General features: G+C 42.2%; 2 protein-coding genes across 15 annotated transcripts; both read left to right on the forward strand.

The window, feature by feature from the left end:
• Positions 1–16,571: 16,571 nt before the first annotated feature.
• Positions 16,572–19,632, forward strand: LOC143643740 (S-phase kinase-associated protein 2). Its single transcript, XM_077112289.1, has one exon. It carries the CDS (start codon positions 16,659–16,661, stop codon positions 17,967–17,969), a length of 1,311 nt encoding a protein of 436 aa, XP_076968404.1. The 5' UTR covers positions 16,572–16,658; the 3' UTR covers positions 17,970–19,632.
• A 13,770-nt stretch (positions 19,633–33,402) lies between these two features.
• CD44 (CD44 molecule (IN blood group)) lies at positions 33,403–120,545 on the forward strand. 14 transcript variants are annotated; one of them, XM_077114395.1, is made up of 19 exons: positions 33,403–33,657; positions 67,099–67,264; positions 70,826–70,959; positions 75,067–75,138; positions 77,321–77,551; positions 82,220–82,339; positions 84,464–84,592; positions 85,742–85,897; positions 88,353–88,466; positions 88,938–89,048; positions 91,718–91,846; positions 93,230–93,367; positions 95,999–96,100; positions 97,851–97,940; positions 98,802–99,008; positions 105,657–105,722; positions 110,898–110,969; positions 113,052–113,130; positions 120,195–120,545. In XM_077114395.1, exons 1-19 carry the CDS (start codon positions 33,591–33,593, stop codon positions 120,397–120,399), a joined length of 2,388 nt encoding a protein of 795 aa, XP_076970510.1. In that variant the 5' UTR covers positions 33,403–33,590; the 3' UTR covers positions 120,400–120,545. The 14 variants fall into 14 exon arrangements, with proteins under 14 accessions (XP_076970510.1, XP_076970509.1, XP_076970512.1 ...); XM_077114394.1 differs by having other exon boundaries at positions 85,772–85,897; positions 88,251–88,466; XM_077114397.1 differs by having other exon boundaries at positions 85,772–85,897.
• The last annotated feature ends 1,351 nt before the right edge of the window (positions 120,546–121,896 follow it).

The raw sequence follows: 121,896 nt of genomic DNA on the forward strand, positions 1-121,896 counted from the left end.
TGAGCTTGCCATTTGGTGGGAAGAGAGGCATTGTCCAAATAACTGGTTCTTACAGTGCAGGGAGTAATGGGGGACTTACAGGAGGCTCAAGGTGGCACTGATCTGGTCTTTGAAGGAAAGGTTGATTAGTTATCATTGTGTTTGTGCATGTCTACAAATAGCAGACCACTTCCCCACCACCACCCACCCCCGATAAAAAATGCCTTTATTAATTAAGAGTATTTATTTCCAGAAGTGGGAAGTCCAGAATTATATGACAGCTCAAAAATGCTGTCAGGACCTCTGCTTAATCATTCTGAGCACATAGCCCTTTTCCTTGACATTGTAACATGGATCTAAATATTCCAGACATTCCATGTGGGAGGAAGAGGAGGAGCGAATGGTCAAAGGGACTTGCCAGGTGAACCTGATGGAGCCATTCCAGAATCTCAACTCGACACGTTCTTGTGGTTTTTTTGGCCATAACTGTGTCCCATGCCGCTCTAAATGCAAGGGAGGTGAGGCCTGTAGCTCTAAATTTTGCCGACTCAGACTAAACTGACTTCTGTTAACCAGGAAGGAGGCAAAACGGGGTTGGGGAAGCACTAAAGCTCATTGCCTTGGTGGTCAGGATGGCTGGAGGAAGAGCGCTTCTCCTTGGCACTCGGGTGTTACCTCGAGGCTGTCTTTTGTCACTCTCACCCCGAGTTGCCCACAGAAACTGCAGATGGTCACAAGGTTGGAGCAGGTGAGAGGGACCCACTGAAGCCTGTACATTGTTTCCCCCCACCCTCCCCATTTCAGGCAGAGCCCCCTCCAGACACGCTGGGCCCAGCATGTCTACAGCAGCGAACCAGACTCAGGCAGCCCTGCTCCCAGAGGAGTCACATGTAGCGAAGATCAAATAACGCAACTATTTCCAGTTAATGTGTTTTTTTTTTTTCCACTTCATTCCTCTCAATAACTGTAAGGGAAAACAAGCCGCGATCCCATTATGCAGATAAGGAAACAAATCACAGAGGGTTGTGATGTGCTCAAAGTCACACGGCCAGTCAAGGGCAAAGAAGGAAATCGAATCTGGTGCTTCTGCTTCCAGGCCCTGAGCTCTTGCCTCTGGCTCCTGAATGAACTCCTAAGAGCTGCCTGCGTTGGGCAGATCTGAGCTGAAAGCCTTGTTCTACTCCGGTGAGAGGGAGGCATGGAGAAGGTTCTCGGACATTAGAATAATTGGATATGTTCTCAACCGGGAACGGTCATGAGCCAGTTCTTGCAGGAGGAAACTGTAGCGGTTTTCCCCACAATCTGGGGCTTGAGGATGGAATTCCCTCCCTCGACCCGCCAGGACGGGGCTTCCCTGCCTTTGGGCCTGGCTGGCCGGGTTCCCTGTCAGGCGGGCTGGGCGAGGCTGGCCGTATCTCCCTGTCTTCTTGCTCCGATTCCCGTGTGGCCTGCTTGGCTGACCACAGCCCATTGACTCAGGTCAGAGTGGAACCACACTCGGAACCACGGTTGGGAAGGAGACGTCCTGGCCTTGCCCCCAGAACTTTCACCTTTCCTTCCCTCCCTCCCAGCTTCGGCACTCCCAGGGTTTCTGTCCTCCTGCCGGGTCCTGGCAGCCCTGGCTTTAACCATAGATGCTAATAGGAGCTCCCACGCCTCTCCCGCAGTCCATCCCCAGTGCACTAAGCTCAGGCACCAAGCTGAGGGTCCTGTGCTGGAGGCGCGAGGGGGCAGCTGTTTAGCTGGGGTTTACAGGCTTGTGTTTTCCACCCACTCTTTCCACTGCTTGGAGAACCCTGCCTGCCAGAGGCGTCTGCACCACGGGACTCAGTCCTTTGCGGGATCTCCCCTTCACCCCTTCACCCCCCCACCACTCACCGAGGTTGGAGGACCCCTCCCCAGCTCTCAGGCATGGCCCCCCACCTCGAAGCTCGCATCCAGTACACTTCACTCCAGCGTGCCTATCTGGCTACAGGTCTTTCTCCCCACTTTGACTGTGAGATACTTGCACTCCTACGTTAGCATTTGGATGGCAATTGTGTGTTGAGGGGTGGAGCAGGCCCTGTCTTGCCTTTTTGTCTAACTGTGCCACCTGAGGTTGTTTTACCCGGGCTCCCATGTGGTTGGGACGGCAGGGAGCTGGTGCTGGAGATGCAGCGTGCATGGCAGAGCGTTAAAAGCTGGGGCGCTGAGGTTAAAATTCCCCCATCACTTTCTAGCTGTCCGAATTTGAACTACTTACTTAACCTTTCTGTGCTTCTGTTTACGAAGGCTCAAAATGGAGAGAGTACCTACCTTGTAAGGTTGTTGTGAAGATTCAGTGAAAAGATACACACAAAAGGCCTATAACTGTGCCCAGCATGTTAAGGGCTCAAAAATGAGCTGTTATTTCTCTCCCTGCAGGTTCCTATATGTTCCGCACTAGAGTCTGTCCTTGAGTCACCTCCACATCTATTGAGTGCCTTACGTGCCAGGTGCTATCTGAGACCTGGGGCCTGGACTGAAGGGAGGGCCGGGAAAGACTTCGTGGAAAAGGTGCATCCTCACCCTGGAAGGACGAAGGGAAGCAAGGCCGGTGGGAGGTGGGTGTGGTGGGCAGGAGGCAGCCGATCTCCAAAGAGGCTTGGACGGGCCTGGCTGGACTTACCCTCAGTTTCAGGACCAGTCAGTCAAAAATGCAGCCACCAAAAGCATTTGGCTCCTCTTAACTTAGGGCTAAATGGAGCTTCCTAAAAGGAGCATGGGCTGCTCGGTCATCTTGTCAAGACAGAGCAGGGAGCAGTGGCTAGGCCCAGACCCAAAGCCAAGGTGGGAAAATTGCCACCATCTCCCCCACCACCTGTGAGAAGACAGGTGACCCCCATTCGCCAATCAAGGATTGACTGAGAACAGAGCTTAATAAGATGCTGCTTCGACTTTACTCTCTTCCTTACTCCGAGAGAGTTAGGACATAGAAGACATCCAGGCAAGACTTGTCACCCCACAAATACCTCCTCTCCCTCTGGTGCTGCCACACTGTCTGAAATGCCACCATTATCCCTTCTTCTTCTTTCGAGGTGAAAAGAGTTTACATGACAAAGGTATCACCTTAATGCAAGGTATTAATAGAGGGGCCACGTGGGTGTAGGGGAACGCTGTAGTTTCTGTATGATTTTTCTGTAAACCTACAACTCCTCTAATAAAAACATAATTTAAAATTATTTACAATATTTAAAAAAGCAGAATTTATTTAGCTATAGAACATGGCAGGTCACAAATGTATTCAGATTCCTCAACTCATTTGCAACTCCCATAAGTCTATGTGACCTAAGCCAGACTGAGTTTGACTCTGACCTCTGACACGCTCTGAGACCCTGGGTGACTCAGCCTCCCAGTGCCACAACTTTCTTTGCCCACAGATGGAGTGATGATGGTGCCTGCCTTAAAAGAATACTATGATTAAGATGCTGCTGATGGCAGAAATTGGAACAAGGCATGGCATGCAGCAAGCGACGTGTAAGCATTAGTTATTGTCATGATCCCCATTTTTCAGGTGAGGAAACTGAGGCTTGGAGAGGTGATATGACTTTCCCCAGGTCATACAACAAGCCAGTGAAAGAATTGGAACAAATCTCCACAACCTCTGCTCTTGCAACTTTGAGCCTGGTGACCCACAGCGAGGAAGGAAGAGATGCCTTAAATTGCCTCCTCCTTCCCTAACTCCCCAAACAGTGATTCCTCTTATCAAAACCCTCTGTTTTTGGCAAAGGGGTGGACAGGACATTAAAAGGAGGAGGTAAGGAGGACCCCCTAGTAATGAAGAGAGAGTGATGCTTTCTGCAGTGAACCAGACCGTTTAGATGAGGGACCAGCAAACTTTCCCTGCGATGGCCAGACAGTAAATATTTTAGTCGTTGCAGGCCCCACAGTTTCTGTTGGAGCTGCTCAGCTCCACCATGGTAGGGTGCAAGCAGCCATAAGCCATGGAAACAGATAGGCATGGTTGTGTTCCAATAAAATTTTATTTATGGACACACACTAAAATTTGAATTTCATATAATTTTCATGATTTGTGAAAGAGTATTCTTTCGATTTCTTCCAGCCACTTAAAAACATAAAAATCATTTTTGGTTTGAGGGCTGCGCAAAAAGCAGTAGCCAGCCTCATCTGGTCAGACAGCTGAAGTTTGCTGACCCCTAAGGTAGATACTTAGATTCATTTAATCCTCCGAGCACCTCTCAGACTCATTTGCACAGGAGGAAACTGAGGCTCAGGGGATTCCCTAACGGGCCCAGGAGCACAGGGCTAACAGGTAGCAGAGCTGGAATTCAATGCCTCATCGCGCGTCCTGGCTGCTCAATCCCCTCTGCATTTGTCCCTCCATGTGAGGACGGGCTGAAGGCTGCCCACTGCCTTCTGGAGCAGAAGCTGTCCTAACAGAGGTGTCCCTAAACAGATGATGGCATTTCCCATACAGAGGCCCTTTTTGGAGGCAGTCATCTGAGCCTGGGGGAAGGGGTGCAGCCCAATCACTGAATGTTTGGAAGCTGCTGCTCTAGGAAGCAGTAGATCCCAGCTGAGGCACTGGGCAGGTGCCATATTTCTGAACTGGTACATGGCATGAGGGACCAGTTCTGCGTAAAGGAACCCTCTCTGAGCTCTGTGATGTTGGTGACATGACCCACCATTCCCTGCACTCCCAAGAAGGTTGGGGGGCATCTCCATGGCAGAAAGCCATCATGGAATAGCCTAGAAAGGTGGCCTGCCCTCAAGGACACTGGCAACATACTGGGCAAGTGGCAGCAAAATGTTTGCAAGATGTGCATGCCTCAAAGTTAAAACTGGGCCGCATGGTTTCATGCCAGGTGTGTTCCCCAGAGGACCACCCAGGCTTTCTCACCCTCTTCCCTCCATGGCGGACCCCAGGCTTGACCTCGGCTTCAACCTGCTGGACACACTCTTGGCTGAGCCAACTGCGCCCCTGGGGCTGGCATCCCGCTCTTTCTCCCCGGTGCCAAGAACCCTGGCCAGCCAGGAGTGCCCTGAACTGGATCTGCTGCTTCGAGATGGCAGCAAACCGCAGCTGTGGCCACCTGCCCTCAGGTCTGAGCTTGTTTAAGCTTCACCGGAAAGGAACATGCCCCCGCCTTGTGCAATGGGTGCAGCCTGTTCTGAGAGCCGCGGCCAGCCAAGCCCCTCTGGGGAGGGTGCCCGGGACCCTGGCCTTTGTTTAGTTATTTTGTGACCCTTCTTCACTGTTGTTACTGAAGTAAACAATCTCCAAGTAGAATATAGAGAAGCTATGGATGGGCCAAAAGGAAAAATAATGTAAACCACCCGTATCCCCTGTCCCCCAGAAGAAAGTTTTCCTTCTAGCCTCTCTGCTGTGCATGTGGGTGTGTGTGGGTGTGTTCCCCACCCAAAGGGGATCCAGAATAAATTCTCTTTGGGAATTGGTTCCTCCCTTTAATTTGTGGGGTGAACTTCATTCCATGTCAAAGTATCTTTCTTCGCCATCGTTTTTGCCCTCACCTGTTTCTGGCAGGTCTTCTTTCACAGGCATGGGACGCTTGGAAGGGGTGGCTGAGTTTTGGGGTCCCAGGCTCCAAGTGCTAGCATCCAGCCCTTCTAAGGTAAGAGTGCCGGGGAGGGTGCCAGGGTTTTGAGTAATGGAAAAGCCCCAGGCTTACTGTTTGCAGCAAGGATTCTGCCCTAGCCCTGCCCTGACTCATCTCAGACTAGTCACTTCACCCCTCTGGGCCTCAGTTTCTTTACCTATAAAACGGGACGATTGGATTAAGGGTTTTACCAGCTCTAATGTTCCATGACTAAGCACCTGCACACTCCCGGGCAGGATTCCAGAAGCTGTGGGAGTGTTGGCTGCAGAGGGGAAGTTGCTGTTCCCCGTGAGTAAGCCAACGTCAGACTCAAGGTTAGCCAAGCTGGGGGTCTTGGTCTGGAGGGCCTGAAAGTCCCTCTGAGGTGTCCAGGGCCCTGTGCCATGATGTCTCAGGGATTCCCCAGCTCGGGGTGCCTCTCCCACCTTCCTCCTTGCTCCCCATCACTGTGGGGTGGGAAGCAGCTGCTCGGGTGCCAGCAGCTGCCGGGTACACTCAGAAACCATGTGATTGGGCAGAAAGCACGGCCTTGGGCAATGCCCAGGCCAGTGCCGGGGGCCATGCTGCAAGCCGGACTTCTTGGGTGGGCAGGCCTTCCCTGTTTCCCTCCCCCTCCCCCTTGCCATCCCCCCTCCCTCCTTGCTCTGGAGTCAGCATCTGGCTTTTGTCAATCTGGTTTGAAGCGTTCCCATCATGAAACGAGGAGGCCCAGGCAGCTGCCGTGCAGAGGCTCCGAGGGCTGGGAACACAGTGAAATATAAACAGCAGAACTTCTCTACCGGATGCTTGGATGCTTCGCCTTCCACATTCTCTTGTGGAAATAATTCTGACCCCACCATCAATAATAGCAGCATAGCTTCCATGTAATAAGCATTTGTTCTAGGCTAGGCAATGAGCCAAGTGTTTGCCGTGCTTCATTCCGTGGAATCCTCATTAGACAGCTCCACGGAGGGAGGTCCAGCTATTATTAGCCCCATTTTCCAGATAGGAAATTGAAGCTCAAACAGGTTAAGCCATTTGCCCAAGTATCTCCAGCTAATGAGCTGCAGGGCTGCACCGGGACCCTGAGGCCTGCCTGCTCCCAAGCTTGGTCTCTTAACCAAGGCTCAGTCAGGTCCTCCAGAGAAAGAGAACATGTCCAGATGACTACATATAATATAGACACACACACACAAACATAATGCCATACCTAGCATTATGTTTATGCATATATTATATCTTCACTATAAGTAATTGCCTCATGTGATTGTGGAGGCCGGCAGCTGGCAGTCTGAATTGTGCAGGTCAGGCTGGAGGCTGGAAACCCAGGTGAGAGAGTTGCATTCTTAAGTCTGAATTCCTTTGGCTGGAAACTCAGGACAGAGCGGAAGGTGCAGTCATGAAGCTGAATTCCTTCTGAGCCCTGGAACCCTGAGTTCTTGCTACTGAGACTTTCAGCTGATTAACTAAGGCCCACCCACATTTTGGAGGGTTATCACCTTTAGGTCAACTGATCATAGATGCTAATCCCTCTGTGAAATACCTCCACAGTGACAACCAGGTCAGTGTTTGATAAAACAAATGGACACATAACTCTTCCAATTTGACACATATAATTAACCATCACAGTCACCATGTCCCTTCACCTCTAGAAACTTCCTGCTTCTGGTAACTAGGCTCCTCTCACTGTAACAAAAGCTTTTTCCCTCTGTCCAGAGATCCCCAGAGGCCTCGCCATTCTCTGGGTGCCAAGTGTTTATAAGCCAAGCTTCATACCCACCAAGAGTGCACCCAAAATATGTAAAACTTGGTCACCAAATGCTAGAAGTTGGGAATTACATTGATGAAATAAGGGATGTAGTGTCCAAAATTCAGGACATATTTTTCTTTCACATGGTTTCATGTTTTAGACCCAGACTCAGGATTTAAATCTCACCTCTGCCACTTACTCATCCTTTGGCTCAGGACAGGTCTCCCATCCTCTCTGTGTTTCTGTTTCCTCATCTACAAAACAGGGATAATGTTATCCATCTTACAGGGTTAACTAAAATTTTTTAAGTTTTATTCCCACACCACATAATCCATCCAAAGTGTATAATCGGTAGCTCATGATATAATCACAGAGTTGTGCATTCATCACCACAATCAATTCATGTCTCATTGACACAAAAACAAAAATCCTATACCTTTTATATGCCTCTATTATCAACACTTAGCAATTGTAGCAATAGTCGTTCCAACTGATGACAGGATAGTACAATACTATTATTAACTATAGTCCATAGTTTGCATTAGTTGTACTGGATTGACTCTTAAGGATGAAAGAGAATGCATGTAAAACACTGGCACATAGTATTTTCTAAATAAATATTAGCTATTATAATGACCACAAGAATAGAGAGCCTGGGTTTGATTTTACCTTGTCTACTCTCTGGCTGTGTGATTGCAGGTAGGTTACTTTTGCCTCTCAGTTTCCTCACCTGCAAAATAGGGATTATAGAGCAACAAACATTTACCATGAATGTACTTTGTACTTAACACAAATTAACTATTTGATGTGTGTGGTTCTTATTAATTATCCTTATTGCCTTATTATTAGTATCATATTATTGTTACCATTATATTGATCACGCATCTGACATATGCATGTAGATGTGATGGGTGCCAAATCACTTAACTGACCCTACAACATAACTGTACTTATACTTATGACATTCCACGTGTAAGTCATTCAAATTCATGACTTTGGATCCTTTTTTAATTCTCCTTTCTCCCTCCACAATCATCTTGTCAGTCTTGTTTGGAATGTTTCTTCCCTCAAAACCTTCCTTCCCATTTCCGCGGACATCGCATTCGTCACTGATATCTGGTGTGAACGAGGACAGCAGCTCCTTTTGGTGTTGGAGAAGACGTGGTGGCAGCGAGCACAGGTTCTTCCACATCTGCTCTCCTCTGTCTGGTCACTTCTGATCAAAATGCCCCAATAATTACTCCCTGAACTCAGTTCTATTTGCTCCTCCAGTGGAAAATAGTAATCAATGGCTCCCCACGCCTTTTATATTACATACAGACCCGTGAGTCTGGGATTCAGGATTTTCTAGTCTTGCCCAAGCCTACTTCAGAGGGCCTTGTAGTGGACTCTCTATCTTGCATTTCAGCTCAGATGATGAATTTATACCCTCCAAGATAGTTCCCATGGCAGTGATTGGTTCAGAAATGGGTAGTCCTAAGCCTCTCTGTGCCAGTGGGAACTGAGGAGAGCCTTGCTCTAGTTTTCCCTCTCCCTTTGGGCATGAATAACCTTGGCCCTGGATGCTGCTGGCAGTCATCTTGCAGCCATGAAGGCAGCCACCCTGAGGGCAACGTCAACATGGAGTGGAGAAAAACCAAGGGAAGAAGAGAGAAACAAGCCTGGAGCCCCATCAAACCACTCCTAGGGTGCCCCTGCCTCTGGACCTCCAGTGTGTGAGATGCAATTCCTTTCTACCCAAGCCTATATGAGACATATTTTTGTTACTTGCAGCCCAAAGAATCCTAACTGATACATCCATCTTTCTATTTTATCTCCCACTCTTCTGCCACATAGAATGACTTGCCTTTGTTGAAATTTCCCCACACATTCCCACCTCGCTGTCTTTGCTCATTCTTGCCTTCACATGGAATGATCTACCCTAGCACCATTTGTTAAAATAGTATATGCATCCTTGGGTGGGCCACCGTGGCTCAGTGGCAGAGTTCTCGCCTGCCATGCCGGAGACCTGGATTCGATTCCCGGTGCCTGCCCATGTGAAAAAAAAATACCTCTTTGTTCATAAGGTATCTCTTCCTTCCTAAATCTCCAGGGTGCTTTGTATGTGTCTGAAAGCACTGAAACATTCAGTTTTACTATGTACTCACTTGTCTCTCCCACTGAATTGCAGACCTCATGGAGGCTGTTTCCCTTTTATCATCTTTGAATTCTTTAATCTAGGACAGGGTAGAGGCTTAATAAATATTATTGCAATAAAATGTGGAATTCAGTACAAATGAAAGCCAAATCCCAAAGGATGCGTTAAAAAAAAAACGATGTTGTGCAAGGCAGAAGACAGTGAGACCACTGTGGGCTGAAGCAGTGAGAAAACAATTCTTATGTCTCAGGATAGGCTCCGATGGAGGGGTAGACTTTGGATAGGCCTGGGATGGGGGCAATCCTCCATGGAACAGGCCAAGATGCTAGAGAGAATGCTTCTCAGCTCCTCCAGCCACCGCAGTGCAGTTGAGAGGTTCTCTGTAACTGTTGGGAAATGTGGTCTCAGGCATGAAATTGCAGTGGGTAGAAGAGGAAGAAAGGAGGCTTTGTCCAGGTGGAAATTACTTCTTCATTTTTTCTGTGACTATAAACTCAAAACAGAAATAGCGATGGGGTGGCCTTGTCTTGAGATCATTCTGTACAAGCCTAACCAAGTATGGACTCTTTAGAAGGGAGGAGGGTTGCAGGGAGAGATGTTTCATTGTCACCACAGTTCCTGTTGGTACCCAGGCACCCCCTTTATTCTGAGGACTTAAGTGTTCTAGGCCACTATAAAGGGGGATGTCCACTGTAGTCTAAGACAGAGATATTGCTATGTGTTCATGAACTATCTCATGTTCTTTGTATGAACACAGAAAGACTTCACTTCCTGGCCCTCTTGCATCCAGGTAGATCCAGGTGACTGGCTCTTACCAATGGGATGTGGGTGGTGATGACATACACCACTTCCAAGCCTGGCCTTAAAATGGCCTAGGAGAGCCTCCATGCTCCCTCTTCTTGGCTGTTATCTGGCTAAATGCAGAGGCTCCAATGGAAGTCTCGCAGGGACCTTCGGGAATGACAAAGCCAGTAAATGGAAGGAACCTGGACTCCCAAGTCACTTGGAAGAGACCTGCTCAGGAGAACTGCTTGACCGGGGACATCTGCACTGAACCTTACATGAGAAAGAAATACAGCTTTACTGTGCTAAGCCACTAAAACATGGAGGTTGCTTGTTTGTTAGTCTATCTTGACTATTAGGGTAGTTAAGAGAGGGCTTAGCAGAACCTCATGACATAGGTAGGAGGCAGTTCTACAAAAATGAGCCACAAGGGACAGGTGGGCAGCTGTAAATGAGGACTCTTTCCCTATTGGCCAGAGGAAGGACAGACAATAGATACCCTCACACTGGAAAGATGCAGTGTTCATTCAAAGGCATGGAATAGGTTGCTGGGGTGAGCTGAGCTTCCTGATGCTGGCTAAAAAATGCCCCTTGCTTGGTAGAGGCCAGGCTGTCTGTCTGGACACTGACTCCACTTCTATTCTTGGGGACCCATCTGATCCTATTGTATCATGGCCCTTATTTTAGACCCCATGGCTCTCCTCCCTGACAATGCTCCTCTGATGCTCCTCCCTCTTCTACCTCGAGTTTTACTAGATATTGCCAAATCACCATCCAAAAAATAAAGCCATTTTATAGCTCCATAGTCTGTGTGTGTGTGTTGGGGGCGTGGGGGGGAGGGTGAGTGCCAGGTTCCCTATATACTATCCAGCACTGCTCATTGTCAACTTTAATTTTAATCTGTCCAGTGAGCAATTTTTATTCACATTTTTTCATTATATCTGGAAGTAAGAGAGTAAGTCTTAGCTCAATGATAAGATGCTTCCAATTTCCACATTTGCAAATTTGTAAACAGCTGCTTTTGCCTGGAAGGAGTGCCTGCACGGCAGGAGGAAAAGCTCAGGTTCTATTCATCATGTTCATCAGATGCAATATTTACACAGCACTTTGTAGTTTACACATGTTATCTCATTTGATCACCATATCAGCCTTGCAAGGTACAGAAGACAGATGAGGAAATTGAAGTTCAGAGATGAGAAAACAGCGATAGGAGACCAGTTCTTTAAAATCATAACCACTGAAACAAATGCTTAACAATGCACAACGTGTGTGATTGACTGTCTACCCAAGGTCTGCTCTCCCTTTTCTTTTTGCCAGAGCCCTGCTTTTGGGGGGTACCCACATCTCCCTATCCACACTTCCAGAAATAAGCCACGTTAGATCTAAGACAATAATGGTGGTTCCACCTCCTTGCTCAGAGCTTGGGTTAGCAGTGGCTATGAATGCTGTTTTGACCATTACAAAGTGAGGTAGATTTTGGCAAAGGTCTCTTCAACCAAAAAAGGTAAAACTTAGAAAACAAGGTCCCTTTTCTTTTTCTGGATGATGTAGTACCTGGACGGAATGCCTAGAATTGCAGCATCTATTTTAGGACCACAAGAAGGACCAGCCTTAGAATGAAGACAAGGGGCAGGTAAGAAAACAGAAAGATAGGACATGGGGTGGGCGATGTCACCGAGGCACTGTTAACTTCGAGTTTCTCATCTTTGGGACTTCTTGGGATATAAAATAGTACATTTTATTATTGATTGAGCCAATTGAAATTGGGATTTTCTATTTTTGCAACTGGGTGGAATTTAAATGGATAGGAAAGCAATATGGAAACATGATTAAAGAGCCACGTGTATCTGACACCTGCACCCCCATCTTTGACATGCCAGCTGAGCAGGTCAACTCTGGTCCCAGGGGCAGGAGCTTGACTGGTCTGGGGTTGTGGGGATGGCCAGGAGAGGCAGGAAGGACAGAGTGAATCTAATCAAGGTTGTGAGATGGAGCTAAAGGTCCAGGTGGTGAGACTAAACTGTCATCATGACCAACAGGTCAGCTTGCTGTCAGGTGAAGATCATTTTATCCATTGAGTCCTCAGACACCTTTCTTACAACCTACAGGCTGCAAGAACTTACAAAAGAGTCCAAAAGAGTCCAAGAACTGAAACAGCCACAACAAAATCATTGAATCCAAACTCCAAAAAAGAAACCTGCTTAATATAAAAAGAACCTATCTTTCCCTGACCTTGATATTTTCATCAAGGATCGTTAGCTACAAATCCTCTTGACCTCTCTTGCCCTAGACTGGCAAGTTTGGGAGAAAAACTGAACATTCCCCATCCAGCACTTCCTTTTTTCTCTCCCTGTCTTTCAAATCTGTCTGCCTTCAAAGCTATTGTCCTACTCTTCAGGGGAAAGCCTGAAGTTTTTATTTTGTGGATTGGTCTGAGTTCAATTTGGGGAGCAGTATTAAGATGTTCTCTATGGCTACACATTTAAACCATATTCTTTTTCTTTAGGTTAGAAAAGAAAAACCTATAGTAAGGGTGACATTTTGATCTTTAGCTATCTGACTCCTAAATATATTTATTTGATTTTGAACACAGAAAGGGAGGAGAAAGGCATTATTCATAGGACCCTTAAACCCTAACCCAAACCACAAAATCAAAATCAATAGATATTAATTTAATGCACAACCTCACATTACATCTACTTGTCCACTGCTCTTATATAATCATAGTCCCTGCAGGGTATAGGAGGAGCGTTTTAATATGCTTGATGTCACATGGAATGTGGCCCCAACATTAAGAGGGCCTGGTTCTATGAAGGTCTTAAAAGAGACCAAGCACAGGACTGATGTTTGACAAAAACATCAGAGCCAGGATGGTAAATATGTGAGGGCAGCAGGTAGCATGGGTGAGAGGTATGAGTGGAGTCAGAGGATCTCAAAATGACTACAGTCAACCAGGCTGTGTTTGCTTCTGGAAACATTTTGGGTCTCAGCTGCTGGACCTGAGTCAGCTTAATCTAAAGGTATAAAAACATCATATTGGTGTTAGTAGTATTCTTAGCAGCAGTATTTGTGTTGGAGATAGCTAAAATGTATTGAATATATGTTATTTTAATTTATTCAACCCTCACTGCATCCCTATGAACTAAGTATTGTACTAGCCTTGTTTTCCATTTGAGGGTTAGAGACATTAAGACATTTGTCCAAGATGGCACAGCTAGAAAGTTCTAATTATGGTTTTTTAACCTAGTCATTGTGACGCCACCCTTAACTCTAACTCCCATTGGCCCATGATCCCACTCCCGATATGTTTACTGAGGAAATAACTCAATGGAAGCATATAGAAAAAATTCATATGCACAAAAGTTCCCATTACAGTGTTTTGTATCATTGTGGACAAAGGAAGCAACTTAACTGTACATTGGCAGTGAAATAGCTTAGTAAAGTACGGGATGTCCAATCAACGGATGCTATACGTACTTTAAAAGTAATTGTGAAACTTACATTGAAAAACATATAATACAGCACTAAAAGCACAAAGCAAAAAAGAAAATGCTAACAGTGCTAAAGAATTCTGCCCTCTGTGATCAAAAAACAGAAAGGAAATGTACAAAAACAAAAATAGGGTTTTTAAGAAAATAACAAATGCAATCTAGATTATTTTTTTTTCTTTATAACAGAACTGTTTTCAATGCTGCAGAGGTAATACCTCGCCAATAAAAGCAGAACAGATCAGCACAGGGAGCTGTGTACAAACTCACATGCTCCTGTGCCAGCTAGTTCATTTGGGGGGCGGGGGGTGGCCGCTAGGCATAGTTGTGGGGAGCTGTTGTCCCTGCAGAAACACGACTCAGCCTCCATTCAACCTGTAAATATTAGCCTGACCTTGAAGACTTCTTCAGCAGTGTCAGATTCTCCTCTCCTTATCCAGGTCTTGTTTTAACTAAAAGCAGGCCCTGAAGATATGAGCGAATTTTCCTATGACCATCCCAGAGGGAAGAGAAACTTTGGCCCTGCCTCCAGTCAGCTTGATCCCTGAAGCTCCATGTTGCAGTGAGATTTTCCAGAGGTTTCCCTACATGCTGGTGATATCACTGAGCCGCAGGTTGAAGGGTGTGGGGCATGACAGGAGTAAAGATTTAAACACCATAAACTTTTTCTAGAGGAAATGAGATGTAAATGAGTAAAAGGAAATAGTGAGGTGTAGGATGACAAGAGACAAAGGAAATACTGAGGTATAGGATGACAAGAGACTTTCTCAGATGGTGGAGATAGAAAAACTCAGTCCTAACAGGCCCTCAGTGTAGTGGAAGTACAAGGTCTTCTGTAGGGAACCTGGTTCCATCTCTGGCTCTACCACATCCTGGCTGTGGGACTATAGGCAAATCATTTAAACTTTCTGGTCTTCAGATTCTTCATCTTTAATAGCAATAGCCACCCCTCAGCACAGAATTAAATGAGATGTCCTGAGAAAGCCTTTCTCCCAATGCCTACTCCATAACATAAATGATGCTTCATGGTCTGCCATTTCTCTCCCCGTGGAGATGGGGCTCTCTGTAACCTGCTCAATACGTAGATTTCACCCCAGACTGTGCTTGAGATGCAAAGCATTTCCTGTGTTCTTCAAGCCCAGCCCATGCAATAACTCATGGTGGCTCTAACTCTCCAAGGCAGAACAAGGGATCACTGAGGCCTGCCATGGCTTTCATTAGGAAAGGAAGGGGGTTGGAGCGTGGCTGTCCTGAGGGGTGCACCCTGGAGCCATCCATTCTGTTCTGAGGATGAGTTTCCCCCTTTGCACAGGATAAGAATGAAACACATATAACGACTGAATCAGGTCGCTAGAAACCTCCACTCTGTGGGTGGGGAGAGAGAAGGGGACAGACCCAAGCTGAAGGGGTGGCAGGCAGGCAGCACGAGGCAAGGTGGAAGAGGAAGCAAATTTTTAAGAAAGGCATATATGTGGCTGGAAGGAGGAGAAATAGGTCAACGGGGAGGAATGAAGGGAAAATAGAAACAGTTTGAGCAATGAGGAAGTGAGGCAGACAAGGCAAAAGAGAAAAGGAGAAAAACAGATGTTAAAAAGAGATAAAGGGGATGCATTGAGAGCCGGAAGGCGGTCATGGAAGGAAGGAAGCCACTAGAAGTGGGTTTCTGATCATGACGACGGCAGTGCGAGCCATGCCAGGGCTCCATCACCCTGCTGAAGCGCTAACAAATGAACCAGCAGAATCCTTTTCCTCAAAGCTCTAGAACACAGTTCAAGAGTTACAGTAATAGAGCAAGTGCTTTAAAAATGGCAACAACCAGGAAAAAGTAAAAAGGTTCTAAATGGGCTCTAAGAGCTAAAGGAAAATGTGGACACAGAACTAATGGACATCAGGAAAATGATAGACGAACCCAAAGATAATACCAAGAAGGAGACAGAAATCATGAAAAGAAACCAAACAGAGCCGAAGATCAGAATAACAGAAATAAAAAAATTCCCTGGAGGATTTCAACAGCGGATTGGAGCTGGCAGAAGAAAGAATCAGTGAACACGAAGTTAAGATGATTGAAATTAAGCAGTCTGAGAAGCAGAAAGAAGAATGAAGAAAAGGAAATAGAGTCTGAGAGAGCACACCAATATGCATTGTTCTAAGTCCTAGAAGGTGAAGGAAAGAATATTTGCAGAAATAATGACTGAACATGTCCCAAGCTTAATGGAAGACATGATTATGCACATCCAAGAATTTCAACTCTAAATTCTCTTCTCCAAAGATAGGGAATTCTGAAAGCTGATGAAGAGAAGGCACATATCAAGGGAGCCTCAATAAGCCTAGGTGTCAATTTCTCCTGGGACACTATGGAAGCAAGAATGCAGTGGGATGACACGTTTCCAGTGCTGAAAGCAAAAAAATTGCCCATCAAGAATTTTTTATTGCTCTTTGAGTCTCCAGTATCTTAGAGCAGTTAGAAATAAAAACCTAAAATTGTGGAATTGTAACCCATGTCAAACCCTGAAATATGTTCTGCAACTAATTGTGATGCTGTGCTTTGAAATTTATTGCTTTTTTTTATATATGTTATTTTTCACAAAAAAAAAGAAGGAAAAAAGTTAATTGTGATGATAAAAATACGTATTAGCCTTCTAGCCTCCTATATTCTGGAGCTAGAAGGAAAAAAAATCTGAGAGGATCGTATGGTAGCCCATGACAAACTCTGGGATCTGTCCTATAAATACTTGTTGAAGAGTGCTTTGAAAACTATTGCTTTATTATTTCTTTACTTTGTATATATTTTATACTAAACAATTAAAAAGTTAAAAAAATTAATCAGAAGATCCCTGCGCGCGCTGCGGGGATGGGACGTTGCTAGAGTTCGCGGGTCTAGCTGCTGGGGGTGCAGGCAGCAGCGCGCCAAAGCTGGAATTCTGGAGTCCGCAGGTCCGCGATTAATGCACGCGTTTAAAACTTCCGAGTCTTTGGACGCCATGCACAGAAAACACCTCCAGGAGATTCCCGATCAGAGTAGCAACGTGTCCACCAGCTTCACGTGGGGATGGGATTCAAGCAAGACTTCTGAACTGCTCTCAGGCATGGGGGTCTCTGCCCTGGAGAAGGAGGAGGTAGACAGCGAGAATATCCCCCAGGAACTGCTCTCGAGCCTGGGTCATCCGCAGAGCCCCCCGCGTAAACGACAGAAGAGTAAAGGGAATGACAAAGATTTCGTGATCATCCGCAGGCCCAAGCTAAACCGAGAGAGCTTTCCAGGCGTTTCATGGGACGCCCTGCCAGATGAGCTGCTCTTGGGAATCTTTTCCTGTTTATGTCTTCCTGAACTCCTAAAAGTCTCTGGAGTCTGTAAGAGATGGTATAGCCTAGCGTTTGATGAGTCTTTGTGGCAGACCTTAGACCTCACAGGTAAAAACCTTCACCCTGATGTGATTGGGCGGTTGCTGTCTCGAGGGGTGATTGCCTTCCGCTGCCCACGATCATTTATGGACCAGCCATTAATTGAGCATTTCAGCACTTTTCGTGTACAACACATGGACTTGTCGAACTCTGTAATAGATGTGACTACTCTCCATGCCATTCTGTCTCAGTGCTCCAAGTTGCAGAATCTAAGCCTGGAAGGCCTTCAGCTTTCGGACGCCATTGTCAATAATCTCGCGCAGAACTCAAATTTAGTACGACTAAACCTTTGTGGGTGTTCTGGATTCTCTGAATCTGCCCTGATGACTCTGCTAAGCAGCTGTTCGAGATTGGATGAGCTGAACCTCTCTTGGTGTTATGACTTCACTGAAAAGCATGTGCAAGTAGCTGTGGCACACGTGTCAGAGACCATCACCCAGCTGAATCTTAGTGGCTACCGAAAGAATCTACAGAGATCAGATGTTTCTACCTTAGTTAGAAGATGCCCCAATCTTGTCCACCTAGACTTAAGTGATAGTGTCATGCTAAAGAATGACTGCTTTCAGGAATTTCACCAGCTCAACTACCTCCAGCACCTATCACTCAGTCGATGCTATGACATAATACCTGAAACTTTACTTGAACTTGGAGAAATTCCCACCCTGAAAACACTACAAGTTTTTGGAATTGTGCCAGACGGTACCCTTCAGCTGTTAAAGGAAGCCCTTCCTCATCTACAGATTAATTGTTCTCATTTCACTACCATTGCCAGGCCAACTATTGACAACAAAAAGAATCAGGAGATATGGGGCATCCAATGTCGACTGACACTGCACAAGCCCAGTTGTCTATGAAGTATTTTTTTGCAGGATGGTGTCTTTTCTTTTATGTGGGTCAGAGAAAATAGGCACGAAGCCCAATTGCTGGAGCCTTTGACCCCTTTCCTTCTAGATTTCCTTCTGCTTTCACTCTGCAAGTGCATGGGCATTAGAGAACTATTGAAGAGAGAAAACTATGAAGTGTTGCTTGTTTGGGGAATTACTATAAAAGCTTTGACACTGCCATTTCCTTAAGAACTTAAGTTAGAAGGCTTTTTGAAATTTTAGGAAAATGAGCCTGTATTTCAAGGTTCCTTTAAAGAGTAAAATTTGGACCACCTCTTCCAAGTGTCCTTATTAAGTCTATTTAGAACCAAGCTATAAATCTTGACTGATAAAGTTTTCATAGCCTATATGCTAACTTAACTTTTTTCTATTTAATTTTTCAGTATTGTTTTATAAGACTTAGATTGGAAGAACAATAAGCTATTTGTATTATGAGCTGAATAGAGAGACTTGTAGCATAGTAACACTTGAGGCAATTCTTCTGGGGAAAAAAAAGGAAACTATGCATTTTAAGTTTGACTTATAGGTTTGAAATTAGGTCCCTGGCAACAGATATTCCTGCCTGTGTAATTCATCTTAAAAACCATAAAGCAAACAAACAAAAACCCCAGAGTCAGTGCAGAATTTAAAAGCACAAGAGACAGTTTTCTCAAATGACATTAATTTCAAGTATCCTTTAATTAGCATAAGGTATTATGTTCCCAGAATTCTAAATTAGTTGTGGAAATATAATTGTGGTTTTTAATTTCTGATCAGATGATGTTAACATGGATTCTTTAGCTTTTAAAATGGCTTGCTTTGTTTTAGAAAGGTGATATTAACCAATCAGTCCCTATTTTTGAAATGTACAAAGCAAATTGTTGAATAGAACACTGAATTGAAGTATTCCTTTATCACTGAGGTTCTTGAGGTTATTTTTATCTTACTCTGGAATCAGGAATTTTAAATTGCCTTTTTTTATTGATGTCTTACCACGATTGTTTGAAACTACCCACTTTATAAAATTACTGGACTCCCTAAGAGCATCTGCAGGTTCCTTTCATTCAGAAATACACATTAGAAGCAGGTATATCATCTGTGTAGTTTTAGAGAAGTAATCCCTATTTGCACCTGTATAAAAGTTAAGATTCAGGTGTTAAACCTTTTGATAATATCGGCGCTTTAAAAAAAAAAAGCAGTACAAAGCAAATAGATGACATTATTAACGTTTATTTACATCGGTGACCTCCCAATGTGTTCAAAATGAAGCAGTAAAACCAAAACCCATCATTTCTATTACATTAATTTTTCTTTTTATTTTAATCATATTTTTCAAATATGAAAAACAGTAGCATGAAGCACCCTTATCTGCTGAGCTCTAAGGAAAAACATTTTGGAATAGTATTGTACAGGAAATGATTATGTTTCAATTTATTAGTAGTTTAAAAGTGCTAAATACTACTTGAAATTATTGTTTACAGATAAGTGAAAAGAGAACTGGTGATAGGATGTGGTTGGATGGTAGCTTCCAAATGGCATATGCCCTCAGATATATACTTCCAAACTCAAGTCCAGCCATAAGCTATTTTGCTAAGGTGTCAGAGTAATCTGTATTTTTGTATGTGATTTCTACTTTTATAGATTTGTTTTGAAATAAAACACACTTTTATAAAAAAAAAAAAAAAAAAAATTAATCAAAAGATCCCACCCAATTTGGGCTATGAATAAAGTATTTGAAAAGTCCCCCTGGGGGACTAGGGAGAAAGGAGGAAATATTCAACCTCCCCATTTGGAGAATTTCTGATATTCTCTCAATCAGTGGGGACAACCACATAAATAGGCTGAGTCCTCAATCTAGGGGTTTGCCCCTACGAAGCTTATTCCTGCAAAGGATAGGCTTAGCCTACTTAAAATTAGGCTTAAGAATTGCCCCCACAGAACCTCATTTGTTGCTCAGATGTGGCCTCTCTCTCTAAGCCAACAGTGAACTCACTGCCCTTCCCCCTACATGGGACATGACACCCTGAGGTGTAAATCTCCCTGGCAGCATGGGACAGGACTCCCAGGATTCGCTGGTACCCCTCAGCATCATGGGATTGATAAAGTCTTTTTCTTTTTTTTTTTTGCATGGGCAGGACTGGGAAATGAACCCGGGTCTCTGGCATGGAAGGTGAGAACTCTGCCTGCTAAGCCACTGTGGCCTGACTGATAAAGTCTTCTTGACCGCAAAGAGGAGGAGAGAAATGAGACAAAGTAAAGTGTCAGTGACTGAGAGATTTCAAACAGAGTTGAGAGGTTATCCTGGAGGTTATTCTTATGCATTATACAGATGTCTATTTTTGGTTTATGGTGCATTGGAGTGGCTGGAGGGAACTACCTGAAGCTGTTGAGCTGTGTTCTAGTAGTCTAGATTCCTGAAGACGATTGTATAAAGATACAGCTTTTATAATGTGACCGTGTAATTGTGAAAACCTTGTGTCTGATGCTCCTTTTACCCAGGTTATGGACAGATGAGTAAAAAAATATATAGATTGGGCAGTGCGACCGTAGCACAGTGGCAGAATTCTTGCTTGCTGTGCCAGAGACCCGGTTTCGATTTCTGGTGCCCGCCCATGCAAAAAAAATTAAAAAATAAAAAAATATATATATATAGATTAGATAGATAGATAGATAGATAGATAGATAGATAGATAAAGAGAGAGAGAGAAATAAAAAATAAATAAATAATAGGGGGTGTGCCGGTTTGAAATGATGCATGTACCCTAGAAAAGCCATGTTTTACTCCTAATCCCATTTTGTAAAGGCAGCCACTTCTTCTAATTGCTAATTCAGCATTGTATGTTTGAAACTGTGATCAGGTCATCTCCCTGGAGATGTGATTTAATCAAGAGTGGTTGTTAAACTGGATTAGGTGATGACATGTCGCCACCCATTTGGGTGGGTCTTAATTAGTTTCTGAAATCCTATAAAAGAGGAAACATTTTGGAGAATGGGCGATTCAGAGAGAGCAAAACAGAATGACATAGCCATGAGAAGCAGAGTCCACCAGCCAGCGACCTTTGGAGATGAAGAAGCGAAATGCCTCCCGGGGAGCTTCATGAAACAGGAAGCCAGGAGGATAAGCTAGCAGATGACACTGTGTTCTCCATGTGCCCTTCCACTTGAGAGAGAAACTGTGAACTTCACCAGCCTTCTTGAACCAAGGTATCTTTCCCTGGATGCCTTTGATTAGGCATTTCTATAGACTTGTTTTAACTGGGACATTTTCTTGTTCTTAGCACTGTAAACTAGCAACTTATTAAATTCCCCTTTGTAAAAGCCATTCCATTTCTGGTATATTGCATTCTAGCAGCTAGCAGACTAGAATGGGGGGATAAGGGGTAAAATAAATTGGGTAGTTGGAAATTCTAGTGGGCAATGAGAGGGAGGGGCCAGGGGTATGGGATGTATGATATTTTTCTTTTTACTTTTTATTTCTTTCTCTGGAGTGATGCAAATGTTCTAGAAAAGTTGTGATGAACACACAACTGTGTGATGATATTGTGAGCCATTGGCTGTACACCATGTATGGACTATATGTGTGTGAAGATGTATCAATAAAAATATTTTTTTAAAAAAGAATTCTATATCTGGCAAAGCTATTATCCAGAAAAGAGGAAGCTATTAAGACATTACCAGGTAAACAGAAGCTGAGGAAGTTCATTTCCACCAGACTAGCCCTATAAGAGATGCTAAAGAAAAGTCTGCAGGTTGAAACGAAAGAACACTAGGCAATAATTCAAAGCCACATGAGGAAATAAGGTTCTCTGGTAAGGGTAACAACATGGGTAAATACAAATGTCAGAACCGTTGTATTTTTGGTTTGTAAACCCACCTTTTACTTCTTACAGGATTGAAAATGAAAATAAATTGTAACAAGTAATGATCAAAAAAAGAGATGGAAAGGATAGGGGTGAGATGAAAAAGAGATGAAAAACATCTGAGAAATTGATAGAAAAGCCTAATTCCTATAATTCCTCTGCATCCTGGAGATATCATCCATCCATGCCCAGGGGCAGGAGCTGTTCCCCACGTGGAACGGCTCTCCATGGTATCAGGGAAAGGAAATGCTACTGTTGGTGGATTTGTCTGTGAAGGTAGGTGATCCTTGTTTTGGGGGTCCTCTGCCCCACAATGCTAGGCCAGAATAAAGAAAGTTTCGCATCCATGAACAAAGGACTGACTGGACAGTGCATACAATCATTGGCAAAACCCTATCCGGACTGCGAAAGGGGGCAGCGATGGCTTCTAAGAAGGCTGAACTTAGGTAAAATTGGGACTTAAGCCAGATTTGTCTTAGGTACCTCCTCTCTTTTTTGGCGTTTCCCTCCAGTTTTTACTGTGTGCTCAGAATTCTTCTGCTCTTGCCCCTGTCCACCAACTTTGGGGCACATCAGCTTGTGAGGACAGATCTTCTAAACTCATTGACCCAAAAAGCAGAAGTGGCTAAGAAAACCCTCAAAGTTCAGATGGTAGAATTTGGTGAAAGAGCTCAGACCTCCTCTGGTTGACACCACATGATGGTTCTGCCTTCTGCACTCCAGATTTGGTGTCTCCCCAGCACCTCCCCCTGACTGGGCCACCCACTGTCCTTGTTGTGGGCTGGGTGTAAGCCTGTGCCAGACCGCCCTCTGCCCCATCTCTCATGAGACTGTCGTGAGGATGAGAGGGACTTCCTTTCCAGTTCTACCACCAGCAGAATGGGTGGGTCCAGCATGTGGTGGAGATTGCCCTCAGGCCCAGGGTGTTTCCCCAGAAGTGATGTCAGAGCCACCTCAGCAGGCGTGTGTGGGTAAGCCTGAACGCACCAGTTGTGTTTACTACATCTTAATATCTTTTATACAGATGATTTTATTTTAGTCATCTTTATTTTATATATCTATTAAATATATACAAAAAAATTCTAACAGGAAAATTAAACCACCAAAATATATATTTCAAGAGCTCTTATCTTTTGATGATACATACAGAAATAAGTCTAAATAAAAAAGATGAGGTCTGATATTTGTCTCAAAGTAGTCTGGTGGTGGGGAGGGAAGGAGGAAGTGTAGACAGACAAAACAGACCATAAGCCCAACTCTGAAAGTGAAATCATTGCCCTCTCCCCTACGTGGGGCATGACATCCAGGGCTGAAAGTGGCGGCGTGGAAGATGACTTCCAGGGATGAGTCCGGCTCTGGCACCGTGGGATCAACAATGCCATCCTGACCAAAAGGGGGAAAAAAGTGTAACTAAAAAAGCATCAGTGGCAGTGAGAGTTCAAATAGCGTTGAGAGGCTACTCTGGAGGTTGCTGCCATGCAAGCTTCAGTTAGACATTGTTACCTACCATAACCTGCCAAACCCCAACCAGGACCATTCTAGTCAATCCTAAAGAACACCTAGGGCAATATATAAGATTCCACAAGGGTTCCATGTACTAGAGTAACTTTCCAGAAACCTACAACCTCCATATGTGTCCCTGGACCAGATAAGCCCTGAAACCTAGAGGGCCCAGCCTCTCCAGAACATCAGATAGTTCCATCTCCCTACCCCATATTAACGACAGACCCTTCTAACATAAAAAAGTTAGAATGGCCATAGCCTAAATAACCCTAAAGAGAGGGAAAGATCAAAGGTGATGGTGGAGTTATACAGAGAAGATAGGATCTAACAAATGAATATGGATGCTGAATCATTAAATAGATATCTTTTAGTCTCCAGTATCTTAGAGCAACTAGAACTAAAAATCTAAAATTGTGGAATTGTAACATATGCCAAACTCTGAAATATGTTCTATAATTAATTGTTGTGCTGTGCTTTGAAATTTATTGCTTTTTTGCATATGTGTTATAAAAAGAAAAAAAACAGTCAATTGTGATGATTCAAAAAAAAAAAAGCCCATGAGTTGAAAATTGTTGAAGCTGGGTGATAAGTAAAATGTTGAGGCTGAGAATTCATTATAGTATTTTCTCTACCTTTATATATGTATATATTATGATTGAAATTTTACAAAATTAAAAATTACCATTTTTTAACTTGAAACATTAATATACATTTTTAATAAGGATTGATGGCACATATAGATATTATATTTGTTTTCTAAAAAATTGTATTTCTTGTAAGTTTTATGATCACTATATAATTTTTTTCTTTTGAGCCATACATATCCTTCCATGAAACTTTTCCTTATTTGAAAAAAAAGGCTACCAATTACCCCACCCCATATTTTTTCAGTCTTTTTTCTATACATAGATATACATATAGAGAGAGCATACATATATATATATATATTATACATATATGCTATTCTAAATGGGATTTATAAAAATGTGTTGAAACTAAGACCTTATTTTTAATTCAGTATTAATATTTTCAAACTCTAGTTCAGGGATTTCAAAATATGTTTTGCATCAATCTTTTGAGATACTTCTCAAAAAAGTGGGTATCTTATGGTCAAATAATTCTGTGAAAAGCTGCATACCATGGAATGTGTGATGCATATTAGCACTGGATTATAAACTACTGGAGAACAAAAAGTACATGAGCTTGTTCACCATCCACAGACCCTAGCAGAGAGTCTGGCCTGAGCAAACACTCAACAAATGGTTGGTGGATTAAAAAAAAGAGAGAGAGAGAGAGAAGGAAAAGTTCTGCAGCAAAGAAACGGTTAACCTTTATTTAACCTAGTGTTGCCCAAGCGTATTTATCTATGAAACCCTCTTATGGAGGAACACCTCTGCATTAACATTCCTTGAAATATATTTTCCCTGGATCCATTTGGGAAATGGTCTCGAGGCATTTTACAAATATTAAGCCTAGTCTCAGAGAGTTGGCAGAAGGAGGCATGGGTTTACAGACCAGGGCTGCATGGGCTGTTTCCTTGCCTGTAAACTGTGTCCAGGGTCCAGATGGCTGATCTTGAAATCAAACCCAGGCTGGCACCCAGTTCACTTTCTTCTTGCCCAAAACTTTCTCCTGATGTCTGAGGTTGGACTCGCCCAGTGTGTGGGTGGAGGGTGAAGAGGAAGAGTGAACAAGGTGCAGGGATGCTCAGTGAAGAAAGATCAACCACGTGTCTCCTGTTTCATCATTGTTGAGGCATAGCAGGCAGCGTGAGCCTAGGGGGATAGTGAAGAAACATGCAAATCAGGACTCCTGCTTGTGAAGAGGGCTCAATGCAGGAGCCAGAGATGAAGAGAGGAGCGTGGCAGAGACAACAGTTCACCAACCTCCAGGTCCACTTTTTTTTTTTTATTAATTAAAGAAAAAAAAGAAATTAACACAACATTTAGAAATCATTCCATTCTACATATGCAATCAGTAATTCTTAACATCATCACATAGATGCATGATCATCATTTCTTAGTACATTTGCATCGATTTAGGAAAAGAACTAGCAAAACAACAGAAAAAGATATAGAATGTTAATATAGAGAAAAAATAAAAATAATAATAATAATAAAAAAAGACAAACAAACAAACAAACAAAAAAACTATAGCTCAGATGCAGCTTCATTCAGTGTTTTAACATAATTACATTACAATTAGGTATTACTGTGCTGTCCATTTTTGAGTTTTGTATCTAGTCCTGTTGCACAGTCTGTATCCCTTCAGCTCCAATCAGGTCCACTTTTTACCCTGAATACACAGTTTGACTACATTTCCCAGGTTTCCTCGCAGTTAGGTATAGCCTGACTGAGTTCTAGGCAATGGAAAGTGGTAAGAAGTGATGGTGCCTACTACCATGCCTGGCCCCTAAACGTTCACACCGAGTGCTCCCCCATCCTTTTTTCCCCTGCCACCAACTGAATGGAAGTGACCTCCATCAGCTTAAATTCTCTCTTCTGCCTCAATATCCTATCTACCCAGAAACTAGGGCTGTTAAGTGACCCCAAAATTAATTTCTATATTGGAGCCATTATTCATTGTTGAGTTAATTTTTTAGTAGCTAAAATTAGACCAAAAATTATAGAAAGATTCATCTGAAATGTAGGATGAGAAATGGGTCAAGGTGGTATCTATAAAGGCAAGAGAGGTCAGAATTTAAAGGAAGCTTTGTTCAACAGTCAGAGTAACTGATTTTTTTTTTTGGGGGGGGTGCTGCTATATCCCAAACCCTACGTTAAGTTAAACTGTTATCTTATTACATCATACATGTTAATTTTCACTAATAACTATATAAAGCATTAAATGAGGAACTTAAGCTCAGAGAAGTTAACTTTCCAAGGTTATACAACAAATAAGTAATACTCTTCAGCCTCATAGGATGTTGCCTTCAGAATGGTAAGTCTAAAGGGACTTGTAGAATGGTGGATGGGTTTGGCCAGAGAAAGGGGAGGGCTTAATAGGTTTAGGTTGAGGAAGGTTTAGCTTGAGGTTAACCATATAACCAAATTCCATCCATTCCCTCAAGACCTAGCTCAGGTATTCCCTTCTCTCTGGAATCTTCCTGCACTACATTAGTCAACATCACTATCCTTTGAGCTCCTTTATGATACACTACTCTTACCCAATGCATTGCAAACTGTTTTGAAGACTCGTGATGGTTGATTTATGTGCAGGAGACTTTTACTGCTTACTCAAGCACATAGGAGAACTACCCTTCCCTAGCATCCTTGCAACTCTATGACTGGTTCTAGCCAATGGGTTGTGAGCAGAAATAACATGCATTATTTCTGAGCCAAAGCATTAGTCATTAGTATGATATATTCTCTTTTCCTGATCTAGCAATTATGTTAAGATGGCGGGGCCATTGGATCAAAACTCCCAGGATCACTGCATGGAAGACAGCTGCCTCAAAGAAATGCTTGGATCCACAACAGATTAAGAAGCATAGCAAGAAGTCTCTTGGGTGATTGTATAAGACATTGAGATTTTGATGTTGTTTTGCTGCAGCAGACTATCCTGAAGAAAACATTAATCCATTACTGAACTCTTGTCCACTGAGCAATAAGGTTTCAGAATATTTCTCATAACAGTGATCTAAGCAATCACTTCTAATTGATCAGAGCTAGAAATGAGGAAAAGCATTCCATTGCCACCGGTGTAAAAATCCAAACTTCTTACCATGCCCTGCAAAGTTGCAAGAGCTGGCCCTTATCCACCTCTACAATCCCATTTCCAACTATTCACTTTCTCATCCACTCTGCTCCAGTCATATTAGCCTTTTCTGTTCCCCAAACACACGGAGCATGCTCCCATCTCAGATCTTTTACAGTTGCTGTTCCCTCTTCATTAGAACCTTTTCTCATATTTATGCAAATTTGGCTCAACTGTCACCTCCTCAGACAGACCTTCTGTGACACCTTAAAGTCATCCTCATCGTCTGCCCAGCTCAAGTCTGATAAAATAATAGTCTGTCTGTTTTCATTGTTACAGGTCTAGTATTTAGGGTAATGTCTGGAACCCAGAGGTGTTAAATGAATACTTCTTAAACTAATGAAGGCAATCGATCTGACAATCCTGATGTAGACTATAATCTCTTTGAGGAGAGAGAGCAGACGGTGCTCAACTTTGGCTTTTCCTCAGTACTTAATCCATGTGGTGTATACAGTAAGTATCTATTAAATTCCTGTTCCATGGCTAGAAGACTTATTTTACCCATATCATGGTGGATTCATGTCTGTCCTTTTGCTTTTCTTTTACCTCTCATATGTTTCTTAAAGTGCCTCTCCTGTCTCTCTTTCCTCACCACATCCTCTCCCCAATTAAGTTCGGTTCAGCAAGTCTCTTTCTCACCCACACAACGCCTTCTAAAGTAGCAGTCTACCGTGACTGAGGAACAGGAACCAGCAGTGAAATGAATCTTTGGACAGGCCGCACGTCCATGTTCTGTACCTATTCTCTTTTCTACAGGAGTTGGCTGGAGTCTCATGCCTGTACACTGGCGCTCCTAAGTTTTACCCTTGGGTGTTTTGAAGAGAAGTTGCTGTTACCTTCTGCCAGTTGAAAGGATTTGCCTTTGAAATAGACTGTGGGGCATGTTCAGGCAAAAATGGGCTCACTGTGGAAGGACTGGGAAGACAAGACTCAGAAGATCTGACACTGATCTGGGTTGCTACACAAATATGGACAAATCATATGGGATGTCTAGGGCATAGTTTCTGTACCAGTTAAGGAGATGTAGTAGCATTCCTAACATAGAACCTGGAATCTAAAGACCTGAGATTAAGAGTCAAAAACTCTGAATTCAAGACTCAATAGTAGGCACACCCCATCTACTTGTACTCCTGTTTACTCTTTCATAAAATGGAGTGATACCTTCTTGTATTCATCAAGCCTTTTTTATTTCAAGCAACAGGAATAAGCTTAAGCTCATGTAAGCAGAATAAAAGGGATTTATTATAAAGGAACAAGGATGCCTCATGGGAGCCAAGGGCAAAACTGCAGTCAGTTTTCAAGAATGGTCTAGAACAAGGAGCTTGAAAAACATCAGAAACTTAAGAAGTATTTTCTGTTTCTTTCTGAGTTTCTTCTTCATTCTTCTTGTCTCTATGCTACAACTTCCATGTCTGTATTTTACAGGCTCAGCCACACCCAATCCCAGATTTCTGGAAGAAGATTCTGAGTAGCTCAGCTCATCTCTGGGTCCAATCAGCCATGGCTGTGGGAATTAGGGGTCATATAGTACAAATATGGCTACTGCAAGCACCACCCTGAGTATCTGGATGCATTCTTCAGAGGAGGATCTATAACGTGCAGGCTGGGCCTACCATCTAAAACTGTCTTGTGAGTAGTAAATGAGAATAGTCAGCATATAAACTGGCAGGTGCTATAATGGTGTTCATGAAATGGCGGTCATTTCTTGAGTCCCACCATAGGACAGCTATGTCATAATGACATTATAAGGAGTTAGTGCATAAGCTTATGCAAATCTAAAACTTTCTAGTAAATAATCAAGGTTGGAGTTTATGCAGTTAAATGACTTATTCTAAGAATCTAATTGGAATCATATTTCTACATTAGTTATCATCCAATTGTGGGGTTTTTAACTTCTGTAGATCGTGCATAAGGCTCATTTTGAAACTAACATGGGTATATCTAGAACCTAGAGGCACTTTGGCTCCTTGACATTTCCAGGGTGCAGCAACCCACCAGATACTTTTTTTTTTTTGCCATAATTTGAAATCCTTAGTAATCCTAAAGGCTCAGCCTCATAAGCATACTCATTCAAAGTCATTTATCATTCATAGTCATTTATCTTGAAGATTGCTTCCCAAATTACTGGTTTATTCAGACTTCACCAATAACTGTTTCATGAGAGCCTTTTCACAACTGTCATTTGTAAGTGTGCAATTCACACTATGAGTGTGAACTAAGAATGTATTTCTTTAAGAGTTAAAGGTTAACTGGATTAGCACTTTTTCCTTCATTCTGCTAGACAGCTCCTTTTCTGGGAAATAGCACTGGGAAGGAATTGAATATTGTCCCTTTAAAAGAGCCCATTGCCTGCTGTATTTATAATCCTTGCATCCCATGATCCAGTCTCGTGTCTTCCAGCTTCGCTCCATACACTCCTGCTCACATTTGGTTTAGATTTGACTTTTGGCTTGCTTAAGTGGAACAAGATTTATTACAAGTCAGAAATCATCATGCCCCAATATTTTAGGGGGAAAAAACCCTAATCTGCTAAAATAAGCCGTGCTCTTGCTCCGTGTGGTCCTTCCTAAACCAGCCACCCCAGAGATGATAGTACTGGTTGCATTTGTTTAGAAATTGTCGAGATATTTAAGTGCTTCCACCTATTAGCTCATGGGATTCCTGAAATAACCTTCTAAAGTATGGCAGGAGGGAAAAGAACAATGGCTGTTCACGCATTTACATAACGCTTATTGTTTGAGCTCTTACCGTAGTCAAGACACTGGGAACTGAGGATGTAGTGATGCCTAAGACAGACATGTCCCTGTCTGGGGTTGAAAGCCTGTGGGGTCATTGAGTTCCCCCATGAGGCAGGCCCTTAGTAAAGGGTATTGATGCAGACATCACAAACTGTGAGAAAGGTTTTATTAACCTCATTTTGTAGGTGAGATAACCGAAACCACTAGAGGTTGGGTCTGAGTAGGGTCATTTGGCTGATAAGGGTGAGAGCTCACGCTCTCGGCTTTCTCGGTCCAAGGCTGCTGATCATGCTGGACTTTCTCTAAACCAGATGATTCATGTCAACCCACATCAATTCAAACTTTTTTCCCCAGTTTCCCACATCCCATGGCTTGGTTTAGAAAGGTATCTGATACAACACAAAACAGATACTGAGCAACTAAAATGAATAACTTTCATGAGTTTACTCTTACAGGGCTCAAAGGAGAGCAAGGGAGGGTCTTTGTGTAACCAGTGGGAGGTGCTGAGGGGTGAGCAGGAGGGGATGTTTGGGGCGGAAAGTGGATGAGAGGGGACCTCAGAGAAGTGATCCAGGAAGTCCCAAAGGCTGGCCCTGACTCAGTAAGTAACCAGATTGATTATTTGAAATGAGTCATTTGTGGCATGGGGGCAAACAACCTCAGTCCCTCACTAAATTATCGGGAAGCAGGAAGGCAAAATATCCTCCCCTGGGAGAACGATCCTAATTACAATCCTTAGAATTTGCATGCCCCTTTATAGTCTGTAAAGCATTTTCATACCTGTTTTTACATTTGCTGATTGTTTTCTGCAGAAAGGACCAGGTTTCAAGATGACCTAAAATAGTGATTTTGCATTTTTTTTTTCCATTTTGTCAAAATGAACTCTCACACCGTGCTGTAGTATATAAAACAAAAACAGTGGAACTGCTATCGTTGGAATGGAAGCAGAGAGAAATACAGTTTCTAACTAACGCCCACCCCATCAGATAAGGAAAGATGAAACACGTGGTGTCCAAGCTCTTGCCCATGGAGGCCACTGGGGCTGGTTTCTCAGGTGGTCGGCTGATTGTTTCAGAAAAGTGTCCCGTTGGTCACAACAGCAGGACCAAGCTTTCCTGCTACTGGTAGCACTTTTTGAAGTGGCCTCTCTTTGGGTGGGGGCCCAAGGACACTGCCTTCGTTTCACGTAAGTGACCCTTTGACTTGGAGAATGCAGCCACCAAGTGGTTGGGAAGCAGGACCAGACAGCAAGTTTCAGCCCAAATCACCCTCCCTGGAAAGGTCCTTCTTGAAACCTGCATTCAAACAGACTCTCCCCAGCATGGGAACTGACACTGACTCCCTACTTCCCTACAGGATCAAGTTCAAATTCCCTGGCAGAGCTTACATCCCAGCCCCGCCCACCTCTCTCACCTACTGTCTTCTTGTTCCCTTCCCAACCTCTTCATCTGATCTAACATGGTAGTCATCAAACTGCACTCCACTCCCTGAACAAGCCATGCTCTTTTACTTTTCCATAAACACACACAATTTTGTTATTAATAATAATAGCAAACGCCCATAGAGTGCTTTCTATATAGAGCACTTTTCATTTATTTGATCTTCACAACACTTCTGTGTAGCAGACACAATTTTGAACCCCATTTTAAAACATGAGGAAATTGAGGCGCAGAAAGGACCAGTTCAAGGTCGCAGAATTAGGATGCAGTCAGGCCGCAGTTTGAACCCAGGCATTCTGATTCCTAAATTCTTGTTATTAATTACTACAGAGGACTGCCTCTTGATGCTTTGCCCCTGCTATTTCATCTGAAGAATTCTTACTCCTCCTTTGAGACCCAGGCTTAAATATCACCTCCACCGTGAAGCCTCCCTGGTGTGTTCCCCTGCAGAGATTGTGACTCCCTTCTCTAGGGTTGATGGCATTCTACACACACATTTTGCAGCACATATCACATTGAGTGGGAACAGCTTTCATGAGTTGGATTGCTGGCCAGAGTTGGGACCCCTGAACACAGGGCCAGGTCTTATATATCTCGAGAACCTTGGGCACTCAGTATATGGTTGGTGAATGAATGGGTAGGTGGATGCCTGGGTACATTTTCTCCAAACCTTCCCATTCCCTTCAACAAATAACAAATTCTTAGTTTTCCTCAGAAATTCCTGCATGTTCTCTTCAGGACCATGCCCCAGCCACTGAAAACCACAATAGCTTTCTGTGTGAACCAGGTGACAAATCATTCAGCTTTACTTTTAACAGTTCACATTAAAAATAAGCACTGCTTTTGATTTCCAAATATTAAATCATAGTATATGATAGATATATACATAATTCTGAAGTGAGATATGAGTTTTCAAACTCAAAATGCCTCCACTAAAGAATGTGACAATCACCTCCTCTCGTTGATATTTGCTGAATAGGATAGTTGAGGGTCAGCAGATTAATGCCTGTATGGATAGATAGGAGTGTGAAGGGGAGCAAGGAAGAATGGACAGGATGTGTGGATGGACGAGAGGGTCCCTATTGAAATATGGATAAGTGGATGATGGACAAAGTATATACAGATGAATGGATTTGTGGGTGCACGGATGGAGAAGAGGATGGTAGATGGATGGCTGTAGGTTTATGCAGAGATGTGAAAATGATGTATGGAATGATGGACGAGAAGGCATACGGGAGGATGGCGGGAGAATTTGGGCAAACGGATGGAGAAAAGAAAGGGTGTGTGGTCGGATAAATGGATGGGAGAAAAATGGTGAATAAATATGTGAGGAGTTGAGCAAATGTGGAAAAGATGGGTGGATGGAAGTATGAGGGGAGGATGGCTGGATGGGGGCACGAACAGATGTGGGGGCATGGAGAGGACGGGAGAAAAGATGGGTGGATGGATGGATGGTGGTGGGGACGGATACTCGGGAGGATGAATGAGTGTGTGTGGGTGGACGGGTAGACTGGAGGGTAAACTCGTGGGTTTAGCCGAGCCGATTCATCAGCCCCATGGTTGGCCATCACTAGCTTGCCTTGAGCAAAAAATCCACCCAAGTGAGGTGGGCTTTGCTTCTATTTGAGGGGAAGAAGCCTGTGCTCTCCCTCCCTCCTCCCACCCCAGGAGTGTCACAACCTCTCCTTCCCTCCCCCTGGGAGGGGGGCACCACCGTCCAGTGCAAGGGCCTCATCTCTGATCTGGCTCCTCTTCCAGGGTATCCCGTTGCCTGAGAAATCCAGCAAGAACCATTCCCAGACAGATGCGGAGAGAAGCTCTGAGGACAGGAGAGGCCAGAGCGCGAACCTAACGGGGCGAAGTTTCAGGACTCGGTCATCTTCGTTCCTTAAGCCGCCACTCAGCTGGCCTGGAGAAGAGAGCCGGCCGGCCCTGGGGGGCGTGGGTTGGGGGACTGCGAGCCCCCCGAGGCCCCCGGCGCCCCCCAGGAGCCCTGAGCTACGGTCTCCCCAGGAAACCGGGCGGGGATGAAGAGGCCCGCGCCAAAGAGGGCTGGTACGTCTTTAAACCTCTGCTTAGTCACAACCCCTCGCTTGGGTGTGTCCTGCGCTCGCGCCCTCCCTCCCTCTTAGGTCACTCTTTCAGCTCCTGAATAAAAACTGCAGCCAACTTCCGAGGCGGCCTCATTGCCCAGCAGGACCCCCAGCCTCTGACAGGTTCGGTCCTCCCTCTTCGCCCCGTCCTCCGCCGCCCCCCGCCCCGCGCACCGGGACCCTCCAGCTCCAGTCGCTTGCTCTCTCGGTTCGCTGGGACCCCATGGCCACGTTCTGGTGGCGCGCAGCCTGGGGGCTCTGCCTCATGCAGCTGAGCCTGGCGCAGATCGGTGAGTGCCCGCCCGAGCGGGGCAGCGGGAGGGGGCGCCAGGAGAGCGCGGGAGCCGCACGCAGCCCCGCAGCCCCGCAGCCCCGCAGCCCCGAGCCCCGCAGCCCCGCAGCCCCGAGCCCCGCAGCCCCGCAGCCCCGCAGCCCCGCAGCCCCGCAGCCCCGCAGCCTCGCAGCCCAAGTGGGTCCTCGGGGATCCGGAGGCGAGCGACCTGGATTTGGCTAAGGAAAGCCGGGCTGCGATGTGCGCTAAGCAGTAGGCGCGTGTGTTGGTGGGAAGTACCGTTTTGTTGAAAGCAAAGAGAAAGCGAGAAGAAAAGTTTGTTGGGCAGGTTGCCGGCGCGCAGAGATCTGGGTGAGGTCGCTAGAGCCGAAGCACATGGCAGAAAGTAACTGCGCTGGATGTGTGCAGCCGCGTGTCCCAACTGACAGGCTCCTTTGCCCAAGGGCGCTGGAAGCCCGGGCTGAGCTGTGTGTGCCCTAGCAAAGCAAGGCCAGAGGCTGGGGCAGGGACAGGGGACAGGAGCTGGCTTAGAGGTAAGGCAGCGGCAGAGACTGACACAGAGGCAGGTCAGGGGCTGTGGCTGGGAGCAGGAGCTGTTGGCAAGGTGGTCACGTTTGCGTATGAGAGAGCCCGTGACAGTGAGCTTTTTAGAAAGGAGACCTAGATCCCTGGAGCTCCCCACTGCGGCAGGGCTCTAAGGCTCTTAGGGTCAGCTGCAGTCACTGCTGGGCTAGAGAGCTTTTTGGGAACTTGAACTGGCTTAGCAGGAGGTCTCTCGGAGCTCCCGGAGGTGCCACTCCGGACTGGGGATGTGAGTAACAGATGGAACCACTGGGCGACCTGTTCAACCCTTGCAGCCTCCTATTTCTAGTTAGTCTGGGGAATTCTAAACGGAGAAGATGAGCCTCAGCAGCGCGGAGAGGAGCTTGGGCACTAGAGTGGAATCAGAGACTCTGGAGCTGGGGCTGCCATGCCCGGTGCAAATAGGGGTTGAGCCGTTGAGAACAGTGGAAGGGAGGGGCTGTGCGTGTGAAGTGTTCTAGCCCAACTGAACTCCAAGCATCCCCTTTTTTATCTTTATATGTGCAGATAATTACATGGCCGATTTACTTATCGCTAGCAAAATTAATTTTTCTTTTAAGCAGTGCCAGCTGGGTCATTAAGATAGCCCAGCCAACGGTTAATTCTACTCAGCAAGAACTTATTAAACCTAATTCTGGAGATACCAACAAAGTAAAAGACACAGTCCCTCCCTGGTATTTCAAACTGAGGATATGGCAATCCAAATTTCCTAAATTTAGGAAATCTAAATTTAGGATTTAGATTTCCTAAAACAAAAGATCATAATAATAGCAACAATAGCAATAGCCACCGTTTATTGGACGCTTCGGCTGTCCCAGGCACTCTGTAAAGCCTTTACATTTCTTATCTCATTTTACCCTCACAATGACCCAGTGAGAAGGTCCTGTTATTATCCTGCTTTATAGGAGGGAAACGGAGGCTCAGAGAGGTTAAGTGGTATGCCCGTATCATAGCAAGGAGTATGACTGGATTTGAGCCCATGTCTGCTGAGTTTCAAAGCCTGTACTTCATTGGAATATGTTGGATTGTGTGAAATGGACAAACTCAGAAAGGATTTCAGGGCAGAAAGGGTTTGGGTGGACCAGAAGCCTTCAGGAGGCTTCCAAAGGGAACTGGAGCTCCAGGGGCCCTTGAAAAACAGGAATGCCTAGGATGGGAGAGAAGAGAGAACTTGATGGCAGGAGGAGCCCTGGGTCTGGCTTCAGAGACAAGTACTGTGGGTGGATTCCCCGTGGCCGCCAGAGAAGTTTATTTACAAGTTACCTGCTGGACTGTCTTGGGCTCTGTCTCTGAGGATTCTGACTCCTCACGCCTTCCAACCTCATCTCCCTGATTTGTCTAAAGGGTCCCACCTCCAAATACCTGGCACCCTGACCCTGAAGCTTCTCTTGGAGAGCAGCAGGCTCATTTGAGCCCCATGTTTCCACAGTCCCTTTGGGCAAAGTCATTTAGAGGAAACCCAATGAAGTGCCAGTAGCAATAACTGCCTCGGCCTGGCTTTCATGTGCTTGTAAAGTTGTTTGGAAGGAACTGAGACTTGGAAAGGAGACATGATTTCACAGAGGGCTTGGGGCTGGGCGGCGGAGGTGAGGCGGAGGCAGAGGAGTGGGGAAGGAAAGGCGGAGCTGTTGCCCCATTCTGGGGAGTGGCGGGCTTTGGGAGACAATGAAGAAACTTTGGAAGGGACAAGATTTGAGGAGGAACTGGAAAGCAAGAAGTGGAGAAGTGGCCAGATAAGTTAAGCAACATTGAACACCAAAACCCTCGGAGTTGGGGAGCAGGTGTCTTGAACTAGGCATCCTTTGCAGGAAGAAGAAAATTGCTCCAGGGAGAGGCGAGGCAGGGTGAGCCCTGAGCCTTCTGTGAGCACACGAGGTCACTGTTAGGGAATTGCGCCCCTGGTGTTGAGAAGGGAGGTTGCATCTGCGAGCCTAGGATGTGGGGGCTGCATGCCTCTTTCTGCTCCCGCTGAGTATTAGAGACCCCTCCTCTTGCTGGGCCTTAGGGCTTCCGTTGTGTTTTCCCAGGTGAAGAGATAAGGAAACCAATCTTCATCTCTGCTGAGGTTAGCATCACTTAATTCAGTTATTCCCCAGACATCTATTTCCTTTAAAGGCCCAGTGCCAAATATGTTTGATGTTAGCAGCCAGTAGGAAAAGCTTCCATTTTCTTGCAAATTGCCCTCAAAGGATCCCCTCCCCTTCATTCACGAAATATTTCCTGACTCCCTGTGATAGATTCAAAGATAGGGACTCCGAGGATCCTTTAGAAATCCCCCACCCCACATTTCTTTTCTTTTTCTTTTTACTGAGGAGAAAACAGGCCTGGAAAGAGAGGGACGAGGGACATCCCCTCTCTCAGAACGTGAGCACTGAGCTGGGACCAGAACCACATCTGATCCTGAGAACAGGGCGCTTTCCACATTTTGGGTCTTTGCAATACCCTTTTGAGGGAGAGGAAGGGTATAGGCCCCTCCCTCTCACCCCCACCTTAGCACCCATGCATGGCTGGGAAAGGTGTGGGCTGGGGGGACAGCGTTCGTGTCATGGCTTACACGTTATCTTCAGCACTCAGCACAGCTTTGTGTCTTAGTCTACAGTATAGCCAGCTTAGATGTACTGTAAGACTAGTGACACATATTTCTTACCAGAAGGCACAGTTGATGCTCAAGGAAGATTCTCTGTGTTTTCCTGGAACATCGCTGGATCCCTGGGGATTAGGAGCACTCCCTTTTTAAAAGGCCACAGTATGTGTTCAAAGCGGGGCCCTTAGGCCCTAGGAGATGGGAAATAACCGTTTACTAAGCACCAAGCGTAGAAGCAGGTGTCAAGACAAGGGGGTAGCAAAGGTTAGCTCTGATAAGCCTTGAAACAGCTGTATACAATTAGTAGTCTTCTTCACTCCGTTTTGTAGAAATGAGGACGGGGGTGCTGGGGGGGGGTGTGTGGAGTAAATTGCCCAGGACACACAGCTAATAAGTAGTGGAGCTGGGGTGCCCACTGGATCCGCTGGACTCTGGTACCTGTGTCCCTGCAATGCATTACTTTGCCGTGGAGGGCTTTGGAAAATGAGTGTGGTTCACCCACCCCTCTTTTGTTACCCTGGGCCCAGCGAGGGGAACCTGGCACCAAGGTCTCCTCTCACCCCCTCTGGCTTCCCAGCCCCGCCCTGCTCTGCCTCTCTCCCCACACCCCACCCCTCCTCCCAGACTTTGTTGCAGCTGTCAGAGATGCCAGCCTGGTTATTTGTGACTAAAGTAAGTCAATTCCCTTATCAGAGTACAGCTGCCCTTCTAGACATGCTCTCATTTTCAGGCTTGGAGACAAGGGAGAGGCTGTGCCTTGTCTAAGAGACTCGCTAGGACATTGACCTCTGCCTGAAAATTAAGAAATAGCTTCTGCAGAGCCTTGCACTGTAAGCATTTCACATGCACTGACCCTGAAAGCCCCTCACCACGTGCTCAGTGGGAACACTCGGCAGATATCAGACAGTGTGTGCCACCAGGAGGGAGAGTCTGGAAGTCGAGGACAGTGGGTTGATGTGGTTCTCTGCAGAAGTCAAGGATCCAGAACTGAAACACAGTGTGGAGGTCTAGGTGACACATGGTCTCCCAAACAAGGTTTCTGCTCAGCCTCAGGTGGCAGACCGTTCCAGGCTGGAGTCCCCTGACGGAGAGGAGCTGGTGGCAAGGGCTTCCCCACTGTCCATCCTAGCTGGGACTGTCGTTGAGCCTGGGGCTGAGATACAGACTGCAGTTGGGTTTCCCCAGCACCCCTGTTTTAGCTGACTCCACCCAGAGCGTGAAAGGGAAGTGGTTCTTGTGAAAGAATGAGCTGAAGCAGACGGCAGATGGTGACGGCAAAGGGTAGTTTTCAAAGGGGATCTTTCTGCCTCAGAGAGAAATTCTGGGGATTTGCACAGCAAACAACCGATGACTCAATTTCCTTTGTGCCCTGCTTGAATAGGAAGGATGCAAGTGCCACGTGGTAAAATTGCCGGGGTAGCTGGTGCCTTCTGCCTTGTATTTGAACCCTGTTCTTTACTCATTTGGCATCTTGAAAGTTTTCTTAGATGTGCCCCCTCAAACAGGGCGTTGGAAAGTCAGCCTGGATTGTCAGAGTAATGGAAGAGGTGCCTTCTAAAGTTTGTGGTCCTGCAGCCTGGCTTGGCTTGGGTAGTAATTGTGCATTCTGAATTTTCTGGGACAGTGAGAATTTCAAATATCCTACCAATGGATGCAGAGTATGTATTTTGACAAAATGTTTATATATTTTTTTTCCTGCAAATAAACACCTGGCTTCATGTGATTGGAAGTTCAAAGCTTTGAATGGCTTTGCACAGAAATAAATGCATCCCTTTACAACTTCCTAGTCAGTTTAATGTCAGATTAAATGGATGTTTGGCTCAGAAAGTGTGTATTCTAGGGGGATATATTAATGTCCCTCTGTTCTCCTGATCTCGATCACCTCAGCATATAACGTATCAGGAAAACCACATATTTGATCTTTGCTTGCTCGATGACGACATACGCAAGTTGTGGGTATGCCCGTGAGTACATATGCACCTGAATCCATGTGTCTGCACTTATGTAATGTGGGTGTTGTTGATCAGTCTCCTAGGCATTTGTAACATGTCTTCTCTGGGCTGCATGCCATGTCCAGTTCTACAGGGGTATTGAAAGTATGAGATGTGAGCCTTACACTAAAATCGATTGTTCCACTTGCACATAACACATGCAATTGAGGGATTAACTGGGCTGGTTTAGACAGTAAGGCCAATAGCATTGCAGAGCTGAGGCAAAGCAAGGAGGACTGGGAGCAATCAATGAAGGCTTCAAGGAGGAGGTGGCTGTGCATGCAGGATAAGATCTGAACATACAAAGAGGGACTGAAAGGGTGTGTTATGTTTCTGTTAGCTACTATTATTTTATCCACTTTCTAATAGGCTGATTAACTTGACAATCTAGTCAACAAACATTTATGTCCTGCCTATCCAATGCAGCAAGTAGATAAGCACTGGAGTGTCCATTTTCAAGAAGACGCAGTCCTTGCCCCTGAGTAGCTCACCGTCTAATATATGGTTTCTTAACTTCAGACATTTGTTGGGACGGGGCAGGAAGGTGCATCCTCTGCATCGTAGGTTGTTTAGCAGCATCTTTGGTTTCTGCACAGTAGATTCCAGTAGCAACCTCCCCCAGTGGTGACAACCCAAAATGCCTGCAGAAACTGCCAGTGGCCCCGGGAGGACAAAATCACTGGCAGCTGAGAATCCCTGGTCTAGTAGAATGGTGGCCATCCCCATGACCTCTTCTCTGACACTGTTGTGTTGCTTCCCATTCATTCTCAGCTGACAGCCTTCATGCTATGTGGTAAAATCAGTAAGATCATGCAGAGAGGACTTCTTTTGCCTTGAGTTATCATGCCAAAGAGGGCCGAAGATTTTCACACCTCCCAAAAGGAGAAAAACACTTAAACCAGTATTTTCACTGATCTGTCTCCGGCAGCACAGTGGGAGACCTGTGACACTGGGGATCACGTCTCATTCATTTTTGTAGCCCCAGCTTCCTGTGTTGTTGTCCCATAATAGTTACTAGTGACGGTTTGTTGAACTGGAATGAACATCTAGGATATAGAGATAATGGAATAATGGTAAAATGGAAACATGCTGGGTGGTCTATCTAAGATGCAGATACATTGCTGCATATATGATAACAGGGGTGATGGTTGTCTTGGTTGGGGCAGAGCTGAGGCGGCTGCCTCGCTGGCCAGCAGCCCACTGCAGGGCTGATGTCCATGTGCCCAAAGCTGTTTGTTTGTGGCTTTGGTGGCTGCTGGCTGTGGCTGGGGATGTTTGTCTAAGGGCAGGGTCGTAGGTACTTGGGCTGAGAAGGGACTGGGAGCCAGGCGGGACGATGATGCTGACTCCCAAATTTAAGCCTCCGAATAAAGACTACCCACCTGGACTTGTCATTATTTTGGAGATGCTGATCTGAGGTTGAAACCTTGGTGAGAGGCCCACGCCGCATGCCTGCCTCTGCTGCTGCCTGGTGGAAAAGCAGAAGTACGTCACAGAAGACTCTGGCCTTCTCCGTGGGGCTCTTTGGCTAATTATCAATCCCCTTAAGGAGCAAGTTTCCCCGGAAACCTGACGGCAGACTGGGGGTTACGGTGACAGCAGCACACGCGGGACTTCTCTCTGCAGAGCTCCCTTGCAAAGTCTGAAATTGCCCACAACTAGGCAATTCTGCTTGCCCCTGGATCTTTTGTCCTGGGAGATTTGGAGATGGTGGGGAGCAGACACAGAATGAGGGGATGGTATTGGCTGAGGAGGGGGCTCACCTTTCAGAACCAGATCAGGGTTCTGAGGCAAGTATCCTTAAGTGCAGTGTGGGCGGACAGACCTCGGCATTTCTGCCTCAGATCCCAGGTAGGTGTGGAGGGGCTGAGTCATCCAAGGAGGTGATTTGCAAGGCTCCCTTACCAAAAACCTTCCCAGAGTCTTCAGTTTTTTGAGACTAAAGGTTAATTGCAACACTCTGGAGGTAGGGCGGGGGGTGGGTGGTGGGGGCGAGAAGATTATTTCCAGAGACTAATAATGATGGGTTTGCAATGGCCCTGTTCGCTCTGAGGTCATTGCAATTCTCCTTTGGAGATAGTTCATCTTTCTTCCCCACAACCCTTCTTGGGAGTTAGAGCTCTTGTACTTTTTGCATTTGCCTCTTTGCAACTAGTTGTATATATTTGACGTTATGACTGCTGCTAGCAAAAATAGCAAATGTTTATATAGTGCTGACCATGTGCCAGCACTGTTCTAATTGTCTTCTCTATGCTTAGTCATTTAATCCATACAGCAACTTCATGAAGGGTTTGCTGTTATTATCCCTCTTTGATATATGAGGCACAGAGAATTTAAGTGAACTGCCCAAGATCGCACTGCTGGTAAGTGATGGAGCTGGGGTTCACAGCCTGATTGTGTGGCTTCAGAGTCCATGCTTTGGGTCACACCATTATAGCTCTCATCTTGGCATATTAAGGTGTGAGGAAACCCCAGACCCTGGAATGACTCTACTCGGTAGTATGCTGGCTGTTTTCATGAACTTCGTTTGGGAATTTGGTTGTGGTTAAGGTCAAAACATCCACAGAGCTGTTTTGTCTTTTTCAAAAAACCTCTATGTCCTAGCAGGGAGCTGGAATTGTGAAAATTAAGGAGAAAGAAGTTGTAACTGAAACTTCTCCCCATTCATATTCTGAGTAGCTCATTCATTTCAACCTCTGAATAGAAGTTCTTCTCTCCTCTGTGTGATGGGAAGCTGGGGCGGGGGTAGGCCTGAAAGGGATGGTGAATTGAGTTGTTTGTTCATTATCACCTCATTATGTGTCCACTGGATGAAAGGTGAAGGTTTCTGATTGGTATGTACTCGTCATCTGGGATTTTGGCTCATGGCAAATGAGCCCATCAAATAGCAACAAAATGTTTACCCTCGGCTTAAGGGCATTTGGTTCCCTGGAATCTTCTCTGTACCATCTGGAATTAATGAATAAGGGAGGAAACCCCAAGAGAGGTGACCCTCAGGAGTCAAGCTACACAGGATACAAAGAATTTAGCAAAAATTAGAAGCATACTGCACCCGTTCTTCCCAGTCCTGGCCCAAACCAGACATCCTGGCCTCTGTTTGGCCCAGCAGGTGATTAGCACATCAAGGGGGCAATAGCCTTTCTTCTGGGTGTCCCTGGCTGAGAAAAAAGTCACCCAAGGAGGAAGGGAGGCAAAGCCCCTTGGAGACATCTCAGATGGCCAGGATAGGACTCAGACCCTGATGGGGTAGGACTCATCAGCTTCCCCCTCTGATTTAATTTCAGAACATCCCTTGGCACTCAGAGTCAGTCTGCAGTGCCTTCTAGAAGGGGGCACGTACGAGTCATAGAACTAGGCAACATCTTTTTCTACTTCGTCTCTCAAAGAGAACCCATCAAGATACTACCATGATGACAGTTAAGCCCCTCCACAAGTGTCCACTGTTAAGCAAATTAAGATGTCTGGAAAAAACTAGCAATTTGATATAGCCAATTCTCAGTCTATCGTCTTTGCCCTAGAAGGTGGGTTCTGCCAAGGCCCCTAATCCCAGTATTCATACCCTCCAAAAATATTAAATGAATACTGACTATATACCAATCACAAAGATTACCATTGCTGAGTATTTCCTGTCCAAAAAGCGGAATCCAAAAGAGATGAGCATCGTCTTACAGCCTACAGGAGATCAAGTGACGGCACCGAGTCAGCGCTGTCGGCACCCACTGATATGGAGGTCCTACCACCCTCCTAGGGGAGGACAGGCGTCCAGGGACCCCTAAGAGTGCTGGTCGCGCAGATGCAGATACAGATGGAGATGGAAGTTTGGAAAAGGGAACCGAGATGGATGCCATAGAAATTCCCGTCTTAGGAGACAGTGGGACTGTCTCTGGTGGGACTAGTTGTCTTTACAATAACTGCCTTAGAGGTCAGGAACATCCCTATAGAGTTCCCCTACATGACTTTTTATTAGCTGTGTCTATGGATAATTCATAAAAACCCCGCCAACATATCTCTATGTCAAAAGAAAAGAAAGAAGTTCAAGAGATGTCTCTTAGTTGTGGTATGGTTATGGGTTCTTTCTCCAGTGGACGTATGAGCTCCTTAGGGAAAATCCTGTGCCTTATGTACATTCTGTATCCACAACAGCCCCTAGTTCTCAGTTCCCAGTGTAAAGTAGTTGCTCAGTAAATATCTGGATGGTTGACTGAATAATGGAATTTCTAGACTTGGCTAGCAAGGCCACCTTCACCATTGACCTTTTGTGAATTTTATAGTCTCTGATTAACATTTTTTCATGTTTTTTTCCTTTCTCATCTATAGAAGGTTAATTTTTTCTAGTGCTTCTCTATAGAGATCCTCGAACCTCCTTCAAGTTGCTTCTCTCTACCTTCTCTCCAGTTTGAGTGCATCTTCTTTGAAATTTGACATGTCCAGAAGAACAGGGGAGCTTTAGAGCTCATTAGGCTTCCTCCATGTTTTCAGAAAGGCTGGGACCTTGTTTCCCCATTGGTCTGTCTACTTCTATTCCCCAGCACTTACTTTCAAATCTGGCCCCATGTATAAAGATCCCCCTAAGCCTCAAAATCATGTTCCCAACAATACTCAGAAAAGAGGTTTTTTTTGTTTGTTTGCTTGTTTTGGCCATTAAGTTAAAAGAAAAAAAATAAGTTTTCTTTTCTTTCATTCAGTGGTTTAAGAACATTCCAGACTGGAGATCACTTTCACATTACTAGATATTCGGTGGGGTGTATTGGGAACAAGGGGGTTTTTGGAGCATTGAAAGAGTAAGAATTATGAAACAAGACAGATCCCCTCTCTGTCATTTATGAGCAGCATGAACTTGGACAGCTGACAGATTAAGTGACAGAACAATGTTCAGCACTTGGTGTTTTAGTGCTGAATGTCTTGGGGTTCATAGAATGGGTCCCAACAAAAGAAGGTGTTATTATATTTTAGGTCTTCACTATCACTGACTCACTATATAATATTGAGCAAACCTTTTCATCCCAATTTGCCTCCATTTTTCCAACTGTAAAACTAGAGGGTTGGATTCTAGTTAAGAACTATAAAGTTCTTTCCTGTCCTTGAGTTCTGTAAGTCTACCACTCTGTGGGTCCACTAACACCTAAACCATATAAGACTTAATGGAAAAATTAACGCCACTATAATCCAATGCCAAAAATAGTATGATGCCTAGTTTGTTACAAATATTAGAAGTTAATTATTAATCCATGCCAGAAACAAATAAGCGTATGAACCCAACGGGCAGCAGTGACTCCTAGAAATAAGGTATTTTTTCCCAAACTCCACCAAACCCCACTCAGTCACCTCAAGGAGGGTAGATGAAGAAGCTCAGGCCACAGAAGTTAGCAGTGTGTCCCAGTTATATAGTGAAAACCTGGGATTATTTTAAGGATCTGAGAAATATCCTTTACTTTAAACTGTACTTTTAAAAACATTGCTTTACTACTTTAGGCTAAAATATGGGATTGTATAGCTGTGGTGGACGTTATGTATGATTAACACTAGAAATATGAATAAGTTCTTTTATGAACTAGTACAAATGTATGACAATTAAAGAAAGAGTTAATAATGGAGTGGTATATGGGGGGAAAGTACCTACTGAGAGCTAGGGACTATAGTTAACAGTAATATCTTAATATTCTTTCATCACCAGTAACAAATGTACTGCACCAATACCAGGGGTCAATAATGGGGGGTGGGGAGATAAGGGATATGGGGTGTTTGGGGTTTTCATTTTTTATGCCTATTTGGTACTTTTCTTTTTGGAATAAAGAAAATGGTCTAAAATTGAGTGTGATGATGATTGCACAATTAGGTTATGATACCGTGAGACATTGATTGTATACTTTGGATGGATTATATGGTATGTGAATATATCTCAATAAAATTTGAATAAAACAAACAAGCAAAAACATTGCTTTAAGTGGCCAGAAAAGATTGTGTCCTTCACCCTCAAAACTCCATATATATTTTGGATTTCTAAGCTTTCTTCAAGGTAACCCTGCAACTTGGTACAAAATGAACTACAACACCAAGCCAAAGCAGTACCTAGAGGGTGAGCTCCAGTATCTTATGGAAACTAGAGGGCCATGGAAATCCAAAACAAATCAATATATAGGAACCCTGTATTTTATGCATGATTTCTTTGGTAAACACACAACTTTTATAATTAAAAAGAAGAAGAAGAAAAGCAAAACAAGAGAAAAAATAAACATACCCCCCAAAAATCCAGCCAACAAAGAAACTGAGCAAGGCAAGCCTTTGAGATGGCAAATTGCTGCTTTTACTGAGAGCCTCCCAGATTCCCACTAGGATAAGAGAAGTTCTTACTCTGGAAAAACAAATATGGGAAGTAATAAAGACTGTAGTACTTAAGAGTTGGCCAAAGTGGGTCAGAGGCCAAATCTTCTGTCTGGGTTCTGACCTTCAGGCACCAAAGTTCTTAGATCACAGCCTTCCTCACTGCACCCTGCTTCATACCTGTCATGAATCTGCTGACCAGAAGCTGAAAGAAAATTCCAAATGAATTTGGTTCTCCTATTCAGTGCCCTCAATTATTGCTGAATATGCTTCAGTCATCTATGTCTCCTGCCAATCCTGTAGATAACAGTGTTCTGAGGGAAGTGAGAACCCATATGTAGCAGGCAGAGGTTTAGCATTTTTCCTTTTTGTCACAGGGTGACTGTGGATAAGCTCCTTCTCTTAATGGTTGCCTCCATGTCCCCAGCTGACAAACTCACCAATTCAATTAATTAAATATATACAGTGTGATTGGCACCATGGAAAGAAGTGAGAGAAGTAGAAGAAGGAGATCTAATCTCTGTCCTACAGTTTGGTGGGAGGAAAGGTGAACGGGTGAAAGAATTATAGAAGAGAACATGTAATTGAGTGCCAAGGAGTCAAGAAAAAACAAACATCTCCATAAACTACAATTGTATGGGAGGGCTTCCATTCTATGGAAGTGGAATTTGAAGATAGAAAAGAAGATGGACAGAGAGAGAGGTGAGAGGAGAGCAAGCCAAGGAAAGGTAAGCATGAGCCAAAAGTTTAAAATGGAGGAAAAAATATATAACTTGACTGGGGTCAGAAAACATGTCAGCCTGTCTGGGTAAGAGGGTCCATGTCAAAGAGCAGGAGGGATGAGGCTGGACAAATTCAAGGAGATCAAGTAACAGTGGGTCTATGAGACCCAAGTCTTCTGCCCCAGAGACTCAGAAGAAGTTCTCAGGACTCACGCCATTCAGAGAGTGCTAGATAGAGTTCAGAAGCAGGCTATCACCAATATTGTTTGAGACAGAACTTTAGCAACATTGCTGGTGGTTAGAGAAAGGCAATTTAAATGACTCCAATGAAGCCCTGAAGCAGCAACAGCAAGTAAATTTCCTCTCACATGACATTTCCCTTTCATTAACGGAGGCTGTATTGAGGATTGTGAAGCCAGACCTGGGCTCAGCTATAGACAGTGCTGTGATGTCTGCCGTGGACACAATATGGAGGATTTGCTCCCCGAGCATTACACGGGTATCACCATAGCAGAGAAGCAGGCTTTTTAGTTTAAGTTTCTGAGGGTTGTGTGTAGAGTCCTCTGGGATTTAGGCACTTAAACTCCACCTCCTCCTAGAACAGCAGTATTTCACCCAGAGGAGGAGTTGGTCGCTTGGGCCTTCCCTTATGATTCACTCCCACTCTGTTTTCCCATCACCCCAAGAGAAATTAGGTGTTGGGAACTGGGAATCTCCTCCATTTGGATAAGGGCCAGGCTTCCTGGCATAGGGCTCCTTTTCCACACATTAGCTTCTCCAGCTGCAAACTGAGAAGACAAAAATGGTGCCTCACCCGTGGGGGTGATAGGAAGCATAACTAGCTAATGCGGGTAAAGCTTTGAAGATGAAAGGGTTGTATGCACATGTTAATTACAACTTTTATCAGCCCTGAAGCCTCTGCATTCTCACCTGCCGCTCGGCTCGGGCTCCTCTGTGCTTCCCAAACGCAGACAGTGGCTGCATGCCATGGATTTGCCCCACTGGATCCTGCTTGTAGTGGCCAAGTCAAGAGGTCTGATTCCTTCCTCAGGCTGGCCAGCTCACTCTGGGCTGTTCAAGTTTCCCACTGTTCATCTCCAAGGGAAAAAGCAGGCTTACTACCTGGGCAGGTAAGATAAGATAGAACCAAGGTATAAACAAAAGGCTCAAAGGCTCCATCAAGAGCCTACAGAAATAGCCCCCAGGTGAGATTAGAACACTCTGCTCTAATTCCCACCCCCTCAAAGCCTAATTGTGTGACCTTGGGCTACTGGCTTTATCTGTCTAATGCTTCCAATACACTGTGTGAACCACCTGGGGATAATAATCCCTCTGCCTTTCCTAGACCTCTCCACCTTTGCCTGCTGGTGTGAAAGTGTTGTGTGCCAGTAGGCAGAAGCACGTGATGTTAAAACTACAAAGTACTATTATTACTGGAGCTAACTTTTGCTTTTATCTCTGTCTCCTGTTGCTGGTTGACCCTCAAATCATTGAAATTGTATTCTTCGGAATGCTCACCAATCCTTTCAGAGCTGCCATCCCCTCCTGGGCAGTGCTTATCTAGAAGGAGGGCCTGGTATTTGGTCAGGATTCTCGATTGTACCATAACCCTCGGGCAGGCTGATACATTCAGGCTGGCAGGGGATCGGGGTGACCTGCCAAGTCGGGTCTCAATGTCTTTGCTGGTTTGACTCCACAAAAGTGCTAGAGGCAAGGTTGGGAGGGTTTTCAGATGGTTTGCTGGGCTGGTAGCTCAGCTTAGAAGCTGCAGGCTGAGCTGGACCCATGCAGCAGCCCAAGTGATGGGCCCAAAGAGAAAGAAGAGGAGAAAGAGAGAAAGGTCCCTAAGTGAGAAGTTACCATGGGCTGGTAACAACATGCCAAAGAGATGGCAAGTCAGAGTAAGAAACAACATTCAAAATTATGTAGTCCAGCTATCTTATTGGGCATACAGGGAAGGACAGGAAGTGACCTGCCCAAGGTCATGCAACTAGTTAGTGGCCAAATCCAGGTCTCCAGTAACCTTTCCATTCTACCTTTGAGATGATAGAGGAGAGGGCACCAAACAAGACAATAATGAGCAAGAATACTTGGTGTGACAAAGAAAGGAAGATAAAAGGTTTTAGTGGCACAGTATGAAACGGTGCAGGTATTTACCCTCTGCCGAACCCTCATTGCACTTGGATCTGGTCCGTAAGCACTATTTTAGGCATCCATGTTTGGTGTTTGTTTTGATCCTCCTTTTTGGCTTGATGTACATTTGGAAACCAGGAGGCCCAGTGCAACCTGGCCTGGCCTTTGGCCAGGCTCTCTGAGCACTTTTCTGAGTTGAGTAAACTATCAGTGGTATTCATCTGTTCATTCCACACAAATCTGTTGAACCATGTGTCAGTGCTCTGCGAGGTGCTGGAGATAGAATTTTAAACAAAAGAAGCTTTGTCCCTGTTCTCATGGAGTTTGCAATCTGTTTTGGAAGACAGACAGTAAACAATTAATTAAACCCTTATTTAATTATAACTGGTTAATGTTATGAAGGAAAATCCCAGGGTATTGTGAGAGCATATAACAGGGAGATCTCATCGGATCTAAAGCTGGAGAAGGCCTCCGAAACATATAGAGTGAGTGGCAGTAACTATGTTCCTATCACCATGTTCACGGAATCCCCACTGCTCCTTGGGGACCCAGCTTTTTGGACTTCTCAGCACCTACCAGCTCTCAGGACAAGAGGTGGACTCTGGTCTGAGCTCCTCACAGCAACTCCAGCCAGAGTAGCCCCTCTTTTGGCTGCCTTTCACCTGGGTTGTCTGAGTAAGAGAACAAGAGAAAAAGAGTTCTACTCCTGAAATTCTGAAAGCAAGTTGCTTATTGGATATTTGCCTTGCAGTTGACAGTGGTGGGAGAGAACCATGACATCCTCCAAGCTGATTCAGGCTTTTAGAAGCATGTGCTAAGGGAACAGAGAACCCCATCTCTGGGAGAACGAAGTTGTATGGTTTAGAAATTATTTTGCTTTAAGCCATGAGGGGAAAAGTTCATAGCTTACTTAGTGACCATGATGTTAAGCCCTGGTTTGTGTTTAAGTCCCATTCATTTTGTTGGAAGCTTCTTGATCTTATTTTGAGCACCTTGGTGGCTAAAGCCTAGGCCCAGGGTTTTGCTTTCAGGTGCAAGCCCAGGCGGTAATAAAAACATTTCACAATTGGTATTGCTAGGGCACCAGCTGATCTGAAATAGTTACTGGTTGTAAACAAGTGGGTCTTGCAAATTAGAGCAGATTCAAGATGACCCCCTCCAATGATGATGAAAATATCTGTCTCACTTTCTTTTACTCATATGTGTTTTCTCGGGTAAGAGAGATAGCGATGGAGTTATAGCTATCAAGATTTAACATACGCTACATTCCATCTATGTATCAAATAGCTGTGTCTCCCACAAGGTGGGTATCAATTATATATGTCTTCTTATATCCATGTCAGTATGTAAGTAATGAAACACTCAACTCTCATAAAATATCTCCCACAATAAGAAATAGGAGGTAGGGCGATTCCAAGAGCTCAATGATATCAGAGTCGCAGGTTTCTTCCAACTTTCCAGTACACCACTAACAGTGTCTTCCTGCAGTCTAGCCACCCCTCATGCTCCCATATTGACTTCCATAGTTCCAGGAATTCTATGCAAAACTCAATATCCAGTAGCAGCAGAAAGAATGCTTATTCCCAAGCATCTTTTTATGAATTGGAGGAATGGCCTTTCCAAAAGGCTTAATTGGCTGCCCTTTACTTGTCATTGGATGAACAGGGTCAGATGCCTATATCCAATCCAATCAGTGGCAGAGAGAACTGGGACCACAGGACTTGGCTTAGACTAATCATGATCAACCCACTGGGGCTGGGAGCTACACGTCCTCTCTCCATAAGCACATGTCCAGGATTTTTGAACAGAATCAGAGTTAAGTTAGAAAAATCACAATATCTATTACAGTTAATAAGGCCCTAAAGGTTGTTCACCCACCTGGCTAGGAGGAGGTTGAGACTTCAACTGGGCTTAAAAAAAAAAAAAGCATAGCTAAGTTCTTGTGTTCCTGAACCACACCTCAACCACTTCCTGAGAAGACACACCTCATGCACAGAGTTCATGGAGAGGACACACTGCAGTTTAAGGCTTAGAAGGTCTGTGTGGCTTATCCTCAATCCTAATAGTTATAACTTCATCCCTTTCTTTCCCCCCACAGAATCATTTTAAGGGCCATCCTTAAATGTGTCATAATTTATAAGACACAGTCGATCGCTACACCTTGAAGTACTTTATTATTAGAAATTCATTACTTGCAACTCATCTCCATGCTGCTGGAGCTATACCATGCATGAGGACCACTACTCAGCAGTGATCCACTTAAAAGGAATTATTATGATCTTTGATGAGCATCTTTTCCTGTAAATCATGAGAGGATGACTCCCAGGGAAGAATGCTTGACTTCCCTTTTCTATAGCTATATTCTGAGAGTGTTTTTAGTGTGTACAAACTCTTTCAGCTCCATTATCTAATCTAGCCCTTACATTAAACTTATTAGTATAGATGGAGTGGTTGGCATTATTATCTCTTACTTAGGAGAAAACTTTAATGAGCTTCCTAGGATCATATAGCTAATTTGTGTAGATTCCGAATTTGTACCCTAGTTTTTTACCCCCAGAGCTGATGTCCCCCCTACTCTGACTCTCTATAGACTTGACTTGCTTCCAATGAGTCTGAAATTGACAATTGATTTTTAAAATATAAATAATTTCTCTTTCATAAGCAAGGAACTCCTTGCTAATAATTTCTTTGAGCTCAAAGCCCAATGGTTCAATTTCTCATCATTTTAGGAAGCCATAAGAGGAACAGGAGGATTTTCTGGGCCAGTCCCGTCACTCCATGCACCTAACTCATCATCGTGAAGGCCAAACTTTAGGATTTTTGTTTTGTTTTCCATTCCTTTTTGTATCTTAGTTATAATTAAAGGATTTACTTCCACCCACATATTTCATGCATCCATGAAGAAACAGCCAAGAGATGTTTTGGGACAGACTTCAAGTATGTGATCATTTCTTACCCAGGAGGGAGGCTGGTTCTTTGTTCTCTAATGATGATAGAGCTAGAGTAAATGGATTCCTCCTAACACAAAATAATTTGTGCTTTATTTTGAGGGTGAATTTCCTGACCGAAAGTCTTGCTGTATATTAAAATGGTCTGCTAGTTCCTAATCCGTTCTTCAGTTCTCAGCTGAAATGACACTTCCTCAGTAAAGCTTCCCTTGGGGACAGCAAAGACCTTGGAGAGGAACTTTAGATTAAGCTCTCAGCTCTCATCGCATCTTATATTGCTTTTATAGCTTCTATCATGCTGAGCTGTTTCCTTGTTTAATGTCTGTCCTCACTACTGGGCTGTACCACCATGGGAACAGTGGTTTTGTCTGCCTTGTTCAATGCAGAACTAGTCCTGCACCTAGCTAAGGGCTCAGCATGCGGAAGCACTGGATGAAAACTTGTTTAAATGAATGAGTCTGGGATTCCCTTTTCTGAAGGCCTTTACCCAGTTCAGTGTTGGGATGGTTTTGGTGTGATTGTGGTTTACCATGGGGAGTGCAGGCTGTGAGCTCCAAATTCAACTTTTAAAAAAGCCTTTTCTTTATCTATCTCTATCTATTTACCTAGCTAGTTAGCTATCATTTATCTATTATCTATCCATCTCTCTCTCCATCTATTGGAGTAATAGACAAGTGCCTCGAAAGCAAAGGAATGTCAGCAAGTAGCCACACCTTTTCTCCTGTGGCCTTCCTCTTTACGGGGAAGCAACACCCACCTACCCCCAGCCCCTTCCTTGCAAGCCTCCATAAGGGAAGCCAAATATGTGCAACGTTTGACCATACAAGATATATATGAACGATGGTGGGATCAATTTCTTTTTAGAGATGGGAAAGATGGAGCAACAGTTGAGGCAGCAAGCCTTGAATACCCTGGAGTCCTTGTTGTTGGGGGCACGGGGAGACATTTCCTGTGACTCTCTTCTGGAACTTATTTGGAGCAGTTTGCTCTCTTTTTAAGCAAGGGTCACAGATAAAAGCCCCAGGCTTCCTTAGGACTGTTTCTCTCTGAGCTTCCTGTTCCTTTTGATGTGGAAGGCTAAAGTCAACAGCCACCTTTGTATTCTGCATTGTGGACATTGTGAAAAACTTTGGGAAACTCATCTCATTGCTTCTCCACATGAGCTTCCCAGATCCTCTGGGAGACATTCAGAAACAACCCTCACTTGAAATAGGCAACCAGTGAACAGTGTCTCTCAAGGTCTGGTGTCCTTATTTTTGCTACAAGCTAGAATTGGGAATGCTTGCTGGAGCCCACACAGTTGAGGCTGGGCTGCCAGGGGTTCACAAGGAGGTTGTGAGTCTGAAGTCATGAGTGCTCAGAAAGCAGTGTGGGCACTGAAGTCAGACCTAACAATTATGTGGCCTAAAGCAATTTACTTAACATCTCTGAGCCTCAATTTTCTCCACTTCAAAATAGAGTAATAATACCTACCACCTGGGCTGTTGGAAGGTCTGGTGCGATAGTGTTCATGAAGCCCTCGGCAGAAGGACTGGCTTGGAGTAAGCATTCAACAGTAGTAATTATCATTGTTATTATTAGACCTGGAACTTCTTCAGAAATGCTTCCAGCTGCCATTGGAAGATTTTCATTCCCTTTCTGGGCAAAACATTAGCCAATGAAACCTCATTTAACTTTTCAGAGAGAGGGCACAGCAGAGTACTGACACCCAGCTTACCAGAACAACTGTTGCTGAGCAGATAAAAGCAGCATCGGTTGTTCCAGGAACCTTGGTTATTGCTGTAGCTGGTGAAAGAGAACTGGTGAAATGCACCTCCTGGTCCTGCCCGTACTTGCACAATTGCAGTCAGTCTCCCAGGCTGCTTGTCTCAGCAGGATCAGCCTCTTCCTGTCTTCTGTCCTGGCAGTTGGTGGTGGGGCCAGAGGAGGAGAGGGTGATTTCATCTCTCTTGAGTGGAAGTACTTCTTTACAGAGCTGCTCCCTAGTCTCACAGAACAGAAGGACCCTTACGTGCCTAAACCAGTTTACTGTGTAGCTTCCTTCCCATTCTGGAAAGTTTGGAGTTTCTAAGAGTCCAATTCCTCCCCCAAAACCCAGGTTTGAACGTTCTTGGTTGTGACTGGGGGGCCACCTTCTGAATACATAAACTGCCCACCCCTCAATCATTGGGGTGTCCAATTCCCTCGTCTTCAAATATAGCTTTAAATGCCTTTACCTGCTTAGTTCTGCTCTCCTTCTAAGGAAAGGAAGATTGGCCACTCCCAGCCACACCTCAGAAGTGAGTAAGTCTTTTTTGCTCCTTTTAATAGGAGTGTTTGCATTTGTGTCCGGTTCTCATCTTGCTTTTAATTTCATCAGAGTGCGACTGCAGACTGTTGTTTGAGCTGAAACATAAGATTATTAAAGCACAAATGAGTTTTCATGGTGTAAATGCATTGTAAATTAGAACCTAAAGGTCCCTTTAGTTTTGGGGATAGCAGGTTGGCCAAGTTGTCCAAGGTTTTATGTTCCTGTTGGGAGAAGGGAAGGAATTAACATTCACTAAGCAGCTGTTAGAAACTAGTCTCTATGCTGGGGCTTTCCATATATTTAATATCTAACTCCCATCAACTTCTCTTTGAAGTATTCAGCAAACATCTGTTGAATAGCTGCATGACTAAGATGAATGGCTAAATTCATCAGAGCCATTTTATAGACTGAGAAACTGAGGTTCATAAAGGTGAAGGAACTTGCTTAATGAAGGTGGCTTAGCTCTTATGTGGTGGGGCTGAAATTCAATTCAGAGCCCTGCTCCCCCAATATTTTTTAACACTATGCCACAAGTTTCCATTCACATTTATGGGTTTAATCCTGTTATTCTATCCTGAGAACTGGTGGCCTTGAAAATTCAAGGCATCTCCTTTTTCTAAGAATTTTGATTTTGGCTCCTTGAGAATTAAGGGTCTTTGAAAAGTTCAGAACTACTGGGAGGCACCTTCAGGAAAGGAGGGATTGGGGCAGTGGACTTCTAAGAAAACCACAGATTAGGGAGCTGGATTGGGTGGGGGGTACAGCTCCCAGTTGCTCAGGTGGGGTCTGCTCAGTGGTGCCTCACATATAGATTTTCTCACAACTGAAGAATGGTTTGAATTGGCCAACCATGCAAAATTCACTGCAGAGAGCCCCGGGGTTGCTGGTAGTAATTTAGAAGGACTCTTGCTGAGGAAATCCGTAATTCTGCTGTGTTTCTCTTAATTGAAACCATTCTTTCTCTCCAGCTTCGATGAGGCAGGTTCTTGTCTCTCTGTGTTGGAAGGCATTTAGTTGGTGTAATCTGAAAACAGAATGCTGGTAACACTCTTTCTTGTTTTGTCTATTATTGTTATTGCTTTGTTTTTTTTTTTTTTGGCTAGTCCACCCATGTTCTGACATGTTCATTACACCACTGCTCTGATACCAAATTCAGATGCTACAACTCTGGAGGCAAGAGGGAGCCGCTTTTATTCCTGGAATGTTTGGAGATCAAATTTGAAGGAAATGTAGACTTCTACTTCTAGAAGCTTCTACTTCTACTTCTTTGACTAGGGTCCTAAAAGTCCTCATATCCAACATCTTCCTTGTCTGATAAAGAAACCGAGGCCCATGGAGACAAAGTGACTTCTCCAAGTACTCACGGTTTTCAGTAGGAAGCCCACTTGACTCTCAACCTAATGTTTCCCCTACTAAACCAAAGAAACAATTACTGGGTATCTCACAATATACCAGATACTGGGAATGTGGAAATGAATGAGGCATAGTCCAAGTGGGACCCACTTTGCTTATATGGGCTACTGCCTCTTAGACAGGCTCCTTCCTAGAATAAGTTTTATAGATAGAAAGATGTACAGACATGACTATCTGTATCTCTATCTAGCATCAAATCTATCTGTCTCACTATCAATACTTTCTATCTACTTATCATCTATGTATCTGTCTCATTGAGAGAGAACATATATATTATGTAGAGTAAGAGCCTATGTATCTAGCTAATGAGTCTCCTGGCTCCTAATTAGCTGGAGGTCTTGCATGCCTGTTACCAAGGGTATTGAAAGTGGTTGACCAGTTAATCAAGAAGTAAATTAGAGTAAGAGGCACTTTACATTTAAACTGCCTTGAATACACTTTAATCTTGAAATGATGGACTAATATTTATCAAGTTCTGACTGTATGTAAGGAACTTTGCTAAGTGATTTAGGTGCATGGTTTTCATTTAATCCTTGAAAGTACCCCATGAGGAAGGACTCGGTACCTTCACTTTATAAGAGGAAGAAACTGAGGGTTAAAGGTTAAGGAAACATAGTCATACCTGGTATACCATAAGACCCCAAACTAGGACTCTAAACTTAAGTCCTTCTGATGTCAGAGATTATGAGCATGTCACCACACCATCTTGGGGGTGAATAACCTCAGTTATCAGTCACCAGTAACTGAAATAAAGGGTGGTGCAGAGGGAAGATGGCTAGGTAATTCTTGTAAGCCTTCAAAGGGCTTTTGAGTGGGACAGCCCCACCAACGCCAGACTATCCAGATTGTGACCCACGTGGAACATTTGTCCCAAAGTCAGATAGTCACTTGCCACAGCCTTTGCATTACATTTCTCCTTTGCCTTCTCTACTAAGTACCAATGGTAGGGAAATTTGCTTATGGGCCCTGGAAAGCAAAGATTAATTCCAAATCTGATTTAATCTCTCTCTGTGTAGGTGTGTGTATTTCCTTTTTCTGGGTATCTGATTCCTCCAAAAGCCCTGTAATAAATAAGGAGTAAAATATGCTAATAACTTCATAGAAGAGTGAACATCCATCCACTCTGACAACCTGACCGAGCATCTCCCCTATCACTCTCATTATTATATCCCCTTTTATTTTCTGTTCAACACTATCAGTGCCTGGAGTTACCTTATATATATATATTACTCATTTTCCTGTGTGTTGTCTGTCTTTCCACATTAGAAGGTAAGCTCTTTGAGGCCAGAGGCTTTTGCTTCCTAGCGCCCAGAAGTATATCTGGCGTGTGGTGCCTTGAATTGATAGCTTGTGCCGGGCTCTCTGGGCACAGAATTTATGGGAAGAGGCCTAGTTGTTCTCACTCTGATGTTTCTCAAGTGCCTCTCAAACATTGGTGGTGAAAGGAACACGGCTTTTGCCAGATGTGGTCTCTAGCCCTGTTTGAGAAGCATTTATCTTAGAAGAAAAAACAGTCAAGACCGTGTTTCCTTTGACAGTTTCAGAAGGGTCATTTATAATTCTATTTCCGAGCCCTCTTGGATCTTTGCATGGGCCATATCCTTAAAAGCAGGAGGCTATGTCTGGTCCACTCCAGCTGAACCTGAAGTTGTAAAGATTTAGATACAAACACTGTCACTTGAGTAGAATTTAAAAGCTTGTCTGAAATTAGTTCTCTATAGCCTGGCATTTGAGTCTGTTGTTACAGATGAGATTTCACAGATTAAAAGTTCAGGAAGAGGTATGAATTATAACTTTTTAGCTCATGGAGCAACTGAACTAGACTGGTCCTGGAAGTCTTTGGCTCAGAGTTTAAAATATCCCCGTAATCATTGAAACATCCACGTAACTCCTGAAAGCATCTGAAGAATGAACAGTGATAAAGTTCTTGGACTGGGGAGGAGAAGGCCCTGTATCCTGAGGGAGCATCCATACACACACACACACACACCACACAACGCACCTTTACACCTTATCACATGAAAGAAAGAGAGAAATGTGAGAAATTGAGCCATTAGTATGTGACCTGGCCATTTCTGAGCGCTCTGAATTTGGAATCATTGGAAATCAGGAACTCCACTTAGTCACACTGTAATGCTTTGTTGTTACCAATAAATACTCTTGCAACAGCATCAGCTTTGCTGTTGCTGTATCTGAAGAGGAAAAGGATAACTTGAAGGCATGGTTCTCAAGTCTCAATCCACCTGTAGGTCAAGATTGGTTATAAGGGGAACTCTAAGTACCAAGGCATATGAATGACTGAATAACTGACTTTTCTTCTAAGCGGCAGCAGGCCCATTGGTTATCCCTAGAAACGTTTGCACCTGTGCAGCCACTCACTCTCATGAATGGTATGCTTTTTTGAGTGACAGGAAAAGAGCATTGAAGAGCACGTGACACCTGGGACCCACTAGAGTGTGATTGGCCCATCCCTCCTGTGAGTAGAAGAGGTGATGTGTGTGAGCCCGGAAAAAGTAAGGACAGCCACCTGCTGCATTCCAGCCAGGCAGAAATCCAATCTGTTCATCCACCCTATCCTCTTTCTGTCGTCCCAAGAATTTCAGCTCTGTCCAGGGCTCAGGCCTCTCAAGTCCCAGTGTTGGGTTGGTATTGCTGTAGAATTCTCCCTATCTTAGTTGGTCCGGGAGCTCTCCCTGGGGAAGAGAGGGTAGGAAACAGCTCTTGTTCACCCGCTGTATTTGCATGCCATTAGCAAATATTAACCCAATGATGCTCAGTCTTTTAGAAAGCATTATTCTGCTTCTTTCAGGAAACCTAGGTCCAGGGGCAGTGATGAGGGAAGTGTTCGTGCTTGGTGGCTAAGAGGCTCTGGGGTCACACTGCCTGGTGGCAGTCCCAGCTCCCCACCCACTAATCCCAGGGCAACTTTGGATAGCTCTCTTAACCTTCTAAGCCTTAACTGTAGAAGAATCTGATGACAATAACAGTACTTATATGATTATTGTGGGGATTAAATGAGATAATCCATGTGAAGCATCCAGCATGGAACCCAGCAGATAGCAAGTGCCATACTAGCACCAATACTGCTGGGAAGCAAGTCCAGCCAGGGGCTTCCGGTGGGAGCTTAGAAGCCTGAGTGTCCCAGGCACACCTGTTACCCCACAGTACACCTGCACTTCAGGGCCCCAGTCTGAGGAACTGTACACCCCAAGGAGAAAAGTGTGGCTTTGGTAAACCGAGTCTCTGACGTGAGCCAGCCAGCCTAGGATTGAACCCCTCACTTTACCCCAGTTGTGCTCTGAGCCTCACTCATCTCATCTGTGAAATGGAAATGAGAATTCTATGTCTCAAAGCTGCTCTGGGGATTATGTGGCATAACATGCACAAAGCAACTAGACTAGTTTCCTGTGCGGAGTAGGGATGCCATAAACTCCAGAATCTTTCTTTTCTCTCAAGTGAAGATGCTAAAAGAGACAGGCAAGAGGAAATGAACTTAAACTCGTGTTGAAGTTGTTTTCTCCAGGAATTGGCAGGGGCCTCTTGCTGAGTGGCGCTATCTTGAAGGGCAAGACTTACCTTAGTTTCTGATTCTATAAATCTTTGAAATTCTGACTTTGATACCTCCCTTCTATATGGTGAACTAGGGGCAATTTTAATGGAGAACATGAAGTAAGCAAGATATTTGTGTTCTTGATAATGAGAAAAATTAGTACAAAACTATAAGACTAAGTCTACATCACTTTCACATGATGCATTTTTATTTGGGCTGCAGCCTCTGAGCTGTAGGACCCTGCTAATCACTTCACTATCAGAACCTGTTTCCACAGCTGTCAGGCAGGGTGACTATCTCTTCCAGGGCTCCAAATGCAGCTGGCACATTGCAGGTGCTTACAAAGTGGTGGTTACCATTGCTATGACTGGCATCTCCAGTGGGGGTTTCCAGAGTGTTCTACTGATTCTCCTAAGCGATGTGGAGTGTGTCGCTTATTGTTGATTGTGGTAGACCAGGGGCTGGATGCGAATGAGCAGCTGGTATAAAGAGACCCTCGGGTCTGCCCTCCGCCCCACTCTAGTTCCCACAGAGGCAACTCTGCATTTACCCATCTGAAATATTGGGGTTCTTCCTAAGACATCACTGGGGGTCTTCCTAAGACATTTCAGAGAATGTCTGAAAACTCTCACACACTACTGTCTGAGCGCTGCCACTGCCCCACTTTGCCTGTTGACATCCCGAGATAGAAAGGGCAGCACCAGAGGGTAATGGGGAAAAACCAGAAGACCTGGTAAATCTGAGTTGAGGTCCAAGTTTTATTCGAACTGCTTATTCTATAAGATTTTGAAAGAATCTCTTAGTCTCTTATCCTCAGCCTCTTCATCTCTAAAATGCGTAAATAGTACTGACCCAGAGCCTCTGCAGAGCTGCTTTGGGATGTGAAAATGCTCTGGAACTGGTGGAAAACTTCCTACAGGGTGCAATTACTGAAGCCTGCTTGTGCTTGGAACCTTTTGGTGTGCAGAGGGTAGAATGTGTCTTAATTAATATGGGATTTTAAAGAAGCTTTCTGAAATGTTCTTACTATCCCAGGTGTGTAATTCCTTCTTCCCCATCTTATCCCTCAAGCTCCAAATGTTTCCTAACTCCTTGTTTCATCCTGGGAGCTAGGAAAGCTAGGTATGACTGGCAGTGAGTTGGTCAAGATCACACCGCTTATTATTAACAGGATTTAACCGGCTCCTGCTACTCCCAGATGGGGTCTCTGACCCAGCAGCATGCCAGAGACCCACTAACCACCTCCCAAAATGCAGATACTGTCTGCGAGGGACAGACCCCCTCCGACCTCACCTCTCACCAGCTACTTCCTTCCCTCAGCTAAAGCGAACCATTCCCCAGGCAAAACCTGTGCAAAAGCAGTAGGTGAATTAGGTGATGAGGCTGTAATTGTGATTACCCCAGGGAAAAAATTGAATTACAGAACAAATATGCAAAAAAAAAAAATAAATAAGGGGCGGGGGGGGGAAGCCTCCTTTGTCCTACCTGTGATAGGAAAATCCCCATCTGGGCCCCAAGATGCTTTTTCATTTCATTTATCACATCCTGGCTTTGTGCTTAACCAGTTGGCTCGATCAATATGATCCAGAATTGAATTTAAAAAGGTTGAGAGGCCAGAGCTGAGCATTTCCTGGTAGCCATGGCAACACGCAGGAGGTACACAGTGCGGTTTCTCTCTCCCCAGCTGTTGTTTGGAGACTGGTTCACCAAGCCCACTTTGCTTCAGAAAATTCTTGTCCAGTGAAGCAATGGTGCTGGGGTGCATGCTCCGCTCTGGTCAGATGGACTCTGCTGCATTGGGAGTGAGGGCCTAAAAACTCCTTCTTCAGCCCCACCTCTCCCCTCCAGTTCCCACCATCACAGCAGGAACCACGATCTCTCATCTGACTCTGTGAAACAACCCAAGAGTTTCCCAGTCTGTTTAATGGGTCAGTTGTTTGGAGGCCTTGGTTGAGGGCCAGGGCAGTGGCAGAGGGAACCCTTTGGCTTCTCCTCCCACTGAGTGGATGAATGGGTCCTAACATTGATTGGGTATTGGCTGCCATGACAGGCTCCGTGCTCAGTGGACAAGAGGCTGAGAGGTCAGGGGGTGCAGCCAACTGGCAAGAGTTTGGGGCGTACTTCCTCTCTAAGTGCCAAGAGAAGAACAGCTCAGTTGATAGAAACCCAGGAGACATTGTGAAAGAAATTCTCTGGGTCTGATTGTGCATGACTGTTTTCTCTGCTCATTAAACTCTCACCCGCCTCTGGGGCAATTCCGGGAGAGACTGAGTCACTCAAGACTCATGGTCTGCACTGGGCAGCCAAAGGCAATTCGGCCACCGAGTGTGATTTTGCCCTCATTTAGAAGTGGCTGCTGAACAATACGCCTTTTCACCAGAAGCCCATCACATGGGTGTCAGGGGATGGGGGCAAGGGTGCGGGGGCAGTGGGAAGGCTGCCAGCCTTTGGGGCCAGCAGGTCTGGGTGGCAGCAGGGACTATAAGAGCGAGGAAGACTCCCAAATGGAAACTTCTGGGCTTTGACGACATCAAACAAATGAAGAACAGGATGACTTCTCCACCTACTTGTTAAGACAGTGGAATATGGCTTCATTGGGAACAGCTTGCTCAGATCGCTCATAAAAGATAGTTCTGGAGCAAGAGCACTGAATGAGGAGTCACGAGCCTGACAACTAAGAACACTTGAGGTTCTGCTTTACTCATAACTAGCTAGGGACCATGCTCAGTCATTCTTGATTTAGTTTTCTCTGTGTCACAAGACAATTTGGTTGGAAACTCTCTCTTCCTGGCTTTCAATGTGGATGATCCTATTAGCAGTAATTTGTTTGTTTTAAAACATTGGCCTTTTTCCTCCTTACTTCTGCTCAGAATCAGCTCCATTAGGTTGTGAGTTGCATAATCATCATTTTGGGACATGAGCTCAGCAAATCAGAGCACCTAAATAGAATCCTGGCCTTTTAATGATAACTATAAAAATGAACATTTTGGGCGGGCCATGGTGGCTCAACAGGCAGAGTTCTTGCCTGCCATGCCAGACACCTGGGTTCAATTCCCTGTGCCTGCCCATGTCAAAAAAAAAAAAAAGAAGAAGAAGAAGGGAAAAAAAAGCTATTAAAAATGAACAATTTGGAGAGCTCTTCAGTGCGTGTGACTGCCATTGTCCAAGAGGTTTGTGTGTGACCAAGTCCCAGGAGCTCGACTGTGTCTGTTGAGGTTAGCCTGAGCTTTGTTCTCTAGCTAGATCTGCCTGGCAGCTTTGGTTGGCTGATCTAAAGCTTTTGGTTGGGCAGCAGGCATCTCACAGTGTCACAAGCACAGTCAGATGTCCTGGCCCTGGGCCAACCCTGGGCCCCACTGTCCATTCTTCACTAGCCCTGCCTTACCGTGAGAGCACTCAGACTGTAAAGGGCAGAGGAGGATGAGGGCTACAGCGAGGTTTGGACTTTCTAAATTTGTAAGGGGATCACAGGAAGTGCAACAGATAGAGTCAGAGGGAGGTGGCCAGCCCACTTGGGGAAAGCCTGTGGACATTGAGACTTTGCAATCTTCTCCCTGGAGAGAAGGTACAGCACCATTAGTGAGACTTCTTTCCACTTAGCTTTTTTCCAAGCCCTCGGGGCAAAGGGCTATGCCCTTTTAAATGTCATGTTCTAGAATCAAAGAAGCTCTAAGGTTAAAAAATATTTAATAAGTTCAAATTACCCCTCCCAAAGCTCTCTTTTAATGCTTACCTCTTTATATTTTTTTCTTCTTCTATTTTCACCTCTTTACTTTTTTTTTTTTTTTTTACCTGGGCAGACACCAGGAACCGAATCCAGGTCCTCTGGCATGGCAGGCGAGCATTCTTGCCTGCTGAGCTACCGTGGCCCGCCCACCTCTTTACATTTTAAAAACTGCATGGAGAGTAAGTGGTTTTCCTATAACTTTAGTATCTGTCCTAGGCATAAGATGCAATTTAACACAGCCAAGTGGTCAGCTGAGTGACTGTTTGAAACCTGGGTCTATGACTTACTAGCTCAAGTGATATCCATCTTCTCGATGAATCAGTTACCTGCTTGTGAAATGGGGGATAGTAAAAGTGCCGACCAGATAGGATTGTTATGAGAAATAAGTGAATTATTATTATGCAAAACATTGAGAACTTTGTATAAACCCAAGTAGGCACCCAATAGTTACTGGCTGTTGTTTTCATGGCCTGTGGTGAACCAGCCATGGGAATTAGGCAAGTCATTAAGTCTCAAGAGCTGGTCTTTTTCCCCATTTTCAAGTAACGGTGTACTTGGGGACCGAATTAGTGCAAATATCTACTTCTACCCTATCCCTCCTTGAAGAGATGATTAAGAGGGACCAGGCATGTGTGTGTAGCTCGTGTTAGAAGATAAAATTAATCCCTTCTGGACCCATTGGAGAAGTCTGGTTTGGAGACCCGAGAGTCTCCTCTCTTTGGCCACAGAGTGACTGTAGGTCATTTTCTGACTTTCTACCTGGGATGCATCTCCAAATGAGGCTCAACTACAAACCTTCCTGCGAGGCTGGTGCCAGAGGCCAGGCTTGTATGACAAAGGCACTCCACTGAAGAGCTCCTTGTTCTTGTCTTCATGACAGGATGTGAGTGGGCCTCTTTCCGCGTGGGCGGGTGGGAGACCTGCACAGCCCTGCCCAGCCCCGCGGGCCTCTGCCTTGCCCAGGCCTGGGTGTCCCTGAGCACTCTAATGGCGGGGGCCACTTCTCCCTGGTCGTCCTTGCCTCCCCAGAGAGGCTCCTCCCTGAACTTCTAAAAGCAGCCTTGGACAGTTCAAGTTGTGCCCCTGACCTTTCAGGAGGGAGGGACATGGGCTGGTTTTGTTCATTACATGATACAGGAGATTTATTGGAAACCAGCACACTCAACGGAAAACATTCTTGACTTCTATCCAGATGGAAAGACTTGTGTGATAGAAGCAATCAGCCATTTAAGATGAGCCTCTTGAGTCACAGCTGGCCCCAAGTCAGAGAGGTTTCTGTTCTCAGGAGGGTCACACATACATCCCAACCCCTCACCCCCAGCTTCAAACAGGGGGCTTGAAGCATGGCTCTACATTTTATGGACGCTGTGCTCTGTGCAGCGATTGCATATGCTCCATGGCTATTCATACCTCAACCTGACTTTAACTTGACTTAGACCTTGGAAACATCCTCAGCTGTACACTGGAGAGAAAGGTTATAAACAGTTATGTTGGTTTTAGGACTCTTAGCCTAGTGGAGAAGCCTGGGGACTCTTGGCACCCAGTCTGGCTGGACTTGAATCCTGGCCTCAGCATTGCTATCTCTGTGTACCTGGGCGTGTTTCTTCCCCTTTCTGTGCCTCAGTTTCTGTATCTGGGAAATGGGTGGATAATGATAATACCTACCTCGCAGGGTTTTATTGAGGATAAAATATTTTAAGACTTGTTATGCACTCAGAAGGGTGCCTGGCCTGAACATAGTAAGTGGACAATAAATATTAGCCACTGTTATCATTGTTGGTATTATAAATACCTTTTGGGGTAATGATTTGCATTCCCACAAGTGTATGGGAAGTCTGCTGGAACATCTTCATAAATCATTAGGTCTTAAATAAAACACAGCCCTGGAGCCTCCTTTTAAGAAAGGAGGGGAGCCAGTGGAGAGGAGCTGTGAACATCAGGGACAGTGGAACTGAAACGCAGCTTTTGGCCCCATCTTTGCATTCCTAAATGACTAAATGCGATCAGGGTTTGGAGTTCCACCTTTTCTTTGTGAGCGTGATATAAATGTAAACTGTGAAATTCACACTTTGCATAGAATTTCTTCATTCATTCATTCGGCAGCCGTTTGCCATGCATGCCCTGTGTGTCAGACCCTGTTAAGCCTTACAGTCAAGGCAGATGGAAGGGTGAGTTTCTGTGTTACATCCCGCCTTGGCTGGCACTCCCCACACACACACACTCATGTCCTCACACATACAGAGATACACACTCACATGAGATATACATGTATCAGCTATAAAGTTATCTTGGCTGCTGCATATAAAACTCAAGGGAATTTACTCAAAAGTTACAGCCTGAATTGGTTCCTTTTGCATTTGCATATTCTGCTTGCCAGGTGGCAAGTTTGGATTAATTTTAACAGGGGAGAAACTGCCATTCAGCTCCAAACCGCTGTTCTTGTCTCATTTTTAACCTGGAAGTGACAGCAGCCACCTGGGCCAGGAGCTAAAGAGCGGTTTGCCTGTCCCTGGCACCTGGCTGAGGTCTCTCTATCAGCCTTACTTACAAATGGCTGATTTGGAGTCTTCATTTTTCTTTTGTCCACTGGACAAGAAATGCCCCTGGAAGGGATGTCACCTAGAGTGACAGTTTCCCTTTGCCAAGATTGGTCAACAGAGGCCAAACCTGAAAACGTCAGCACAAACAAATAATATTTCGAAAGGGACTGTGTGTTTCCCCCTCTGTGCTCCCACTGCCTCCTTAGCCAAGTGTTGCATGAGTTGCTAAAGAGACACTATTAGATCTGAGAGGAAATTAACCACACAAAAGTACCTTTACTCCACTTCACCTAGTTATGACATTTCTTAAGCACTCACATACTAATGATACAAAGAGAAGAAAAGAAAAACAATTGATATTGGCTGATTTCTTTTCCAGCCCCATTCATTATTCTTTTACTGTCTTTAGAATCAAAGACGATAGTACAGACTTTTTAAAATATTTATTTATTTATTTATTTGTGCACGGGCAGGCACCGGGGCACTGAGCCACCGTGGCCCGCCTGATAGTACAGCATTTTAAGAGTTCTCCTCTCATCTGGCTGTACTTATCAGATCTCTGTTTGCTAGTGGTTGGGACCTGTTTCCTGCTCTTGGAGAAGAAAGGAGTTGTCTGTGTAATTCTATAACAATGGCTCTGCAATCGTGTCACTATTTCACAATGGTTTAGGTGTAGCTCTCTGTTCACTGGGTCTAATGATAGCAGAGACTCTGGGCACATAGCAAAGTGGTATGGAGTACGGGCTGTGGAGTAAAGCAGAACTGAGGCTGCTTCTAGTAAAGGTAACTTTGGAAAGTTGTTTAATTTTTGAGCTTCAATGTCTTCATCTCTATCAATATGTGCATCCCTATAAAAGCCTCACTTCCAGGGGTCTTGTGACGATGACTCAGCACAGAACTGTGACAGTGCTGGGGACCAGGGACATGCAGTAGTGGACACTCCACCCTCACCCCCTGCTGCTGTCAGCACAGACATGTAAAAGGACACTGAACACAGCGACGGGGATTCAAGAAGGAAGCTTCGGGCTCTGAACAGAAATTTTCACTTACTTGGGCAAGCCACTTCTCCGAGCCTCAATTTTCTTGTTGGCAAAATAAGCAGACTCTTCCTGCTCCACACCTGCCCCAGAGAGAGCTGGAGTCTGGGTTAAAGGCCCGTGCTGTTTGAATCCAGACTTGGTTTTCAAACTGACACACAGAGCGCCCTGGCAGGCTCAGAGCAAATGTGGGTATGCTTCCTTAGAGGAGGACTGTCTCTGAGGCTCCAGGAAACTTACCCGACAGTTTCGATGGCTTAATCTTTCTGTGTTGGAGTTTACTCAAGTGCAAACTGGGGTTCATATAACCCCAGAAAAATAATGAGTTTCCAGTGAAGGTCTTTGAAGTCTTTTGAGACTGTTACACAGCATCAGGTGTAAACAGAATAATTTTTAGCTCTCTATTGGGATGTCAGGTTTCTATTAGTAAAACTCACAAAAGTCCTTGCATTAAATAATTCTTTAACCAGCAATAGCAGTTACACTTCTGTCTTCAGTGTGATTAACAAAAAATACTCATTGAGCATCTGCTCTAAGCCAGTCACTGTTGTAGGTGTTAGAGATAGAGCCACAAAAAAAGTCGGAGGCCCTTGCTTTCTTGGAGCTTACATCACAGAAAGGGGAAACAGTTCTATCAAATGCACAAGTAAACAAGTGCTGTGAAGACATAAAAGCAGGGTGAGGTGGGGGAGAAGTGGGGGTTGGATTAGGGTATTCAGTTAAAGACTCAAAGGGGAGGTGATATGGAGTTGAAATGCTGAATGACAAAAATGAGCCACCCATGTGATAATCTGAAACTGGAGCATTCCAAACACAGGGGAAGGCAGATTTAAATGTTCTAAGATGGGAAGGTGATCAGAGAGTCCAAAGGAACTGAAAGAAAGCTTTGTGCCTGGAGCAGAGCAAGCTACTAACTGTCCAGTTAGCACCGGATCCTGTAGATCTTATCAGTCTGGATAAGGAATTTATTCTGGGTGCAACTAGAAGCCATTGGAGGTTATAAGCAAGGCAATGAAATTGCTTGATGATTGGAAAATGCTCATAATATAAGATTATATTGGAAAAAGCCCCCCCTCAATAAATACGTATATTCAGTACCATCAACTATATAAAATATATACATAGATGCCCAGAAAATGAACTAATCAAAGATTAAAATATTTGCTGTGGTTTTGAAGTGGTGGACTTGCTTTTCCTTCATTACTTCCTTGCATTTTGTAAGTTTTCCATGATTTTGTATTATTTTACCAATCAAAACTCAATCATACTTTTTCAGGGTGCACAGGTGGTTCAGTGGTAGAATGCTCGCCTTCCATGCAGGAGACCCGGGTTCTATTCCCAGACCATGCACCACCACCCTCCCCCCCAAATAAGTAAATAAATCATATGTTTTCAAAAACTTTGTTATGGAGCAACTGATGGAGAGTGTCAAGAGTGATGCCAGATTTGAGCTTAAAGCGATGTTGCTTTAGAATGCTGGAGAAATTGTGACCGGTAGAGAAGTTTATTTGATTTTTTAACAAGCCTACCTTAAAACGAATTTCTTAGCCTTCTCAGAGAATTGATACCAAAGAATCTCACATTTCTGCTTCATCCCACAGATCTGAATATCACTTGCCGATATGCAGGTGTATTCCACGTGGAGAAAAATGGCCGCTACAGCATCTCCAGGACCGAGGCTGCAGACCTCTGCAAAGCTTTCAATAGCACGCTGCCCACCATGGCGCAGATGCAACACGCCCTGAGAATTGGGTTTGAGACCTGCAGGTAAGAGCTCAGCACCCGGCTCCCCGGGTAGAGCAGGCTCCCTGGGCCCAGGGGTGGGGCTTAGAACTGGGATGCCTCCTCCCTGATGGCTGAATGGATTGCTGCCTGCAGAGGCGGCCCCACCTATTCGTTTGGCCAAGCCAAACTAGAACCTGTATGGCAACTGGAATTTAGAGTCGGCTGAAGACACCTTTGTGAATCATAGATGGGGAGCCCGGAGGAGGCCATTAAGGGTCATCTGTAAGAATCCTCTTGCCTGAAGTGCTTTCACAGCGCTTTCCTGGCTTTGAAGAAGCATGCAATATCATCGTTGGAACCACAAGAAAACGTAAACCAAATAACAGTGTTTAAAATAAATATGCAGCGGGTGGAGGCTTGGCCCTCCAGACTTGGCTCAGAGCAGATTTTTCAAACTCTCTTTTGTGTTGTTATTTAGTTTCTTTTCTGTGTTGCTCCGGCATGGGAAAGTAAAGAAAATGACTGGAAAGTTAAGGTGATTTTATAAGAAGTGATTGCGAAGAGATGGGAGGGACCCACAGCGATCCCTTTGAGCCCTTCTCCCAGGCTATCACAATGCTGCACGGAGCCTCTTGAGCCATTTTGTTGCAGGATGGTTACAACATGCAGCGGCTTTATTTTTTTTTTTAAATTTCTGATGCTCCTGTGTTGCATGGTGATTGCTAAGAGCGAGCAGTGGTGAAGTGTTTTGATTTGCTTTGTTTTCACCAGGTCTGGGTAAGCAACTGCTCTGAGTTTCCACCCCAGCCTGCACCTACCCCCTCCGTGTGTGTGTGTGTGTGTGTGTGTTGCAATGTGATTAGGTAACGTGGTTCCCCTTCCTCTGCAATGTGCACACACCCACACACACTCAGCTTTTTAAAAGTCAAACTCCAGAACTCTTTATGGAAACCAGTAAATGTAAGTTAAACATATCTACCACCCATTCTTGGTTACAGAATAATGTGTCCACATTATGAACCGTGGTTGAAATTCTTTGGCTGAAAGGGAAAAGGAGAATTTTACTCTAAAATAGCACTGTCAGATATGCTAGCCACTAGCCACCTGTGGCTATTTCCATTTAAATTAATTTAAGCTAAATAAATTTAAAATGCAATTGTTCTGCAGGACTGGTGTACATCTTGAGCACTCAGTTAGCCTCACATGGCTAGCAACCAGTGCATTGGATACTGCAGATTCTAGGGCATTTCCATCATCCCAGGAGGTACCACTGGACAACACTACTCTAAAACAAAAGAGAGCAGGTGTCTATAGACTTCTGTAATAGTTCAGTGCTAGATATTGGGGCTACCTACAAGGCAGAGAGTAGGAGTGAAAGATAGCTTGGTAGCTACTGATGCTGGGCTGTAGGCAGATCCATTTATTCTATTCCCAAGGCTAACTGTTTAAAAGTGGCCTTGACTAGGCTACTAGCCTTAAAAAGTGGATTTCGTAAGCTAAAGTTGGATTGTGAAATACAAGCGAGGCATTCTTACAAAATGCAGAATGTGTTCATGTACTGAGGACCAGGGAGATTTCCTACTACCGCCACTGGGCAAACATCAGGGCTTGTGTGCCGGGAACCCTGATGTCCATTTAACCGCATCCCCCTACTAGGTCCTTAAATGACGCTATGGGTACATATCGCTACTCCAGTCTATGGATGAGAAAACTGAGGCTTTAAAGAACAACTGCAGCTTGCCTTGGGCCATGCTACTTGCACAAGGAGGCACCGAGAATCCTGTCCTGCCTTGTCTGAGCCCAGACCCGGATTTTTATGTCCTCCTGAAGAACTGAGAGCAAAAACAAAATGGAAGTTTGCCACATGGATTTGCTTGAGTGTTCTTTCCTCCGTGTTGAACAGTAAATTACTCATACCATACACACACATATAAATTTTAGGCTTCCCAGCTCATTTACGGTGTATTATGTATAGCTTGTGGTCAACATGATGTGGTGAAAATTCAGTAGTAACTTACAAAGGGGCTTCATTAGATTCTAGAATGTCAGTCTTATCTATACTTGTCAATATGATGTGGTGTGCAGGTAGGAGGAGTAGACTCGACAAGAATTATTATTTATCTTTAAAGAGAAACGGTGCCAAAGAAATCTATCGCTCCACCCATACTGGTATTAAGTGTTGCAAAACTCATTTCCATAATTTCACTCAGGTAGCTATGAATCAGATGGCTACCATAGGATGGATGACAGAGTTACAGGCTGGGAGAAAACCTTAGCAGCTTCCTTCTCTGGTCTGCCCCACCCTGATTAGTAGCAATTCTCATACATATGGAGACTTATTAACATTTAATTGTGCCCCCTCCCCCAACCCCTCCCCCCCAAGCTCAGGCGATTTCAGGGAAACCAGTCTATCCATTCAGATGAGGTATTAGTCATGCGAACTACAATTGCAACATAGACATAATGATTTCCGTGTGCTAGAAAACTTCAAATTCACAGACATTTCCATGGGACTTGCGGGATGTAGCACTCTGTACTGTTGCCCCTGGCAGGAAAGATTAAGAGGATCTAAGCCGGTATTTTAGCCAGTGTTGCATTTTTAAAAACCTGCTGGATTTACTTTCTCCCCCTCTGCCCTCCCCTGCCTCCACTCCTCCCTTGAAAATGGCACTTTCTCGGCACCATCTCATTTTTCGAGGCATTTTATATTCTGAAGAAATTGTGTAGGAAGTGAATATTTAGCCACCATGATGCTGATGCAAAGAGGCCTTAGTATCTGAAAAGGCCCCCAGAAACTCCTTGGTGGGGGAATAAGGCTGTGCACATCTCCGACTGTACTCCTTCTCAAAAATTCTGAGTTAAAGGAGCATTGCTTTCTACTTAACCCTATTGCTCCCATTTTAATGATGGTCAATTTATCTCCACTAGTGATAGGATTATTCCTGGGGCACTTACGAAACAAAATGTGCATGTATACTTGTCATATGCACAAAGCCTCGTGTTTGGAATAATGGTGTATGAAGAGAGGGAATCAAAGGAAAAGGCGAGACCAGTAAAGAAGAATGGTTGATGGGAACTAAGGCAGGAGAAATCATTCCAGGTCTCACTTTTCTGACACGCTGAGTTTGAAACTCGTGCACTGAATGGAGAGCCACCTATTTCCTACCTGATGGGAGCTGCTCATTAAAAATGTGCTGTCTGGAAAATATGAACCTAATTGAGAGACAGAGTGGATCCCACCTCCTTAAGTGGCCATTCTTCTCTCGTTTGTGCCTCAGGCTTTTCTCTGCTTTTTCAAACCTGTTTGACACTGCTGGCCACAAATTTTATTTGAAACCAATTTTTTATTTCTTGATTATTATTTTTTTAATATCTTCATAGGTCTCTAAATAGAATCACCTTTTCTCTATCGGCCTTGTCGATTGCTTTCACTCTCTCTCTGTTATTATTTTCGGATTTCACGTAACTCAATTACTGAAACTTCCATCATCCCCAGGGTGAATTGAATGAAGTCTTGCACTGCACTGAATGTCAATCGAAGAGATATTATGAAATTCCTGCCCCAGTCTTTCAGGGTGACAACCTCCTGTTTTCCTTCTGCAGGTATGGGTTCATAGAAGGGCACGTGGTGATTCCCCGGATCACTCCCAACGCCATCTGTGCCGCCAACAACACGGGGGTGTACATCGTCACCTCCAACACCTCCCAGTACGATGCGTATTGCTTCAATGCTTCAGGTCGGTCCTGAGGGGATCTCTCTGTTCGTGTGGTTGCTTTTGGCATGCAGCCCTTTGACAGCGTGGCTGGCAGTGGTTTGAGCTGAGAGCTTAAGTGGGGTTCCATTCATAGAACCAATTCCTTCTGCAGAGATGGCATTCCTGCTCCACGGTGCTGTCATGCTCAGCCAGGAAGGCAAACAATAAACAAATGAGTAGTAAATACCTGATAGGAAGTCAGAGAGTGGTAAGTGCTGTAAAAAAGAAAACAGAGTAAGAGGCTAAAAAGATGCTGGGGATGTTTTTTCAGAGAAGGTGGGCAGGGGAAGCACCTCTGAGGAAGTACATGGAGGGGAGCTCGGAGTGAACTGAAGGAGTGAGCACATGAGCAGCATAAAAAGCCAGTGTAAAGCCCAGGGAGGCCAGGGCAGCTAAAGCACGGTGATCAGAGAGGAGAATGCCGCATACTGAAGTCAGAGAAGTCAGCATGTAGGGCTTTGTAGACCATGGCGAAGAGTTTGGTTTTATTCTCAGTGTGATGGGAAGTCATAGTAGGATTTTGAGCAGTGGAGTGATAGGAATCTAATGATAGCATTTGGATGCAAGCCAAATGGCTTAATTGAGAGGTATTCATTTTGTTGGGGCCAGAAGAGAAGGCTGTGAGGATATACCATAGACTCTTGACCTTCTTGAATGTTCCTTACCTAACTATTGCAGAATTCAGCAACTAGAGAATAAAAAAGCCAAGTCAAGATATGAATGCTGGGAAGCTAGCCAGGCCTCCTCTCAACCGCTAGCCTAGAAACTCATGCTTACAAGTCAAATTCAGGTTCCAACAAAATTAAATAATTCTATGCCTTATGAATCTTCAGGGTCTTTTGAGAAGAGACCATAAACATCAATTTTTTGAATGCCAACCATCAAGCTTCTTACTCATCAAACCGGGACTTCTATTCCCCCTGAAATTTCAAGGTTGTTAATTAGGGGAAGATGAAGCGACGAGGTCAACTTGGCAGAGTTTCCTGGAGTGTCAGCTTTCCTTGAGGATGGGAGGAGAATGTTAATTTAGCTGGAAACTGCCTTAAGACATACTCTGTATGAGACAAACAAAAATAGCATTATATGATGGCTTAAGACATTATTTTTATGAGACAAATGTAGATATTATATATGGTAGGAGAAAAAATCTGCATGGATTTTTAAGCTAAAAAAGAGACATCAAAGAAACTGTGAGATTGCGTCAGTGGCTTTGGGCTACAGCACACACCCATTTTTGCTTGAGTGGTGGGGATCAGTGTGGGAATTCAGAGGAAAAACCTAGAGTTTGGGAGAAAGGGCAGATATCAGGGTTAATATGTTGAGATGGGTTTTGTGAAGCCAGTAAATTATGGCAAATATATATAGGTCACCAAACCTGCAGAGAGACACACAACACAAAGAGAGAAAACCATAGAATGTTTAGTCCTCCCTGTTGTATGGGAAAGAACACAATGGAAAGTGACCAAAAGTAGTAGTGAGTCCAGTGGATGTAAAATAACATAGTCCATGTCTAGTTCCCCATTCATTTTAATGAGAAAAGCCACACGTAAATAAGGTAAACAGGAAGTAGACACAGAGCAACATGCGTGCTAGTTAGGTCTCCCTTGGCACAGAAGACTGGGGCAGACTTTGGGAAGAGTTTGAGGATTAGATGAAGGAAGGGGTTGGTCACGTGGGAGAGGGCCAGGTGAGACCACTTACTTCTGAGAGTCTCTGGGTCCTGCTTGTCGCTTCTCCCACTGAATCTTGTTGAGTGAATATATGTAATGAATCAAGTAAGTTATATGTCCACATTGTCTCACCTGTTTTATGAGTTGGTGTCACTTGCCAGAAAGAACTTTGACTCAAAAAGGTAGAAGCTCACACTGTTTTATCGCCTGGAAATAAAGCCATCTAGGCAGGCTGCTATTGAGATTTTTTTCTCCCTGCCTTTATTTCTGCCATGAGTTAAGCCCATCCACAGACCATAAAGTTAATAATATTCATTAATTTTCCTCTTCTCTTGGGGGGTTAGTTCAGTTGAAAAATTTGAGATGTGCTGAGCTTCTGTAGCATACCCAAACAGCGGTATCTAGGAATTAAAAGTTAAAAGTACTGTTTTTCTTTCCTTTATTTTCCCAATTCACTTAATGTGGATAGGCTTCTTTTATAATTTTTTGTTTACGTTTTAAAGAGAGGATTGATGGATTGACTGGATGTCTCAGTGCCATGCTAGTGGGGGAAAGAAAGAAACCAAGCCCATGATTTTCATCTTAAGGGAGTTAAGAACCTTGCTGAAGCAACACAACAAAACATATTTGAAGAACTATGGAAGAGCGTATGTCTATGGAGAAATACATTCTAAATGTCTTGACTTAGAATCACATGCTAGGGGTGCTACGTGAGCTAGAGATCTTGATAGACTTCTGCATCATGGAAAGGATCTCATTGGAAAGACACTTGAATCTGACCCAGCCTGAAAACTTTAAGTAAGTGGTCAGGTCCCAGCAGTGTGATCCCCAGAGTCAGCTTGGTCTGAACACAGAGCCTCTGAAAGTGATTTACAAATGGCAGACCCTTGAAGAAGCTTCATGATTTATATTGCCTTCACTTTCAGTGGTCAGACTCAGCATGAACCAAGGGACCCCGGTGTTAGCAACACAGGGTATGGACTTGAGTCAGTTTGCTTTTTAAGTTTGCTTCCAGTAAAATGCTTCATTCTCTTTTGAAGATGGAGTTTAGGGGTGATTTCTATCTTCATCCATTCATTCACTCATTTATTCAGCAGGTACTTATTGGATACCTAGAATGTATCAAGCACCGAGGAAGGTGTCTTTGGATCTGATCCTGGTTGATAATGGGTCTGCTAGCTATTTCGGTGCTGTGGAGCCAAGGTTTCTGAGAACACAGCCCGCCAGGTAGCCCACCACAGACCTTTCTAACAAATCCTTTGTCCGGGAAAACCTCACCAGCCCAGATTCTCCCAGCAACCCAGTGCTCATTAGTCGGAATGAAGGGCTGTCTAAAAGAGGCCCTGTTATCTGACATGGAGCATGAGTGCAGTAACTGCACATTTGGGTCACCATTCACCGTGCTTGCCAGATTTGATGTTCTTTTAAGAAGTTAAGATGAATTGGAGCATGAAGGGACTCCATTTGAACAAATGATCTAATCATTTACAAAGCTGTCTTAGTTTAGTTTTTTTGTTTTTTGTTATGTGGATAGGCTTCTTTTATAATTTTTTGTTTACGTTTTAAAGAGAGGATTGATGGATTGACTGGATGTCTCAGTGCCATGCTAGTGGGGGAAAGAAAGAAGGGGGGAAAGTAGAAGAAGATAAATGGAAGACAAAAGGAAAAAAAGACAGAGATGCCTACAGTGAGATGTACAAAAGAAATACTGTCAGGAAATATTCTGGCCACCTAAGCCAAAGATGGTCGACCTTAGAAACTGCATGTTCAGAAGTGCTTTCTATGTGGTGGACACTTAAAGAGATTAGTTAAATTAATAAAACATTAATTAAAAACTAAGGGTTAATTTGTTTAAAAATATTTCTATCAAGTAAATTCTTTTTGGTTATTTTATTTTAATAATTAGCTTGCCATGCTGGTCACATCAATAAATCATTTGATGGTGTGCCTCTGGCATATTTTTCTGTTATTGCCATAGGTCTCCAGGATTACAAATGATTTTCTCATTTTAGCCCATAGTTTCTACTTTTTTCATTTTTTGTAATGTCTGCACATTGCTTTGATAATAATATATTTAAAACATCCTTTCTAATGTGAGCTTCGTTAGAGAAAGCCATATCTATCTTTTTCACCATTGTATATCCTGCCTTCCATGGGGCCTGATATATAACATATATATTTGTTAATGAATGAATTTGTTAAGGTGGGTGGGGGAACAGGTAAGTTTCCAGGAACTTTGAAGCTAAATAAAAATGGAAAATGCATCAAAAAGGTCAGAGGACTTCCTACCAGGGTAAGTTTCAGAAAAAAGAAAATGATCTGGGACGGGTTATGACAAAACTCCCTTATAACAAACTAATAGAACTTTGCCTGTCTTCTTTTAGAGTTCTTATACCTTTTTTTTTTCCCTACACCATAGCTCCACCAGACAAAGAAGACTGTGCATCTGTCACAGACCTGCCCAATGCCTTTGAAGGACCAATTACCATAAGTAAGTATCTCTTCTAATCTTGATGGATTTTCCCCATTCCTGGGAAAAAGATCAGATGCATTTTATATGTTTTATATTTTAATAGCATAGCAGTAGCTTCCCCAAAGCTAGGGATAGTTAACTGTGATTCAATATCCCTTGCCCTTTTTCTGCTATGGGTTGGGACTGTTCTCTCATTAACCCATATACATTGCTCCTTAAGCTTCAGTCGTTCAAAAACCACTTTTATGCTTTTTTCATGTCCATGTACACAGCACTTCCATTTACTTGATATTTTTCTTTTAATTGACCCATTCTTTACCACCCTTATACATTTAAAAAAAAAAAAAAAAAGAAGAAGCTGCAAATGGAAAACCAACATCACTTGCCATAAATAGAAGGTAATCTAAGAATAAATTCAAGTGTAAGAAAAATTAAAGTGTTCTTACATTCTGGCTGAGGAAGGCTCTGAGTCTGAGCCATGCTCTCTCTTATGAGGGGGGCTTCACAAGGATGGGGTGTAGAAACATTGCAACCCCAAACGGGGCTTTTCTGTTTCATAGAACTGCAGTACTGAAAGATAATTATGAAGGGTACAAAATTCCAGGTATGTGTGTCAACATTATTTAGACCACGTCCACCTAAAATCATCTCGATTACACCCAGAAGCATGCTTTGTGCCTTCTGGAAAACAGTGTATCCCAGCCAGAACTTTAAGACATACACCCATTCACCCTAATCTTGCTGCCTCTGAGCCTCACTTCTCTGGAAAGTTCCAGTGTCGAGGAAGCCTGATTTCTGCCCCAGAGCTAGATGCCTCTCATGTGCACGGTGATGGCAGAGGGTTGAGACTCTCCCAAGCTTCACAAATCAAGCTGCCCACTCTTGTTTAAGGAACTGGTCCCTGGTCTGTGCTTGCAACAGAAAGGAGAAGCATCATTCCCCAACCCCTACGATGGGAAATGTGCTGTCTCGGAAACACCCAATTTGAAATTTCAGTTCCTTACCCCCTGGTTGAACTTAGAGGAGGGTCTTAACCTTTCTTAACCTCAGTTTCCTCATATGTTTACTGGAACAGCATATGAGAATATGCACATTAAGAGAGATCATGGGTCTAATGTGAGTTAGGCATAGTAGATGCTCAATAAATGCCCTATTTCCTTGGTCCCCATAGAGCTCTTTGAAAGTCCAATCCTATAAGAGTTTGGTCAATATTTTCTTATCAGGTCTTCATTTGCAGAGATCATTCAGCGTGATTGAGTCTTTGGGAAAGCTTGGTAGGTGATAGAATCTTTAACCCCAGCAGTGCAATACGGCAGAGAATAATTTCAGCCAAATACACACTCGCATAGTGAATGGGCTAAAACTTAAAGCAAATACTTTTCGGAAGGAACAGTGAACAATGAATTCTTGCTTTTTCTCCTCCTGTCCATCCTAGATATTTGCTTGTTTAAACCAAAGACTTTGATCTTCTTGATATATATCCATCCTGGTTAATTTCAAGATTGAAGTTCATACAGGATGGCAGAGTTTCTGTCAATATTTAGACATGTGATCTCTTAGCCAGGAATAGGGATTCAAGTGACAAAATTTACACCTTAGAAAGAAAATCTAATTTCTTCATGGATTTGCAAATATATCTTCCATGCTGAAACTAGTAGCCTCTCCATCTGATACTTCAAATCCTTCCTAGAAATAGGTAGAAATAACAGCAACAATTTTTACATGTTACACCAGAAAGGAGAATAACAAACCAGATGTGGAAATTGTTATTTATTGAGCTCCAGCGAATATTTTGAACACTATGCTGAACCCTTTCCATGCATTGCATCATATAATGCTTGTGGCTTCCCATTCAGAATGTATTATCATTACCATTTTACGAAGAGGAAACTGAAGCTCAGAGTGTTATCTTATCTAGCACCACAGCCCTAGGATATGGTGGAGCTGGGAGTCAAGCTCCGGGACTTCAAAACACAGCCTTTTTCCCCCTCCCATTTCAGGGTCATGTGTGGAGCAGGGGAAGCTGCAGTGTCGTAACACCCCACGTTCTATCTGTGGTTAGGTAGCTGTGATGTTTTTCTTAGTCGAAAAGAAAAGAAAATAGCACGGGAATCACTTTTGTACGTGATAATCCAGTCTTTTCTGTACTCAGGAAATGGCGGCTGTGAAGTTCTGAAAGTGCCTTCTCTCTTTCTTGTAGCTATCGTTAACCGTGATGGAACCCGCTACAGCCAGCAGGGAGAATACAGAACTAATCCTGAAGATATCCATCCCAGCGACCCTACTGATGAGGACGTGAGCAGCGGCTCCTCCAGTGAAAGGAGCACTTCAGGAGGTTATATCCTCCACACCTCCCTTCCGACAGCAGATCCGACTCCAGAACATGACAGCCCTTGGCGCCCCCTCAGCACCAGGCACACCCCTGCTACCAGTAAGGGCGTTGGATCACTGGGCTTTCTGATAGCCATTCCTTTGCAGAACATCTCTGATCTCCCTGAGTGATGTGCACTCCTGTACTGATTCTCTCCTGTCCCTTGGAGTAGGTGACCTCACTTGGGAAGCCGACAGTTGTGGTAGTCTTTGCTTTGTATTTATTAACTACCACCGTCTCCCTTTTTATCTACATCTCTGTTTCTCTTACCTTAGAATAAGCCCCGTCCTATGGAAAGCTGTTTAGAAACACTTCCCTTGTTCTCTTCTCCCCAGTGTTACAGAAACAATCCTAGCCTCACACAAAAGATGTTCTTATCTTTGCATGTTTCCTTCTTGTTCTTATCTACCCATGGAAAATAAGACTGTTTTCGTAAAGTTGGGATTGTTGAATATAAATCCATTCTACCTGCTACTTTTTTCACTTAATATTTTTAATATGTACTCATGTTACTGCTTCTACAATATTCAGTTATGTTCATGAGCCATGGTTTACTAAATAATTCCTTTAGTTTGGGTTCAGGTAACTATATCTGGAAGAGTTAGCTTCTTCTCTTCCAGAAGAAATGAAATCAGCTGAAGAGTTCTGTATCACAGTCTGTTGGGCAAGTCTCTTGCTACTCGTTTGGTTTGTGTGGGTAATTCATTACTTGAGACCATGAGAGTGGAAATATGTAAACACTGCATTTGATTTCTCTGGGTTCTTGCCCCTTGGGCTTCAGTTTCACTGGAAAGTGTTAATGTCTTCCATTTGACTCTTTTTTCTCTTTCCTCTTTTCTTTTATCCTATAGCCTATTTTGGAGCAGTCTTCCAAATTGGCTGCCTTCCTTCTTTGCAGTATTATTCAAACTTATGGCATCTGGGTCTTGAGTAGCTTTCCTCGCATGGTGTGGATAGTCTCTTTTCCTGGTTATGGCTCTAAGGGGTGAATATATCTGGTCCTCCAAAGAGCGGGACAGAAATTTGCTTGCTTTAGTTACAGGGGCCTTAGGTACCTTCTTGGAACCTAATATGAGTTCAGAAGTCAAAGAAACAGAGTGCTATGAGACAACTCAAACTTAGCTCAGGATTGGCTTGAGAAAAGAATTTTGCTTTTCTCCTTCCAGGAGATGTGGCTAAGTTACTTTTTTTTTTTTTTTTTTTTGCATGGGCAGGCACAGGGAATTGAGCTCAGGTCTCTGGCATAGCAAGCGAGAATTCTGCCACTGAATCACCATACACTGCCCTCTATGTTACTTTTTTTTTTTTTCACGTGGGCAGGCACAAGGAATCGAACCCGGGTCTCTGGCATGGCAAGTAAGAATTCTGCCACTGAGCTACCATTGCACCATCCCTAAGTTACTTTTAATAGTTAAGGAAAGGGGGAACTAATTTGGCCACCAGAAGTGATGAATCCGTGGTTAAACATAAGACAGAATCAGGCCTTGATTTTTCTTCTCTAATCTTCATTCTGTAATTGTTATGGGGTCCAGTAAGGCTGGTGACAGCTCCAAGTTGATCCAAATAGATCGACTGATGTAAAGAAGGTGTCAAAGAAAACAGCCAGGTAGAAAACTTGAAAGTTGTATATGACATACTAGAAAAATTAATTTCTGATGAGCTCCTGAAAGGAACACTATTTTCTAACCCAGTGAGGAATTCCTTAAACCTGCTGACTGGTGGACTAAGAGTTGGGAGTTAGTGAGAAAGGGATGATAAATCTTTACTAATGCGGAGTTCAAGAGGAGGGCTGGCTCAGTACACAGAAGTACATCTTTGACTTGACTGCTCCATTCCTTCCTTAAGAGTCCTTAGTGGGTGGCAATAGGAAAAGCCAATGAGAAGAATCGCCTGGGAAGGTTTTGACTTCCCATGGCCTTTTTATTATGTGCTCTCTTTGGAAGAGCCATCCTGGAGTCATGTCATCAGCCTTTTCCCTATTGGTGATTTGGAATTCTTGGGAATCAAGATGCCTCAATTGATTCAGAAAGCAATCTCCTGCCTTGGAACACTCTAATACCTTGTCTTCTGGGTCGGTCTCAAAGGAGTAATTATTTTTCTTGGTCTGGCATGATCTGCTTGGGTGGGGGAAGTTGGAAACTCTGCTAGCTAAGCAGTAGCTTTTGCTATTATTTCCTCTCACACAGCTCCTTTCAGGAAGACTGAAATTTCACCTATTCCTGTTGTACTCTAGAGTGAGGGTGACAGAGACCTTGCATCTTTAGTAAATTTTCTGAAGTGAGTAGGGGACATCTGCAGATTTTCTGGGAGGATGTTCAGGCTTCTCTGAGGGCATCGCTGGTGGAATTGACTCCTTTCTCTATCTTCCTTTTTCTGAGCTAATGTGATTTTTAATAGCATAAAACATTATGCAGGTTGTTGATGTTATTTGGTGGGTACAGAGCCAAAATTTTAACCTGGGGTTCATGGAATCTCTTGCGGTTCAGTGATAGGTAGCAAGGTAAGCAAGAATCACCTGAAATTATATTAGTACAATTATTGATTATTATTGATTTCTAGCTTCATTCCTTGTGGTGAGAGAAAACACATTGTATGATTTCAGTATTTTTAATTTTTTTTGAGAGGTGCTTTGTGACCCAAAATATGGGATATACTGGGGAATGACCCATGTGCACTGAAGAAGAATGTGTATTTAGCTGCTGTTGGATGAAGTGTTCTATGTCTGTTAGCTCTAGGTGGTTCACAGTATTGTTCAAATCTTCTGTTTTCTAACTTATCTTCTGTATAGATGGCCTATCTATTATTGAAAGTGGTCATGTGATTTCTCCTACTGCTAATATAGAACTGTCTCTTTCTCCTTTCAAATTTGTCAGTATTTGCTTTTATACTTTGGGGCTCTGCCATTAGGTGCATATATATTTTTAATTGTTATGTCTTCTTGTTGAATTGACTACTTCATTAGTATATAATGATCATCTTTGTCCTTGTGATGGTTAGCATATTAGCATAACTACCTCAGTTCTCTGTTGCATAATATGCTTTTTTTTTCATCCTTTCACTTTCAACCTATTTGTATCTTTGAATTTAAGATGAGTCTCTTATATACAGCACATAGTTGGGTTATGCTTTTTTATCCATTCTGCCAGTTTCTGCCATTTGATTGGAGAGTTTAATCCATTTGCAATTAAAGTAACCACTAACAGTGTGGAGCTTTCTTCTTCCATTTTGCTATTTGGTCTTAGTAAATCTTATAGCCTTTTTTTTGTCCCTCAGTTCTTCTGTTATGCCTACTTTAATTTTTTTTTGCCTGGGCAGACACCAAGAATACTTTCATTTTTATTTGAGTATTTTAATGTATCATTTTGAGTCCCTTCTCATTTCCTTCTATAGATATTGGCTTCCCCTGGGGTGTTTCCTTTCTGCATCTCAAAACATCTGGGTCTATGTAAGCTCTGAGCACTGAGCTGAGGTGTGCTGAGCTCTTTCTTTTTCTTCAGACTCCTCCTTTTCAGCCTCCAGCTAATTATGTTAAACTTCATACACTGAGGAAGGCACTCTTCTTGGCCTAATGCAGATGTAATCAGACATAGATGAAATTCACATGCTGATGATTTAAGTCCACAACAACAAAACAACTAGGCACCATCACCTGGCCAAGTTGACTCCTGAACCTAATGACTACAAGTAGCCTATTCAAACGCTGTACCCGTACCCCTCTTTGTTCCCCACATTTTGTTGTTGTGTTTATTACAAATTGTATCTTTATATATTGTATTCCCCAAGTCATAGATTTCTCATTAGTTTTTATGCATTTTCATTTTAGAACCATTTTAAATATAAAAAGTGGAATTTAATACAAAAAATACAATATAATAATACTGGAATTTAAATTTATCCATATGGTTACCGTTACAAGAGATCTTTATTTCTTTATGCTGCTTCAATCCACTGTCTTGTGTCCTTTCCTTTTGGTCTGAAGAATACCCTTTAGCATTGCTTGTAGGCAGGTCTGATCGGTGATGAATTTTCTCAGCTTTTGTTTACCTAGGAATATCTTATTCTCTCCCTCATGTTTGAAGGACAGTCTTGCTGAATATAAAATTCTTGGTTCACAATTGTTTTCTTTCAGCACTTTAAATGTTTACCCAACTACCATATTACTTCCGTGGTTTCTGATGAGAAATTGACACTTAATCTTATTGGTGTTTCCTTGCACATAAGATGTTGCTTTTCTCTTACAGATTTCAGGACTTTCTCCTTGCCCTCTGCATTCGATAGTTTGATTACTGTGTCTAGGCATGATTCTCTTCAACTTTATTCTATTTGGAGTTCACTGAATTTCTTAAAGATGTATATTTGTGTCCTGAATTACATTTGGGAAGTTTTCTGCTCATTTCTTTGGGTATTCCTCATACCCCTTTCTTTCTTTCTTCTTCTCCTGGGACTCCCATAATTGTTATATTGGCATGCTTGCTTTTGCTCTGAGCATATATTCAGGAGGTTCAATTTGAAAATGAGTAGCATTGCATTGACACCCATATACAGTCTGTATTTCTGATGTCCTAAGATTCTGGGAGACTTTTGAAGTCTGGAAGGATAAAACCAGGTCTTGATTTTTCCTTTCTGATTTTCATTCTGTAAAAGATACAGACAGTATATTGAGACAGAACTGAGAGTAAAGGTTTTTCAGAGGGATCTCACTAAATGATATTTTCATAATTGATCTAGTTACCCCAACTGTACACTCAAACAGCCATGCAGCAGCTCAGAAGCCATATAATTGGATGTGGTCCTGGTTTGGTAATTCACAGCGTGAGACTCAGGATCTCACAACAACAACAATGACAGGTAAACTGTTATGTCTTTTGCTTATGAGTTGTCCTGAAAGGCAGGTCTTTCAGCGTGAAGGGAAAGGGCATCCGTTATCATGTCAAAGTTTCCTACTGATGCTTGTTCACCATCCTGAGTGAAAACAGGGCTCCTTTCCATTTCATTTAGCAAAGAGGGCTGTAGGTCTGGGAATATCACTGGTCACTCCTAAATTCTCACGTTGCTTTCCTTTTGGCAACATTACATAGAATCATAATTATTTTTCATTCAGAAATAATTTGACCATGTGATTCATTCAGAATGTGCCCTTAGAAAGAAGTCTGTTATAAAATACAGACTTCTACTTTCTGCTTATCTAATTGTCATAGTTCATAATAATAGAGGGAAATACTGATCTAGAGATGGAAAGTGTAAGTCCTGGAAACTGGTTTGGACACCTCAACAATAAAGTGTACAAAATGGCCTGCCATTTTACACTGGCATCTATACTTCTAACAATCTCTCTGGATGTTTGACCATTAAGTCTAAATGCTTGCAAGGTATTTTGATTTGAAATTTTTTGAGGGAAAAGTTTCACTGTCTATAAAAATGAGAGATTAAAAGTATAACTTCACTTATTAACTGTTGTTGGTGTGAGATGTGGCCCTATTTCAAATTAGGTATCATTTATACAGAAGGAGAGTCATAATAATGATCCATTACATTTGTTTAGCTTCTAAGACGTTGACTAAATTAAATTTATTATTTCTACAAATAGTCTGGTAAGGAAAATAGTGCTGATGTTATGGTTGTCATATTATAATGATCAAGATAATGCTGAGTGGGGGAGGGGAGCACTGTGGAATAAAAACTATGTATTTTTTAAATGTTTGCAATATTTATCTTCATAGATCAAAGAGTTTGGAGAAAAAGTTTTTTGGGGGCAGGGCTTTACATTGGGTCTTTTCTGGGCTTTCTTGATAGCTGAAAAAAAGGAAATCTAACTCATCATACTTTTGTATTTGGGGATTTAATGATGTTTCAGCTTCTCTGCTTGAACTTGTTCTCAGTTTTGGATCTCCTTTTAGATCCAAAACTATTCTTCTGATGCACATCATGTCTTTGGAAATTTTGAAATCTTGGTTGTGTGTCCAGGGCTGTTGCTGACGGTCTTATTACTGGAATCATTGGGTCAATTCATCTCTGTCTTTCCTGATTAATTATTCTACTTTTTAAAAACTCGGACTCAAAATTTTCTGTTTGCTTTGCAGAATAGTGTTAATATATAAAAAAAAATTACCTGGATAAAGTTGCTAGAGGATTTGGGGATGTTAACCTGAGAAAATGAAAAGGCATCTCTTTAATCTTCTACTTAGTCTGTCTTTCTTCTGGGTTTGGGGTGCTTGGATTATGTATCTGGAGTTACTTGCAGAAATATCATACCCTAAATTCTAGGAGAATGATATTCACTGGCCAAAATAAGTTTTATAGAAGATCGAGGGACTAGGACCCTGGAGAACTGGATTTTAGAATCATAGACTCTCAGATTTGGAAAGGATCTTAAATGATCTAGTTAAAACAATCTTCTGATTATTTAATCTCTTATACAACTTTCCTGCCAAGTGATTATCTAGTCTCTGCCTAATGTTGGGTATGTAGCATTTTATGAAGAAGGCCAATCTTGAATAGTCCAGAATTATTAGTTTTATATGCAATATTTGAAAGTACATCTATTTCCCTAAATTCCCATCATAGGTCCTAGTGTGGAGTCTTGGAACAACAGACAAAACATTTAATCCCTTTTTAAAATGATAGTTCCTCAAAAGTCAAAGACAGTTTTCATGTCCTCCTGGAGATCTCTCTGCTTCTAATTAGACTTTGGATTTTAGACAAGTCATATAATCTGCCCAATGTAATGTTTTTATCTCTAAAATGAGGAGCATCAACCAGATATTTAAGTTCCTTCCATCTCTGACATTCTATAAACTTCAGTTTTGGCCATGGAAAAAACAGTACTTCTTTGCTTTTTCCATTTCCTTCCACCATCTATATCAAGTATAGATGATTCTCTTATGCAGTAAAAGAGTAAAAGCATATACAGTGCTATTCCGTAGGAATTGATAATTAACCTTTCAACCATCAATTCAATCGTGGTTACAACAGCTTTGCCCAGCACTAGTGGTACAACTCCTGAGAGGACAACCAAGAGGCAAGAAGTCCAGGATTGGTTTTCATGGTGGTTTCAACCATCACAGCCCAAGAATCATCTTCACACAACAACAAAAATGGCTGGTAATGAGTTATGAATATCTCATTTCATATGTTTTTTTTTAACAGTCTTCAGTAATTCCCATTGACCTCTGGGAATGTTGTCAAAGTCTAAAGTTCATTCAAAAGTCCATTGTAAAGTCTTACAGGGAGTTGTGCTGATTTTAAAAATAGCTTGAGTTCTGAGATCTATATGTCTAATTTTAAAGTTTCGTTTAGCATATTTCTTCTTCCTATTCTATAGAATTAATATAATCTTGTGTGAGACTATGAGAAGGGGGCAGATCTTTCTTGATGCAGAACAAAATTTTGATTCTGAAAGATTATTTATATGTCATCTCAGGTAATAAAAGTTGTAAAAAGTTCTTAAATTTTCAGAGAAAATAAAATAGCATAGCTAGATCTAACAAAATATAGAGAATCTCCATCATTGGAGTAGCTTTGGACATTCCAAAAAATATCCTGAATCCCATTCCAAATGTAAGAAACCTCTTTCCAGTAAAGAGACTTCTATAATAACCACCAAAAAGAGGTGGAATATTTCCAACTCTTCTTCTGTGACTGCATCCAAAAGAAAAAGTAAGGATTTCCCTAAATGTCTACTACATGCAGTCCATTCTACTCAATACTTTTGATTGACTAATAAATGCCAGGAATAATTTCCTTGTTAATTGACTAGCATTTTTCGCTCAGTAATAAAGTATTATTGGGAACTTGAGTGTAGCTTTCATTTACATTCAAAAATACAGTGATCTGCCTCTAGAGATTATTAAAAAATGAATTTATAAATAATGAACACAACTTGGGAGTTTTAGAAATGTTTGATATGGACTTAGATTTCAAGATGTTCATGAAAGTGGCTTGACAAGTCAAATAGGTGCCTGTGAAACTTTCCATTCAATTCTTGACATCCTAGCTATAATGGCATGTTTAATGAGTTCATATTAAATGCATCTGAAAGCATCACATTTTTCTTTTCACTTCCTTAAGGAAATTGTTTGGTTGTAAACATCCTGGTCAACTATGATCCATCTTTATATTAGTTACAAAGACTAGGATATAGGAATAGGGGTTGCAAGAAAACTCTCTCCATTTCCTCCTTTAATTTTCGACAATCCATGCTTCCTTCTGCACATAATTTTCTTCCTTTGTCAAATGTTGTTTGGCATCCAGCTCAGCCACTAATGCAAGTCACCACGACAGGTTCGGATTCAAATACCATCTCAGCAGGCTGGGAGCCAAACGAAGAAAATGAAGATGAAAAAGAAAACTCCCCCAGTTATTCTGGATCAGGCATTGATGATGACGAAGACTTTATCGCCAGCACCAGTAAGAATAATCAATTATGGTAGAACCATTTATGCAAGGCTTACTGCTTAATCTCTGATGTCCAATAGTACCTATCTTGGGAAATAGTTAATATTAAACATGAGTTTGTAGTCCTATAGTCATACCTTGGTTATGCCTTGATTAGATTATGGAAGAGAAAATGAAATTTGGGGGATGGAAGCATAAACATTGGAAAGTGGGAAAAATTATATCTTATAAAATGCCTTTTGTTCTTCCTATTTTGTTTACTCCATAAAGTCTGTTGCTACAGATTTTCTTTGTAGTTAGTATAATAAACTTTGAATTATTGAACGTGGTCAGAGATTGGCATATTAAATATTACAACAAATATCTGTTGCATACCTACCGTGCTAGGAGCTGGGAACATAAAGATGAGAAAAGCCAGAGCTGTTGCCTTGAAGGGGTTCATGGTGTATCCGATCACTAAGACTTAGAGAATATGATTGGGAGAGTATTACTTAAAAGTTGTAGGTGATCCCAAATTGAAAGCTTAGAAGGCCTTAGAAAGGTTTAAGTGGTAAGAACAGAACTTGAGAATTGTTTTAGTTAATCATACCCTGGTAGAGGCCAAAGGAACAGAACTGGTTCTTAAAGATGAGTAGGGCACCAGTTTAACAGAAATACATTGAAGTGAAGGACAAATGTTAACTGAACTTAGTAACAAAGCAGTGCCAATTATAAAAAGCAAATAGTGAAACCACTTCATAATAGCATCAGAATTTGTGATAATTTTAATACCTTTTGAGAACAAAGAGGTGGAAATTGAGCTGAAAATATACAAAGGTTGATCTAATATTCTGCCAAATGACTGAGTTTCCTATTATATGACTATAATCTAATATTTCGCTGAACAGAGTTGAGCTCCTAAACCTGACTCCATCCCGGCTCTGCTTTCCCTAAGAGACAGTGAGCTTTGCAGGGTACATGAGCTCTCTCAGGTCCATTGAATCCTGACAGTTCCTAGAGCTTCCCCAAATGGACAGCACATACGGTGGAAGGTGTCCCCAAAATAGCTCAGCATTTGAAGACATCTGAGTATATAGCATTGATATAACTACTGAAGATGAACTTTATGTTTTATATCCAGACTTTTAAATGGTGCATTCCTTAGACTTGACACTTGTACAGAGCTTAGTCTATGGGGGAAAAAAGCTCTTTTTAGTAACTTCAGAAAGAAAATGGAATAACACTGTCTCCTGGGCTCCATTCATTCCTGCCTTTCAGGAATGGCCATCAGTAATGAAGTGGTCTTGATATTAAAGAAATTAAACTCCCATGGTGACAACCCAAACAGATCAACTTGAAATAAGTTGTATGTCCAGAGAAGAGCTATCCTTGGTATGGTATTTTTGTTCTCCATGGCATATTTTCCAATTGCAGTTCACTTTTCTGCTTGGCACCTATGAACAGAATTCAGCAGGTTGCCCTCTTCCTGGAGAGATATGATAATTGCCACTGTTTCATGCTTATCGGAAACATGGTTAATGGTTCTAAACTGGGTTTTCTTCACCTGTGAATACAGCTGATAGTATTAGTGTTCTAAAAATATTTTTGTATTATTTGGGTATTAAAATAAAATTTGACGGAACTGGGATGGATTTGTAAGTAATCTTTTCACAAAAGACATTGTGATTCTGATTTTGTCATGATCCCTCTGTGAGGTACATCTCCTTGGTTTTGGGTGACTGCATCAGGTCACTGGTGAATTTATGCCTTTTTAAGGGGTGTGCTGCTGTGATGGTGATTGGTTACTGTGCTCTTTTACTACTGAATATGTGTCTTGTGTGCTTTCATTGGCTCTACATGGCTTGCTCATAATATATTTTGTATTTGATGAGAATACAGTGGGTGAATACTCAGAAATATGTCATTTAATTGTATGTGTTCTAGGTGGATATTCTTTCTCAGAATCATATCCAGGAAAATCTCTGGCTGCTCAGGGTGTTTCTTTCCCAACAAAATTAAATGATCATGATGGTGTAACTTGCAGGAAGCTACCTCTTCGGCCTGAGGAGACACGTGTAGCATTCTTGCTATGATACAGATTCCTTGGGCTTTCAAGTGCTGAGGGCTGCTACGGATTGCATGCATGGGCAAAACTCTTTGGTCTTTGGTTATCCTCGGTGGAGGGCTGGTGTTTTCAAAACTACTCTTCCTCCTGCTGCAGCTTCTTTGGCTGCTTTCCCTGGAAGATCTCATGTTCAGAACACCAAGGTATTCCATGACAGAATACCCAGGACACTGAGATGCTTAACAGTATGGCTGAAGGAAGATGAAGGCACTCTCTGCTTTTCCTCCATTTACACTCAACCATCTATACAATCTGGTATAGATGATTCATGCTCGAAACTAAAGATGGGAGAAATATGCAAAGCAACTGGTGAAGGCTCAAGAAATAGCATTTTCCTAATTGCTTCAATCATCATCATCCCAGTTTCAACCACACTGCGAGTTTTTAACTACCCGAAAGAGAATGAAGATCGGCTCCAATGGAACCCACCTGTAGTGCATCCAGAAGTACTACTTCAGACAACCTCAAGGATGACTGGTAATGGATTATGCATATTTAATTAAAGATTTTTTTTCCCCCCTCAAAGCCTATGATGCTGCAAAGGTCAGCTGTTGGGACACAGTGAGAAATGTGGTTACTATTGGATCACCAATTATTAGTGGGCTTTTTTGAGGCTATTCAAGTCCATTTAAAAGTTATCTGTCAATCATATAATCTAGGCAGAAGATATGTATACTTCATTATAAAAATGAATATGTTAAAATGGTTTATGTTGCTGCCCTTGACAAAATGGTTATGGTGGAATAACAAGTAACCATTGGACAATTCGGTGCCCATGGTTTTCTCTTGGAACAGATTAATGAAATCATTCAAAATTATTGAAAGTAGAAACTCAGAGATCCTACTCTGCCATAGAATTGTTAAATAGCACGTACTTTAATGGAAGAACAGAAACGTTAAAAGTTAGTCAATAAAAAGTCACAGTGTATGTAACCATCATCACAACAGATGTGGACACAACTGGCACCAGGACCTATGGGGAAAACTGGACCCAGGAACCACACCTTCCTCTCATTCATCAAGAGCATCATGAGAAAACCCAGCCCTCTACAAGCACAAGTAAGAAGGATGGTGGTTAGCACTTCTGGTATAGATGAGTTGGTGAAATTGTTCCAAAGAATAGGGAAACTGTTTTGACTTTGACCACTTCTTCTACTTTCACACAATAATTTCTTATATTTCTAGAGCTGGGGAAACTGCCAATTCTACACCCAATTTTTAGAAATTGGAAAGAAAATGCTAAATTGTGAGGTTACCCAAAAGGCCAAAATGTTTAAAAAGTAGATTTTGGATATGGTTTTCGTGTTAAAGAGTTCTTGAGTTTCCATTTTGACGATTTGTGTGTGCTTGTGGAAATGTATGGCCAAGAGTCTGTTCTTTGGGTTCTCAGTGTGGGATATGGAAAGAAAGCTTGACAAGTGAAATGTTCTTTTGAATCCCTATCTTCTATAAAGATCTTCGATGAATCCAGTTTCTTTTTTACAATGTGGTCCTCATTGTTTTGTATTAAGGTATCCCTTGTCTCTTTGGAGGCAAACAAGTAGCTTAGATGATTTATATTTTAATTCTATGACTGTTCTTTTCTATCTTTTAACACTTAGAAACTTGGGGAGGACTTCGATGCTCTTACTGTTACTTCTACTTATGTACAAACATCTCAGGTTCTCAAATCTCAAATCTCAGCACTGGACTATGAGGACAGGATTGAAAAAAAAAAAAGAAATGTGTTCTTCTTCCTTCTTCTATCCCTATGAGATATGCCTACCTTATTTGAAACAAAAGAACTTTTATTTGGGGTAACAACTTGTAACATTTTACAACTATGTTCACCCAACATCTGTCAGCCCTGAACAATCCTGGAGGAAAAATGTGAAAAACAGCCACTTAGAAACCAAAGGGAAAGGCCAAAAAGGTTTGTAAAACCATGGTTTGAGGATGTCTTCAGGCAACAAAAGTTTATTTCAGACATCAGACAGGACATAGATTACTAAGTCCTGGGCATTGTACTGAATGCATCCAAGAAGCCTATATCTCATTATTTCCTCAAGAGAATTGATATATGCCTAATGATTATGATCTGAGTTAACAAAGGAGTCGTTTGATAGAATAAGGAAATAGAGAGGAAGCAGAAATTTTTTTCAGAATAGTATTCAGTGCCAGTCCACTTTGAATTCTAACAGTGTATCTTAGAAATTATTTTAGGTAGTCTGTATTTAAAAAGGAGAAAGCCATGTAAAAAGCTTGGAATTAATGAGCCTTGTTATCAAGCAGCAATAAATGCAACAATTCTCTTATCAATACTTGCAGAACTTAAAGTGATTCTGATTGGCTGCCTATAGGCTTTATAAATTGAACATTACAACTCTTAGGGAGAGTCAATCTCCACAGGTTGTGATGGAAATCCTATACTCTCCTAACCCTTTCTTACAATTTGTACTGCAAGAATACTAAGGGTTAGTGGGTATTTAAGAGGATCATTATGTTTATAAAAGTTGTGAGAAAAGGAGTATAGGGTTGGTATTTGTGTGTGTGTCTGTGTGTCTGTGTGTGTGTGTGTTCCTTTCCTTTTTCCTTTTTTTATTTTGAGTAGTTTAGCACTCCATGTTTTAGGTCAACTTTTATTTTTGATATTACACTCAGTGGTTTTTCTAACTTAATTATTTGTTGGGAGGTAGTGATTTAGTCAGCAGGACGTAAACCTTATGATATTGGCTGTTCCCCCCACCCCACCCCCATATCCTGGGCATAACCAGTTGACCTCAGGAATGCTTTGACCAATGCTTTCTCTCAAGAGTAAAATGACGACAATAAGTTTTATTCTAAAATGTCTTTGCTACCATCAAATCATATGTATATAACTTTCCAAGATAACGAAATACACCCAATTTTACAATTTGCAAAAAATACTTTAACTTGCCAAGTTTATAGGCTCTCATTTTCTTGATGAACTAGAAATTTTCTATTATTTGCTACAGATTAAAATGTCAGTGCTTTTCAATTTATCCTATAGGTACATTGATGGAATTTTATTTCATGGTTTTTTTTTTCCTTTTTAAAACCAGAGACATTGACAATCATAACAATGAGTGGTTAAAATTTCAAGCTTGCAGCATATTGTCCTTGTTTATATAATGCCAAATATGGCTGGAATGGTTTTTCTTCCATGGGGTTAATTTTGTTAAAAAGTAATTTTAGTAATTTTAATTAGATGCCACATAGACATAACCATGTAATGTATCGGTGGAGTAGCATCCCAGCTGTCCCAACACCTTCTAGGTTGGGCAGATTCACACTGGTGCATTTTCAGTACCTGGAATTATGGGTTGCATGGCCACCATCTAAAAAGATTCCCTGCTATGCCAATCTTACCATACATTGTTATATGACATATTCCTGCCCCATATCATGGTACCAAGAGCTTAATTCTTTATGGAAAAAAGAAAAGCAGTACTCTTTGACAGAATATGTGAGACTGGGGTCTACCAGTCTGGCTACATGATTTGAGAAAACCGGAACTTCTCCAAGCCCCAGTTTTCCCATCTGAAAAATTAAAGAATTGGTCTATTTGATTTCTAATATCCTTTTCAGAATAACAGTGCCTTCCTCTTGTTGCTTTCCCTTTTGGCCTTCTCTACCTAGTATATGTACCCTTAAAGTAGAAAGGTGTGTAGCATCTGTTGGTGATGAAATTGGACAATGATGGCTCACACTTGACATTCTTCTCACAGCCCAGGCAACCCCTAGTAGAACTGCTGAAGAAACAACTACCCAGAAAGAGCAGTGGCTTGAGCATGGATGGCCTGGGGAATATCCCCAAACTCCAAAAGAGGATTTTCATTCAACAACAGGGACAGCTGGTAATGGATGTTTAACAAACAAACTTGGGTTGAGTACTGGACATTGAACAAAAGGCCAGTCTTGAAGGAGTTGTCACAAGATGTTAATGTTCCTTGATAAATTATTTTGCATTCAACATAAAGTCAACCCTTAATTGCTGATAACAAATCATCTGAATGGGAATGCATATAAACACAAAAAGGAGACACAGGGACTATATCTTTGAGTATGTCACTTTCAAATCTAGTTTTGGGCATCCCCTAGTGAAATTGTAGCAAGACCCAGGTCTTGCAAATACTCCCTTTTATTTTGTAATGGGGTCTACTCTGTGGTCCAGGCTTTTCAACATGATCCTATAAAGGATTAAGCTTAAGAGAAAGCATTTAATTGAGATCTTAGTATTTGAAGAAATCAAACATTTTAAGAAAAGTGACACCCACCTGATATCATTTAACATTTGGCCCTTTTGTCATGTCTTTTTAATGATTTCTCCTTGAGTGTATAATGCTGTTTTTCTTAGAGTCACATAAAAGACATCTTCTCTCTTTTTGAATCTTTAAGTCATCATTTCTAAGTAATGCTGGATAGTTTGGTTCCTACGTATGATTCTTTTATCTGTTTAATCTGTGGGATATTGAAATGCATCCTATCTTATTGAAGAATGTGAGTTTCATATTCTCACTTATTTTCATGTTTCCATTGGCAATATAGAATATGATGCATAATGTTCTTCCCCTGTGGGCAACTTCTGAACGCATTCCTGAGAGAGCAGTGGATTCTGTTACTTGCCTTGTGGTGTGGTTGTTGCCTAGGGGCTATTTACATAAATTTTTCCACCAATACTTCTCTTTTGGCTCAGAATGAAGCAATGGCACATGCTGCTTTCTCATATGTCACTTATCGCCATAAATCCCATTGTTAGAAGGTAATGCTTCTAATGAATTCCATTCATGCTTTGGAAATGAATGGCTTTTACTTTCATGTTTATCACATGGGAAGGTGTTACTTGATTCCTCCCAACCCCATGTGCATTTCTCTATGATGCGATTCTCTAGAACGTCATACTTTCTTGCCTCTTATACTTTTCCTTTGGGGGTCTGTGGCAACATGGTATGGGTCACAAAATACTTCTCCTTCATCTTCACTTGATGGCTGAAACTCATCCTTTATCCTCTGCTGAAGTTATTAATGCTTTTGTGTTCTTCAGCTTGCATGCTGGTTGCTAAGAAAATGAGCATGAATGAACCCAAACAAGCTAAAACATTCTACACTTATGCAATCTCCTCACCCTCCATACCAGGATAGATGGTTTCATTGTTTTGACTAAAGACTGATTTAAAATATATATATATATCCCTAACCAAATGTAAATTAACACTTTGACAATTCTTTGAACTGCATAGTCACAACAGCTTCAGCTCATGATAGCCCTCCAAGTCAAAGAATGACAACGCAGAGTCAAGTGGACCGTTCCTGGACTGATTTCTTCGACCCAATCTCACATCCAATGGGACAAGGTCATCAAACAGAAGGAAGGATGGGTAATAGCCTCTGAGCTTTTATGTATACTGTGCATTCAATGTCACTAATGGCGATTTTCTCAGACATCTGCCCTTGGCTTTAGAATAGTCTACTTTCTTGTGGAACTTAAAGTTTCTTTAAAATTTAGTTTTCTTGGTGGGAGTAATATGTACATTCATTGGAATAGAGAAGTTGTAGGCTGAGAGTGAAGAATTTGGCAGAAAGGTTATAGAAGACTTAGTTCTGGAATGAAGGGAGTTGATATCATTCTTCCGAGAAAGAGACATTCCCAAAATTTCTTCCCCACTTACTTCTAACTGCAATTTTTTAAATAGAGCAAAGTGATGAACTCAGTGACTATGTCCATTGAGACCCAAAGATTTAACCTTGTCTGTGGTAGAGAAATTTGAGAGGTAAAAAATTTGAGACAGTCATTCCAAACATAAAAATGGAAGATTGTGATGTTATTTGATCAATTTTTATATTTAAAAGAAATCCTGCCTTTATCATAACAGAAGAGAGCTTTCCTGGGAGAATCTTCAGGAGTTGGTAGCAGTTTGTGCCCCCCTTTTCTTAGTCTTTGATAAGCTGAAGAGTCACTGTCCATGGCTATACCTATGAATAGAGTTACTCAAGCCTTTTTAATTTAACAAAATGTCCGGATCACAGAAATGTAACTTCTGGGACATAAGCCAAAATAACCAATATGGGGATGCAAGTGTTTAGTCATAGCATTGAACATATTATCTGGATCCAAATTGCCAAGAATATACATGACACGAAACTTACTGAAATGAGTTCGAACAGGACAATGAGTATGTCTCTTGGTATTGAATAACCATAAAGTTATGTCCAAAAATAAATCCAACAGTTTATATAATTTACTTTCTTTAGAACACCCTAACCATGTCTTATCCAAATATTAGTGATCAGATACCCCTAAGCTACAACATGTGTTAAAGATCTAATGTGCAAGGCATGAGGAAGACACAAAGATGTACAATGCATAGTCCATGCTCTTACAGAACTGAACATTTATCTGGGAAAAGAAGATATTTAGCATCAGAATATGTCTATAAAAAGTAGTAACTACCAGGTGTCAAATGAATGTTGCCAACAATAAGCACAAAAGGAATTCAGTGGCCTCCCTTCCAGAACATCAGAGAAAAGTGATGCAATCTGGTTTTTCAAAAATAGAAAAAAGGAATCTAGATAGGAAAGAGGAAGTGGGGCCAAGGTTCCCTAGAAAGGGGGCTCATGTGAGGAAAGGCATAAAGGAAGGGGAAGCCAAAGAACGAATTTGTTAGAAGAGAGTGGATCCATTTGACAGGTCCATTGTATGGCAAAAAGGAAGATGAGTTGAAATGACTGGGCTGGGGCCACATGCAAACCCAGCACACACATTTATGCACATGACTTCTGGAGGCTCCAATGGTATCTATGGTGGAAAACCAAGCCAGTAAAAGAACTGCAGATTCAATATTAAACCCCCATACTGAAGAAGAGGAAGAGATTACTACATATTGTCATGAACAATATGATGGTTCCAATCATAGAATGGTTGTAACATCTCTTAAAAGATTCTACATTTACAAGGAACGATGAACGACAGTGTCTAAAGACTGTTATACCTTCAACAGGCAGGACTTTTTCTGGGAAGATATCCAATTGGGGCATTGTTTTGGGTTAGGTGGCATTTCTTCATTTTTGTCCTACAAAGATCTTGAGTCTGTTTTCTTTATGCATATAAAGGCTTCAATGCCAATCTGGGTGCCTAGTATTCCAGTAATACCCCCTGGAGTCATTTGGAACTTATTAAATCTCATCAGGGGCAGAAGGGCGGGTGGACTTTGACTCAATTAAAGAGTCAGCAATATTGAGGGTATTTATGAATTGTTTGGCTTCTCTTTCACTTAGGAATTGTTATTTAGGTAGAATGGAAATGATAACTATTAAAAAGAGAATTTATAAATATTTCAATGAAATCTCTTCTGCACCATTCAAATTGTACACATAAATTCCAAAGACACCTCATACTTGTGTCTACAAGGGAGAATGGTTCAGTGACATCCACTGCTTCTTATTTCTCACCAGTATGTACTTCCTGTGCCTGCATTCAGGTAGAATTGGATGATGATTTTATGTTTTTATTTGCACATATGCGTTGTAAAAAGAAAGAGGACTAACTGAGGAAAGAGAACTGTTAAATAAGTTTATTTGCCAGATAAGGGGGATGTAACAAAATAGTACCTAAACTGGTACCCTTTGTTTTGTCCCCATGTGTCAGATTACATGGGCCTATAGGTAAGGAAATGTGAATGGAATGGGACAAGTCACACATGGGTCACATTTCTGTCTCTGTGAGGTTTTATGTGATCACTTTAGGGTCATTAAGGCATCCTTTCAGAATCAGCAAAACAAACAAAAATTGTAGTTTTTATGCAAGTCACCCCTTAAATGAAAGCCAGTTATCTTTTCTTATGCCATTTTGAAGAAACAATTATCTATTCCAATTCTGGAGATAGGAATCAGTAGGTGCTTTCATTCTTCTTATCTAGGTTGAATATATAAATAATTCATCTGTAGACTATAAAGCACCCTCAGGTAATGGTTTAGGAAATCAAACAATAACACCAATTTAATTCCTTCAGATACAGATTCCAGTCATAGTACAATGCTTCAGGCTACTGCAGATCCAAACATAGATTTTCTGGAAGACTTGGACAGGACAAGACCTTTTACAATGACAACTCGTAAGGATAATGATGCTCAACTCCTTTCTTTGCCTATATTCCTGCTTGAGCTCTTACTCAGATTGGCCACGATGTCAGAGTTTGATGGTGGAATGGTGCCTTGAATACTGTGTGGCTCCACTCACTTTGAAGCTGTCTTAATTGTCTGTTTTCTTGGTGGAGTTCTTTAAACCTGAATTACCTTCATTCCCACTACTTCTAAGTTCAATGCATTTAGGTGGTTTTTTTTGTTTGTTTTTTGAAAAGGATGTGGGACTCCAACTCAACTTTTCTCCTCTAAGTAGTTGTGTCAATGAAACCCAATACCACTGCTAGGACAGTGGTTCGTCCATATTTTAACTGACCATCTCCTTATGATTTCCAGCTCTCTCTAAATCAAGGCAGAGGAGGCATAGCATGACTTTAATGGTCATGAAAAGTTATTTTTGGGGCCAAATAATCATAGGGAGGAGGGAAATCAGCTAAGCACACAGAGAAAGCATACTGCTAATAAATTGATGAAGGCAGGAGCATCCCTGGAACAAAAAAAGGAGCATTTACTAATGTCTTTTAGTATCACTAAACATCTGGTAGAAAGTAATGTTAGATTTCTAGCAGCCTTAATTTCTACTTATGTGCCGGGATAGCCTAGGTGAGATCAACCTGAAGTCATTCATACTTTCTTAGCAGAATATGAAAGGAATCCAGAATTAAGAGGGCCATCTGCCTCATTTTACTGCTTGCCACCCATAATAGGCAGAGTCCCTTATGTGGGCCCTTTTAGGTAAAATGGAAAACTCAGCAACATGTGTTGGTTATATGAACAATGTAGATTGCACAGTGTTATGTCTCAAAAGAGATGCAAGTAAGCCTAAGAATGGTCTCAGCCACCGGAGGAACTTGAATTCCATTTTATATCACTGTTGACTTTTATTCCAATGTTGGGTTTGGGGTTTGGTGAATGTCTGTCTTCTGGTTTAATATTCATTTGGTGGTGGATATGGTCATGGGTGTGCTTTATGGAGCACTTGCACCTGTAACTCAGAGGTTAGTGCCTTTCTTAGAAGAAAACAAAAAACATGAATGCAAAAGAAAGTGATTTCAGATATGGGCAGTGGTTCAACCTCAAATTGTTATATGTCACTGAGAGCCCTGTGTTTGCCCAGGCAAACATTTCCTTGGGGCAGTGATGAGAATCCCTATCCATGGATAAGCTAAAAACCTAATAATAGAATAAAACAGTAACTTTAATTTTATATTCTTTATAAATAAGTTAAGAGCTTCCTTATATAAATATGATCTGAGTTACCTGAGCAGGTTATTCTATCTGAGCTTCTTCCTCCTTTGTGGCTACAGGAATCCTACATGCTGTCATGATATTTATGTTCATTACAGTCACGCTTTCTGGTCACAGTCAGGTGCTTTTGATTGTTGATAAAATACTTGGGGTCATGCATTCCTTCTCCATGTTTCTACATTCTCTTGTTTTCTTGAGTGGCTGGGAGCAGTGCTACACTGGGAAAGGATGGGCAAAGTATGGACAAAGTTTTGGGTCAAGCTTCACCTTGGTACTTTACTTTTTATGATTATATTGAAGGTGACAGAGAATTATTTTGTACATATTTATCAATCAAAGGAGAATATTGTGCACAAACTTTGCTCTTCCTTTGTACCTATCCATTCTGGGGACTTCTATGACTCTATTAAAAGATAATATAGGATTTGTATCATGGCTCCAAATTAATGCTGGATTTATCCCTCATTGAAACAGAGCAGAGTCATTCTCAGAGCTTCTCTACAGCACATGGTGACTTGGAAGAAGATAAAGACCATCCAACAGCTCCTACTCCAACATCTAGCAGTAAGGATTATAAAGCTCAGTTGGCTTCAGCTCTTGAGAATAATCAGTAAATTATGCTTTACAGTGCCATTGGTGAAGGTATAGCATTTGGCTGCTGTTATGCTTTTAGTTTTTATTAGAAGGTGCATCTGGTGATGGTCCTCTGATTTTTCCTGCTTTGTAGACCTCTTGGAAGCCACTGTAGGTGCAAACTATATTTCTTAATCTTAAAGGTCAGCTTTCTTAAACTCTTGAGTTAGTGACTTGGTTTAAGAATATTGGATTGTTTGTGACTTACAATTGGTCTAAAAGAATAAAGTAATCACTATCTATCCTTCTTGCATTAACTATATTATTTTCTATTTGTCCTCTGGACCAGAAATCCGCTGAGCTGGCAGTTAAGAAGCAGTATCTTCTGGCAAAGGAAATTGGTACCCTCTGGCCTTTGAACTAGTGCATTTGCTATTCTGATTATAGCAACATAATTTTACTTTTCAATCAGTGGTGTATTTTCTCTGCCTCATCAAAAGTGAATCCAATTGAGAAAGAATGCATGTTTATGTGGTTGGTAACTGGTTTGGTTTAAGGGTTATAGTTGTAGTGACATAAACCTTATCTTACCAATCCAGGCAGGTGTTGAAACTAATACCTCTGCTGGGTATTAGGATCACCAACATTTCTTTTGTTGCCTCATGTCCAGCTGATGTTGATTGCAAAGTTTTAATTCTGTTCAACTATACAAAAAGCTTCACTGTCTTTTTCTCCTTGTTCACGGATAACAAGAAGGGAAGCTTTTGCAGAAATTGCATGTACTGAAGACAAGCACACAGTGGGGAGTGGTTTTAAAAATGTGGATTTACCATTTATTCCACCTCCATGCAGATAGGAATGATGGCAGAGGTGGAAGAAGAGGCGGAAATCTTTCTGAAGATTCAACTACTTCAGAGGAAGGTTATATTCCTCATTCCCCTGACACAAAGGAAAACAAAACTCTCATCCCATTGACCACTGCTATGACTGGGTCACCTGAAGTTACTGAAGTTAATGTTTTTGGAGGTTCCAACTTTAATGTTGATCGTTCCTTCTCAGGTAAATTGGCTGGTTTGCTTTCTCTACATGGAGAAACAACACATACTTTCATATTACAGGAGGAATTTTCTGTCTAGACTGTGATTAAACTAGTTTGTGTATGGGAATGGTCTTCAACACTGGTTCAAGTAAACTTGGAATGAAATATTATAGAATAATGCTTCCATTTGCCACTGTAATTTCCATTTCTTTTTGTTCCTTAGTTGTTACAGTGGAATTTCTTTCTTTGCTCTATTCCTCATCTTGTGACATATCAAGTTAAACCATATGAAATGGATATCTTATAGGTCAAAATAGTTAATTATCATTTGATTCAACTAATATATGCTGCCTATTTAGTAAGGCTTTACCCAATGTTGTGAATAATCTCCATATTCTAATACTCTTCCTCTGAAATGATCTTTTACTGGAGATGGATTGATGAATTTAACTTTTGGTGAAGGGTGGGTGGATAAATCTGTTAGTTATGATGCACTTGTTTTTAAGGGTTAAATAATCCTTTTTGATTTTGACAACACTTCCCAATCACTCTTCATACAATATCTTCAACCATTTTTAGCACCCTCACTTTTACAACTTGGAAGAACAAATCTTTTACATGAATTTGAAATAAAAGAATCCTTCAGGCTTGATTTCAGGAGGGGAAAATGTCAAAAGTTTTTCAGGTTGAAAAATAGGAGTAATATGATTGTAAGAAAAGACTTAGTTCCTTTAAAAGCAACAAGACTTGTCTTCTAAAATAAAGTATGATAAGGGCAACATAAACATAAACAAGGATATTATTTTGGAATGACATAGAATCTTTGTCTACAACAGAATACTCAGATGGTTTAGAAAAACTTTTTAGAACATTTAATTAAAAGCAGAATAACAATTCGCATTATTTTAGCAGAGAGAAAACTAAACTCCAGTTTTCTGTGAATATATAGTTTGACACAAAAGCTCTAACAGAATTTTATAAAGAAGGCTTTCAAATGTTTGGTCAGTATTGACTACAACAAACAATTCACTTTCACAACCTTTCAACAACTTTCCATATCCATTCAGAGCTTCACTTACACACTAAAACTAGACATTTTACTTTGGTATGAAACTACATTCCCTTAGACAAGTGTATCAAATTTTGGTCAGCATTGACTATGACAAACTTCCACAACCTTTCATATTCACCCAGGCTTTGACCTACACATTCTTGAGGACAAAACTACACATCTTTCTTTAACAAAGCATATCCTGTGTACTTTACATATTTGCATACCTTAAGTTACCAGAAAGATCATTGATACAGTCTTTAAACATCCTACAAAACATAATTCTCTCTAAAATATGTTTGCAAAATAATGTAATTTCATTAAACACAAGCTTACATTTTCACCATCTTCCAATCTAATTGTTATAATGCTAGCTTTCTTTATCAGTAAACTTATAAATTTAGGGAGAACCAGATTTATCCAAGTAGAATATAATTGTATTTGTTTGCTTCAAAAGTCATCATAAAAACAGGAATAGCACTAGATGGTGTCACTGCATTTTTGCAGCTGTGTTTGCTTTTTTCTATTGGGGCTTAAAAGAATGCCTTCATTTTCATAATATCCTAAAATTATGAACAACTTCAAATGCATTGAATTTTGGAAAATATGCCACAATTACTTAATTTGTCTCAAGTATAAATCCAGAAAAACTTTTCTGTAGATCTCCAGAACATTTTCTTTTACTTACTGAAATCTGGCAGTTAGATCTTATTCTATTACCCCTATCCATATTGTAATAATGATTTGGTTATTGTGGTTACAGTTGCAAAGGTATTATTGGGAAAAATATTTTTAATTGGGAAATTCTCTCAGAACAAATGTGGCATATTCTACAACATTTCTTCTGTGCCCACCATTTCTAATCTCTGAGCCCAATAGAAAGAATTTTAAACCAAGCCCGCACTCCCCAACCCTTCTGCAATGTTGCACTTTTGGAAGTTTTTGATTTAGCATCTCAGTGATGAATAGGTACCATTTCTCTTTTGTAATAGCAAAGAGATGACTTAAGATGACTTATTCCATTAAGTTTGACATGTGGGCCCAGAATGAGACTTTTTTTCCCCTCAAACAGTCCTCTCTGCTTTTGCTTTTCTTCTTGCTCCATTTGCATTAATTAACTAAAACTGAAGAAAAGGGAACTGGAATTTTTAAAGACTAGTAACTTTAAATATTTATAATTTTTGTAGTAGAAACCCATTTTTCTAAAAAAAATAAGCATAAGATATCTCATGGGAATGAATATACAAAGCAGATGACAGTTGTGATGCTCTGACTGATGTGGAGACAGAAAAACCAGAATTCCACATACTCAGCCTCCTTCCACTGGGCTGTCACCCCAGGGCTTCAGGGAAAGCAGTTTTTTAAAATGCTGATTCTGGTAATATTGGCAAGATAAAACCTCCTACACCTCTTAGTGTTTATCAGCATGATGTTCCGCTCAAATAATAAAATTTCCAATGACCATGTTTAGCACTCTGCTGGGGCAAATTCAGGTAATCTTAAAGCATTGCCTAGTATGTCTTGGCAAAACAAGATCTGTGTGCAATGTAGTGCATTTAACTTTTTAATAATTTTTATTCTAGTAACAAATATACAACCTAAAATGTCCCCCTTTTAAACACATGTACGTATATATAGTGCAGTGTTATTAATTACGTTCACAATGTGCTACCATAGCCACCATCCATTTCTGAAATTTGTCATCACCCCCATAGAAACTCTGTACATTTTAAGCCTTAACTCCCTATTTCCTACCCCCACTCCAATCCCCGAGTAACCTATATTCTAGATTCTAACTCTATGAGTTTGCTTATTCTAATTATTTCTTGTCAGTGAAATCATACAATATTTGTCTTTTTGTGTCTGGCTTATTTCACTCAGACTGATGTCTTCAAGGTTGTCATATTTATCAGAAGTTCATTATTTTCTACAACTGAATAATATTCCATTGTGTGTATATACCACGTTTTAGTTATTCATTCATCGGTTTGATGGACACTTGGGTTGCTTCCATCTTCTGGCAATTGTGAATAATGCTGCTGTGAACAATGGTGTGCAAATATCTGTTCAAGTCCCTACTTTCAATTCTCCGGGGCATATACCTACAAGTGGGATTTCTGGGTCACATGGTAATTCTACCTTAACTTTTTGAGGCATTGCCAAACCATTTCCCACATTGGCTATAACGTTTTACATTCCCACCAACAGTTAATGAGTGTCCCAATTTCTCCAGATCCTCTCCAACACCTGTTATTTTCCATTTTTTTAAAAGTAGCCATTCTAGTGGATGTGAAATGGTACCACATTGTGGTTTTGATTTGCATTGCCCTAATGGCTAATGATGTTGAACATCTTTCCATGAGCTTTTTAGCCATTTATATATCTTCTTTGGAGAAATATCTATTTAAGTATTTTGCTCATTTTTAATTGGGTTGTTTGTTTTTTTTCTTGTTGAGTTGTAGGATTTCTTTATATATTCTGGATATTAAATGCTTATCAGATGTGTGGTTTACAAATATTTTCTCCTATTGTTTAGTTTGTGATTCTACCTTCATGATAAAGTCCCTTGATGCACAAGTGCTTTGAATTTTAAGGTCCCATTTATGTATTTTTCCCCCTTGTTGCTTGTGCTTTAGGTGTAAAGCCTAAAAAACCATTGACTAATATAAGGTCTGAAGTTGCTGCCTTATGTATTTTTCTAGAAGTGATATAATTCTGGCTCTTATATTTAGGTATTTGATCCATGTGGAGTTAATTGTTGTATATAATCTGAGGTAGTGCTTCAGCATCATTCGTTTGCAAAAGGAAATCCAGTTTTCCTAGCAACATTTGTTGAAGAGACTCTTCTTTCCCAATTGCATGGTCTTTGCCCCCTTGTCAAAATGCAGCTGGCCATAAATGTGAGATTTGATTTCATTGGTCTATATTCCTGTCCTTGTTCCAGTACCATGCTGTTTTGATTATTGTGATTTTGTAATATGTTTTAAGATCAGGAGGAGTAAGTTGTTCAATTTTGTTCTTTTTTAAAATGGCTTTTTCTATTCAGGGCTCTTACCCTTCCATAAAAAAAATTGATGATTGGCTCTTCTATTTCTGCAAAAGATATTGTTGGAATTTTTATTGGGATTTTGTTGAATCTGTTAGAATTGACATCTTAACAATATTTAGTCTTCCAACCCATGAACATAGAATGTCTTTCCATATATTTAGGTTTCTTTTAGCAATGTTTTATAGTTTGCTGAATACAAGTCCTTTGCATCCTTAGTTATAATAAGTTATAATAATATTATTCCTGGATATTTGATTTTTAGTTGCTATTGTAAATGGACCTTTTTTTTTTAACTTCTTTTTCTGATTGTCCATTACTTGTATGTAGAAACTGCTGATTTTTGTGTATTCATTTTGTACCCCACCATTTTGCTGAATTCATTTATTAGCTCTAGGAACTTTGCTGTGGAGTTTCTCAGGATTTTCTGTATATAGGATCCTATCATCTGCAAATAGGGAAGGTTTTCCTTCTTTCTTTCCAATTTAGATGCTTTTTATTTCAGTCTTTCCCAGCCAAAAAAAAAGGGCCAGGGACCCACAAAGGGAGGTGCAGTGGCTTTAGATTGTCCTGGGGAGGGACTGAGAGAGGGAAAAGCCGAGAGAAGTACCAAGAGCTTCTTCCACAGCCCCCAAAGCTCTGCTTTCTTGACTGAGCCTCCTCCCAGCCCATGCAGCCCTTCAGCTCCCCTCTGCAGCTATGAGAAAGCACACTTTAAGTCTGCTCCCCTGCCTTTGTCAGTGGTGGGTTAGAACAATGCCCTCAGAGCCAAGCCCCAGAGATCCAAAGTAGCTAATCAAAAGATGTGATGAGCCATTGGCTCATGACTCGTCCCCTCCTACTCCCCATCCCTGGATCTTGGGGACGTGGATTTTTTTATGTCCCTTTCTGTCACTAACAAAGTAGGCCAGGGCCAGTCCCCGCTGCAGTCTGCTGTGCAAGTGGGGGATGGGCACCGGTAACAGCCATGCAGAGAGAGCATTGTATTGGCATTTACTGTAATTTCCTCCCACTCTTCCCTGGATACTGTACTCCTGGACTCTGGAGTTTCAAAGTAGTCAGTTCAGGCAGTTTTTGGCTGCTTAATTGTTGTTCTGATGGAGGGATGATTCTTTGAGCTTCCTACTCTGCCATTTTCCCCCAGTTCCTCTGAATTTAAATTTTAAATTGCAATTTCAATAGGTACAGTATCCTGCGAGGTTTCCATGGCTTAATTATCATTAAATAAAATGATTTCTCCAAAATCGACATTCGTACATGCTGAATCTTTCTACATTCTATATTCTACAGACATTCCATGGTTCTCTGTGGAATAAATGATTAGTAAGTGATCTGATTCTTTCTGATCATTGATTTTTTTTCCTGGAACATTCATATAAGGATCTTTTCTGCCCATATGTTTTTCTCAGTCTTCATATTTTTTGTTAAGAACTAAAACATGTGGTGACTAATGATGGGGATGGGGATGTTGGTAACAGGATATTGGTGTTGGCATTTTAGTAAATCCTGTTTTCAATTATTGCCAACCATCAGGCAAGGAACAAACCAATCTGTCTCTTTAATATGTTTACATGAGAGTACAGGTCACCTACCTCAGCCTTCTCTAATCAAGGATATTGTGGTGATTGGATTACTGTGCAATCCTTACAGGTGCTTTCATAATGGAATACTATAGCCATTTTACAAAACCAAGGACCTGTGCTTTTGTTTTGAAGATTCCAATATAGTTTTGGAAAATGTATGTAAGGGGGAGGAGAGTGTTGGAAGAGAAGGGAGGGAGTTTCCATATGCTGAATCCAAGGTTTGACCTATGGATTCAGATTTTAGCAATTCATAAGCTTGTCTCAATATCAAATACTCTGGTGAAGGATGCTTGAGGCAATGGGATTATATTAACTAATGGTGTTGAAAACACAGATTTAATCTTTGAAAACTCTTATTATTTGAAACTCATCCTAAAACATGTACACATTATTCATGTTATCTATCATCTCCCCATTTCTCTTACATTTATTTTCAGTCTTTTTCTATAATAAGTTGACTTTTCTCTTTGAATTTTTATGTAATTCAACCCATGATCCTTAAATGCGACCAAAACCTTTTCTATTTCCTACCTAAGAGAAATCTTTTGAAATGCGTCAGTCCCTAAACTCCAGAATACACCCAACCCAGTGATCACATTTCTCGTAATCCAAAACATATGGTCATCTTTTAAAGATACAGTGTCCAGACCTTCAAGGACATCTTGATATTTTTGTGACCATATTTATGGCCACAGTTCGTGGATTTCTACCAATATCACACTTCTTCTGGTAACCTCTGATGGCCGCTTTCCTTAATGTTCCAGTTTCCTTAATTTTGATTAAAATTCTAGCCGACCCATCAGTGAATTTGGCAATTAGAAATGAATATCACAGAATCATTCAATGCTCTTTTGCCATCATTTTTTTGGTTACCTTGAAAAAACTATAAACTTTGAGGGGCTACATGAACATGCAAATATGAGAAAATGCGGAAGGCCATGTAACTAGAAATACACAGTACTAAACTTTTTCTAATTGCTCCTTACAGGAGACCAAGACTCATCCATGGATTCCAGTGGGAGGGCCCATACCACTCATGGATCTGAATCAGCTGGTGAGTTTGAGCCCTGTTTCTCATTTACTGTTATAGTCATTGAATCTGCTGGTTATTAATGAAGTATGAGTTTGTGACTCTATAAAAATGGTTCTCGAACTTTTTTTAGCATGCATCAGAACCACCAAGAGGGCTTATTAAGTTACATTTCTGGGCCCCACTGTTAGAATTTCTGACTCAATAGGTCTAGGATAGAACCAAAGCATTTGTATTTCTAAGTTCCCTCGTGGTGCCGATATTGCTGAGACAGGGACTACACTTTGAAAACTACTACTCTGTAAAAAGTCTTCTGAAAAGATCAGAAAGAATTCAAATAGGGTCTCAATTCAACATTGCTTAACATTTTTTATAGAGTGACTACAAACATGGGTTTTGGAGTAAAAATGGCCTCAAGCACCTTCACATATTAACAGGACAAGATGCTTAAAAGATTTGAGACTCAGTTTCCTAACCAATAAAATTGGGATGAAAACAATTGTCACAGGCCATTGTTTTAAAAAGACAAAATAATAGAATACATGTAAAGTGTTTAGCCTCATCCCTGGCACATGGTAATAATAGCTACTACGTTTTGAAAACTTATAGTGTACCAAGGCACTGTTCTAAATATTTCACATGTATTAGGTTGGAACATATGAAACTGTGATTTCTCTGGGTCGAGAATAGTCAAATATCAGCTATTTCATATGGTTCATCAATTATCATTCAATCATCCTACATACCCTGCAACATATGTAAGTACCATTATTATACCCATATTACAGATGAGGAAACTACAGCTCTGAGAAGGTAAAAAACTTGGTGGAGTTGGCATGACCTGTGAGTGGTAGAGCCAGGTTTGAAGTCCAGGGAGTATCACATTTGCCTCTCCTAGGCATGGTCTGGAGGAAGGACTCGAAGATAACCACAATTAATGCCAGCATGCATTGTTCAATGGATTGTAGTTTGCTGTGGCTCAGATCACATCCCTGGAAACATTACTGACAGGAGGCAGATTTACTTGTGACCTTTAAGGCTGGTGGAAAGACTCCTACCACTGCTGACCTACCATCTTCTCCCTTATCATTGCAAATCCAGGTGAACACATGCAAATAATTCCATACAAATTACTGCCTCCACCTTCATGCTTAAATTGAGACTAGGATTGCCTCCAGGTTTAAATGTTCACACATTTAAAGCAATTACAAAGATTGGCATTTATATGATGGCTTCAGTAATAACCTTTTATGTGAACCCAGAGAGGTAAGGCCTCCTTAGAAATGGTTCTAATGTAAGAAATAAAAGCCTTTCTGGAGACCTTGGGTAGAGTACCTCAGCTTTCCCAACTTCAGTGTCCTTATTTATTAAAAGGAGGTCAGAGCACCTGTGCTGGTTACCTGCAAGAGATCTGTGAGAAGCTAAAGGTATCAGGAATGTGAAAATATTTTGGAAAATGGTAGTTTTATTATTATTAATTGACAAATCTTCACATACATATATTCCATACATGGTGTAATCAATGGCTCACAGTAGCATCACATAATTGTGTATTCATCGCCATGATCATTTTTAGAACATTTGCATCACTCCAGGAAAAGAAATTAAAAGAGAAAAGAAAAAACTCATACATCCCATATCCTTTAGCCCTCCCTCTCACTGACCACTAGTAGTTCAATTTACCCAATTTATTTTACCCCTTAACCCCCCATTACTTATTTATTTTTTATCCATATTTTTTTACTCATCTGTCCATACCCTGGATAAAAGGAGCATTAGACAAAAGGTTTTCACAATCACACAGTCACATTGTGAAAGTTATATCTTTAGGGTGGTGCAACGGTGGCTCAGTGGAAGAATTCTTGCCTGCCATGCCAGAGACCCAGGTTCATATCCTGGTGCCTGCCCATGCGGGAAAAAAAAAAAAAAGGTTAAATCTTTATACAGTTGTCTTCAAGAATCAAGACTACTGGAACATAGCTCAACAGTTTCAGATACTTCCCTCCAGCTACTCCAATACACCATAAACTAAAAAGGGATATCTATGTTATGCTTAAGAATAACCTCCAGGTTAACTTCTCAAATCTGTTTGAAATCCCTCAGCCACTGAAACTTTATTTTGTCTTATTTCTCTTTTCCCCCTTTGGTCAAGAAGGTTATCTCAAGTCTCCTGATGCTGGATCTCAGCTCATCTCAGGAGTTCTGTCCCACGTTGTCAGGGAGATTTACACCCCTGGGAGTCATGTCCCATGGAGTAGGCAGCAGGGGGTGAGGGGAGCAGTGAGTTCATTTGCTGAGTTGGCTGACAGAGAGAGAGCCCACATCTGAGCAATAAAAGAGTTTTCTAGGGGTGACTCTTAGGCATAATTATGAGTAGGCTTAGCCTGTCCTTTGTGAAAAAGTTTCATAAGGATGAACCCCAAGATCGAGGGCTTGGCCTATTGATTTGGTTGTCCCCACTGCTTATAAACTATCAGAAATTCTCCAAATAGGGAAGTTGAATATTACCTCCTTTGCCTCCAGCCTCCCAAGGGGATTTTGCAAATCATTCTTTATTCACTGTCCAAATCACTGTGGGATATATCGGGGCATCATACTAACCTGGACAAATCAACAAGATCTCACATCCTATTCAAGATTCCATGTACCTATGGTGTTCAACTAAACTGACTGCACAATTTAATGACTGTTAAATTAGATAATGCACTACCCAAAATATAAATTTCACACCAAATAAACATCTCTCCCTTTGGTCTCACATAGAAATTGAAGCTTTAAAATATGAATGATGTCATCCTTCATGCTGTTTTCTGCTCTACCCTAGTCCTATCCAGATCAGCTCCATTCATATCTCTACTCAAATTCTGATCACTTTTTCAACGGTTTTAAACATTTCCTGTCTGGGGTAGTGCTGACTTTCATAGCTTCAGGGTAGAATTATTATTAAAAGGCATGTTTTCTAAAATCAAGGGACCCTTGGGTACTTTAGGTGTGGTCTGACAAGTAGCCCAGACGTCACCCAGGGGCATCTAGGAAATGCAGACTCTCTGGCTAGTCCCAGACCTACTGAATCAGGATCTGCCTTTTAACAAGACCCACCCACCCCCACCACCACCACACACACACACAGGGATTTGTCTGCACATTGAAGAGTGAGAAGCTGTCCTAGACTATTTTTCTTGCAGTTGAAGCCAGTTGAATTATCTCTGTGCACAAATCTCAAATTTGATCTCATCTCCGCAACTGGAGAGTCAAGTGCACATCTTTGTGGAACTTGCCTTACCAGACAGCCCTACCCTGGCTGGGTTTGCAGACCTTTAGGCCTGCTGTATCTCATCTCTCCACTTCGGCTTTTGCTTGCAGTGAGAATCAGGTGGGCGGGAGCTGGCCTCTTTTGTTTACCCTCCTGTGCAGGTGTCTATTGTTGAAGCAGGAGGCTTCTTCTTCTTCTCCACACACCCAGCTCTTTCCTTGCTGCGAGCACTTTTTGTTGAAAATCAAAAGGAAGAGATTATGTTCCACTAAAACCCTCCATTTCAAATATCAAGCACTGATGCGAGTCCGAGAAAAACCTGAGAGAGTGAGTGTGCCTCTTAGGTGAATTTCAAGGCCAAATGTCTCCAATTTGGGTAGCCAATATCCCAGAACTTGTATGGGTGAAAACCTGCCAATGACTAGGTGTCCTGGGGGGTGGGGAAGGAAAGCGTCTTGAACGCCTTCTGGTGTTGGAGAAGGAAGAGGCTGCTGTCACAATGGGATAGGATATGTTGAAATGGCCAAGCATCTGGTAAGAATTTGTTTTGACCCATTTTCAGTTTAACAAAAACATCAAATTGCATAAACGGGAGCCATCCTGCTCCACATCGCATTGTAATCAATCGGCTATGCACTGTCTGAAGTTTGATTCCCTGAGGAAATCCTTTCATTCAATACCTTCGTCCTCCATTGATGAGCCAAGCAGACTTCCCTGGTTTTCTGTTGTTGTGTCTTTTGTTGTTCTCACCTTGGAGGTGTTTAGGATTCTGCAGTGGGTAAAAAAGGAGTACATTTTAGTGGGAAATTTTCAAATTTTGTTTGGAAGTAGTGGAGGAAGCAAAAAAAAAAATGAAGTTTTAACCGAAGATAGTCTCGTCACAAGATATCTTAGGAGTTTCTTTTAAAATACGATCTTTTCTCATTTTGATGAGTCCCCTGTTCTGACTTGTGAATTCTCTTCCTTCTAGTTTGAGACTTTAAAAAAAAAAACTTATTTTGGAATAATTTCAGACTTATAGGACAATTGCAAAAATAATACAAAATTCCTACAGAGAATCCCAACATAGCCCCCACCCAGATAACCAGCATTGAGTTTTTGTTTGTTTGCTTCCTTATTTTTTGTTTTTAGCCATGGAAAATGTTCATTCTTCTAAGAACAAGACAATGATTCACTAATGTATTCGCAGGGCTCAAACAGGGTGATTTTTTCATAGACAGAGAAGAGCCATTGCCCCCCCACCCCCATGCTTATATTTGCTTCTGTGAAGACATTGGATGTGATTTTTAGATAGGCGTTGGTCTTTCTAAAGCATATGGATCCCAAAAAAAAGAGACACACACACAAAAAACCAGGGAAGTCTGTTTGGCTAATAAGCAGATTTGTTAGGTCTGAGATGTGGCCTGAGATTCTGAATCCCTAGCAAGCTCCTAAGTGCTAAGTTGGCTGGTTTGTGGGCCACACCTTGAGAAGCAAGGCCTTAAAAAAGACATAAAAATAACTACGACTCAGCTACCATGATTGTATACTTCCATGAACCTCTGTAAAATTAGGAAATGGAGTCTATCATTACCCCCATTATGTGAGTGAGAAAACTGAGACCTGAGAGGGCACCGTGAGCCCACAGGGCTAAAAAGAGGCAGAGTGAGGTTTCAAACCGAGGGCTGTCCACCACCTATGCCAAGGCCTTAAATACTGTACGACACTGCCGCTGGCAATGCTCATGTCCCTTGGAGAAAAACATTTCCAAACTTCAGCCTTAATTGAACCTCAGCCTCTTGAGGACAGATATCTTTTGTGTAACATTCTATAAACATCTGGGGTTTGAATCTATAAGTAGCTTTGCAGTGATGTAGAGTGTGGGATTGGCTCTGTGGACTGCTCCCTAAGGAATTCAGGGTTATGTTTTCTGAAGTTTAAGTGAGAGATGTTGTTTTTCCCCTTAGGACATTCACGTGGGAGTCAAGAAGGTGGGGCTAATACAACATCCGGTCCTATCAGGAAACCCCAAATTCCAGGTGAGTTTTGAGCTCTGAAGCAGAAAAAGATACTGAAATCAGGCCTCTCTGAATATCCAGAAAGAAAAAAAGAGACCACATTCTCCTGAAGGCCCAACCTTTGAATTGGATTGTTCCTCCTTACAAGTCAAGGGATGAATGAAAGCCCTACCTCGTGGTAGGAAAGCATGGAAGACTCTTCTCTTGTCCTTTCTGGGTCCCACAGATTGACTGAGCTGCTGTTCAGATCTTCCCCTGCCATATCCCTATGTTAGAACTGTCAGGTTAGTTACTAAACCTTCCATCCCAAATGAGTGATAACCCAGAAGACTCCATGTCATCCTGCATTCTTCCCATCCTGTTTTTTCAGGAGTGGAGAGTGTAATTCTTCTTTCATATTACAGGTAATAAGGAGATACAAGGGCATTTTTGTGTTGGGTGGAGTGAAAACATCTCTGGTCCTCAAACTACTTTTTCTTATGTCAACATCTGGACTGAATTTGGCAGGAGAATCTTTTCAGAAAGTGCTACATGTGCAGTGAAAGGGCTGGGATTCTTGAGTCTCCTGAGTGTCAAGATTTAAGGCATGAGATGCAAATTCTTTGTTTGGCTTGGGCTCAAAACTGAGCATTTGTGAAGGGGGATTGCAGAAAAGAAAAGTTTTCCTAGGGTTGTAAATTATCCTTTTAATTCTATCATCTTCAGAGGGCTCACAATGCATCCCTTGGGGGAAGGGAAGAATGCGGTGCAGGCTTGGTGCCCTTGCCTCAGCCTGCCTGAGTATACCTGGGGGCACAGTGTACAGAGAGAGGGGGTGGGCTGCCGGGGGCGGGGGGGGGGGGAGCAGTTTGCTATAATCAGGCAGTAGGGTTCTTCTGAGCTTCAGTGAGATGGTGGGGGGCTGGAAACCAGGGGGAAAGAACAGAAATGGTACCCCTCTGGTTGGCCTTTCCTCCCTTCTGACTCTACATCCTCACTCCCCACCCCACCGCCAAATTCACCTGACCAGATAGAGGTGGGGTGAAGGCAGCACAGAGAGGGAAATTGGAAGAAAACCAAGACTCCCCAAGAGAAGTGTAGAATGAATGACTTTCCATTTACTTCTTTTTCCTCTAGCCTTGGTTTATTATGCAAATGTGCAAGCCACTTTTCAATTGAATTTATTTAAGTTCAATTGAATTTATTTATGTTAAACCTTTTAGGCCCAGCTTTGAACATGTGCATAACATTTTATTAGTCCGTAAGTGATATATGGTTATTGAGGAAATGTTAAAAAATACAGCTAAACAAAAGGATGAAAATACAAATCACTTAGACTCTCAACATTCAGAAATCCCATGGCTACAAGTTTGATTTATGTCCTTCTTGCTGTTTTCAATGTAATTTATATACAAGAATGTAATTATACTGTTCTGTTGTTTAGTAAACTAATATTCTCTATGAATTGAACACAGCTTTCCATGTCATTAAATAGTCTTCCCCTGTATCATAATGCATAGTAGAATGCATGCACCTTAATTTATTTAACTATCCCATTACCATTGCATAATGGGTTGCTTCCAACTTCTGCTATTATATGTAGCCCAGTAATGAACATCTTTACAGCTAATTCTGAGTTCCTATAAATTCCTGAATCAAAAACTCTGAACATTTTGTTGCCAAATGACACTCTTTCATTTAAGAGTGTCCTTCTCCCCACACACTAGAATTTGACTTCATAATAAAATGCAAGACTGATGATCTTACACAGGAAAGAAATGTTCCTTTCAAAGGAAGTATACATTTCCTTTAGTCTGTTTAGCAAACATACCAAAGGCATTTAAGCAGATCATTCTATCCTTTCATAGAAACATGTTTCTCCTGGAGGGACTTGAAAATCCTGACTAATGATAAAAGCTCAAAACAAGAGATCTGATGGACAAACAGCTTTAGCAAAATTACCTTCAAGGATTATCTACCTATTGGCTGAGTCTTTTGGTCAAACCCGTCTGTAGTGTTTGTTTGGACCAGATCAGCTTTACCAAGTGCATGATTTTTTTTTTTTTTTTTTTAACAAAGCGTATTTCCAAAACTCACAAATATCTTTTGGTTCACTTACCCCAGAATGGCTGATCATCTTGGCATCCCTCTTGGCTCTGGCTTTGATTCTCGCAGTTTGCATCGCTGTCAACAGTCGAAGAAGGTAAGGGATTGCTCCTTGGAGCTTTGAATTTGGAAGGGTGTCATTTAAACTTAGGTTCTATGCCCTTGCTGCTCAGAGGGGCTCCTGGAACCAGCAGCCTCAGCATCCCAGGGAACTTATGAAAAATGCAGTATCTCGGGTCCCACCCCAGACCTCTACATTTAAACAAGATCCCGGGGATTTGTGTGCACAGTACAGTTTGAGAAGCCCTGCTCTGGTGCACTCTTTAGAGAAAGGTGATGCCTGTAATAATTTAGACTAACACTTATATTTATAAGTGGTTCAGTCTTCTGTGGGTCTCCATTTTTTCAAGTTTGAACTCCATGGCAACTCTATCTGTTGAAAGTTATAAAATATCACACCAGAAAGGTGATGAATGTATATACTCATAAGTTGATTCCTTAAAATATATTTATTGAGTGCATTCATGGTATGCAAAATTTGTATAAAGATTCAAGGATTCATAGTCCCTTTTGGCCATGTGGGGTTCGTGGAGCCTTTTAGAACCCATTATGTAAAGCAGGCATTAAGTTTTGGTTTTGCTTATTGCTTATTATTATTATTATTATTATTTGTAATGACACTATCTTCTGTTTTCTGGAAGCTGTTAGAAGCATTCAAGGTTTGGTCTAGGAAGTGCAACCCAGCAGTGGGTTTGATGAAGCCATGATGAGGGTGGTTTGGGGGGTTTTTCCTTAGGAAAGTCTGAATAAAGATCCTCACTTCTCCAGAACTGGCTGGTAGGCTGTTTTCACATCTTCAAATATCCTTCTTCCTCCCTACCTCAACTAAGGTTTGTAAGTTATTTACACAATACATACTTGGTTGAGCCATGACAGGGCTCCTGAAATAACACTGTCTAAAGTGAAGTGAAAGGAAACAGTCATTACAGGAACAGCGGAAAGGAACTTTTACAGGGTTACTCCAACAGTACACATCTAAATTTCCTACTCAGGATGCTTTAAAGATACAGTATTTTTCTCTGAGTATAGGAATGTCTAACCTGTTGTAAATGTCCTTTGAAGTTGCATTTCATAAGGTAAAAGGATCTTATTTCTTAGCAAGTGTGCCTTTGTCGTATTGCTAGATCATCTAATAAGCCAGAAAATGCCCTTCGGTCTTAAGGAAGATCTGCCATTTAGAGAGTTATTGAATCTTTTTGGTCTCCTTTTGCAGAACAGCAAATGGCTAATTCCAGTGCCATGTGCAGCCCATCCAATATCTCTAATTATCTGAGAAAATTAAATAGTGCCATTTTACACAAGTACAAACTAATAAAATGGGTACAAGTTAATTAAAGCCAAATAACTGTATTCCTAATCTAGACCTTTAAGAACAAAATTTTTAAAATTAGTCATGAGAGCCGAAAAAAATCTAGAAGGTGCCTATGACTTAATGAAAAGAGCTTTTTTTTTACTTGAACTTAAACACCGTGATTTGAGGGAGCCCTTACAAAGAGTCTTTATATTTCCCCTTGGCCTCCTTGTTTTCCCTTGGATTGCTTTTGCCTAATTAAATATGAATTTCCTATTGTGTGAAACCAGTCCTTTTGTTCCTGGCCCTAGAATGCACCCTTCTCCTCACATACACAGTTCCATAAGCTTTACAGATGTTGCCATAGAAACATTGGCCCTGGATGCTGTCGAGGTGGAAGGGGTGGGGGACTTCGGAGAAGTGTCTCAGCTGTCCCCAAGAGCAGCTGGGACCCATACGGTGGAGCTGGTCAGCACACACGTTGCTCCCCATTACGGCAACAGCAGAGAAGGCCCCCCACCCCCACCCCACTTCCCTCCTCCTCCTCCTCCTAAGACCGGCCGTCGCCCTGGAGACAGGCAAACGGGGACAAGCAGGATCAGGCACAGAGAGCGTCTCACTGGGAAAGTAGCTCCTTGGATGCCATAAATAACTATGCCCTGATTTGATGATTGAGAACAGATTTGCCACACAGCTAAAGGGCTGCACAGGCCCTGTAACATTCGCTTTGTTTTGAAAGCCACCAGCCCCTTTCTAATCCTCTTAAAAGGCCACAGCCTTTCTGCTTTGAGCATTCCATTTAAGAGAGAGACAGAATCCTATTTCATCAAAGAAAGTTCGATAGAAAAGTGAGGGCCTCCGCAGGCATTTGTTTGTCCAGCAAATACCTTTTGAGTGACTCCTGTGACTACCAGCACTGGTGACAAGGAAGGAAAGATAAAAATGAAAAGAGTACCTTCCCTTCCCTAAAAGAATCATGAGGTTTGGTGCCAGTTTGGCCTGTTGAATTTGAGTCAACTAACATTTACTGATGACAAACCCTATGCCAAGCCCTGTGACATGAATTCTGGTTAAAAGGTGAAAGTGGAAAAGTATTGGTCGCTGAAGTTGTTACCCAGGGATTGACTAAGAGCTGCTGTGATAAAGTCATCAGCAACTCGCATCATCATAAAGATCCTGATTTAGGCAGTTCTTAAGCTTTTCCCGCACTTCCTATAACCCACATCATCTTTCCTTGCTGTGCACTTCCAGGTAACTAGAGTCCTTGAATTGCAGCTTTTCAATGGAAATTATACTTTATTCACTCTCCCTAAGAGCAAACAATTTGTTGTAGGAGTTGGGTTGGTATGCATTGAGTAAGGTCCAAGAGGAAAAGTTCTTTCCCTTAAATGATCTATCAGAGTTGTTAAAATGTGAAGATTCTACCAGAGGAATGATAAGGAATATTTCTACTCTGAGAATTCACCAGTTTTTACTCTCAGGTCATCTTTCCTGTAACCTCAGAGGGCAGTCATCTACTCTCTGCTTGTTTGGCAGGTCCCATCTTATAAAGCGCCATGATTTAGAAATTTCTTCTTTCTCCTATGCTGCATTCTAGCTGGTTGTGATTTCTTCTCTCTCAAACTCGCTCTGCCCTCTAGAGCAGTACTATCCAATAGAACTTTCTGTGAGGATGAAATGTTGTACAGCTGCACTATGAAATTCAAGAACCACCAGCCCTGTGTGGCTATCCAGCACCTGAAATGTGGCTAGGGTGACTGAGGAACTGAAATTTTAATCTCATTTACTTTAGTTTAAATTCAAATAGCCACATCTGGCCAGTGGCTACTGTACTGGACAGCATAGCTCTAAAGCAATGCAAAATAACCCTCGGACTATCTGGAAGGACTCTCAAGTAGAAACAATGTGGGGCCAATTGTTAGGCTATCCCCTAACGCCCTTAAAATAAATTCTTCCCTGCTCTGGTTCCTAAATCCAACCCAACCTGCCCTCGCTGGCCTGGCAAGGGGCCAGCATGGCTCCTTCCATGTTGTGTGGCTGGTCTGTGTTCATGTAATGCCTAGGATTGAAAGGAAAGGGAAAGAAAGACAAGACAAAGTTGGGCAAAGACTTCTGACCTTGAAGTTTGGAAAATCTGAGTTGTGGCTCTGGCCCTGCCCTAACTAATGGGTGTCTTGGGACAATTTCCCTGAATCTCTGGCCCGGGTGATTTAAATAATGGAGAAGTTCTGCTATCCCTTCAGCTCTCACAGTCCTCTGTTAATTCCTATAATGCAGAAAAAAGAAAAAGTTAATTCTTGCCTTTTAAAAGGACTTATTAAATGTCCGGAGCACTACACATTGGGGTGAGTTATTTATGAAATCATTATCCTCCTGAAAGCACTCACAGAAATAATAGACACACATAAAGCCAAAGACAAAGGGGGGGGGGGGTGAGACAAAGCTCAAGCACAGCATTCCTTTGTTATATGTGTGGAGTGTAACACACTTGCAAAATCAGTTTCGTTTAAATAAAAACATTAACCCCCAACCTCCTTCATGCACAGACTTTTTAAAATGCTTATAAATCACTTTCCTGCATTAATCTCATTCAATTTTTCCACCGCCCATTAAGCAGGTAAATAGGAACCACCTTAATAAGACACTGTTTCCTCCAGAAGACACAGGATACTACCTGAGAATTTGAAATAAGGCGGCTTTCTACCTTTGATTTTTAAATCTTCTTCACATGATGCAAGGAAGTAGGTGGAAGTAGCTAGAAGAAAGAGTCAAAATCCATTTCATCTGGCTCTCATCGTATTACTAATTGTAGCCAGCACTACGTGAACGCTCATATTTCCTAGACACTGTTCTGAGTACTTGAGATACCTTTTTCATTAAATCCTTAAAACCACCCTGTGACAAAGGCACTGCTATTATCTTCATTTTTAGGCTTAGGGATTGAAGCCCAGAGAAGTTAAGTGACATGCCCATGGGCACCTATCTGGTTTGATAAAACTGGGACTCAAACTCAGACAGTCTCAAACCAACCTCCTTACTGCCACTAAATTGTGATTCAGTAAGGAAAGTTTTATGTGGATCTGGGACTGATGGATCCCTCAGTATGAGTTTCACCTTATCCAGCATATTCTTGTCATTTCTCAAAGTGATCAGACTTGGTGTCTCTCATTTGGTGTCTCTCATGTGGGAGGCGGCAGTGGGGATGTGAAAAGGCCATGGGGGTCAAGGTCAATTAAACTAAGCACTGTGTCTTCCATGAGTCTGGTACCTTCTCTGACTCTCGCTTTCTCTTTCAATCAAATGAGAAAGCTGCAATGTCTTCTAAGTCTGGAGTGGATCCCTTGTCTGAACATGGAGGCATGACAATGTTTAGCACGGTGTCGGGTCCTTAATGATCCTTTAAATGATCTGATCTGTACAGACCAAAGTCTGTGTAGAGGGGGAAGACCCAGCACAAACTAATAACACAATAGCAGATTCATTATGTTCCAAAATGACTGAATATTTTGCTTTTCTTTTGTTTTAATGATACATTTCCTCTTGGTGAAATTGTAGGTGGGACTGTCATTTCCAACCCAAAATGTATTAAGCCAGGCTTAGAGGTGCCACTCTCAAAGTCATTAAGGATGATGAGAATGTTTGCTTTTCTTCTTTGACTTTTTCCAAAATGGTGACCGCACCACCCCCTATTCATAATGTTTGGAAGGATGCCCATTTGCCTCCATTTTTTTCTTATCATTATTGCCTAAAACCCCAGATGTTTGGGTTCACCCACTTTGCGCTCCTCTTGACCATGCTCTGAGGTAACTGAGTTTCATCCTCTCCTCTCATGTACAGAGATGAAAAGCAAAGAACAAATGTGGGTGTAGAAGTAACAAGCAAAACTCATTTCCTATGGCCCTGGTTATATTAACAATTACAGCCAGCATCTCTTGAATATTTGCTCTATTCCAGATACTGTTCTAAATGCTTATCCAGGGCTTTCATTTCCTCACCCCACATCAGTTGTAAGAGCGACAAAATAATTGTTGTAAGAGCAAAAAAATAATAGCAATAGCAGACTCATTGATGAAGTGCCAGACTCTGTTTTGAGGGCTTTCCACCATCCTGTGAATTGATACTCTTCATAGCCTGATATTACCGAAGGGAAAACAGGCTCAGAGAGGTTGAGTGAGTCACTCCAGGTCACACAGTGGGTAAGGCATGTAGTCAGGACTAAAACCCAGCCCTTCTGAGCCCCTGCTCTTGACCATGTGGCCTGCTCAACCTACGGACTCCCCGCTCCCATGGATCTGCTCCACAATTAAGTAAGCTGCCCTCCACTCCTCTTTAAGCATCTTTAAGCCAGAGGACACAGGATATACTTCCCAGTTGAGGAGGTATACTTTCTTTCCCCAAACAAGAGATTAAAGTTTATGGCCTTGGCAGTCCTAGAAGAAATGGCCCATGACCATGAACAATAGAGGCTTTGTCTCTACAATTCTAAATATCCAGTGGCAAAGTGAGCAATTCCAACCTCAACTTCATACTGTTTCCAAATCTCCGATGGTTGGCAGCCCTGATAGAGCCATAGATCCGGGTAGAGCTCAGGCCTTGGCCATAAAAGCCTAGATTTGAATATTGACTCTTTCTTACCAGCTGATGACCTCAAGCAAGGAGTTACACCTCTCTGGGCCTCAGTTTCCCCTACTGTTTAATACGGAGAATAGCTGCTTTGCAGGATTATTATAAACATGACTTGAATTACATGTAACACACTTGGTATTCAAGAAGTGTCCAATCAGTGCTTGTCCATTTCCCCTCTTCTAATTTTGAGGTTCCGCACTGCAATTTTGCTTCTAAGCATAATCTTACTCCCCATATGGGTAACTGAAATCATGTTACAGGGGAAAAGGAAGCATTGTTTAGGTTGGGTGGGGTGAGGCAATGCTGTGACGGTACCAAGGACAAGATCAAGGTCATGCTTTTCCATAGAAGACCTTCTTCCGCATTTGAATCCTAAGTAACATTACTGAGCAATCTTAAAGTAACAGTAAACAGTTTTTCTCATGTTTAAACCTCCTGTATCCTGGGTGATATTACACTTCTCAAAAAATGTTGTTTCATTCTTCTCCGTACATTCAGTAATTACCTAGACAAAACCAACAAAGCGTTGACTGAAAGAGGAAGTAATGGGACTTCCTTGAATACACAAATCAGAATGATCTCTACCCCCATGCTGATGGTTTACTTGAGTCCTCTCAGAAACTGCTAAAGCACTTATAAAGGATCACACATCTCCATTACCTAGTATGGTGGAAGGAAAATGAGAACTTGAGTGTTGGAAAGACCAGGGTTTGAATCCGGGCTTGAGTGACCTGGGACATGTTACTGAATTTTCATGAGCACTGAGGGTTTCCCCACATATAAAAAAGCCATAATAATAGTACCTGGTTCCCAGGCGTGTGATCACTAATTCTCAAACTTGAGTATGCATCAGGATCTCCTCGTTCTACTCCCAACCTGGGCTTACTTAAACAAAGGTGCTGGACCCCTCTCCTAGAGTTTTCTGATTCACTTAGTCTGGTGTGGGGCTGAGAATTTGCATTTCTAACACGTTCCCAGGTGATGCTTTGCTGTGAGTCCAAAGAGCTTATTTTGAGAAATACTGGTTGAGAGTCAGTACGGTGAAATAGGGATAACACTGAGCACAGTGCTTGGCACACAGGGAGAGCAAAATAAACCACAGTGTGATGGCAAGGACAGCAAGGACAGTGGCAGTGATGATGGTGTCCTTGCACCCCTTTCTCATATGACTTTTCTTCTATTAGGTGTGGACAGAAGAAGAAGCTGGTAATTAACAGTGACAATGGAGCTGTGGGGGACAGAAAGCCCAGTGGACTCAACGGAGAGGCCAGCAAGTCGCAGGAAATGGTGCACTTGGTGAACAAAGAGCCGTCAGAGACCCCAGACCAGTTTATGACAGCTGACGAGACACGGAACCTGCAGAATGTGGACATGAAGATAGGGGTGTAACATCTCCACCATTATCTGGGAAAGAAACCACCATTGGAGACGTACGATCGTTACAGGGAGCTGGGACTGACACTTAACAGATGCAATGTGCTACTGATTGTTTTGTTGGGGGTCTTTTATTTAGCATAAAGTTTTCTACGCCTTTTTGTTTTTTGTCTTATTTTTTACAAGCCAGGTCCAATTTATAAAGAACAGCATTGCTTTCTGAAATGAGGGCCCAATGAATAATCAGCACGAAATTGACTGTTCCAGTTCCCACCTAGAGGCCTCTCACCCACTCAGGTTTGCTAGGGATGGCTTCTAACAAAAGTCACAAATACATCTGCCTGATCCCCAAATTTTGCCCCATTCCACCTTCTGGGTAGCATCCACCTCCTAAGGACATTCCCCAGGGCTAAGAGGAATTGGGCCCTGGGACAAAATTTGAATAGGTCCACGTTGCCCCTCTGCCAGCCCAACCCCTGGGTACAGCTTTCCAGTGGGGTGGGGGATCGGGATGTACTGGTTACACATCCCTTTCTCCAGACCCCTTGGAAATTTTTCAGATGCTTCTGGGAGACACCCAAAGGGTGAAGCTATTTATCTGTAGTAAGCTATTTATCTATATTTTTGAAATATTAAACCCTGAAGGTCCTTTGATCTGAATGATTTTTTTTTAATTACTTTGTCAGAGGCATAAAAGGGCTTAAACTGATCCATAATAAACATCTGTACTTCTGCCTCTTCAACCCTTGTGCTGTGATTCTTCATCTTCTAAACCAGTAAGGTCTGGGTCCCCATAGCCAATCAGGGAGATTGACCCTCAGAGCCCCTAACCACACCCCCAACCCCCTGCCCTTCAAACTCACTCGGCCAAATCTCGTAGATCAAGGAAGACAGTACTGTTTCATTTTTGAGGTCGTCCCAAGGCTTTCTGTCCTGTCCTATAACTACAACTGTGGGAGGAGGAGCGTCCGTGTCTTAATAGCCAACCTCCTCTCCCTGAAAGGGATTTGCAAAGACATATTAAATTTGCAGGACCTACCATTTGTGGGGTCTCATTTCATAGACACTGACCCTACCAGTGATGTCCAAAATGTAATATGAAAATGCCTTTTGACGACTTGTAATAAAAAGAGAAGCCAATGGAAGTGAAAGAGAATGTGGACAGTGGCCAACTGATGGGCACATGTCTGCATTGGTGAAGGTGGAGTGGGCACAGTAGACCCTGTTCAAATATTTTATTTTTGCATTTATTTATACTTTATCAAGCCAGTTGTCTCCATTCTTCCTGAGGCAGTCTTCCTGATTGCTACTTGGGACAAGTTAAATTCCTGAAGAATCCCTCAAAAGATTACAAGACTTCCCACAATTGGAATCTTATCATCAGACAGGCAGATTTATGGCCAAAGTAGAGAATAATGACCTAAGCTCTTGACCTCATATTTTCCCCTACTAGGCAAGACCTTGTGGGCTTTAAACAGCCTGGAGGGCCCATTGGTCCTGGAACTTCCAAAG

Source organism: Tamandua tetradactyla, chromosome 8, assembly GCF_023851605.1.
Source record: "Tamandua tetradactyla isolate mTamTet1 chromosome 8, mTamTet1.pri, whole genome shotgun sequence".
Taxonomy (NCBI): domain Eukaryota; kingdom Metazoa; phylum Chordata; class Mammalia; order Pilosa; family Myrmecophagidae; genus Tamandua; species Tamandua tetradactyla.

Bases quoted from the DNA above. Each gene is read 5' to 3' on its own strand.
- LOC143643740 (XM_077112289.1), top strand. From the start codon at position 16,659: ATGCACGCGTTTAAAACTTCCGAGTCTTTGGACGCCATGCACAGAAAA.
- CD44 (XM_077114404.1), top strand. From the start codon at position 33,591: ATGGCCACGTTCTGGTGGCGCGCAGCCTGGGGGCTCTGCCTCATGCAG. The intron at 85,898-88,250 runs GTAAGAATAATC...AATCTGGTATAG, and splicing joins AGACTTTATCGCCAGCACCA to ATGATTCATGCTCGAAACTA. The intron at 97,941-98,801 runs GTAAGGATTATA...ACCTCCATGCAG, and splicing joins TCCTACTCCAACATCTAGCA to ATAGGAATGATGGCAGAGGT.